Source organism: Lepidochelys kempii, chromosome 2 (genome assembly GCF_965140285.1).
Source record: "Lepidochelys kempii isolate rLepKem1 chromosome 2, rLepKem1.hap1, whole genome shotgun sequence".
NCBI classification, from domain to species: domain Eukaryota; kingdom Metazoa; phylum Chordata; order Testudines; family Cheloniidae; genus Lepidochelys; species Lepidochelys kempii.
In genome coordinates, this window is record NC_136381.1 from 243211964 (window position 1) to 243327615 (window position 115652).

Sequence of the window (115652 nt, forward strand, 5' to 3'; positions counted from 1 at the left end):
CACAGTTACACCCTCCCCAATGCCTGTGTGTTAGGGGAGTTACACCCTCCTCGGCCTGGCTCACAGGGGAGATCACACCCCCGCCAATGCCCATGGAGGCTGTGTGGGCGCCCCGCCCGCACCGCTCAAGTTACCCGTGCCTCTGAGGAGGGGATGGGGTCAGGCCCCAAGCTAGCGGGGTGCGATGCCCAGAGACACCCACCCTCCCCAAACAGAGAGAGGGGAGTCCTGAGAGAACAGACGCCTCCCTCCCGCAACCAATCAGGTGCCTGGCTGGTGGTCCCGTGGCGGCGGTTGGCGCGGCGCCGGCCGTTGACTCTCGTTTGTAACCAATCGGCGCGGGCGGCTCCGGCTGCCTCGGCCTGGGCTCCTCCTCCTGTGACCGCGGGGCCGGGGAGCCGCCGCGGGCGCCATTTCCTCAGCGCCCCCGCGGCGGCGCGGCTGCATCAGTGCTGACGTGGAGGCGACGTGCGGCTCCGCCCGGCCCAATCCCCCCCACCCCCCTGTGACGGGGGCATCACGTACAGGGCGGCGGGTGAGTGCGGGAGGGGGCGGGGACACGTGTGTGTCTGTGTGTGCGCGCAGCCCGACCCCTTGCCGGCCGGGGGTGGGGGGAGAGGCCTGGCGAGGGAGACAAGCTGTGGGGTGCGGAGAGGAGGGAGGCATGAGGGCAGGCCTGGCCGCGAGAGGAGAGGGCGGGAGCGGCCGCCCTGGCTCTGTGTGTGTGTGTGTGTGTGTGAGCGAGATGCGCTGTGTGTGCCCCCCCCCCAGTCCCCGGGGGGCTCCGTCCGGAGGGGTTTGTTTACCCAGCCGCCTGCCCCTCCGTAGAGGGTGCGATTCAGCCGAGCAGCTCGGCTCCCCACCGCCCCATTTCCGGGCCCCCAGGTGCCTTTCTCCGAATCTCTGGGCTTCGCTCCCTCCCCTTTAAACACCCTCTGTCAGCAGGTCAGTTTCACGGCGATAGGGTGCAGGCGCTTCAGTCTGGTGGGGGGAGGTTCATCGTCACATCACCCGGGGAGGCCGGGAATGGGAAAGTGCTGCTCTTACCCCTGAGGATCGGGGGCGCGGAGAGACTGAGGGTGGGTTCCCCAAAGGGATTTAGACACCGCTGAGCATCACAGCACCTAACATTTAGGTACCTAGAAAATTACAGGAACAACAACGCCAGCCCCAAAGCGGAGTCCCGCGCCTGGACTCCCACTAGGATACACGAGGGGAGAGAGGCGCCCTAGGATGCGACCCACAAACGCCAGCCAGCTAGAGCAAGAGCCGCCTAAGCGAGCCCGCCAGAGGGGCATGTGCTAACCCCATCCCTGCTCACCGAGCGAGGCACCTCCTAAGGCCGTATCTAGAAGTCTTACAGGGGCACAGCTGCAGCTCCCCTGGAGTAGCAACAGTAGCGGAGACACTGATTACTGTGACGAAAGAGGTTTTCCCGTCACTGTAGTAAATCCACCCCTTCGAGAGGTGGTAGTTATGTCAATGGAAGAATTTTTCCACTGACCTAGCAGCATGTGCGTTGGGGGAGGGGAGGTGTTAGGTCAACCTACTTATGTCGCACAGCATGAAATTTCTCACAGCCCTAAGCAATGTGTGTAGACCAGGCATAAGTCAGACTCCTCCCTGCAGATCAATCTCTGTTTATCAGCCCATGAAGGGAAACCAACTGTCCGGGCTCACTGCCTAACCTGTTGCTTGAAGAAATAAGTTAGGTGCCTGCTTCACTCCACACAAATGGCCAGAGGAAGTGGTGTCCCCAACCGTATAACTTTCATCCCAGTGTTAAAAAAAAAGGAATACTTGTGGCACCTTAGAGACTAACAAATTTATTTGAGCATAAGATTTCGTGAGCTACAGCTCACTTCATCGATGCATTAACCTCACTTCATCGGATGCATTAATGCATCCGATGAAGTGAGCTGTAGCTCACGAAAGCTTATGCTCAAATAAATTTGTTAGTCTCTAAGGTGCCACAAGTACTCCTTTTTTTTTCTTGCGGATACAGACTAACGCGGCTGCTATTCTGATCCCAATGTTAGAGCACTTGCCTGGGATGTGGGAGATTGAGGTTCAATACCAGCCCTCTCTGCTCAGGAGAGTGTTCTAACCATTGAACTGTGGGAATTTTCTGATGTGGGGCTCCCTTAGTGTCTCCTGTTGAAGATGTTCCCCTATGGATAAATAATGTAAGAGTGATTGGAGCCAGGGGACTGGGCTGAAATCTCCCCCTCTCAGGTGGACGCCCTAATCACGGCATTTCAGTGTCATTCTCTCTTTGGTTTGTTATTGAGAGAGAGAAGAGAGTTATTCCCACGCTGTAGCATGGAGCAATAACAGGGTCCATGCTGATGTAAAGGGTTAGCCTTGGATGCCCTGGCACACGACATGTGTACAACTGGCAGCAGGCCGCCAGTACTTGGTGTGATGTGTGTGGGAGGGAGCACAGTGTTTGTATAGGGCAGTGGTTCTCAACCAGGGGTACAGAGGCCTGGGGGGGGTATACCTAGGTCTTCTGGGGGTACATTAATTCATTTAGATATTTGCCTAGTTTTACAACAGGCTACATAAACACTAATGAAGTGTCAGGGTTCCTTCCCCACTCTGAACTCTAGGGTACAGATGTGGGGACCTGCATGAAAGACCCCCAAAGCTTATTCTTACCAGCTTAGGTTAAAAACTTCCCCAAGGTACAGACTTTGCCTTGTCCTTGAACAGTATGCTGCCACCACCAAGCGTTTTAAACAAAGAGAACAGGGAAAGAGACCACTTGGAGACGTCTTTCCCCAAAATATCTCCTCAAACCCTACACCCCTTTTCCTGCGGGAAGGCTTGATAATAATCCTCACCAATTTGTACAGGTGAACACAGACCCAAAACCTTGGATCTTAAGAACAATGAAAAATCAATCAGGTTCTTAAAAGAAGAATTTTAATTAAAGAAAAGGTAAAAGAATCACCTCTGTAAAATCAGGATGGAAAATACTTTACAGGGTATTCAGATTCAAAACACAGAGGATCCCCCTCTGGGCAAAATCTTAAAGTTACAGAAAACAGGAATAAACCTCCCTCTTAACACAGGGAAAATTCACATAAAACAAAAGATAAACTAATCTGCCTTGTCTAGCTTACCTGTACTGGTTGCAATATTGGAGACTTGGATTAGGATGGGTTGGAGAAGATGGATTTCTGTCTGGCCTTTCTCAGACCCAAGAGAGAACAACCACATAAACAAAGAGCACAAACAAAAGCCTTCCCCTCCCCAAGATTTGAAAGTATCTTTTCCCCTTATTGGTCCTTTGGGTCAGGTGCCAGCCAGGTTAGCTGAGCTTCTTAACCCTTTACAGGTAACAGGATGTTGCCTCTGGCCAGGAGCGATTTTATCGCACTGTATACAGAAAGGTGGTTACCCTTCCCTTTATATTTATGACAGAAAGTCACTACAAACTAAAATTTCATACAATGATTTGTTTATACTGATCTATGTACTGTATACTGAAATGTAAGTACAAAGTATTCCAATTAATTTATTTTATAATTATATGGTAAAATGAGAAAGTAAGCAATTTTCCAGTATTAGTGTGTTATGACACTTTTGTATTTTTGTGTCTGATTTTGTAAGCAAGTAGTTTTTAAGTGAGATGAAACTTGGGGGGACGCAAGACAAATCAGACTCCTGAAAGGGATACAGTAGTCTAGAGGGGTTGTGAACCACTGGTATAGAGGGAGTGAGGGCACACTGCCTGCGGGAGGGGCTCAGCAAGGTCCTCTGTGATTAGGGTAGGAGTAACACTGCATATATGCATCAAGAGGGGATGGGGGGCACAAAGGATGGTATGTGTGGCAGGTTATGGGGGAAGCACTTTGTGGAAGTGGCTAAGGTAAATTGCAGACTCTCAAGCAATATGTGTGTCTGTGTATTACTGGGGATACTCCTGTTTTGTATAATATTCGGGTGAATGGCACTGAGTCACCGTTTTTCTTGGTAGCCTTCCTTGGCAATTCTCTGGGAAGGGATCTGGATGGGCCTGATCCCTTTTAACTAGGTTATAGCCTTGCGGGCAAGGGCAGAGAAGGTCCCTGTGGGATTGATAAGAAACAGGTCTCTTTCCGAAACTTTGAGTCAGTGTCTTGGCTCCAACTCTGCTGTTGTCAAGCTTTTATGCAGGCCTGAGTCCAGTTGTATCTCATGCAGCTGAACAGCTGTTCCAACCAGATCTTCACATTAAACGGTAATCTCATCTACACTGTAACTGTAGATTGAACTCCACTTTGTTCTTTGACACAGCTGTTGCATGTCTAAAAATCACAGCAGGCCTAATATTGAATTTTTCTCACCTGTAGTATTAGGTGAGCAGGTGTGTCCTGAGTGACATGTATCATCTTACCTGCCCTAATACCAGTGACTTCCCCCCCTCCCTGTTTTTGCTAAGATTGTTACAGTCCTCAGAGAAAAGGAATAGAATGGAAAAATGTTGGAATATGGGAGAAGATGAAAAGTGGGGAGTGCTACTAATAATGGAAATTAATCTGAAAACTACTGTCTTGATATGAAATGAATAGAATGATGCTATTAAATAGAGAGAGCTGCAGGTGGTGCTCAGTTTGCATGACAGATACATGTTCCTGAACACTGTTTCTGTCTGGTCCCTGCTTGTTGGCCTGAAGAAAAAATAATGGCCTTGAAATCCATAAAAAAATGGATTCTGAGTTTCCTATCTGCAGCTTTCCCTCAAACACAAGGCCTTGCACTCTATGGATGAAGTTTACAGAGTTGGTAGCCAGAAGAAGAAAACCCTTAAAATGTGTAAAGTTCATCTGACATTTGAAAAATTTGCAAAGGCAGAAAAATGATGCACCCAGTGAGACATCAGTGGAAATGCTGAATCACATAGCTTATCTGCTTTTTATTTAGTAGCAGTTTCTTTACTACTAAGCAACCTTTGTTGAGAATTTATACATTCTGATATTTTATATCATAAAAGTGTACTGGAATAAACTAAATTATTTTACAATGGCTCTGTGTATTTAATTAAGGTATCTGATGCTTCAGGTCATACTGAATTCTGGAGCAGTTTGATTACTGGTTATGCAGCTAAATCTCATCAACAAATATTAAAGATTAATTTTTTGTTATAAGGATTTCAAAATTAAAAACAGCATGCAATTATTTTCCTCAAAAGTATTTTGTTAATCTTTATAGGGCTAAGCTTTTTTTTTTTTTTAATCAGTCTCCCTTCAGTGGGAAAGAAAAAGTTTCAAAATAAAGGTTCGTGTCTCCAAATTTGAGTGGCATCTGCCTATCTTGCGTCCCATGACTGGAGCCCTGCGCAAAAGGTACAAAATTTGTATCTGCATCCAATCCACGATCCACAAATTTGGTCTGTGGATACAAAGTGGATATCTACAGCTTTGCGGGGTTCTAGATATAAAATTTGGATCTACATCTGTCAGGGTTTCCCCTCACACTCTGAACTCTGGGGTACGGATGTGGAGACCCGCATGAAAGACCCCCTAAGATTATATTTTACCATCTTAGGTTAAAACTTCTCTAAGGCACTAATTCCTTAGACTGATATTGCTGCTACCACCAAGTGATTTACACAAAATATTCAGGGAATGGTCACTTGGAATCCCTATCCCCCTAAAATATCTCCACGAGCCCCTTCACCCCCTTTCCTGGGGAGGCTTGAGAATAAACTACCAACCAGTTGTCTTAACAATGTGAGCACAGACCAGACCTTTTGTCTTCAGGACACTGAAATCAATCAGGTTTTTAAAAGAAGAACTTCATTTATAAAGTAAAAAGTAAAAGAATCACACCTGCAAAATCAGGATGCAAGTTAACTTTACAGGGTACTAAAAAGATTTAAAACAGAGGATCCCTCTGGGCTCAACTTCACAGTTACAAAAACAGGAATGAAACTACCCCTGTAGCATAGGAAAATTCACGGGCCAAAACAAAAGATAACACGTTTCCTTGCCCTACTCACAGTTTCTGTGGTTTTAGATGGATTATTCCAGGTATATTTTCAGGAGATATTCTACCTGCTTGGCTTCTCCCTCCATCCAGAGAGGGAACAACAAACAAATCCTCCCCCCCGCCCAGTACAGTTGCCAAGGATACATAAAGGTTGCTACCCTTCCCCCTATATTTATGACAGCATCTATCCACAAACATGATCTGCGGTTATCCGCATCCATAGATGTAGATATCCGTGGATATCTGCAGATTTGCATGGCTCTACACATGATCAGCTTTCCCTTCTAGCAATGCTACTTCTACTTGGCTTTTATCCAGTAATGCTGCTTCTGTGGCTCATAAGGCTGAGGTTTCTGGTGGAATGAATTTTCTGGCTGTGAAGTTTATTTTGGGAGGAAGGGTAGAAGAGGGTTACTTCTGCCTCTCGTTTTTCTCTTTTACATGTCTGACATCTTTATTGACGCTGTTTTCAAGCTATTTCCACATATAAAATCTCTTGTTAGTAACACTCTTAATGTACTGGCATTTTCTCATTAATTGAGCAGTATGTCAACATAGTTCTGATATGAGGCCAGTGCCAAACATCCATCCCACAAGCTGAAATAAACTTCAAAAACACTAGATTAAAGAAACTGATACATAAACGAAACAAATCACAATGCAATATAATTTAATATGTTTTCAAACAGTAAAAGCATTTCCTTAGAGGAGTTCAGATTTCCTGACACTCTGAGAAAGTTAAGTACTGCAAATTTAACAGTAAAGACACAGATAAACACATTTCCAAATGCAGAGTGTACCTGTTACTCAAACTGCAAAATCTCAATACTAGGTACACAATAAACAATGTCACAATAAGTTATTACAGTGTCATTAGTGAGACAGAGAAAATAGGCATATATGTTTCCAGCCCTGTGATTTTTCCTCACCATCTCCAGGCAAAAAAACACATACGTTTGCCTTACATTAAATTACAGAATATATTTTCAACCATAATTCATGGAAGTGCAGTCATGTAACTTGTGTGTGTTAATATAAAAATCCCGCCTAATTAATATCAATGTATTGCCTCGTAACTTTTGAAAGGTAATAAGCAACCCAGATGAAAAATGTAACAATCCTATTAATATTTAATATTGAAAAAATCTCACGATATGTAGCTGATTTGTAATTAAACCATGTTTATATAAAATCAATTTTTGAATTTAGGGTTAAGTCCATATGCAAGGCCTATAAAGTTATAATGGTTTGAAAGATCAGTCTTCCTTAAAAAACAAATAGAAACTGTTTATTGTTCCTGATTTTCCAGGCAACGTGATCTCTGTCATCAGGTACCACTCCCAAAGCTCCCCATTCCCGGCCAATGGGAGCTGTGGGGGGCGGTGGCTGCAGGCGAGGGCAGCGCACAGAGCCCTCTGCTCCCACACTCCCAGGGGCTGCAGGGACGTGGTGCCAGCTGCTTCCTGGACTGATGCAGGGCCCGTGGCGCCCTGGGGGCATCAATCCTGGGGGACAGATACAAAGCCCTGACGGGCTGGATCTGGCCCACGGGCTGTAATTTGCCCACCCCGATGTAGAGCCTTGTTTTAAATTTAGGAGCAGTGGATCTGCCAATACATTTCCTTTGTCATCGGTGGTTTGCTTCTAATCAAAACTCTGCTTACATTATAGGAAGAAAAAGTCTTCCATTTTGGTAGTGTCTGTCCTAAATTAATAACTGTCTGTTTCATGGGCGCTTGATATTGAGAACAGTTTTAATAGTCTTTTGGAAAAACATATCACCTGCCTTGCTATTTTCAGATATGCCAACCAAAATAGGTCCTTTGTCTTGCACTATGTCTTTATATTATGCAGCTGTTATACTGCAACTTTGTTTTTAGTCAGGCCTTTTATACAAGTTTATGTCGAGACTTAAATGGCTATTTACCTTTTTGAAGCTTTGTCTTTTACAGGCCCAAAGTTTCAGGTTTCATTTGACCTTCATACTTGGAGAAGGCAATTTCTGTGCTCAGTTTAACATTTTGTTCAACAAGTGCATGCGTTCACACGCTGTTGACATTTAAATTAATTTCCTCTTGAAAATAATAACAATAATGGCTTGGCCAGAAGTGATGTTTTAGGAGAGCAGTGGTATTAACAAATCTCAGGAATACCAGAAAAAAGACAATATAAACAATTCTAGTGCTATTTAGCTGTGCTGAAGATTAAAAATAGTAAATCATCTGTCTACCTAAAATCCAGAGTATATTCAGCTGTATCTCTGGAGAATACATTTGAATAGATTCCCATGCTTAGGTGTGGCTAAAGTGTATTTTAATTGTGTTCTGCATCTGAGATTTGCGTTCTAATTTCCCATGAGTTTTAACTAAAATCTAGAGCATAATAAAAATATTCTTGTCATATTTTGTAAGGCTGCAGATATCAGAGAGATACTTTTTTAAATTTTTTAGTTGTCTTCACTATTTACAGCAGTACAGTTTAACTGTACATACATCTAATAACAGACACGTGAACTGAAATTAGTTAAGTGTTTAGCTGTCTATACTACATGAAAGACTTGCCCTTAGAAAGATCAGGAAGGATCATGGAGGTGTCAAAAACAAATGGAATAATACAACTTTTCTGTAGGAGGAGCACCTTCAGCAATCCATAAGGGATTAAGTCCCTATCTGGGAAATAAAAGATACTGTCAAGATTACAGAACTAGATAGGCATTTTCCTCAAACACTTTATTGCTTTTGTTTCAATGATACTTAGAGCAACAAGCAATGACATTCAACAGCTAATGGAGACTGTCTTTTCACCAAAGCGAGAAAAGTGCTACATTTCTAACTAATGGATGTATGGGTCCAGACTTAATATAAATCAAGCCCAAAGCAATAAAGTAGTAAAATTGGAAACATGTCACTTTCTACAGCATGATAGATGATCCTTGCCAAGAGAAGCCAATGGAACATTTTCCGTGGGACGGGGGTAAAATTAGTAATTTTGAACTAAACCTTATCTCTGAGCGACAGACAATCTTGGATATGAAATATGAAGGTATGATTTTGGAGCTGCATCGGGTAAAATAATCAGGATCCTACTCTTAATTCCAGAAGAAAGTTTTAGTGACTATGTTGGTAATGCATACTAACTACATTATTGATCCTGGTATTTAAGCTGTTTTGATCTATGGGGACATCCTTTTGGATGTACATATTAAACAACTAGTGTCCTCAAGGCTGAGTCTCGGGCCATAGTGAAATTTCTGGGAGAAAGACTATTTCTTCCCAGATCGTTGCCTATTACTGTACTGGGTATGTGTATAAGAAGTACAGTAATTCAGCAAGATACTCTTCTCACTTACATGTGCTGTAGGAAGAAGTGGCTGGATACAGTAGGAGATCTTCAGAGTAGCCTATGAGTCAATCCAGAATTGCCCCATTTAAAGTTATACACTCTCCTCTGATTAAGTCCTTGGTGCAAACTGAGCACCAGTGCTCTCAACAGCCAAAGATTTTGACTGTACTATTATTTTAGCTTTATTTCCAGGGGAAAGGAATTCACAAGAAGAAACAGGAATGCAGGAGGTACCATCTGGATAAATATTGAATGCTGTATTATTATGGATTGAATTAGAACCGCTGTTGATGTATTAAATAATTTTTCTAACAAACTACACAAAAGATAGACTACTGTAATACATTCCTCATTGTGTATACACTGACACCATTTGGAAACAAGCTCGTTTAAGAGGAACTTTACTTTAACAGTGTATGAATGCTAGCACTCTGTGAGCTGCAGTAGCTTCCTGAGAATTTTCTGATAGAATTCAAGCTGGCAGTTTTAACCATTAAAGCCATAAATAACTCAAGACCTACTTACTAAGAGACTTACTGAAACCTGAGATCAGCACGGGGGCTTGAGATGGAAGGAGGCAGGCATTTTTGTGTATTCGGTCAAGATGGTATTCTTAGAGATACGAAAATTACCTGTAATTCTGCTTCTCTGATGATATCTTTTAACTTGATTCCTTCTCAACCATAGTGGAAGACAAACATTTTGATGACTTATTTTGGACATAAATTATGTGTAGTGTTTAAGGAGCTATTTGTTTCTCACTCCAAGAAATAACATTCCAGAGAGCATTGAGATACTAGGAGTTGCCTTGTGCATTAAAAATATGTATGGGTTCTTCAGGGGCCTCAAACCATTGAAACAGGGAGTTCCTGCTTGTCTCACATGATAGCAGAAGACCCAAGAATAGGAACCCTGTCATATTATATCTTCAGAAAAATTAGAACAACAAATAGGTGATTTTCCTTTCCTTGTCTGGTCTTTTCCTGCATTTCCTATAATATTTGGTATATTTGAACAAGATCTCTCTTTTAATGTCATACTTCTCCTTGAGCCTGCAGTGAAAGCTGTATACTGTTTGTGACATTGGTTTGTTGCTATGGTGATGATTGTGACATCACAACTTCAACATCATAACTTCACTGCAGTGTTCAGTAGGTGAGAAAGTGAGCTGAGGAAAACCAAGCTCTTGTTTTAAACACTCCCACCATCCATTATGAGCAAGTGTGTCAAGAAATATCATGGAAAAACAACTGTAAGGTAATTGTGTTTTTGTGTAGCCGATATATTTGAAAGTTTTCTCCACTAACAGAGTCTTTCGGTTTATGTGTTTCAATTGATGTAATATACCCAAGTGTAGGTTTAAGATTTACAGGATAAAAAATCACAAGAGAGTTGCTGATACTAATTTAAAAATTAAGTGTTAAACATCTGTCATTTGGTTCAAAACAAAATCAATTCAGTGTCGTGAATATGAGATCTTCATGTTTGGAATTACTGTTAGCAAAAGAGACAAAAGTACATAATACAATTATTTTTTGTCTAAAGGAGGATGATATTTCTATTTAGTGGGACAGAACAGTAGGATTTATGTACAATATTTCTGTCAACACTTTTCAGATGTCTCAATATTTTAATAATTTCCTACTCTGGTATATCTCTCCAGTGGCTAATTTATACAAATAGGAATTGAATGAGGTTTTGCTTTCATCACAAAACAAAATAAAACACAATCCAGACATGGTAATCCAGAATAAATATTCACTTGTTAGGTATAATCGTGTGGATCTGATTGTGTCCATTGCAGGATACACAGTATTATGACTATCTAACCTAATTGAATAAAGAAAAGATAAAAATTTCTAACCAATTCTTCCTGGATATCTAATTGTCACTTCCACTTATACTATACTGAATCTATGCACTACTGCTTCTTTTATAGACCTGACTGAATAAATAGTTGCCAGATATTTTTCCCTCAGGGTTCCTCAGCATGGTCCTCTTATTTTTCCCAGTTTCTCTTCTCATCTTCAGTTTCCTCTTGTTTTAATGTTCCTTCCACTCCCCTTCCCCATATGGAAGGGCTGGATAGGTCTCTTCCTGGAATCAGCAGCGCAAGCTAGTATCTGGACATAATGGGTTGCTAGAGAATGAGGCTTTGATTTCCTTACTCAGTGCTGGGAGTATTGCTTACACGCTGCATCTAGTCCTTGCTAGCCAAGAGAGTGAGCTTGATTCCTAATTTACAGGTCATGCATGGCAACACACTGTGATGCTAGGATACTGTTGGGTTGCTCTTTTGTCAGATATTTTAAAGAGCTGAAGTTGGGAGTTGAGGAGAAAAATAATTTAATAGAGTTGAAATAAATATCCCTTCTTCAGGTCTGAATTCATTTCCTTGCACTATATTATTTATTTTTAGACAAATGACCATGGAAATGGTTGAATCGCAACAGGATGGAAGTGCAACAGATTCTGTGGCAGAGAGCGATGCTGTTTGCATACAAAATCAGCCAGGCCAAAGTCAGATTCCCCCCATAGCTCAGGTAATTTGACATACAGGAAGCTAAGAAAAACAAATAAAAATGATCATTTATAATTGTTACTTGCTTTTGGGTGAACATGATACTTTTCTACAGTTCATCATTAAATCCCCCTATCCTGTATCAGTCTTTTGTTCTTGGAGTAGTGATTTCATATTAAAAACAATAAAGATATAGTCCCAAACGATGACTGCTGTGTTATGGACATGGCAGAATAAGGGCCACAGATAGTACAGCACATTATTACAGGTTTCAGAGTAACAGCCGTGTTAGTCTGTATACGCAAAGAGAAAAGGAGTACTTGTGGCACCTTAGAGACTAACCAATTTATTTGAGCGTGAGCTTTCGTGAGCTACAGCTCACTTCATCGGATGCATACTGTGGAAAGTGTAGAAGATCTTTTTATACACACAAAGCATGAAAAAATACCTTCTCCCACCCCACTCTCCTGCTGGTAATAGCTTATCTAAAGTGACCACTCTCCTTACAATGTGTATGATAATCAAGGTGGGCCATTTCCAGCACAAATCCAGGGTTTAACAAGAACGTCTTGGGGGGGGGTAGGAAAAAACAAGGGGAAATAGGTTACTTTGCATAATGACTTAGCCACTCCCAGTCTCTATTCAAGCCTAAGTTAATTGTATCCAATTTGCAAATGAATTCCAATTCAACAGTCTCTCGCTGGAGTCTGGATTGACCAGAGAGATTGAAGTGTTCTCCGACTGGTTTATGAATGTTATAATTCTATCAGAGGCTCGTTCACCTGCACATCCACCAATGTGATATATGCCATCATGTGCCAGCAGTGCCCCTCTGCCGTGTACATTGGTCAAACTGGACAGTCTCTATGTAAAGAATAAATGGACACAAATCAGATGTCAAGAATTATAACATTCATAAACCAGTCGGAGAACACTTCAATCTCTCTGGTCACGTGATTACAGACATGAAAGTTGCGATATTACAACAAAAAAACTTCAAATCCAGACTCCAGCGAGAGACTGTTGAATTGGAATTCATTTGCAAATTGGATACAATTAACTTAGGCTTGAATAGAGACTGGGAGTGGCTAAGTCATTATGCAAGGTAACCTATTTCCCCTTGTTTTTTCCTTCCCCCCTCCCCCCCCCCCGACATTCTTGTTAAACCCTGGATTTGTGCTGGAAATGGCCCACCTTGATTATCATACACATTGTAAGGAGATTGATCACTTTAGATAAGCTATTACCAGCAGGAGAGTGGGGTGGGGGGAGGTATTTTTTCATGCTTTGTGTGTATAAAAAGATCTTCTACACTTTCCACAGTATGCATCCGATGAAGTGAGCTGTAGCTCACGAAAGCTCATGCTCAAATAAATTGGTTAGTCTCTAAGGTGCCACAAGTACTCCTTTTCTTACAGCACATTATTGTAAGTCATTCACAGAAGTAACACTTCAAGAGTTTCTCAGGATAGCACTGTAATGGAAGCCAGTAGACTGTCTTTCCATGTTCTTGGAAGTACTGCTATCCAGTAGTTATCTGATAACGGTGTCCTATTAAGTTGAGGCAGCTACAGGATTAGAGGGAGGAGATGAACCTCATGTATCCTAGAATTTGGAGATGCTTGATTTAGCAATTTACGATAATGGGTGAAGATAATTTTTGTTTTTTTCCCCCCAGTCTTCTTGTTTACTCAAAATGAGTCCAATTCTGCAGGCAAAACATCTTAGAATCATTGCTTATGTTTCTTCCCTATGCACTTGATGGCACTTTCTGGATTTTTTTTTATTTTTTAAAAAACTTTAGATATTCTCTGGAAAAGTATTTAGCTGATTAATAGAATGGAGGTGACAATTTAAAAAATCAAACTTTAGTCTGATATATTAGGTGAGCTCCATAAAAGCTTCAGGTTTTTCTCTATGATCTTCATTTAAAGGAAATTGCTACTAACATTCCAGTATGCTGGTCAGTATTTATATCCTGATCCTTTGGAATACTACAGTACTTCAGTGCCATTCAACTCCTATGGCTTTCCATCACATGTTTATTTTTAATCCAGACAATGCTTCTGAGATGCCTATTTTATCCAAATACAGTTTATTGGCATAACCTCTGTGTGAGCAGGATGCATTCCTGTGTTAGTCTCTGGCTCCCTGTGGACTGTGCCAACTGCTCTGCCGTAGTACCTACTCAAGTGACCTGTCCTTTTTGTGTGCTTATCAGGTTAGTGCTTGTGATATTGTGAAAGGACTCAGATTGGCAGCACCCAGAAGGGTGTTGTATCTGTTTCTCCATAGAAATTGTGTATCAGCTGCAATCCAAACTTCTCCATATTGCCCATGCAGTTTACACACACACCAGACGCACCCATTCATCCCTGTTCTCTTCAATCTTGACTTGGAAAGTCAGGTATAAAGGTTAGAAGGTAGTTCTTTCTGAAAACTCATCCTATTTTTGGCCTTCTCTACTTTAACTAATAAAGGTCCTATTTGTGGTAGTGATTTCTGTGACATGTACACAGTGACAGGGTTGGGCCAGATGACTATAGGAGAGTAATAGAAGGCAGATATATTAGCCCCAGGCTAAGTAGTTCCCTTTTCCCTGAGTAAGGTAACAGGGAAGGTTCCAGAACAATCCGGAACCTTCTGGAGACAATTAAGACAGGCTGATTAGAACACCTGCAGCCAATCAAGAAGCTGCTAGACTCAATTAAGGCAGGCTAATCAGGGCACCTGGGTTTTAAAAAGGAGCTCAGTTCAGTTTGTGGTGTGCGTGTGAGGAGCTGGGAGCAAGAGGCACTAGGAGCTGAGAGTGAGAACGCGGACTGTTGGAGGACTGAGGTGTACAAGCATTATCAGACACCAGGAGGAAGGTCCTATGGTGAGGATAAAGAAGGTGTTGGAAGTAGCCCAGGGAGTTGTAGCTTTCGCACAGCTGTTCCAGGAGGCACTCTAGACAGCTGCATTCCACAGGGCTCTGGGCTGGAACCCGGAGTAGAGGGCAGGCCCAGTTTCCCCGCAAATCCTCCCAACTGCTGGTCAGACACAGGAGGAGTCGATCTGGACTGTGAATTCAGAAAAACGGCCAAGCTGAGGGCTGCCGTGAAGCTCCCAGGCGAACAAATCTGCCAATAAGTGCAAGACCCACCAAGGTAGAGCAGGAACTTTGTCACAACACCTATGAATTAAAAACTGAATTGAGACTACCCACTAAATATAGGGCATTGTTTTGGGGTGGTGGCTGCACCCATATGCCTCCTGCTGGCTGAGCGTGGCACTATAGGTTTTTTCTACCTCAATTTCCCGTAAGAATGCCACACAGACCAAAAGAATGAAAAACAAAGTTCCCCTGTTATGGTTCTACTTTATTAAATCGAAATATATTTGAAATAGAAAGTCTCTCCTATTGAGTTTGGGGTTTACACAGCCCTCCTCTGTGGGGCTTGTGGTTCTCTGGGTCCGGTCCAGTCTCTACCTTAATCTGCTGCAGCACTCACCTGCAGCCACTTTTGTCCAGCCAGCTGCAGCCCCTCAGACTCTTGGCATTATTCCCTTTCCCTTTTCATTGTTATCATCCCTTCTCCTCCTCCTTCTCCTGCTGCTGAGGAGCTATTCTCTCTGAGAACACTCCATCCAGATTCCTTGCTCTGGTGTGCTCTCCTGAGAGCTACTCTTCTCAGGCACTTCCTGTTTTCTAGAGCCCAACTGAGTGCTAGTAACCCTTAATGAGGCACATTAGCTAAACAACTGGCAATAAGTCACTTAAGGATTTAGTTGGATCCCGGTGGGTATAAGTTGGCTCATTTTTTGTTGCAGGAGTTTGTCACAGGTAGGTGGGTCCCTGATTCCCTCTTAAAGGATCAGTCCTGTGACAGGCACCACATAGGCTTCAATTGGTAATTACTTCAATTGGTACATTACCAGCCAGTGAAAGTCACCAGATCCCAAGACATGAATTTGGGTGAAGTCCTGGTTATGGAAACTAGATGGCTAACATAGTCTCTCTCCTACTTCCAGCTCTTTCTGGGTACTAGCTTGTCTGTATTTTCCCTGAGCCTTATTTACATCCAGGGAAGTTATGCCCCATACTTTAAGTGTCCACTGGGTCTTAAGTTATCTATATATCACCAAATCTGTTCACAGTTTCTTTCTTCTTTGGGGGCATATGCATATGAGATCAGGGATCTGTCCATCACAGTTCAGAATTTGACTCCAGTGTGACTGTGTTTCAGAATTGCTGTGACCTGGCAGATGTTCGTCCACCAGGAGATATAATATGCCTTCTGATGGTCTTCATCTTAACATTTTGTAAAGCTGCTACTTGAGGCTCTATGTGGGATTTAAACCGTCTTTTCCCCATTCAAATGAAGCCTGATTTGGGAGAATGAGGTTGCAATCCTGTCATGGGGACTGTCCTCCAGCACACACCCTTGTGGCTCCTCACCTCTCTGCTGGTGTATCTCACTCAGCGCTTCTTGGGTTCTTTCAATCAATTACCCAACTAGATTTGTTCAAAACATGTAGCCCCTTTCTGGGGTCTGCTTTATTGAGTGTTTATTAAGTCTACAGTGTAACTCACTCAGTCATCCCAGTTCACACTCACTTTTGGTCTCTTTAAAAATCCTTGTAATCATTCTTGCTCCTTCTGGGAGCTGGGGTAGTACTCTAAGGGTATGTCTACACTGGCAGAGTTATAGCGCCGGCAGTTACAGCACCGCTCAGAGAGTGCTGACGGGAAACCGCTGTTGTGTGTTCACACTGTCAGGTTCCTGCGCAATAGTGTGTTCACATTTGCGGCACTTGCAGCGGTATTCGGAGTGGTGCACTCTGGGCAGCTATCCCACAGAACACCTCTTCCTCTTCAGCTGCTAATAGTTGTGGGAAGGCGGAGAGGGTCATGGGGCATCCTGAGTCCTGTCCCAGTGCCCCGTGATGCATTGCTTTGCATCCCAGCAATCCCTGTGCTTCTGTCTGCATTTGGCGCCATCTTTCAACAGTTTGTGTACTGCGCTCCCTGCCTTTTCGGGCTGCAGGAATGGATCCCAAACTGTTGACCAGTATGCTGCTCACTCTGACCAACACGTCACGCATGGCAGTGGAGTTATTCCTTAAACTACAAAGGCAAGAGGAGTGTGACATTGATCTCGCCACGCTTCCTAGCTACAACATGAGATTGCTTGTAGCTTTCACAGAGGTGCTGACCACAGTGGAATGCCGCTTTTGGGCTCGGGAAACAAGCACTGAGTGGTGGGATCACATAATGATGCATGTCTGGGATGACGAGCAGTGGCTGCAGAACTTTTGGATGAGGAAAGCCACATTCATGGGACAGTGTGATGAGCTCGCCCCAGCCCTGCAGCGCAAGGATATGAGAATGAGAGCTGCCTTTCCGTTGGAGAAGCGCGTGGCGATTGCACTGTGGAAGCTGGCTACTCCAGACTGCTACCAATCAGTCACTAACCAGTTCAGAGTGGGAAAGTCTACCATTGGACCTGTGCTGACGGAAGTCTGCAGGGCCATTAATTGCATCCTGCTCTGAAAGACCGTGACTCTGGGCAACGCGCTTGACATTGTAGATGGCTTTGCACAAATGGGCTTCCCCAACTGTGTAGGGGCGATAGATGGCACACATATTTCAATTCTGGCACCAGACCACCTATCCACAGAGTTCATTAATTGCAAGGGGTATTTCTCAATGGTTCTCCAGGTGCTTGTGGATCACCATGGGCGTTTCACAGACATTAACGCAGGCTGGTCCAAAAAGATGCATGATGCACGCATCGTTTGGAACACTGGCATGTTCAGGAAGCTGCAAGCAGGGACTTTCTTCCCGGACCAGAAGATCACCGTAGGTGAAGTCAAAATGCCCATTGTGATCCTGAGAGATTCCTTCTAAGCCTTAATGCCGTGGCTTATGAAGCCATACATGGGGCAGCTTGACAGCAGCAAGGAGCAGTCCAACAACAGGCTGAGCAAGTGCAGAATTACTGTTGGGTGTCCTTTTGGCTGTTTAAAGGCCCACTGGCGCTGCCTCTATGGGAAGCTGGACCTGGCCGATGACAATATTCCTATGCTTATAGCCACATGCTGTACGCTCCATAATATTTGTGAAGGGAAGGGTGAAAATTTCACTCAGGGCAGGAGCACAGAGGCTCAGTGCCTGGAGGCTCAGTGCCTGGAGGCTGAGTTTGAGCAGCCAGAGACCACGGCTATTAGAGGGGTGCAGTACGGGGTCATAAGGATCAAGGATGCCTGAAGGCAGCAATTTGACACTGAAAGCCACTAATATTTGTTGCTATGCTTGGGAGTGCAGTGCCTGTAATGCTTGGAGATAATTGGTGCAGACAATGCAATATGTGGGCTTAATATAATTGTATGTTGCTTTGCAGGGCTCTTTTTGCTTTCAATTAATAGAATAATGATTGCTTTCAAACCAACACAATTTTTTATTAAAAAGCAACAACTGGAGGAGAGAGTCAAACAAACAAAAAAGTCAGCAGTGAGAGGGATGCGGGAAGGGAAAGTCCCAGGAGGAGGTGGGGTCCTGGGATGGCTAAAGATTTGTGTATGTCCAGGGATCAGATCCAGCCTTCTCCTTTGGAGTACAGTGCAGCAGGTACAGTACTTCAGCAGGGTCAAACTGAAGAGTTAAGGGTGTTGAGTGCAGTGTGTACTGGGAATCCACAGTTCTGGCCTGTGAGGAGGAAGGAATGGAATGCTGTGGGTAGAGACTGGAGCCAGAACGTTGATAAGAGTGTGTTGGCGGTATCTGGAGGACACATGGGAAAGAGTTTTGCGACAGCAGCTGCAGGGGAGGACGGGCGCGGAGAGCTCTGCTCGGTTTGCAGAGCTAGTATTGCCTGGAGCGTCTGTGCTTGGCACTCCATAACCTTTAAGAGCCGCTCCATGGCTTCATTCTGGCATGCCGCATTCTCCTTTCAGTTCCTCTTCTTGCTGTCCCGCCACTCCTTCAATTCCTGTTTCTCGGCGGCGGAGTGCATCATAACATCATGCAGAAAGTCCTCTTTAGTTCTTCTTGGCCGCTTTCTAATTCTGTGCAGCAGTTCAGTTGCTGATAATAAAGAAGGAGGCTGGGCTCCCAAGGTCATCTCTGTGAAGTTTAAATGCAACATTGTACAGAAACTGTATTGTTTGCAACACGGAGAACACTGAGTCAGTAATTTAAAATACAGCCAGTACTCTCACACCTGTCACTAACTGGCTGACCCTAGGCAAGCACACATGAGCCACAAGACCCCCAAAATGGTAAGTAGCTGCAGGGGCAAGGTAAATCACTCTTCCCAGACCCTGCTGTACACTGGGCACGTGGCTCTTGGGGAGAGCCAGCACTGTAGGTGAGGCCTGATAATCATTCCTGTCCCCACACTTCCCATAGGATGTGATCATTATGGAAGATATCTCGCTGCTGAGGGTGAGCAGGGAATCAAGGGAGAGTATTCTCCAAGACTGTGGCTTCTGCCCTGGCCCCTAAGTGGCTTGCCTGTGTGAAGCAATGGTTCCTCCCCCTCACCACCTATAATGGCACAGTGGTGCGGGAAAGTTACCATTAATGGGGCAAGAAACAAAGCAGCTCTGCCGAGGAACTTGTGGCAGCGGGTTGCTCAGTATCTCCACAAGAGTTTCCTGGAGATCTCTGAGGGAGATTCCTATGAAGTGAGGGAGTCTATCAACAGCGTGTTCCGCTGCTCAAAATAGGGATGCGGGGGGAGACAAGCCTGATTTCTGCAACCCTTCTGCCCCCAACAACTCGCTTCAGCGATTTCCCACATCAAATCCACTTACCAGGGGCCTCCTTTCCTGTTTGCACTTCACCAACATCTGACAGCTGTGACTGGCTGGCCTCCTTCGGGGTAGAAAAGAGCTCCTGGTTGCATCTCTGACCTCCAAGTCATTCTCTGCCTCTGGGTCCCCCTCCCCCTCCACATCTTTGTCCAAGATTTCCTCCTCCTGGCTCGGTCCAATCTCAACTGGCATGCAAGCCACCGAAGTATCTACAGTGGTCTTCGCAGTGGACGTGGGATCGCTGCCGAGTATCGCGTCCAGCTCTTTGTAGAATCGGCAACTCGTGGGCTCACCACCAGAGCGTCAGTTTGCCTCCTGCGCCTTGTGGTAGGTGTTCTGCAGCTCCTTCACTTTGACCCTGCACTGCAGTATGTCCTGGTCAGTGTCCCTTTCTGTCATGCATTGTGAAATCTGTCCGTAGGTATCATAATTCCTATGGCTGGAACACAGCTGGGACTGGACAGCCTCCTCTCCTCTCCAGCAGCTCGGCATTGCTCTAAGCAGGGGATCGCCTAGTGCATGGAGCAGGCATAGCCACCTGGAAAGATGCACTGAGACCACTGCACAGATCACCGAGCAAACAGGAAGGGACTTTCAAAATTCGCAAGGAATTAAAGGGGTGTGGATGGCGGTTGGTCACCTGACTGCAGGGCAGTAGAGTTCAACCCAATGACCAGAGAGGCAAGAACAGGCATTTTGGGACATCTCTCGGAGGCCATTTGCAGCGCTGTAATCGACCAGGGTGTCTACACTGGCACCGCAGCCCTGTACCCCCAGCGCAGAAAGCTGTACGCCTCTCGTCGGGGTTTTTTTTTTTAAAAGCGCTGCTGCTGCGCAGTTTCTACGCACTAAGTGGCTTGGCACTGTGTACACCTTGGGAGTTACAGTGCAGAAAGCTGCTTTACTGTGCAGAAACTTGCCTGTGTAGGCAGGGCCTAAGGTTGGGTCTACAGTACAATCCAGGGGTGTGATTGCCCTGCTTGGGTACGCTCTCACTGAGCTAGTATGAATATCAATAGCAGTGTAGCCAGGGTATCACAGCAGCAGAGTCCTACCCATCAGTTTCAGGTGGGTTTCTGCTCAGCAAGCTTAGCTAAGCCTCTACTACCATGGCTATGCTGCTGTGTATACTCATGCTAGCTTGATGAGAGCTAGCACAAGTAGGTGTACACGAACAGGGGAATCACACCTCTAGCTCATAGTGTAGAGGTAGCCTAAATGGTAACCCTCTTTTAAGACAGAAGTCCCTATATCTCCTCCCCAAAATTGGATTGAAACTTAGGCAGTCTCTCTGTTTCTCCTTAAGGTAGGCGTCTCCAGTTCTCCTCCCTGGAGCTGGGTTGTAATTTAGGCCTTCTATAGAACCTTAGCCAGTTTCTCCTCCAGCTGGCCCCTTTCTCCCAATTAGTCCTCGGACTTGGAGGGCTCAGTAGGCAGCCTTCTACTGCTGGCGTCTACCCTGCTGAGGGGTGGAGGTAGCATATATGCCAGTCTCCTTCTTCCAGCTCATCCCCAGTAGGTTGCCTCACCCACTCTGCAAGTTCACTAGTCCTGGACCCTTAAAGAAACAGTTACTGACTTTCTCCCACATTTTGTTTATTGCCAGGACTTCTTCCTCTCCAGCAATACCTCTTATTTCCTAGATCCTTGCATACCCCCAAACCTCTCAAAACATTAAAGGACCATGCCATATAATTGGGTGGTGGGCTGACCCTTTGGCACCACTGCCCTTAAAGGGCAGACTAACCTGTCACAAGTCCCTTCTAATACTCTCTGGACCTGGTATCCAGAGCTGTTGTTCATTTTAGCAGTTCTGAAGTTCTTGTTCACCTAGAACATCTGTGCCCTTTTTTGGGGTGGTACTGTTACCAAACTTCTACAAATGAAAATATGTGGACTACCTCAACGTGACAGAAGTTATATTTCCACAACTATAATTATTAGGCCAGGTCTACACTATAAACTTACATCAGTATAACTGTGTCTCTCAGGGTTGTGAAAAATCCACACCTCTGAACAATGCAGTTATACTGACCTAAGCCACTATGCAGACAGCGGTATGTCAACAAGAGGGCATCTCCTTTCCATGTAGCTACAACCTCTCGCAGAGGTGGATTAACTACACCGATGGGAGAAGCTGCTGCAGCATTTTAAGTGTAGATGTGCTCTTAGATAGTGTTACCTCTGCATATTCACATTCCTCTCTTGCTTTCTTAACTTCTTTAGATTTTGGGTTAAGAATTCCTGTGTTAGTGAAAAGAACTAAAGGGTGGCTGAGACCATTTCCCCTTTTATACTTTTGAAACCCTGTGTGAAGCAGTGTGAATAGAAAGAGCGAGTATCTCCAGTAAACACTACTTTCTATGTGATCCTGGAATGTGCAGCGTAAACACCTAGATACTACAAGTGTAAATAGCCAGAGGGAGCCAGATTAAAGAACTGCAGCTACTGGTATTTTCTCTTTTTCATTTAATATCCTTCCAGGAATGGAAAAGAGTAACAGAAGATATCAAAAACAGCAGGTTGCATCTCATAGGTTTCCATGAGGCTGAAGCAGCTCTTATGGTCTTTTCTGTACATTTCCACTTCACTATCTAGACACAAGTAAGTTGCCAGTGCAAAGAGGATAGTTACATTTACAGTGATTGAAAAACTATATTCTAGCGAGTATTTCAAGTATGTTTTTCTTTTTTCATTCCCACTTTACCAGTGTACCTTTATCAAAGGGAGATTGATCTTGTTAGTAGGTCAACAGAACGAAAAAGCTATATTGTAAAATAACTGAACTCTTAAGGAAAAAACACTCTTGAAAATATATAATTTTTAAAAAGATCTCACTGGTGCTGGAAAAGATGTAATCTTGCAGGTGTAAATTGACAGCAAGCCATGTTTGAGAAGTGCAACTTTCTCAGGTTACAAGCTGTTGCTCATTTTTTATTAAATCCTTTCTCAGTTCGTGCAAGATCTTAAATTCTTTGTGTCTGAAGATGAGATGATGGCCAAACATGCCCTACGAGTTAGCATACAATGCCCATTCTAATGCAGCTATTACCACTCACTAGTTCTTTTGGCTGAAGAGCACCACATTGCTGTATGAAGCTCATACCACAATAGTTCACTTTCTGTGTGAAAAGATCTGTTAGTGAAGAAAGAGATGATAGCTTAAAAAGGTTGAAGACTTTTGGACAACTTTCCAGACATCTTTAGCTACTTTAAATGCCTTCAGTTAAGAGGGTACTACTCCCTTGGATTCTAGAGGCACAGGTCTTCCTTGACCTCCAACAGATTGGAAGTCTGCCCATAGACACTCCTCTTTCAGGCAGAAGTTCAAACATTTTTGTCAGTGGTCTGCCTTATCTCAGTGGTAAGATGGCCTGTTGCATTGAGCACCAGGCAGACAGTTTGATGTGATAGTCAACAGCTTTAACTATTCAGTTTTAGATTTGTACTCTTTCCTCTTCCTCTCCATTTTCAGAGATCCCTCTCATGAGAAGATATTAAGGGAAGAAGTTACCTTCCTTCTCTAAAAAGAGGGTATGGAGATGGTCTTTTAGTAATAAAAAGGAGAACATGTTTTACTCCTATTATTTCTTGTTATGGAAAGAAAAGAGGTTGTGTTGACAGCATCTCTTATACCTGATAATCCATCCATTTTATGAGAAGTATCTCTGGTTTTGTGTAGGAAAAGGCCACTATCATTATGATATCCTACCCTTTGGTCTTTCTAAATCACTGAATGTTTTCACTGCTGAGTCTTCATTCCTCAGACAACACAAATATCATTGTTTCCCTGTATTTAGACTGTTGACTGATCAGAGTATCATGAGCTCAGGGAGTGTTCTTGTTTCTAGGGAAAACATACAGATAGTTCCAACCCTTGAGGTTTTGCCTAAGTAATGAAGCACCTATTTTTATCTTGGCATAAAAAAGGGGTTATTCCGAGCACTGAGTTTTTCATACCATTTGAGAGATAGTATCCTCTGGGATCCCAGCACCCGAGAAGTGTACTGTTCTTCCTGCAGATGTTAGGCGTAATAGCTTCATGCACCCATGTGACCCCACTGACTAGGGCTATACCTGAGGCCTCTGCAGAAGAACTGGTCCACTGAAGAAGAAATCCTGCAAGGTGATCTTTTTACCACTTAAACTTTCCTAGACAGGATTCCTGCCCAATGAAGACAAGTGGTCTGTACTTTTTGATTTCTCTCATTTTGAGCCCCATATATTCAGACCCCGGCCAGCTAGTCATCACTACAGTTGTCTCTTCGGGGTATGTGTTGCTGCTTCTCCTTTGCTAGACAGCATTTGCTCTGTTTATTAATTCTTCTCTCTTCTGGTACTTTTATATCCCCTGTAGAAAAAGAATCTTCTCAGGAAAGTGCATGTATTTGGTGTAGGGGTGCTCAGACTCCTGTGTTCCTTCAGGCAGTAATTTCAGTCTTTCTAAGATTGAACTGGAAAATAAATAAGCACCACTTACTTGCCCCCCAATTCCTTTTCCTCTCTCAGGTGGCTCAGTTCAAGTTCTAACTAGGAGTAATGGCAAGAAATTAAGAAGTATAAAATCTAGGATGAATATCAGGATAAACTTCGTAGCATTGAGCTCTATTAGCCTGTGGAATAGTATCTCAAGAGAAGTGCTGGAAAGTCTGTCACTTGGGACTTCTGATGGATGAACTAAACAAAGCACTTTCCTTGGTAAAGATTTTTTGTAATTATTTTTGTCACAGTTCAGGGGAACTGCATCTGTATTTCTCCGCCATGGTCCACCAAGGGCATGCACTCTAGGCTCCCGGCTCCTCAGCTGTCACCTCTCTTGGGCAGAGACCCACATTTCTGTCCCTCCTGACCATTGAATTTTGAGGCTGCACAGTTCCCTGCCCACACTGTGATATTTCCAGCATGCCAGACTGCCTATACAGACCAGTGTCTGTGCTTTGCTTTCTCTCTGAAGGCTATGAATAACTAATTGCCAGCAATTACAAGTTACCCCACAGCTCTTAATAAGCAATCACATTTATTCTTAAGTGAAAGCATTACAGAGAAAACATATTAAAAACGACAAAAGTACTTACAAACATGCTAATAAGCTTACCAGAAATCATCCTCCTACTTCTCCAAGGTCTCTGATAGGAGTCTGCCCTTTAAACAAGGTCACAAGTTCATAACAGCTTAGCTTAGAACTAGCACACCCAAGGATAAATTAGTTTTTCCTTTATATAGCTTGGGCCTTTGATGTTGAGACTCCAGGAACAGGTAATCAGCAGATAACAGTCCTCTCCCCAGGGCATATCTTCAAAAGGCTAGGTTTTTTGCATAAACAGAGCTGGGGAATTTTCATTCACCTCCCTGTAGAGGCTCCTCAGGCAAACTTGTTACTGTTTGTCCCAAAAGTCCATTCCTGTCTGGCACGTTATTCAGTGCCTCCTTTGAAATTCATAACTCTTCCCAGGATTCCCCTCACATCTCCGTGCTGGAGACATTACATACAATCTTGGCCCACAATAATACATAACCTTTGCATTTGATACAATGGATTGCAAAGATACTTAAACTTCATTCATTAAGATTTTTGAAGGATGTTGCAGGAAATTGTCAGATTTGTTACAATCAGCACCAGATGATTGAAGTCACACTAGCTATACACCTTAGATGTTTCAATTAAAATGATTACCTGTGAAATAGTGAGAAATTTTGGTATGTAATTTGACATGGAAATTTATTGTTAAAGCAGTTTACATCTTGTTGTTTTCTGCAGACTCAGGAAGAGAGCACAGAATCAGTTCACATTTGGAAAGTTTTCTTTTCAGCAATAAGAGCTAAAACATATGATCTGATCTTCAGAAGTGTTGAGTACTCACAACTCCTGCTGAAGTCAGTGAGAGCTGTAGGTGCTCAGCCCTTCTGAAAAAAATAGGCATTTTACAATTAAAAAAAAGTTTTAAATTCTGCAAAAATTTGTTTGGGCATCAAATAATCAGCAGCAGGAGGAGGGTTACTGAGAGCTGTGAGCAGCCAGAGTGCCGCCCTAGTAACTCTTGCAGATCAACATGCATTTTAGCTGTTTGACCACCAGGGGCACACTGTTGTAGCTGCATACTGTTTTTGCTCAGCCGGACATTTTTTCTTGACTGTGAAGTTGTTCTAGCGTGTTGTTCCTCTGAAGCAAAGCATTATAGTAGACTCTGCTCTTTGTCTCTTGACTGGGCTCTTTTCCACCGCAGCCAGTTAGAACAAGAGTTGGCTGCCATCTTCAGGACCTGGTTTCCCCAACTGCTTCTATCCAGCTTTACATTTTCAGATCAACTTCTCCCAGCTCTTCCTTCTGCAAATCCACAGCCTGGTTCTGTAGCACGGCCTACTTCTGGGAAGGAGTATTAGCATTCCAGTGGTCCCCTTTTTAAATGTCTCCTGACTTAAGATGAGGAGGACTTGGTTAACAAATTTTCCCATCTGGGAGACTTCTATGCGCCAGAGTCTGAAGGTGAGCCACTGTCTTACACTGAAAGTTTAAAGATATTGCTAGTACATTCACTTCCTAGGGAGGTAAGTTCCCTAGGCTGGAGTATCAAATGGATATTTTTGTAGGTATATTGAATGGAAAATGTTGGCACTCTCATTCTATAAGGAATTCATAGACATCATATTTCAGTATGTTAACATACTAATGGATCTGTGGCTCTCACTCAGGTTGCTTCTCTTAAATATTCTGTCTCTGGAGGAATTAAATAAAGAAAAAGCAACTGAATGGAATGTTGCTTTCCCTGACTTCAAAATCATCTCTCTACACCATTCTCTGGCTGCTACCCAAAATTACTGACAAGAAGGATCACTGGAGGGTTTTCACCTTCCTCTGCATCATGGGGCACACGTCACTTGCTGGTTTAAATCAGAGTAAATGGCGGATTCTCTGTAACGTGAAGTCTTTAAATCATGATCTGAGTACTTTAATAATTCAACAAGAGGTTCTGGGTGTATTACAGGAGTGAGTGGGTGAGGTTCTGTGGCTTGTGATGTGCAGAAGGCCAGATTAGGTTCCTTCTGGCCTAAAGTCTATGAGTCTATTATTTTAGCTCTTCTCAAGGCATGAGACATTTCTTGAATGGCATTTAAGATTGCTACTCATCCATTCCTTTTTTTCTGTTCTGTCCAGCCAGATGTTTATTGACCTTGCTTCTGATGAACTAAATCAGGAGCATGAGATTTTTAATGAGTTACGCAATATTAATTACTTTGTAGCTTTCTCTGTGCTCTCTCTTTGGATTGAGTATGCTTAGCAACATGGTCAGATGGTCTGACTACTGTGAGGAGATGCAACATCTGGCATTTGGCTGGAATCCAGACTTTACAGTTAAATGCAGCTTTGCTTTATAAAGGGGGACAAGATGTTAAATAAGGTGGTAAGAGTGTCAGGATGGGTGAGGTAGTGTCTTTTATTGGACCAAATTCTACTGGTGAGAGAGACAAGCTTTCGAGCTTACACAGAGTTCTTCTTCAGGTCATCTTCAAGACCTGAAGAAGAGCTCTGTGTAAACTTGAAAGCTTGTCTCTCACCAGCAGAATTTGGTCCTATAAAAGATACTATCTTACCCAGCTTGTCTCTCTAATATCCTGGGACCAACACAGCTACAGCAACGCTGCTTTCAACAGTGGTAAGAGTGTGACAGATATTGCAATCCCATGCAATATCTTTAAGGACCATATTCTATTAAATTTGTGTATCACTGTGGCTAGGGATTGTATGCCACTCCAGTGGGGAGGGTTCCCACAACTTCTCCAGGAACCAAAAGCAGTGGGAGGTGGTGAAGGCAAATTACTCAGATTGTAACCCCCACACGAGAGTTTCCACCATCTGGGGAGGCTCCCATATACTGGTTTAAACTGGATTGTCCAGAGACCTTAAGACAGTGGTGGGAAACCTGTGGCCCATCAGAGTAATGCGCTGGCAGACCAAGAGACAGTTTGTTTACATTGATTGTCTGCAGGCACGGCTGCCCGCAGCTCCCAGTGGCCGCGGTTCGCCGTTCCTGGCCAAGGGGAGCTGCGGAAAGCAGCAGCCAGAACGTCCCTGTGGAATGCACCACTTCCCACAGCTCCCATTGGCCGGGAATGGCGAACTGCAGCCACCGGGAGCTGCGGGTGTTCGTGCCTGCGGACAGTCAATGTAAACAAACTGTCTTGCAGCCTGCCAGCGGATTACCCTGACCAGCTTCAGGTTGCCCACCGCAGCCATAAGACAAAGAAAGGAGTTTTGGATAAAAGTCTGGGTTAACACTGACACAGGCCTTCTTTCTGATCCAGAAAACAGACAGGGCCTTTTGTCCAAGGGCAACTCCAACCCTTGCATAAGGGTCCGAAAGACTTTGGCCTAGTAGCATGGATGACCCCGGGATGTTTATTGTGTATTTAAATCTGTTTGTTGTTATGTTTTCTCTCTAATGCTTTTACCTTAAGAATAAATATGCTTGCTTAGAAAGAGCTGTGTGGTAACTTGTAACTGCTGACAATACGCTGTTCACAGACCTTGGAGACAAAGCAAAGCACAGATGCTGGCCTTTAGGCAAATTGGCTTGCTGGCCCTGGGGATATCGCAGTGTAAGTCAGGGAGTTGTTCAGCCTTACAACCCCCTGGTCAGAAGGAAGTCGCACAAGGATCCCTGCCCAAAGACAGATGATGGCTGGAGACCTGAGACTTGCCTGGGAACTCTTGGAGTGAACTACGGAGTGGGGAATACAGGTGTAGTTACCCTGAAACTGTGAAAGATAACTACTTATCTTTTCTCCAATCATTGTGTTTCTCAAATGTCTGCCCTGGGAGACTAATGAATCCTGTTGGACTGTAGGAATATAAAGAATAATGGTGATCAGCCACTGGGCCAGTGTATTAAAAGCATACTGGACCATTATACTCTTTTTACTTTGACTATTGAAACATTGCCATTTAGGTATCCCCCTTCCTCTGCATCTTCACAGAGATGACCTGTGACAAATACATCAATAAGAAAGGAGGCTTATGAGCTAGTATTTGGTTTTTTTCCCAGTTGATTGTAACATAGATTTGTTATATATACATCTTATGCCTTTTCTGTGGTGAAAGAAAAAAGTTTTTCTTTTCCTAAACCACAGGATCTACAAAGTCTAGACCAGTAAACAGTAAGCAGCCTGTTGGATCCATCTTAATGCCACTTAGAACCAGAATCAAGCATTTCTGTCTCTTGGAGAGTTTAACTAATTGCTGTTAAAATCAGTTGGATTTCTGCAGTTGCTATGTTTCATACAGCTCTGTTGATGGAACTTCAAGATGTTTGGAATAAACTTTTTCAGCCACCTGTGAAATGGGCCTTCACATGTTATGGCTAGTAACAAGTGGGGAGAGCACAGGCCCATTGTGATGGGTTTGGGCCCTTTGGGGTGTCAGCTTATGTGCTGGGGTTTAACTGAGCCTCCTCTGCTCAATCAGCCTATTCCGCCAGCCTGGGTCCCCTTTTCCTGGCCTTGCTGGGCTAGGCTCACAAGCCTCTTCCAGCCAAGCACATAGGCAGGGCCACACCCAGCTGCACAGAGAGACAGAGATCCACTCTGGAAAGATTCAAAAGCTTTTGGGGCTCTCCCCAACACTCTAGTGCCCACTCCCTTTAAGGGGTACAAACCTAAAGGTTTTCTGACATTCGCCCCCTCTCTCAATGTGGAGGGGGATATGCACAACTTCTTGCCCCCCCAGTTAGAAATTACATAAACTGGGTTATATTATAAACAAGCAATAAGTTTATTAACTACAAAAAGTGATTTTTAAGTGAATATAAGAGATAACAGACAGAACAAAGCAGATTACTGAGCAGATAAACAGAAGTACACATGCTAAGCTCAATACACTTAAGGAACAGGTTGCAAAATGTAATTTCTTACCCTAAGTGTTATTTTAGGCAGGTTGCAAAGTTTCTGTGGTTCAGAGTTCCAGTTATAATTCTTTTCAGTCTGGACTCCCCACTGGTTTCCCTTCAGGTGGCTTTAGCAGACTTTCTTCTTGGGCAGACAGGCCATGAAGAGGAGGAGCCTCGTTTGCTTTCCTCGCCACCATTAAATTGGATTTACATAAGGCAGGAATCCTTTGTTTCCCAAATCTGACCCCCCTCCCTTCCAGTGGAAAGTTACAGGAAGTCCTAGGTAATATTTAGTATCAGGTGACAAGATCACCTGACTATGTAGTATCACAGCATCCATGAGTCAGATGCAGTATGTAATGTCTGCAGGAAGGCCAAGCCTTTTCCCAGTTCATTGTCCTCGGTAATGGGCCATCTGCCCTGTCTGGCTTTTCCATTGTTGTACCTGAAGTATTAGCAGTGGGCGTCACTCAAAGTAACATAGTTGAAATACAGATACATAGATAATATTCCTAACTTCAGATACAGAAATGAAACAGGCATACAAATTGGATAATCACATTCAGTAAATTATTCAGGAAGGACTGGCAGGGCAGAAAAGGTGGGGGAGTTGCACTGTGTAAGAGAGCAGTATGACTGCTCAAGCACCAGTATGAAACTGCAGAAAAACCTGAGAGTCTCTGGATTAAGTTTAGAAGTGTGAGCAACAAGGGTGGTGTCATGGTGGGAGTCTACTATAGACCACCAGACCAGGGGGATGAGGTGGATAAGGCTTTCTTCTGGCAACTAACAGAAGTCACTAGATCGCAGGCCCTGGTTCTCATGGGAGACTTCGATCACCCAGATATCTGCTGGGAGAGTAATAAAGCGGTGTACAGACAATCCAGGAAGTTTTTGAAAGAGTAGGGGACAATTTCCTGGTGCAAGTGCTGGAGGAACCAACTAGGGGCAGAGCTTTTCTGGACCTGCTGCTCACAAACCAGGAAGAATTAGTAGGGGAAGCAAAAGTGGATGGGAATCTGGGAGACAGTGACCCTGAGATGGTCGAGTTCAGGATCCTGACACAAGGAAGAAAGGAGAACAGCAGAATACAGACCCTGGACTTCAGAAAAGCAGACTTTGACTCCCTTAGGAAACTGATGGGCAGGATCCCCTGGGAGAATAACACGAGGGGGAAAGGAGTCCAGGAGAGCTGGCTGTATTTCAAGGAATCCCTGTTGAGGTTACAGGGACAAACCATCCCGATGAGTCGAAAGAATAGTAAATATGGCAGGCGACCAGCTTGGCTTAATGGTGAAATCCTAGCGGATCTTAAACATAAAAAAGAAGCTTACAAGAAGTGGAAGGTTGGACATATGACCAGGGAAGAGTATAAAAATATTGCTCGGGCATGTAGGAATGTTATCAGGAGGGCCAAATCGCACCTGGAGCTGCAGCTAGCCAGAGATGTCAAGAGTAACAAGAAGGGTTTCTTCAGGTATGTTGGCAACAAGAAGAAAGCCAAGGAATGTGTGGGCTCCTTACTGAATGAGGGAGGCAACCTAGTGACAGAGGATGTGGAAAAAGCTAATGTACTCAATGCTTTTTTTGCCTCTGTCTTCACTAACAAGGTCAGCTCCCAGACTGCTGCGCTGGGCATCACAAAATGGGGAAGAGATGGCCAGCCCTCTGTGGAGATAGAGGTGGTTAGGGACTATTTAGAAAAGCTGGACGTGCACAAGTCCATGGGGCCGGACGAGTTGCATCCGAGAGTGCTGAAGGAATTGGCGGCTGTGATTGCAGAGCCACTGGCCATTATCTTTGAAAACTCGTGGCGAACCGGGGAAGTCCCGGATGACTGGAAAAAGGCTAATGCAGTGCCAATCTTTAAAAAAGGGAAGAAGGAAGATCCTGGGAACTACAGGCCAGTCAGCCTCACCTCAGTCCCTGGAAAAATCATGGAGCAGGTCCTCAGAGAATCAATCCTGAAGCACTTGCATGAGAGGAAAGTGATCAGGAACAGCCAGCATGGATTCACTAAGGGAAGGTCATGCCTGACTAATCTAATCGCCTTTTATGATGAGATTACTGGTTCTGTGGATGAAGGGAAAGCAGTGGATGTATTGTTTCTTGACTTTAGCAAAGCTTTTGACACGGTCTCCCATAGTATTCTTGTCAGCAAGTTAAGGAAGTATGGGCTGGATGAAGGCACTATAAGGTGGGTAGAAAGCTGGCTAGATTGTCGGGCTCAACGGGTAGTGATCAATGGCTCCATGTCTAGTTGGCAGCCGGTATCAAGTGGAGTGCCCCAAGGGTCGGTCCTGGGGCCGGTTTTATTCAATATCTTCATAAATGATCTGGAGGATGGTGTGGATTGCACTCTCAGCAAATTTGCGGATGATACTAAACTGGGAGGAGTGGTAGATATGCTGGAGGGTAGGGATAGGATACAGAAGGACTTAGACCAATTGGAAGATTGGGCCAAAAGGAATCTGATGAGGTTCAATAAGGATAAGTGCAGGGTCCTGCACTTAGGACGGAAGAACCCAATGCACAGCTACAGACTAGGGACCGAATGGCTAGGCAGCAGTTCTGCGGAAAAGGACCTAGGGGTGACAGTGGACGAGAAGCTGGATTTGAGTCAGCAGTGTGCCCTTGTTGCCAAGAAGGCCAATGGCATTTTGGGATGTATAAGTAGGGGCATAGCGAGCAGATTGAGGGACGTGATCGTTCCCCTCTATTCGACATTGGTGAGGCCTCATCTGGAGTACTGTGTCCAGTTTTGGGCCCCACACTTCAAGAAGGATGTGGATAAATTGGAGAGAGTCCAGCGAAGGGCAACAAAAATGATTAGGGGACTGGAACACATGAGTTATGAGGAGAGGCTGAGGGAGCTGGGATTGTTTAGCCTGCAGAAGAGAAGAATGAGGGGGGATTTGATAGCTGCTTTCAACTACCTGAAAGGGGGTTCCAAAGAGGATGGCTCTAGACTGTTCTCAATGGTAGCAGATGACAGAACGAGGAGTAATGGTCTCAAGTTGCAGTGGGGGAGGTTTAGATTGGATATTAGGAAAAACTTTTTCACTAAGAGGGTGGTGAAACACTGGAATGCGTTACCTAGGGAGGTGGTAGAATCTCCTTCCTTAGAGGTTTTTAAGGTCAGGCTTGACAAAGCCCTGGCTGGGATGATTTAACTGGGAATTGGTCCTGCTTTGAGCAGGGGGTTGGACTAGATGACCTTCTGGGGTCCCTTCCAACCCTGATACTCTATGATTCTATGATTCTGTTTTAAAGAATCCTTATTGAGGTTGCAGGAACAAACCATTCCGATGTGTAGAAAGAATAGCAAATATGGCAGGTAACCAGCTTGGCTTAACAGTGAAATCCTTGCTGATTTTAAACACAAAAAAGAAGCTTACAAGAAGTGGAAGATTGGACAAATGACCAGGGAGAAGTATAAAAATATTGCTTGGGCATGCAGGAGTGAAATCAGGAAGGCCAAATCACACTTGGAGTTGCAGCTAGGAAGGGATGTTAAGAATAACAAGAAGAGTTTCTTCAGGTATGTTAGCAACAAGAAGAAAGTCAAGGAAAGTGTGGGTCCCTTATTGAATGAGGGAAGCAACCGAGTGACAGAGGATGTGGAAAATCTAATGTACTCAATGCTTTTTTTTGCCTCTATCTTAACTAACAAGGTCAGCTCCCAGACTACTGCACTGGGCAGCACAGCATGGGGAGGAGGTGACCAGCCCTCTGTGGAGAAAGAAGTGGTTTGGGACTATTTAGAAAAGCTGGACAAGCACAAGTCCATGGTGCTGGATGCACTGCATTCAAGGGTGCTAAAGGAGTTGGCGGATGTGATTGTAGAGCCATTGGCCATTATCTTTGAAATAGATATCTCATGGCAATCGGGGGAGGTTCCAGATGACTGGAAAAAGGCTAATGTAGTGCCCATCTTTAAAAAAGGGAAGAAGGAGGATCCTGGGAACTACAGGCCAGTCAGACTCACCTCAGTCCCTGGAAAAATCATGGAGCAGGTCCTCAAGGAATCAAATCTGAAGCACTTAGAGGAGAGGAAAGTGATCAGGAACAGTCAGCATGGATTCACCAAGGGCAAGTCATTCCTGACTAATCTAATTGCCTTCTATGATGAGATAACTGGCTCTGTGGATGAGGGGAAAGTGGTGGACATGTTGTTCCTTGACTTTAGCAAAGCTTTTGATACAGTTTCCCACAGTATTCTTGCCAAGAAGTTAAAGAAGTATGGACTGGATGAATGGACTATATAGTGGATAGAAAGCAGGCTAGATCATCGGGCTCAATGGGCAGTGATCAATGGTTCCATGTCTAGTTGGCAGCTAGTATCAAGCAGAGTGCCCCAAGGGTCGGTCCTGGGGCTGGTTTTGTTCAATATCTTCATTAATGTTCTGGAGGGTGGTGTGGATTGCACCCTCAGCAAGTTTGCAGATGAGGTAGATACGCTGGAGGGTAGGGATAGGATACAGAGCGACCTAGACAAATTAGAAGATTGGGCTAAAAGAAATCTGATGAGGTTCAACAAGAACAAGTGCAGAGTCTTGTACTTAGGATGGAAGAATCCCATGCACTGCTACAGACTAGGGACTGAGTGGCTAGGCAGCAGTTCTGCAGAAAAGGATCTAGGGGTTACAGTGGACGAGTGGATATGAGTCAACAGTGTGCCCTTGTTGCCAAGAAGGCTAACGGCATTTTGGGCTGCATAGGTAGGAGCATTGCTCCCAGACTGAGGGACGAGATTATTCCCCTCTATTAGGCATTGGTGAGGCCTCATCTGGAGTACTGTGTCCAGTTTTGGGCCCCGCTCTACAAGAAGGATGTGGAAAAATTGGAAAGAGTCCAGTGGAGGGCAACAAAAATTATTAGGGGACTGGAACACATGACTTATGAGGAGCAGCTGAGGGAACTGGGATTGTTTAGTCTGCGGAAGAGAAGAATGAGGTGGGATTTGATAGCTGATTTCAACTACCTGTAAAGGGATTCCAAAGAGGATGGATCTAAACTGTTCTCAGTGGTAACAGATGACAGAACAAGGAGTAATGGTCTCAAGTTGCAGTGGGGGAGGCTTAGGTTGGATATTAGGAAAAACTTTTTCACTAGGAGGATGGTGAAGCACTGGAATGGGTTAGCTAAGGAGGTGGTAGAATCTCCTTCCTTAGTGTTTTTTAAGGCCTGGCTTGACAAAGCCCTGGCTGGGATGATTTAGTTGGGGATTGGTCCTGCTTTGAGCAGGGGGTTGGACTAGATGACCTCTTGAGTTCTCTTCCAACCCTGATATTCTATGATTCTATGATAACCTTTCCAGTGATACCGTACAACACCCATCTTACATAAAGTACATCTCAGTTATGTCGTATTCATATTATAAGCATATTTTCATAAAGAATATGGAGTGAAACATCACACCCATTATTAATCAGAATTGATTATGTCGTCTTTTGTGAAAGAAAGCTGGCTGGTGACCTACAGCAGGTAGTGGTTAGGCTCTTACGCAAGAAACCATCTGTTTGACAGGAACAATCTTTCCACTTTAAAGATACCTTAATTGACACCTATGTTCTTTTAGGTTCCTGGATTTCTCTGGCTTTAGACCTGGGGAAAAAATTGAAAGAACACGTTTTGCTTTGTTTGGTCATCTTCTGGCAGTGATCAGAGGTCATAGTACATACAATTTTATTAAATTGTATAAGTTTTGATAAGGCTATCCTGAGTTACTGTTAACTTGTCTGTAGGAGCTGATAGAGGTGAATGGGATTGTTTTACAGAGGATCTGTTTACTCATATAGGGAAGACTCAGAGTATTGTGATGGGCAATTGCATGTCCTCTCCTAGTGAAGGTCCCACAGCATTCCATCCTGTCACCCTCATGTATGTAAGGCTGTTGAAGAAAGGCCTTTTGAACTGCAGTATTATCATTAAGTTGATGAAAATGAACTCTGTGTTTCCACATCAAACCTGGAATATTCAGTTTTTCTACTCTGTCAAGGTTCCTCCCCCACTCTGAACTCTAGAGTACAGATGTGGGGACCTGCATGGAAAAACCTCCTAAGCTTATCTTTACCAGCTTAGGTCAAAACTTCTCCAAGGTACAAAATATTCCACCCGTTGTCCTTGGACTGGCCGCTACCACCACCAAACTAATACTGGTTACTGGGGAAGAGCTGTTTGGACGCGTCCTTCCCCCCAAAATACTTCCCAAAACCTTGCACCCCACTTCCTGGACAAGGTTTGGTAAAAAGCCTCACCAATTTGCCTAGGTGACTACAGACCCAGACCCTTGGATCTTAAGAACAATGAACAATCCTCCCAACACTTGCACCCCCCATTTCCTGGGGAATGTTGGATAAAAAGCCTCACCAATTTGCATAGGTGACCACAGACCCAAACCCTTGGATCTGAGAACAATGAAAAAGCATTCAGTTTTCTTACAAGAAGACTTTTAATAAAAATAGAAGTAAATAGAAATAAAGAAATCCCCCCTGTAAAATCAGGATGGTAGATATCTTACAGGGTAATTAGATTCAAAAACATAGAGAACCCCTCTAGGCAAAACCTTAAGTTACAAAAAAGATACACAGACAGAAATAGTTATTCTATTCAGCACAATTCTTTTCTCAGCCATTTAAAGAAATCATAATCTAACACATACCTAGCTAGATTACTTACTAAAAGTTCTAAGACTCCATTCCTGGTCTATCCCCGGTAAAGACCAGCATATAGACAGACACACAGACCCTTTGTTTCTCTCCCTCCTCCCAGCTTTTGAAAGTATCTTGTCTCCTCATTGGTCATTTTGGTCAGGTGCCAGCGAGGTCACCTTTAGCTTCTTAACCCTTTACAGGTGAGAGGAGCTTTCCCCTGGCCAGAAGGGATTTCAAAGGGGTTTACCCTTCCCTTTATATTTATGACATACTCTCTCAGTGCTTGGTTTAAATTCAATAACGAAAAAATGAAGCTGGTGTTGCTAGGTAGAGGAAAATACATTTGAAAAGAAAGGGAACTGTACCTACTCCCTTGATTGAAAAGGTACTTTCACAATTTTTCTCAGTTGTTTGTGATCTTGGGATTTCATTAAATTGATCATTTGTTTCTTGAGTCCAGACTAGACCAACTTGTTCCTTCCGATGCAGATCTCAACACAGTTATCTGTTCTTTTGTCACTATATTGGTATATAGTCTTAAGACTGACTTTGAAGAATATAGATAACATTCAGCTAGCCAGCATGCAGGTTAATTGAGGCAAGTCAGTCAGCATTCAGCCTGATTGGGGCAAGTCATCATGAGCAGTGGTTCAGAATTCTTTCTGGAGTGCAGTTCAAGCAAGGGATACCATTATAAAGCCATGAGTGGCTTGGGAGCTGACTGTTTTAGAGAGAACCTCTTCGCCCTTGCACTGTTGCAGAAATTGTGTCTTATCAAAATACCTTTGCTTTCTGTCTCGTGGTTTAATTCCTGGGTATGGGCACAGAGCAGTTTTGGTGGAATGCCCTTTGTTCTTGATTTCTCTCCAGTAGTTAGAGCCCCTTTTTTGGTGGGGGGGGAGGTATGATTTATTTTTAATTGGTTGGAGGGCGGATACTATGTAAGATATATTTTAAAAATTTGGGCCTGTACCCAGGATATTTATCTCATGAAGGGTGGAACTTGTTGAGGTAGGAATGGGTTTGATTTACGCCAGTTGTTGACAGTTGGTTGTTTTAATTTTTGTATTAGATTTCCAGATACCAGTTGGTGGGGTACAATATAAAAAAGAAAACAATCATAAAAATCTTCTCTCTGCTGAAGGCCCAAGTCCTTTCAACACCTAAAGTTTTTGAGTCATAGGTGAGGGATTTAGGAGAGCATTTCTGTGCCTTTTTAAAAAATCCTTGTTCAGGAGGAGTTCCATCTTTCATAATCAGTACAGAACTGGGAAGCAGGAGACCTTCAAAACTCCTTTTCCCCATAGCAGTGCCACTACCCTTGGGAAGTATTCCTTTTGAATGGATGCAGGTTCAAGCATCAGAATAGAGATTGTTTGTAGTCCTTCCTACACCTTCTCCTCTCTTTCATGTTGATCCAGAAGTCGGACACAATCTGGCTCTAAATATACAGAAAATGAGTGTCTGTGTAGCGCTGAGTGACCTTGATGCCTGTTGACAGTCATTGGCATTTGAGAGAGCTGAGCACCTCAGTGCTGACTAATCTAATCGCCTTTTATGATGAGATTACTGGTTCTGTGGATGAAGGGAAAGCAGTGGATGTATTGTTTCTTGACTTTAGCAAAGCTTTTGACACAGTCTCCCACAGTATTCTTGTCAGCAAGTTAAGGAAGTATGGGCTGGATGAATGCACTATAAGGTGGGTAGAAAGCTGGCTAGATTGTCGGGCTCAATGGGTAGTGATCAATGGCTCCATGTCTAGTTGGCAGCCGGTATCAAGTGGAGTGCCCCAAGGGTCGGTCCTGGGGCCGGTTTTGTTCAATATCTTCATAAATGATCTGGAGGATGGTGTGGATTGCACTCTCAGCAAATTTGCCGATGATACTAAACTGGGAGGAGTGGTAGATACGCTGGAGGGGAGGGATAGGATACAGAAGGACCTAGACAGATTGGAGGATTGGGCCAAAAGAAATCTGATGAGGTTCAGTAAGGATAAGTGCAGGGTCCTGCACTTAGGACGGAAGAACCCAATGCACAGCTACAGACTAGGGACCGAGTGGCTAGGCAGCAGTTCTGCGGAAAAGGACCTAGGGGTGACAGTGGACGAGAAGCTGGATATGAGTCAGCAGTGTGCCCTTGTTGCCAAGAAGGCCAATGGCATTTTGGGATGTATAAGTAGGGGCATAGCGAGCAGATCGAGGGACGTGATCGTTCCCCTCTATTCGACATTGGTGAGGCCTCATCTGGAGTACTGTGTCCAGTTTTGGGCCCCACACTACAAGAAGGATGTGGATAAATTGGAGAGAGTCCAGCGAAGGGCAACAAAAATGATTAGGGGACTGGAACACATGAGTTATGAGGAGAGGCTGAGGGAGCTGGGATTGTTTAGCCTGCAGAAGAGAAGAATGAGGGGGGATTTGATAGCTGCTTTCAACTACCTGAAAGGGGGTTCCAAAGAGGATGGCTCTAGACTGTTCTCAATGGTAGCAGATGACAGAACGAGGAGTAATGGTCTCAAGTTGCAGTGGGGGAGGTTTAGATTGGATATTAGGAAAAACTTTTTCACTAAGAGGGTGGTGAAACACTGGAATGCGTTACCTAGGGAGGTGGTAGAATCTCCTTCCTTAGAGGTTTTTAAGGTCAGGCTTGACAAAGCCCTGGCTGGGATGATTTAACTGGGAATTGGTCCTGCTTCGAGCAGGGGGTTGGACTAGATGACCTTCTGGGGTCCCTTCCAACCCTGATATTCTATGATTCTATGATTCATGATATTACATGATGCAACATTTCCTTTCCTCTGCTTGCCTGGGACAGTGTGAAATGCATTGTAAGATTGCACTATTCAGTGTTTTTAAAACTGTGTTTTTCAGGTTGCTGAATTGCCACTGCTGATCATCAGCCTTCAGTAATCGGCAGTCTAGGCAAGCCTTGAAATTCAGATGTCGTAGGCAGCATTGCTCATCATTGACGTAAGGATTGCATGGCTTGCCAAGACTACTTCCATCAGTATCAGTACACAAGTAACCTAATAAACAAGTCAAAATGTTCTAGTATTTTAGTTAATGCAGAAGGCTGCAATTTTGGAACACAGTCAACAATTTAGAATGAAAGAAAATAAATCCAGTGTTACTTGTACAGGATTATTTATACTTTGTTTTTAAAAGATACACAGTATCAGAATGGAAACATGATTGTTAATCTCAAAGTTACAGAAACAAAACTCAATTAAAAATCACAGAAGTAAATCTGATGTGTTGAAATCACTTTTTGTTAAGGTTCTGCAAATCTTAAAAGAAAAAGTCACTCAAATGTAATAATTTTCATGTAATACTAGTTTGATGTGTGGATTATGTTCTTTCTATTTATGTAGTTCTTTCTGTAAATAAGAACAGATTACTTTTAGTTTGATCCAGTTTTAAATGTGCTTGTTTTCACCCGGAACATAATCTCATATATGAACTCATTAGAGCAAAATCATTTTTCCCTGTGAAATTTTAAATAAGCTTTACTCTGGTAGAGTTTTGGATAAATTTTCTTGTGTGGTTATAATCTGGCATAAAATGGACTCTTAACTACTTGTAATTGCTATTATATATAATTAGCCTTTAAGTTTACAAGGAAAGCCTGCTCTAGAAGCTTTTATAGTTCAATATTCTAGTTAAGGTGCAGCCTTATAGGAGAGCAGGCAATTCAACCAAATTTTAAATCAAACCGTTATAAGAAAAACTGACTTCCAGAAATGTTGAATTTTGATTTAAATTTTTGTGCTTATTTATTAGGAAAGTATTAGAATATGTATTAAGTGTTACATGGCCAGGTAAAGATTTAGGGCTGTCCAGAGTGTATTTAACCTAAGAAACACCAGTAATTTGCACAAATAGACATTATGTCTATGTTAGGACAAGTGGCTTATGTAAAACTTGGGCCTAAGTTAGAAGGCTACTTTTTGTGGCAGTGCAGTGCAATCCCAATTTTGACAACTCTAGTTAACTTGAAGTAACTGGTTAAATAATATATGTAGCCGAAAGTTGCGTTGACTGAAGCTCCACTCATGAGGCTTTCTTAAATTCCAAAGGGATCTTACAGAAATTCCTCTGTCTCTCCATTCCTGGAGAATTTAGTTCAGTAAAATTTAAGAGATCCACAGGACAGGAACTTCATTTAATGCATCTCTAGGGAACATAACTTACACCTTGGTTATCCAGGTATTTCAGTTAATCAGAGCTGGGTTACTCCTGATTATTCAAGCCCCTGTTGTTATGAAAATTCCATGCATCCTACTAATGTACTGGAAACAGGATGTAATAACTATCAGTTGTGTGATAGAATTTGTTCATATCAGTTATAGTATTGTTTTGTATTACTGGTGTCTGTGCTCTAGCTAAAAATTGAAAGGTTTGTTGTGATTATGTTTGCCTGGCTCTTTTTAGAATCATAGAAACATAGAATTGGAGGGAACCTTGAGAAGTCATCGAGTTCAGACTTCTGCACTGTTGTAGAACCAAGTAAACCTAAGACCATCCCTAAAAGGCGTTTGTCCAACCTGTTTTTACAACCCTCCAATGATTCCACAACATCCATTGGAAGCCAATTCCAGAGCTTAATTTCCCTTATAGTTAGAAAGATTTTCCTAATATCTAACCTAAAATCTCCCTTGCTGCAGATTAAGCCAATGGCTTTTTGTCCAATCTTCAGTGGACATGGAGAACAGTTGATCCAGTCCTCTTTATAACAGCCCTTAATATATTTGAAGACTATTATCAGGTCCCCCAGGTCATCTTTTCTGAAAACTATACATGGCTAGTGTTTTAACCTTTCCTTATACCCCAGGTTTTCTAAATCTTTTGTCATTTTTGTTACTCTCCTCTCGACTTTCTCCAGTTTGTTCACATTTTTCCTAACCTGTGGCACCCAGAATTGGACATAGCACTTTAGCTGAGGCCTCACCAGTGCCTTGTAGAGTGAGACAGTTACCTCCCGTGTCTTACATATGACACTCCTGTTAATATACCCCAGAATGATATTAGTCTTTTTTGCCGGTGCATCATATTTTGATTTATATTCAATCTGTTATCCACTAGAACCCCCAGATCGTTTTCAGCAGCACTACCACCTAACCAGTATTCCCTATTTTGTAGTTGTGCATTTGATTTTTCCTTCCTAAGTGAAGTACTTTTCACTTGTCCTTATTGAATTTCATCTTGTTGAATTCAGATCAGTTCTCCAATTTGTCACGGTCATTTTGAATTCTAATCCTGTCCTCCAAAGTGCTTGCAATCCTTCCCAGCTTGATGTCATTTTCAAATATTATAAGCATACTTTCCACTCCATTTTCAAAGACATTAAATGACAATACTGAATAGTACTGGACCCAGGACTGACCACTGTGGGATCCCACTAGATACGCTTTCCCAGTTTAACAGCAAAGCATTGATAAGCACTCTTTGCGTATGCTCTTTCAACCAGATGTGCACCCACCTTTTAGTAATTTAATCTAGACCCCATTTCCCTAGTTCGCTTATGAGAATGTGACATGGGACTATGTCAAAAGCCTTCATAAAATGAAGACATATATCTACTGTTTTTCCCCTATGCACTAGGCACTGACACTATCAAAGAATTAAATTAAGTTGGTTTGGTATGATTTGTCCTTGACAAATCCATGCTGGCTATTCCTTATGACCCTATTATCTTACAGGTGCTTACAAATTTATTGTTTAATAATTCTGTAGTATGTATTGACAATTTAGAATACTTTGAAAATATTTAGAATCAACCCTTGTTCGTTCCTTGTAATGGCTCTTGTGTGACGCCAATTACATGGAGTTAAAATCTGGATCATATTCTGAGTTCATATTAGAATCATAGACTTTAAGGTCAGAAGGGACCATTATGATCGTCTAGTCTGACCGGCTGCACAACACAGGCCACAGAATCTCACCCACCCACTCCTGTAACAAACCTCTAACCTATGTTTGAGCTATTGAAGTCCTCAAATCATGGTTTAAAGACTTTGAGGTGCAGAGAATCCTCCAGCAAGTGACCCGTGCCCCACGCTGCAGAGGAAGGGGAAAAATCCCCAGGGCCTCTGCCAATCTGCCATGGAGGAAAATTCCTTCCCAACCCTAAATATGGCGATCAGCTAAACCCTGAGCATGTGGGCAAGACTCACCAGCCAGAGACCCAGGAAAGAATTCTCTGAAGTAACTCAGATCCCACCCCATCTGACATCCCATCATAGGCCATTGGGCATATCTACCGCTAATAGTCAAAGATCAATTAATTGCCAAAATTAGGCTATCCCATCATATCTTCTACAAATCCTATGAATTTGTCTTTGTTCTTTTCTTCTATATCACCTTTTCTTCTTGTGTCCAGGATTAGGGATGATTTGCCAGAGACAGATTCAGATCCATTACAGTAATCTTTAAAATCTTCCTTTTGCTTCATGACTGTTTTCAGTCTTGTTTACCTCTCCATAGGACAATATTTCCATCATTTCAACATCTCTGGCAGCTGGATGGCTGTAGGCATTTCTAAGTGTTCTTTTAATCTAGAATGGCGTATGCTCTAAATTTAGAGGTATCATAATTCAACAAGATGTCTCACAAAATTTGGTTTTAGAGACCCAGAAAAGAGAAAATTGTGCTGTCAATTATTTAAGGTTTACTGGAGCCTTTTAAAGGGGTTATGACTACCTTTTGGCAAACAAACTGATACAATTTAACATGTTCCACCATAGGGATTAGAATATTCTTCTCCCAACCAATACCTGGATCTCTGATAGGCTTTACTACTGCACCAGAGATTAAAGGAGGAAGATTTTGTTGTAGAATACTGTAAGAAAAAGAGGCCAGCATGATTGCTAATCTGGGTAAGAAACCATATTCCTCCACCATGTCAGCCTTGAGGATTGAAAATCATCAGTTGTGGTGTATTGTTGTTTATATTGCAGTAGTGTTGAGAGGCACTTGCCCCATTGTGCTAGGTGTTTTATGAACATAATACAGATACAGTCCTTGCTTTGAAGAGTTTACAATCCAAGTATCGCTTTAGTGATACAACTGTTTTATTATGGGAAAAAATTGTCCTCTACATTAGAACATCTTCCTGAAGAATACAAGTAGAAAGCCAAAGATTGGATAAAAGGGGACCAAAGGATTTCATACCACTGATTGAGAGTATCCTATCATGATTGGATTTGTTCACCCCATACTGATACTTCTAGCTGAGAGCTCTGTGATTCTGTCCTATAGTACAAGCCATGGGTAGAAGATTTAGTCTTTGAAAGCTTGGAGATCTTTAATAAAAAACAGACGGGTCCTTGAAAAATTGACTAAAGGTCAAAATTTTAAAAAGTGACAAGTGGTTTTTTTGGTCACCAATTTGAGACAGCTTAAAGGTATGTAATTAGCACAAATAGTAATAATTTTGTCCTAGTAATAAGTAGTATAGTGTGTATTTTTTTTCTTGCAGTTTGGCTCAAAATTTTATCATTTAACTTATCTGTGTTATTGCTTTTTGCAGTATTAAATTGAAATCCACAATGCACTTTGTTTAAACATGATTATCATAATTTTTGCAGGTTTCTGTAGCTGGATCAAGTGCTGGAAGAGGATCTCCAGCTGTAACTCTAGTACAGTTGCCTTCTGGTCAAACTGTACACGTCCAGGGAGTGATTCAAGCCACACAGCCATCAGTGATTCAGTCAACACCAATGCAGGCTGTTCAGGTTAGCTGTCCTTTATATTTTTTGCTGTAGATATTGATTATTTTAAGCTTGTGGTTTCTCCTCCTCCCCCACCCCCGTTTTGAAACCTCCACCTTGGATTTTCAACTTTCCATCTTCTTTCTCACCAGTGGATAGAAAACCCACTTCTACCATGATGCCCAGGGGTAATGGCCAACTGACAATAGCTAGGCAGGTGGTGTGTAGAGATTCATTTATATTTCTTGTTTATCTTTTAAAGAAATGATGCCTTGGAACCCTCAATTTGTGCAATAGCAAACTTGTATAATCACATGGTCCTATTTTAATGACTTTTCCACTTTGTTTCCTCATTGGTTGTTCTGCTCCTCCTTGTCTCAAATGGGATTATTAACTTTTCAGTGCGTAGATTATCTCTTCAATGTATTAGTAGAAAGTCTAGAATAATGGGGCCCCATTGAGAGTATCTGGGAGCAATACAAATAAAAGTATTATAAATACAGCTTCTCTTCTTATTGTTTATAATTAGCAGCATCCATTATTGCATCTGGGTTTGCTTTACATGATATACTGGTCGATAAAAAATTAAAAATGGCTACAAAACAAGTAGCATATATTTGGCAAACCTTCACAAGCCTGATCTTGTTTAAGTTAGAGGACGGGGACCAGTGTACTAAGCACCAGGAGTTTTCAGAGCTTCTCATAAGTGAAAAGACTGAATAAAAATATCTTACAACTACTACTGAAGTGGTTTAGGAGTATTTGCTGTGAGTGGCAATACCTTGCCTAATCCTCAGGGCCGGCTCTAGGCTTTTTGCTGCCCCAAGGGGAATGCCGCCAAAGCAAAAAAAAAAAAAAAGGGGGCGGGGGCAGGGGGGCGGAATGCCACGCTTGAAAAGTGCCGCCCCAAGCATGTGCTTGGTTTGCTGGTGCCTAGAGCCGGCCCTGCTAATCCTGTCCTCAGCTCACTCAAATTTTACTCTTGACAGTGAAAAGTGTTCCTTCCAAAGAGAGGTGGTCTCTTAGACAACTGGAATCTAACCACTCTTATCAAGGACTTGAGAGACCTCAAATTTCACCCAGAAATTATTTGGCAACACATAGAGCACAAGAGCAATATGTTCTCACTGGACTGCTTGAAAGGCAGGCAGCCACATGCTGCATTCGCTGAAGCTTCTGAGTAGCTTTCAAGTTTAGCCCCAGTTAGATAACAAAGAGACGTATAAACATGGTGAGGATGTGTCTGTGAGGGAGGAGTACATTCTCTTAACCAGTGGAAAGTGAAATACTGAACTTCTCGCCCTGCTGCTATCTGGGACATGTATGTAGTATGGAGCCTGGCAAGAACCCAAGATAGTGGACTACAGGAGTAGGAGGCCCAAGCTTTGGGCTGGACCACACTTTGGCAGCCGCACCAGTGTTTGAGTTTCAAAAGAAAATACTGCTTTCAAAAGTAATGTACAGCAGACTCAGCTCTACCAATAAAACAAACAAATATCTGAGAGCCCTTCTCACTTGCTATAATCACCATTTTTCAACTCAGTTTAGTTTGGAACAAACATAAAAAAATAAAATATTTGCCCCATGGCTTGAAGTCACCCAGCAAGAGAAGCATTTCCCCTGGGTTTCTCACCAACCATCTCTTTTATTAGGGGAATAGGAACCAACTGCTCTCCCGTAACGGATATTGGGCCAATTACAGCTGCTCTGTCTTCTTCCACAATCAGGGTGGAAGGAAGGAAGCACTTGTGCCCAGTTAACCCTGGCTGGTTGCTTCCTTTTTTCCTTACCTTTGCGGGGAGGGATAGCTCAGTGATTTGAGCATTGGCCTGCTAACCTCAGGGTTGTGAGTTCAATCTCTGAGGGGGCCATTTAGGGATCTGGGGGGAAAAATTAGGGATTGGTCCTGCTTTGATTGGGGGTTTGGACTAGAAGACCTCCTGAGGTCCTTTCCAACCCTGATATTCTATGATTCTATGAATATGGTTATTAAAGGGAGAGAGGGTGTTTCTGTCCTGACGGGGTTCTAAAGGGCCAGTATACCCCATAACATGAGCAGTTATAGATTTAATCAGATCCTTAAAGTATTCTCCCCATCCAATCAGCAGCACCTCCTTATTCAGCTGGCTTTCACCCAGGACCCTACTGGACACTGGGACACTGAGGAAATGGTATAATCTGTGTTTCACTAAAAGAAGCTTAATGTCATCTGCATATTGATGATATGGTGCCTGTACCTGCACACAGTCTCCTGCCCCCTTCTGCCCCGTGGCTTCACAAGAGGTTGAACAAGAAGGGTGACAAAGACTGAGTATTTTGGGGTACCGCAGCCTTTTGAGTGAAAAAGCTGTTGCCCAAAATTAGGGATCTTAACTGCTCTGCATTGTGGCGAATGTTTTGCATTTCAGCTCACTCTTTGAAGTTCGTTTCTGTTTTCCACCCAGTCCGCTCTGCATTTTGCCAGGTGTCTACAACAGATTCATAGGAGGGAGGAAGAAAGAGGGACTGAAGGGTCTTTACCCACCCTGCCCTTAAACTTTAACTTGGCCTTGTAGTTAAACACCAATCTAGAGCTGTGAGCTGGAGTAGAGCTGGGAAGGAATGGAGATGGTGAAAGCCTGTAGAACCAGCAGCTCTGGCTGCTCTCTAATGAAGTCTTTTTTTCTTCTGGTAATCCCTCACGAAACAGCAAGTGTTAAGTATTTTTATCATATCATTAAAAAAAATCCATAGCTACAGAACTCATTACAGCAACCAAATTGTATAGCCCTTTCATTGGTATAACCCCCAATTATATGTACAGATAGCCAAGAAATTACATGTATTGATTTTGGCCACTTTCTCCACATTTTGAAGATGTATGCTACATACTTGAGGCTAGGTCTCCTAGTGCAGGGGTTCTCAACCTTTTTCTTTCTGAGTTGTCCCGCCTCTCCTCTCCCTCCCTCCCCCTCATGCACACACACATGATATAAAAACTCCACGGCCCACCTGTGCCACAACAACTGATTTTCTGCATATAAAATCCTGGGCTGACACTAGGGGATAGCAAGTGGGGCAATTGCCTGGGGCCCCATGCCACAGAGGCCCCCACAAAGCTAAGTTGCTCAGGCTTCGGCTTCAGCCCTGGGTGGGCAGGGCTCAAGGACCCAGGCTTCAGACCCATGTGGTGTAGCTGCAGTTTTCTGCCATGAGCCTCAGTGAGTCGAACTCTGGCCCTGCTTGGCAGACCACCTGAAACCTGCTTGCGGCCCCCCAGGGGAGCCCCGGACCTCTGGTTGAGAACCACTGTCCTAATGTATCTCAGCAGTGCACATCAGAGAAGGGTCCTCAAGGAGACCACTCTGCCTGACATTATTGCTGGATAGCATCATGTTCCTGTCTTGCCCCTTGGACCGCTGACATGCCTCCAACCTGCCTTGGAGTGACCCTGTGCCTAGGCTAAGGGAATCCTTAAGGCAACTTTTTTAAGTCCCCTTTGCCAATCTTCGTGATTTCTGTGAGAGAAATGAGCAGAACCTCCACAAATTGATTCTGCTCATCCGAGCTGGGTTTTGCAGTCTAGTTTAAAATTAGGTTTGTGCACAGTTGCAGAAGTACCTCTCATTATGTTTTTGAATTATGTGGATGCTTCATTTTACTGTGTATGTCGCACACTATCCTAGCAAGCGCCATACTGTTTTGAGCAAAATGGTTTTGAGCAGAAATGGAATTGCAGTTAAATCAGTAAAGGAAAAGAGACGTTAGGTTTCTTTTGTTTACAGTAACCTATAGGTCTTTGAAGTCATGGTCTCTGACTGTTTATACTTTTGGGATGAGGTGTCCTAATGCCACAAGTTTTCAGAATCTTCCAGGAAGTCATGCCCTTTCGGATCCACTCAAGTTCTGCTTTGTGCCACAAGCATTTAGGGCCCTAGGTTATGTGAGACAGGTACAGCAATAGTCTGAGTTCTATCTTTTCTGATGTTAGCTCCAGGTGTAGGAACCTTTACTGTGTCCAAGTCTGACTCTGTTAGACTTCTAGCTCACTTTTGTTGAATTAAGTTAATAGTTAGACTATCTAAATTACCTAATCTACAAAAAATGTAGTTTTTGCTTTTCTCTATGTGAATATGCTATTTTCCATTTAACTAATGTAACTGCACAGTTCCACTTTTGCGCATATCCTACACAACTGTGGACTGAGCAGTTAAATGAATCATGTAAATAGTGTTTTGCCTTACTCAGTTAATCGCAGTTTCAGTTTTGCACAAAATAATATCTGCTGGTATAGACTGTGGTTTAGCTGTGCAGTTTTTTGTATTTAAAATCTCCCAACCTGAAATTAATATGTAAAAAATGGTGCTAATGCAACTCTAAGAAAATGTGAAAATGTCAACTCACAAAAGTCAAGAAAGTTCTAAAGTTAAAGTTTGCACACTAATACTAACCTAGCCCCTGTGCACATGTGGTATGTAGTATTTTAGATGATCATTTATGTTTTTAAACGTATTCCTTAATTTCTGGATGGTAACTTAATTTCTGTGGCTGTGGTGAGGTTATCACAGCAACTTTAACTTTTGCATGTCATGTATATTGTGCATTAGCATTGAAGTTAAAGTTAAAGTTATGTTCGTATGACATTTTGCATTTAGTATTTAGTTTGACTTTGGTATTAAGTTGAAATTGATTAATGCTATAATTGCAATTTAAGAAATGGTTATGTTTTACTAGCTGATGGCACTCTACATTTTTGAATGGATGTGATTAACAACATGGATGTATGCATTCACCTCTGACGTTTTTTTGGCTAAAATTAGAAATATAGAATTTGGATTACCTTTATTTCTCCAAACTGGAGATCACCGCACAGAAAAAAATTAATGTATGTTTCAAATTGGTGTCCGGTTGGTGATCTATGATGGAAATGTCAGAATTCAAATTTGGGCATAGTCCTATAGTTTATAATGAATGAGCGTACCAAATTTCAAGGTTCCACCACACTGAACATGGAAATTATTTACATGTAGGGCTCCATGTCTGTCATGGAGGTCGCAGAAGTCACAGATTCCGTGATTTTCCCTGATCTCCACAACTTCTGCAGGGGCCTGTGTGGCTGACCCCAAGGCTGCCCAAGCTGCTGGCCCCTGGGACAGCCACACCAGCCACTGCTCTAGCGGCCCCTGGCAGTGGTCGCTAGCCGGCCGGCTTGAGCAATCCCTGCTCTGATAGACCTGGGCAGAGTAAGGCTATGTCTACACGAAAAGCTAGCAGTGTGATTCCTCTGCTTGTGTACACGCTCTTGCGTTAGCTCTTGCCAAGCTAGCGCAAGTATAAATGGCAGTGAGGCTGTGGTAGCACGTGTGGTAGCAACGGAGGCACAGCCCAGATGTGCCAAATATGTATCCACAGCTAAGCTGTGCTTCCATTCCCCCTACCTGTGTTAATGTGGCTATGCTGTTGTTTATGCTCGTACTTGCTCGATCAGAACTAATGCAAGTATGTGTGCATGAGCAGGGAATCACAGCCTAGCTCATAGTGTATATGTAGCCTATAAGTCATTCACCCTTGTGATGGGTTGCCCCCACCCCCGGGATGCCATCTGATACACTGGGGTGCCACTGAGCCTGCCTGTTCCACCACCCTGGACTCCCTTACACTGTCCTGCTGAACCAGGCCCTCAAGCCTCTCCAGCACACACATAGGTAGGGACACACCCAGCTGCAGAAAGACACAGACACTGAAATCAGCACTGCATGGGAAGGCTTCAGCTAAGGAATTGCCCAGCACTCAAGTGCACACCTCCTCTGGAGTGTAAATCCAAAATGTTATTGTCTTGCACTGCACTGAGAATTGTGCAGCGTAAGCTCATAAAATTCACTCCCTCCCTCCCTCAATGTGGAGGAAGATATGCACAGTTTTTTGCACCCCAGTTATGAATTCCACAAACTGGTTTTAGAGAAAACAAAACAAGGTTATTAACTACAGAAGATAGAGCTCAGTGCTTCTCCCTATCTCTGTCTTTGTTTCTTAGATGTTTCCAGCAGTCTTCCTGGGCAGGGATTCAGTGAAGAACAACCACTCATTATGTCACTTCCCTGACTTACATAGGTCAGGACTTCCCTGACTTACATATGCCGGGAATCCTTTGTTTTCCAGTGTGGTTCCTCCCCCTCTCCCTGCCATGGAAAAATACTGGTATTCTATCATGGAGTCCAGTACCAGGTGACATGATCACATGGCCCCGCAGTGTCAAAGTAGCCATGAGTCAAAGGTCTTGTTTGTAGCATCCCAGGAATGTGGGAGATTAGCATCTTCAAAGACCTTTTGTTCTCCCTAATGGTTCATTGCCTGGTCCCCAGCTAACCAGCCACACTGATTGCATTTTGTCTGGTGGGCATTCCCCAGGTGCAAACACTTTTGTAGTACAGATGTATAGTCAATATTCCTAACTTTAGATACAAAAATGATACATGCATACAAATATGATAATCCTATTCAGTAAATCATAATCTTTCCAATGATAGCTCACAAGACCCATCTTGCATAAAATATGTCTTAGATATGCTATAATCATATTATAACAATAATTCTATGAAGAATATGTGGTGTAGTGTCACAACCCTGTTACCAGCATCTGTATTGTATAAGATGATGAATTTCAGAAATTTTGGAATTATAGGTAACATCAGTTGCAAATGCAGAGGACTCTGCAGACTCGGAGGGTGTAACTGATTCTCAAAAACGTAGAGAGATTCTTTCAAGAAGGCCTTCATACCGGTAAGTTTATGCTTTTTTAAAATGAGCTTAACTGCCACATACTACTCGTATTACTACTGTTATGACCTGAAGAAGAGCTCTGTGTGTGCTCGAAAGCTTGTCTCTATCACCATTCAGAAGTTGGTCCAATAAAGATATTACCTCACCCACCTTGTCTCGCAAATATCCTGGGACCAACACGGCTACAACATTCCATACATGCTACTCATAGTATAAATATCAGTAAAAGACAGTCCTCAAAATGTTTCTCATACGGGCATTGATTTTAAATCTGTAGTTTAAATTAAATTGTTTAAATTATGTTTTAGAAAAATTCTGAATGAACTATCTTCTGATCCTACTGGTGTCCCTAAGATTGAAGAGGAAAAGTCAGAGGAAGAAGGAACACCTTCTGGCATCCCTGCAATGGCAGTACCAACCAGCCTATATCAGACTAGCACAGGGCAATACAGTATGTATGCTAAGATACAGTATAGCATTTTAATTTAAAAAAATCTGATACTATCTTTTGCTGAATTTAAAAATAGCAGAGTGAAAAATAGAGAGAACTATTTGGACCAGGAAAAAGTGAATGAGATTTATCTTCATATTTGTCCAAGAGGATTGCAGATTGCATCTTCTGCCACATCATATTAGCAAAAATAAAACTTTTTCTTGTCTGTTTCCCCCCAACCTCAAAGCCTCTGTTAATTTCCCAAACTTGGGGTCATTTTGAAATTGTACTGTGCTTTAAAGAATGGAAGAACCAGGTATTGGCTGAACGAGCAAAATGTAGGTGTCTCTCTTGTCTTTTCCATAGACAGGTATTTGTATTTGTATATTATTAGAATTTTTTATAACTGTATTGTTTTAAAGTTGTATTAAATGCGCATGTTGATTGGAAAATGTTGATTAAAACATCAATACAGTGCAATACAAAGTTGTATGTGACTATGGCTCACTTTTTGTCTTAAAAATGTAATACCATTTTGCTAATCTAATGCAAAATATCAATACTATCAAATTATGTGGTGTGAAATAGAGTATTCATTGTATTTTAATTTCTACTTGTGTCAGTAATCAAGTCATCTGAAGAATGTGTGTACTGTATGGTAACTTATTGCATGTCACATTGTACAAATTATAGTTTTCATCCTATTTATGGTTAAGGCTAAGATTTTGTCATGGTTATTTTTAATAAAAGTCATGGACACATCATCGGCAATAAACAAAAATGCACAGAAGCTGTGACCTGTCTGTGACTTTTGCTGCTGTGTCTCCGATGAGACACAGCATCCGATGAAGTGAGCTGTAGCTCACGAAAGCTTATGCTCAAAGAAATTGGTTAGTCTCTAAGGTGCCACAAGTACTCCTTTTCTTTTTGTGAATACAGACTAACACAGCTGCTACTCTGAAATGTGTCTCTATGGTTTCCCCCGCCTCCATGGTGGCTGGGAGCTCTGGGGTTCCCCCTCTGCCAGTGGTAGCTGGGAGCTGCAGAGTGACCGTATTTCCCAAAGAGAAAATGGCACACCCCAGCCACTTGCCGAGGCGTCCTCCGCCCCTGCACGAGGCTGTTGCCCCGTTGACGGAACCCTGAGGAGGGCCCCCTCAGGAGTCTGTCACCTGTTGCTGGAACCTTGCAGGGGGCCCCCTGTCGCTGCTGTCGCCTGTCACTGGAACCCTGCCAGGGCCCCGCTGGCTGCCAACTCGAGTCCCACAGCCCCTGGGGCTGAAGCAGAGAATGACCATGACCTCCATGATATAAACATAACATTGTTTATGGTATGAATTGACATATAATTTGTAATGAGATAGAGACCATAATTTAGGGATAAGCACAGGAGGGAAAGGTACAATGGAACTTTCTCGCTTATCTCTCAGTTTTCTGACTTTTGATTGATTGATCTTCCAATCTTCCTGTCGCATTAATAATAATTTTTCTGTATGGAATTAACCATAAGCTACAATTTCGAACTGCTCATCCTTTTTCTCTAAACAGTGGTAGAAAAAATAGCTTCATAGCAGTATTCCTCAAAGATTTTTTTTGCTTTATTTACGTGTCAAACATTTCACACCTCACTATGAATGTTAGATTTTGCAGTCATTTCTCTTCTGTAGGTTGAATTTCCTTTAATCTTTTTCCTTTTTATATAAAGTTTTTTATAGCATTAAAAACAAAGAATTTACTGTTACAGTGAGTCATTTATGTCTCAGGTCTTCTCGTGTCAAAATAATGAAGATTTTTATTAAAAACAGCAGTGTATTTTCTCCTACACAATGGCAGGAAAATGGCAAGGAGGTCTGCTTCTTCTGAAGCATGTAAATGAGAACAGAGGACTCCTATTAAAATGTTAACAATGGAACTTAGAAAAGGATAGATGGCTCTTTCTAAATAAATTAATTCTTTAAATGTTCTTAGAATTCCTCTAGCTATTCTTTATCATTTGTAAAAGTAAAATGATTTTATCAACACTGAGAAGGTCAGGCTTGACAAAGCCATCGCTGGGATGATTTAGTTGGGTGTTGGTCCTGCTTTGAGCAGTGGGTTGGACTAGATGACCTGCTGAGGTCCCTTCCAACCCTGATATTCTATGATTCTATGAAAACAAAATTTACGTTTAACACTGAACTACTAATTACTATTCTAAATATTCATTATTACTCTGGTTGTAGAGATGTTAATGGTGATGACCAAATTAAGGTTCTGTAGAACAGTGTTTCAAAACCAGGGGTCCGGGGCCTCGTGGGGGGCTGCAAGCAGGTTTCAGGTGGTCCGCCTAGCAGAGCCAGTGTTAGACTTGCTGGGGCTCAGGGCAGAAAGCTGAAGCCACACCGCATGGGACTGAAGCCCAGGTCCCTGAGCCCTGCCACCCGGGACTGCGGCTGAAGCCTGAGCAACTTAGCTTTGTGGGGGCCTCTGTGGCATGGGGCCCCAGGCAATTGCCCCTCTTGCTATCCCCTAATGCCGACCAGGCTTTTATATGCAGAAAACCAGTTGTTGTGGCACAGGTGGGCAGTCGAGTTTTTCTAGCATGGGCGGGGAGAGGGGGGAGGGCTCAGAAAGAAAAACGTTGAGAACCCTGCTGTAGAATATAAAAGTCCTTAAATTTGTTGGGTCTGAAAAGTAAGGGCATTGATAGTCACTCCTGCTAGATGCTGATTCCTAAATTCCCAGTGACTGCAATAGGAGTGCTCAGGACCTCTTGGGAGCTGCTCACAACTTGTACCACTATTTATTAGTTGTGTTCAGCTTTTCATTTTGGGTCGTCCTGACCAAACTACAGTTTTGTCAAGAGTCTCAGCATTGAAGTTATATTAAAAAATGTGAAGAATTCATTCCAAAACGTAGCCTTTTCAGGAAAACCTGGATAGGCTTGAAGGAATGGAAGTAGCAAAACACAAAGTAATAGAGTTGTTGAATGTATCCAAAACTGAAAAGAAAATAAGTGCCAGAAGAAACTATCTGCATTTGGAAATGAAACACAAATTCAATGATTACTTATGCTACGCAGCAACTTTCAGTACATATAAAAGAAGCTCTATATGAATTATAGTTAAATTTTGCTTTGTTGTAGTCAGTATGAATTTGGATGCTGATCTGAATGGAAACAGAATTGGGCCTTATGTGTAAAGGGTTAAACATTTCCATTAGTATCAAATACTATTACTGAGTGCTACAAAGAATAAATCTTCTTTCTGTGTAAAAATTCCTTTGGTCATGTTTTCAAACTTTTACTTTTCTTAACTATGTTCCCCATGTCTGAAATCATGTAGCCACCATTAATGGCAAAATTATTTTTTCTTCTTAAATATCACCGGTCTGTTAGTTTTGGGTTGGGTTGGTTCTAGTTGCAATGAGACATTTATCATCTTTGTCGTACAAGGGGAACTCCGTAGGGTCTGTGGAGGTGTATTGTAACAGACATACAATGAATCTTCAGTCCTACAGGTTTGCGATGAACTGGGAGTTAAAACATCTTAACTCAACAGCCAGGCAATCTGGGGACCTGTGTTTTCACTAGTCACATCATTGTCTTCCTCCTGGTGGCTAAGATCTGAGGTGTTGTTCAGTAAAGCCTGAAGAACTCCCATAATTGCATTAATCAGGACCACCACCTCCTGGGCTTCAGGATGTCAGCAGCAATCCTGGGCATTCTTGCATGAGTCTACTCCATGCTTTTCCACTTTCATTTTGGGATTCTTTGGAGAAAATACTCTCCACATGGCCATCTTCCCTCTTTTGGCTCAGGGATCGCTCTTGTCTAATCTGAAAGAACTCTTTAAAACTTTATTCTGATTATTTTTGCGACTGTTTAGTGAGTTTCTTTAAGAAATTTAACGTTTTAATATGAAATTAAGTGCAAATTTTAGTAACAAGAATTTTTAAAATTGTAATTGCATATCACTTTCCTTTGTTATAATTCACCAAAACTGTACTGACTAGTAGTGCAGGCGTTTTTCTCTATTTTAATTGGAATATTTGTTCAGTAAGACATCTACTTTGCAATAAGCAAAAGAAATTTATCACCAATGTCTGCTTGAATTAGCAGAGTCCATAAGAAATTTAATGAAATTTTATTTAATCTAATTTTTAAAAGGCTTTGGCTTGAGCCTGATCTAGAAGTGTCCTGCTGCATGCTTTTCTTCCCTCAAATAAGAAGTCATGCTGATAGCTTAGAACAACATGTTCTGCATTTTTAGACTGATTTCATGTACAGTATTTGTTAAATACATTTGCAGCAGTATGCTTCAATATTAGGCACTGTTCAAGAATGCAGATATCAACCTTCATATGTGACGATGAGCCTGGTTTGGGATCTCTGTTTTTAAATCTGTATCTTTTTGCAAGCAGTTTTCTTACTCCATAATTTAATAGTTCATTAACTAGATCTGAAAAAGTTCTTCATTGTATGTGAAAAGGACAAAAACCTTAAAACAAAATCCCGTCCACCTTTTATTGCAGTGAACTCAGTATATTGGATCTACCTTTGTTTAAGGGAATTACAGCAAAATGTTTCTTGAGATGCTTTTCGTTGTTGTCAGAATTGTCATGTGAAAGAAAAGTTAGAGTTGAGAGTCAATCCAAGTTGTAGTATTGATGGTCAGTTCCTGCTAAATAGTGGCAGTTGAAATTTAGGTTTGACCATTTGGAATTTACTATTGTTTTATAAAAATATACCATTTTGCCTAACTACTTCCTTTCGGTCTTGAGCTTCTAAGCACAGATCCTCAGCCACAGCAAGTTTGTCACTTCATTCCAGCCACTTACAATCCTAAGGAGCTGTTATGTCAGCCAAGAATCAACACAGTGTAAGGATGCCCTGGTCACTTCTCCTTTGTCAATTTCAGGGTGTGTAGGATGGAGGAAGGGATGAAGGTCCCTAGCAAACTGGAGGTTAAAAAAAAAAGTCATTTTTGGCAACTAATGCTACCCAGCATAGCGAAGAGTTAAAACAGGACACTGAGAGCCTGTATGCCTTCGCAGCCCTTTGATGAATGAGGACTATATGTCTTAGATGGAAGGTGGAGACAACATCTTGATTAGCTCTTGGAAATATTTCACCTTTCTGTCCAGCATCACATCAGTCTTGCCTGGGCTCAGTTCAGTCCAGCTTCTCTTCATCCAAAAACTAATTTCCTGTATACATTCTGACATGTTAGTAGAGGCAGTGGTTACATCAGCTGAGAATGAGAGAGAGAGAGTTGAATGGCATCGGCATAATGTTGGCAGCTAAGCCTTTGATGTCTCATTAACTCTCCCAGTGATCTTATGTATTGAAGAGAAGTGGGGATAGTATGGATCCCTGTGGGACGTCACAGGTGAGGGCCTTTGGAGAGGAGGAGCAGTTGTTTATCTCCATTCTCTGAGTTCTGTTGGAGAGGAACAATAGGAGTCTATACTGGCGGCCATTTACTCCTGCTATGTCATGTAGATGTGTTCGTAATACTTGGTGGTCCATTGTATCAAAGTGTGCGGAGAGGTCCACAGTATAAGCATGTTGATTTTACTTGTGTCCATGGCCATGAAGAGATAATCTTTTAGTGCCACTGGAGCCCTCACTGTGGTGAGTCCTGATTGTGAGGTATCCAGGAGATTGGCTGCTGTCACATGTTGCCTGAGCTTAGTGGTTACTATTTTCTAAATTATTTTGCCCAGAAACAGGAGATTGGAGATGGGACAGTAGTTGGAAAGATTTTCAGGGTTGAGTGTTGGCTTCTTGAGAGTTGGGCAAACTATTGTATTTTTCTAGGAGTTTGGTAGATGTGCTTCTCTGAAAGAGGCATTGACTGTTTCCATTAGAACTTTGCTTAATAGTTCTTCACTGGCTTTTACTGGTCGGGAGGGAAATAGATCTGTTTCACTGATTGTGATTCTAATATTTTTTCAGGGTTTCTTGAGTTTTGGCATGTGTGATGGGACCAAACTCGGTCATGGGGAGGGTAATGCAATCTAGTTAGGGGTAGAATTTTCTTTCTCAGTTAGCTGTATGTATGTATTTAGTTAATCTTATAATTAAAGATTGTTGACAGTTCTTCAAAGCTTTATTATTTGGATGTTCAGCCTATGCAGTCTGGGTTGATTAGGCAATTCACTATGCAAGATATCTCTGTAGGCCTTGATTCTGCCATATTGATTCTGAAGGAGTAGAAGGCTCATTTTGCCATCTTTACTGCAGTGGCATAGTCTTGTAAGTGTTATTTTGTGCTATGGTAGAGGGATTTAAAATGTTTTTTGAATCGCTGGAATTCTACCTTTCTAGATGTGCACTTCATCTGCCATAGCTCATCTGAGACTCATAGTGATCATTGTTGTCTGTGTGAATGGATGGCTTGGGCCAAGCTGTTGATAGTAGTGGACAACACGGTACTGTACTGTTGTACAAACTCATTTGCACCTTGGCCTTGTATTTGGGTGGCTTGTTCTCCTGGGATGAATGGAAAATGTAGGGTGTTCAGGAATCTTCAGGGGAGGACCAGCTTTGGTTGGTCACTACCTGATGGGAAGGAGAGAAGGGTCTGATCTCTGCCTGGATGAGGTGATGATTGGATCAGGAGATTGGTATGCTGGTGAAGTTTCCAGTTGCCAGTCCAGGACTGAAGATAGGATCCAACTTATCTCTGGCTGCATGCATAGGTCCAGAGATTGCCTGGGAGAATCCAATGGTTTCCATGTAAGCCATTAGAACATATGCTGCTGTAGAATTGACATTGTCTGTGAATGTTGAAGTTGTGAAGGACAAGAAATCTGGGGTATTCCAATACCATGCTGGGCAGCATCTCTATATGATCCTGCAGGAAGTTGACAGGGTTTCCATTGGAGGGATTGTACAACACCAGGAGTCCTAGGTACCTCTGGTCCTTCATCTCACTGGCCATATGGATGCGCTCAAATGTGTTGTTTCTGGGATGGAACATCTTGTGCATCCCAGGCTTGTGGGGAGCAGAAATACCAAACCCATGAAAAAAATGCAGAATTTGGGCTTGTTTTTGGCTTAATTGGCTTGTGAGTTGTTTGTTGGCTAGTTTTTGTCTTGTAGCTTGTTGGGCTTGTAGCTTGTTGATTCTGTTTTTGATCAGCTCCTGGCAAGCAGGGGCAAAGGGGGGAGAGAATCAGAGGTGCACAGCGAGCCTACCACAGTCCCAAACTGCACAACAGGGGGATCTAGTCACACAGAGTGTTGGGGTTCTTAGGGATTGGCTTGATTTTTGGCTTATTGTGAAAGTCGGGGTACGTATTTACAGTGTGAAAGTTGGCAACAGTGGCGGGAGCAGGACTGCTACTCCACCTCCTTTCTTTTTTCTGGTGCCTTCTGGAGTCTGTCTTGACTTGTGACATATAGAATATCCTGTGTGGACTTGCTGTGCTAGAGTCAGGTTGGATGTGGGATTGAACCATGCCTCAGTGATTCATGCAAGGTCAGCTGGTTCACTCAACGTTCTATACAGGGGGAATTTTCCAATACTCTACAAGCTAGCTGGAGGGCACCTGCACCATCTTATCTGGCCCTTTGTGCAAAGAAACTGGAACACGAACACCCCTACCTTTCAAAAGTTTTAACCACTTGAAGTACCAGTATGTGTATCTTGTGTCTAGATCAACTGTCAGTAATTGAAGGCCCTCTGATATGGGCTAAGCTTAATGCACTGTGTTGCATTTTAAAGAAAAACATCCTGTATTGCTGACCTCAGGTATTCAAAAATCGGAAGTCAAGACCCCCCGAAATCATCTAATATGTTTAAAAATCATAAGATTAAAAAATAATAAATATATTTTTATTTATCTTATACTTTAGGTTTCACATTTTACAGCCTTTTTCCACAACCATGAGGGGCAAAAACTTACTTTTTAAAAATAATGAAAGCTGAGATTCTCCTGAACTCTTATGACTCCAGAAGCTGAGACTTTAAGAAACACACCAAGTAACATGAGCCTCACAGTAAAATCATGAGTTGGCAACACTGCTATGCTTATAATAGATTTTTATGTACTATCACACAGCAACATTTAAATACTTTGGTGATGTGTGCAGTTTAAATACCTGCATAGAAAGAGCATTTACTTCTTCCCGGGGAATGGGTACTCCTTAAATGATGTTTCTAAGTGGGTATTATAGAAGTTAGTGAATATGTTCCTGTTTTTAAATGAGTATTTGTGAACTTCTGCTGAAATTAGCATTTACCCCTTTAATGAATTTGATTTTTACAAAACACTTACTATGCTGAGTATTCTGTGAGTCACATGGAAGAGTTTAATCAAGCTGATATGGGCAAAATGTACACATAGATTTTCTTTTGTATTTTTGACTGGATGATAATAGATTCGGATTTTCACATTTTTGGTATCTCAAAACAAAATTTCCCAGTCTTTTCTCAAATAGATAACCTTAAAGTGCAATGTGCCTAAACCTAGATATCCTAACTTGAGAAAAGGAGGACTTGAGAATTTTGAGTTCCTGGGAAGGGTACCCATTTCCCTTCTTCCTGATCCCCCAGTATTTTGCATCTTATGGAAGGGTCAGGATAAATTTGAATGTCTCTTTATTTTTCCCGTTGCATCTGTTATAATTACCCTCAACTTCTTACTCCATTTCCCCAATGGCTTGATGATTTGTCTTTATCAGTCTTATATGGAAATTATTATGGAAGCATTAGAATTGCTGGGATTATAAACTGAAAAAAAATGGGTGAAGTAGTGCATTCTCCGTGTGATTGACCCAAAAGTTGAATAATATAAAACAGGAGTATGACACGTAAGAGACTGGTACAGTTTTTTAAAAATATATTCATTCAGCATGCCACGCCATAGTATTAGTTCTGCAAATTTCTTTAAGCACAGAGATGATTGGAAGTCCCTCTCTGATGGAAAAAAACCTTTCTTCCAAAAGTGATATAGTATAATATTTTGTATATATATGTTTCTATTGCCTAATCTGTTTTTTTCTTTTTCTATTTAGTTGCCATAGCTCAAGGTGGAGCAATCCAGATTTCTAATCCAGCGTCTGATGGCGTCCAGGGATTGCAGACGTTAACGATGACAAATTCAGGAGCTTCTCAGCCAGGTGCTACCATTGTGCAATATGCAGCACAAACACCTGATGGCACACAGCAGTTTTTTGTACCTGGAAGCCAAGTTGTTGTCCAAGGTATATTTTGTGATCTACTAAATTTTAGATTTATACAAATGATTTTTTCACAAAGTGATTTTTGTTGGTGCGCACTGTGACTTGGACTATGGGTTCCACCAGAGGGGAAGGTCTCTGAGCTGTTCACTGGCCCATATGGTGGATCAGCAGAGACTGTGGGGATTGTTCTCCTTCCTTTTTCTCATGCTGGCCAGAGATGAGGTTAGCTGAGTGAACGGCAGGTTTGAGCCACTAGCAAAAGTGGCCAAACTGAGGGCTGCCGTGAATCTCTGAGGCAAGCAAATCCGCTAATATGTGCAGGATCCACCAAGGCAGAGGAGGAACTTTGTCACAACTGGTGTTAGCGGTGGGATTTGGTGTTCACAGCGCAGCGGAAGAAGGAGGGTGTTATTAAAAAAAAGGGGGGGGGCGGGGAGAAGGTTTATTTTTTTTCTCACCACAATGGAGGACGTAGTGCGGGCACTGATACAAGCCACGGCTGCCCAGCAGGAGACTACCCATGTCCAGGCAGCCACCCAATAGGAGGCAGTGTGGCCGCAGAAAATGACGCGGGAGGATGATGTAGAGGCGTACCTCCTGGCCTTTGAGGGGACAGCCCTGCGGGAGGCTTGGCCCCAAGAACAGTGGCATCCTCGCTCCATTCCTGTGTGGGGAGGCCCAGAAGGCCTACTATGATTTGCCTGAAGAGGCTGCGGCAGACTACCCCCAGCTGAAAGCAGAGATCCTGCCCAGATCTGGGGTAACGACTGCAGTGCGGGCCCAGTGATATCGTGAGTGGAGGTACCAGGAAAACAAAACCCCACGGTCCCAATTATATGACCTCATCCATCTTGCACAAAAGTGGTTACAAACTGAGTCCCAGGGTCCGGAGGAGATACTAGAGGTTCTGGTCATCGACTGGTACGTGAAAGGACTACCGCCAGACCTTCGCGCCTGGGTAAGCCAGAACGAGCCCTCCACCTACGACGAGGTTGTCGCACTGGTAGAGAGGCAAAGGACGGCGAAGGAGCTGACCTGACCAGTTAAGGAAGAGGCACCCCGGGTTAAACTAGCAGCACCAAGCCCCAGAGCTCGAGTGACTGGGCTGCCAGGAGGGCCCAGGTGGAAAAAGAGAGGGGCTGAAGGCCCACCAGAGGTCACAAAGAGTCAAAGCACTGAGGGGGAAGAGGATCGTGATGTTAAACTGCCCAAACCAAGAGACCAGGGAACGCCTAGGGCTCCATACAGATGTTACGCCTGCGGGTAGTGGGGACACATAGCTGCACAGTGTCCCAATGCCGAGGAGCGTATGCAGTGTAACATGGGGAACGAGGCAGACCCATGCTCCCTAATCCACCTTGTGGGGGTTTCACTAACCCCACATATGTACACCAGACCAGTGAAACTAAATGGGGTAGAGACTACAGCACTGGTTGATTCGGGGAGTGCTATCACACTTATCTCCGGGAAGCTCATAAAGCGTAGTCAGCTGCTGCAGGCTAAACATATGGGGATAACATGTGTCCATGGGACAGTCAGTTACTACCCCACCATCCCAGTAAAAATCGAGATCTAAGGGAACACTACTGAGGTAGCAGCAGGTGTAGTACCTAAACTCCCATACCTGGTGCTCATAGGGAGGGACTTCCCAGGATTTGGAGACTTACTCCCGGTAGGGGGATTAGAGAAAGAGGGGAACCCTGAAATTAGTGAGGCATCTACAGTAGACTGTCAAGCCCCAGTTTTCTCTGAAATATCCCCAGATTTGTTCTGCACTCCCAGACAGGGTAGAAAGACGAAAAGGGAAAGAAGGGCAGCTAAGGTCTTGGGAACCGAATACTGACCCAAAGCCAGAGGGTCGCTCTCGTAGGTAGACAGACCCAAGCATCTGAACAGAGAGGCGCCCAGGAGGGAGAAGCACTCGAGTCTGATCCCCACCCTAATGCCTCTGAAACAGTAGAGGCAACAGAGACTGGCCCCCTAGATCTCAGGCAGATTAGCGCCAGGAGAAGAAATTTTGGACAGGACCAAGCTATCATCCGCAGACTGATGGGCTGGTAGAAAGGTTTAACCGAGCCCTCAAGGCTATGATAAGGAAGCTGGTAAGTCGGGATGGGAAGGATTAGGACACCTTACTACCTTACATTGTGTTCGCCATCTGGAAGCTACCTCAGGTCTCAATTGGGTTTTTCCCCTTTGAGTTGTTATATGGGCACCACCCCCGTGGTATACTAGATATCACCAAAGAGATCTGGGACGAGGAACCCAATGAGGGGAGAAATATAATAGAACATTTATTGCAGATGCGAGACCGGATAGCCCGGGTCACCCCTATTTTACGGTAACATTTGGAAAAGGCACAGGAGGCCCAGTGAACCTATTACAATCGCCAGGCAAAAGTCCAACAGTTCCAACCAGGGGATTGGGTGTTGGTGTTGGTACCTACAGCAGAAAGCAAGCTTTTGACCCAATGGAAGGGGCCCTGTGAGGTGGTTGAACCCGTGGGGGAAGTAACCTACAAGGTGTGGCAACCAGGACGCCGGAAACAAGAACAGATTTATCACATTAACCTCTTAAAGCCTTGGCACCAGCGAGAGGCATATATAATGGCTCAAGAGACCCCAATCCAGGGAAATAACCTGCAGGAGCAGCTCAGGATATCCACTGATCTGACACCAAACCAGAAGAAGGAGGTAACTGAGATAATCAACCAATACCAGGACGTGTTTTCAACCAAACCAGGCGGGACCACCGAAGCATATCACCACATTATCACAGACCTTGGGGGCAAAGGTAACTTTAAGGCCCTACCGGGTCCCAACCGCAAAAAGGAAGGAGATCAAGACAGAGGTAAAAAGGATGTTGGAGCTGGGAGTCATTGAAGAATCCCACAGTCAATGGTTGAGACTGATTGTGTTGGTTCCCAAACCCGATGGCACCACTAGGTTTTGTAATGACTTTCGCCAGCTGAACGAGCTATCAAAATTTGATGCATACCCCATACCCCATATCGATGAGTTAGTTGACCACCTGGGCAATGCCTGATTTTTGACCACCCTTGATTTAACAAAGGGATACTGGCAGATTCCCCTTGTCAAAGAGGCAAAAGAAAAGACAGCATTCTGTGTAGCAGAGGGTCTGTTTCAATATACTGTTCTTCCTTTTCGACTGCATGGGGCACCTGCCACCTTCCAGCATCTTGTGGACAAGTTTCTGCAGCCCCATACCAGTTTTGCAGCTGCGTACCTGGATGACGTAATTATCTATACCCCTGAGTGGGAGACCCACTTGGAAAAGGTGGAAGCGGTTCTGGACACACTAAGATGGGCTGGCCTCACAGCCAACCCAGCCAAGTGTGCTATAGGGCTAGCTGAGGCTAAATACCTTGGCTACATTGTGGGACGGGGCATATTCAAGCCCCAACTAAACAAACTAGAGGCTATCCAAAATTGGCCCCGGCAGAATTGGAAAAAGCAAGTCCGGGCATTCCTGGGTGTGGTGGGGTACTACCGGCAATTTATTCCCCATTTCGCTACCAGAGCGAGTCCCCTGACAGACCTGATTAAAGCCTGGGGTCCGGACATAGTGAAGTGGACTGATGCTGCGGAGAACACATTCACGGATCTACGGACAGCCCTCTGCAGTAACCCCATGCTTATAGCCCTGCACTTCAACAAAGAATTCATTTTACAAACAGATGCATTTGAAGTAGGATTGGGAGCTGTCCTATCGCAGAAATAGCTCAGTTGGGAGAGTGTTAGACTGAAGATCTAAAGGTCCCTGGCTCAATCCCGGGTTTCAGCAGACGATTTTTCCAGAGGGAGGGATAGCTCAGTGGTTTGAGCATTGGCCTGCTAAACTGAGGGTGGTGAGTTCAATCCTTGAGGGGGCCATTTGGGGATCTTGGGCAAAAAAAATTGGGGATTGGTCCTGCTTTGAGCCAGGGGTTGGACTAGATGATCTCCTGAGGTCCAACCCTGATATTCTATGATTCTATAAGATGGTCGGAGACGAAAAACACCCAATTCTCTCCCTCAGCAGGACACTCCTCCTAAGAGAGCAGAAGTATGCCGTGGTTGAGAGTGCTTAGCTTGTGAAATGGGCGATGGAAACACTATGTTATTACCTTCTGGGACGACAGTTTACCCTTGTGACCGACCATGCAACCCTCCAGTGGATGCAGCGAAATAAGAGAAGAGAGCAAGAGTGACCAGATGGTTCCTGTCCCTACAACCTTTTCAATTCACCATACAACACCAGGCTGGAAGCCACCATGGCAATGCAAATGGCTTGTCACACGTACACTGCCTGATGTCCTAAGTTGCCCAACCCTGTGGTGTTGAGCAGAGCGGGGGGATATGTGACAGGGTCAGACCAGATGGCTACAGAAGAGTGTTAGAAGGAAGATATATTAGTCCCAGATTACGCAGGTCCATTTTCCCTGGGTAAGGTAACAAGGGCAGTTCCAGAACAAGAAGGAACTTGCTGGAACAAATTCAGGCAGGCAAGCTAATTAGGACACCTGGAGCGAATTAAGGAGCTGCTAGAATCAATTAGGGCAGGCTGGCTAATCAGGGCACCTGAGTTTAAAAAGGGACCTCACTTCAGTTTGTGGCGTGCATGCAAGGAGCTGGGAGCAAGAGGCACGAGGAGCTGAGAGTGAGAAGTGTACTGCTGGAGGACTGAGGAGTACAAGCATTATCAGACACCAGGAGGAAGATTCTGTGGTGGGGATAAAGAAGGTGTTGGGAAGAGGCCATGGGGAAGTAGCCTCGGGAGTTGTAGCTGTCGCGCAGCTGTTCCAGGAGGCACTCTAGACAGCTGCAGTCCATAGGGCTCTGGGCTGGAACCTGGAGTAGAGGGCGGGCCCGGGTCCCCCCAAACCTCCCAACTCCTGATCAGACACAGGAGGAGTTGACATGGACTGTGGGTTCCACCAGAGGGGAAGGTCTCTGGGCTGTTCCCCGACCCACATGGTGGATCAGCAGAGACTGCGGGGATTGTTCTCCTTCCTTTTTCCCATGCTGGCCAGTGATGAGGTTAGCTGAGTGAACAGCAGGTTTGAGCCACTAGCAAAAGTGGCCAAACTGAGGGCTGCCATGAATCTCTGAGGCAAGCAAATCCACCAAAAGCACAGGACTCACCAAGGCAGAGGAGGAACTGTCACAGCACATTATGGTGAAGTTAAATCAGTGGGAGAATTACTAATAAAAGGAACTGAGAAAGTTAGTGTTAGGAGAAGAATGGATTGGTTTGCTCACTAAAGGCAGCTACTCTCATTTGAAAATAAATGTTTATGTACTTTAGAGGCAATATAGTAATGAGGGAAGAGTATGATGACATTGCTGGCTCATATGTACACTTTTGTCCAGGCCTTGTGAGAGAGTGCTTCATAGTAGCACAACAAGAGTGAAGCTGCTGCAGTGTGAGTTTGATTGGAAGTTTCTGGGTAATTGGAGTAAATACAATGAAATTAAGAAATCTACTTTGAGTGCTTGCTCATGTTGATTCCATTCTAGGTGTGTGCGCGCCCACATGCGCAGTCGTCAGAGAATTTTGCCTTCGCAGTATCCATAGGGCTGGCTGTGGCACCCCCTGGAGTGCCGCACTCATGCGTCGGTATGTTAGGCGCCACTGGTCCTGCGCCCTCTCAGTTCCTTCTTTCCAAAGTTCTTTGTCTTGCCTCGCAAGAGTGTTAGCATTTTTTCTAACAGCCCATTGACTGTCTTCTTTGTATATAGTTAGTTAATTAGCTATTAAATGTTAAGTGTTAGGTGTTAGTTTAGTAGTTAGAGTCCTGGCAGGGACTTCACCCCAGAGTGGGGCATGCTCCATTCCCTGGGCTTTAAACTGTGTTCATCATGCAACAGGCCTATGCCTGTTAGTGACCCCCACAGCAGCTGTTTGAAGTGCTTGGGAGAGTCCCATATAAAGGAGAAGTGCAGGATTTGTAAGAACTTTTGTCACAGAATCCAGAAAGAGTGGGTCATCTGCCTGAAAGCCTTCCTCATGGAGGCTGCACTTTGCCTGGTGTTGGAGCCTTCCCAATCAGACTCTGTGCCCAGCACCTCAGCATTGGTGCGGAGCACTCCGTCAGCACCAGGTTCCTTCTGGCACCATTCCCCCTCGCCAGTGTCCAAAAAGCAGCAAAAGAAAAGAAGCTCCCCAGCGCCATACAAGGAAGGGAAGGGGTCTCTGGGCATAGGTCCCAGTTCAGGCCATGCGCCCTTCATGGAGCTGCAACCGGGTGCCGCTGTGGTCAGACCACCTAGCCCAACTAGGGATCTGCCTCCGACTCCTGGGAGCGGTAGGGGACCCCGGCTCCTTCTGGGGCCTGCAACACCCGAGGCTGCCCAGGTGGCTAAAGACCTGATGGTCCTACTGGTACCGAATACACTGCACCTGGTGCTGGATGTGGCTAAGACCCTGCAACTCATCAAGGGTTGATCTCGGGGTCAGGTGCAGAGGAACCTCAGTCTGGTACGTTCCATGTGTCGCGATCTGGGTCTGTTGATAAACAAAGAAAAATCAACTCTGATACCAGTGCAACGGAGAAAGTTCATTGGGGCAGTCCTCGACTTCACTTGGGCCAGAGCCTTCCTCCGCAAGAGGAGCCATGATAGACCTGATCTCGTACTTGCGGGCTCACCCTCTCACCACCGCTCATATGTACCTGAGGTTGTTGGGCCACATGGCATCCTGTACTTATATGGACTGGCACACGTGGCTCCAGCTCAGGCCCCTAAAGATGTGGTTGGTGTCAGTCTACATCCCCAACAGACACAACATAGATTGAGCAGTCAGGGTACTGGACCACATACTTTCATCACTCACATGGTGGTTAAATCCCATATCGGTGCTGGAGGGAGTCCTCTTTGTGGCCCCATCCCTGTCAGTAACCCTGATCTCCGATTCCTCGGATCTGGGATGGGGAGCCCACCTGGATGATCTCAGCACACAAGGGTGTTGGTCGAGTCACAATTGCCACTTCCACATTAATATCAGAGAGCTCAGAACGGTTCACTTGCTCTGCCAAGCTTTCCTTTCGCATCTGAGGGGTAGGGTGGTTTAGATCCTGACAGACAACACCGCTGAAATGTTCTATATTAACAAACAAGACAGAGCCCACTTGTCAGCCCTTTGCCAGGAAGGTCTTCAGCTGTGGAACTTTTGTTTTCATCATGCCATTCATCTCGTAGCCATGCATCTCCCTGGGGCCAGGACACATTGCCAGTTCACCTCAGTAGGATCTTCTCGTCTCGCCAAGAATGGTCACTCCACCCGGAGGTGGTCAGTGTCATCTCCCAAATGTGGGGGACTCCCCGGATAGACTTGTTTGCATCCATGCAGAAGAAGAAGTGCCACGTTTTCTGCTTGATTTGGGGGATCGACAGAGTCTCTCTGTCAGACGCCTTTCTGCTACCGTGGTCGTGGGCACTCATGTATGCCTTCCCTCCAGTGCCATTAATCCACAGAGTCCTCATGAAAATCAAACAGGACAGGGCAAAAGTGATCCTCATAGTGCTGGCTTGGCCGCACCAGCACTAGTTCAGCCCGCTGCTGGACCTCTTGATGGATGCCCTGCTACAGTTGTTGCTTCAGCCGGACCTGATGTCACAGAGCCATGGCAGTCTTCTGCTCCCCAACCTGGCAACGCTGCACCCGATAGGTTGGCTGCTGCATATGGAGGAGCAGGAATGATCGGCCCATGTCCAACAAGTCCTGTTGGGCAGCAGAAAACTCTCCACCAGGGTGACCTACCTGGCCAAACGGAAGCAGTTCACGTGCTGGGCATTGGACCAAGGTATTCAGCCTGAACAAACCTCACTGCAGTTAATCCTGGACTACTTCCTGCATCTCAAGCTCCAAAGTCTGTCTCTTTCATCTACTAAGGTCCAGTTGGCCGTTATTTCCCCCCTTCCATCCCCCGTTCCAGGGTAGGTCGGTCTTAGCTCATGACTTGACAGTCCAATTTCTAAAAGTTCTGAAGCAACTCTACCCCTCACATCTGGGACCCAGTCCCTCCATGGGACTTAAATCTCATGCTGTCTAGGCTCATTGGCTCCCTCTTCAAACCTTTGGCATCCTGTTCCCTCTTTCTCCTCTCATGGAAGGTCTTAGCAATAACATCTGCCTTCAGGGTCTCTGAGATTAGGGCACTTACCTCAGAGCCGCCCTACACTATGTTCTACAAGTACAAGGCCCAGAAAGCAGCCTCATTCTCAAAAGTATAACATTTGTACTCATGGAGTATTGGAGGCTCAGGGCATTGCTAGTCCTTCCTCATTCAGCAAGGATTGTTCCCATCTAATGGATGTTTGGTAGTCCCATATGATAAGAGATTAGTGAGTCCCAGTTTGAGTTCCCATGTCACAAACTCATCACTATGTTTTGCACTACATTGTAAGCTCTTTTCGGCAGAGACTGTGTCTTACCATGTTTTTGTACAGTACCTAGCACAATGGGGCCCTGGTCTCAACTGGATCTTCTAGGAAAATCTCCAGCCAGGGGAACAAATACTCACAATAAATTTGTAGAAGTTGGCAGTTCTATAATTGTCACACACGTTGGGGGTGAGCAGAAAGAGTTGAAAAATTAGAAGGCAGTCCAAAATATATGATTTACACTTCTTTTAAAAATCTCTTGATTTTTGGTCTAATTTCACTATTTTTAGGGATTCTGGCTCATGATTTTTGGAACTGGCAATACTAAGATTATGAAATAATTTCCATCAGACTTTGCTGTCAGTGTCTTTGAGACTGATTTGCAAGTAAATCTGTGATGAGTGTGGTTTGTTAATTAGGAAAATATGTAAATTGGAATAAACCAAAGCTAGGCTACAGAAATATGAAAGGATGCTTTATCATCAAAAAGAGGTTTTTTTGGGTTGCAGTTTTAGTGAGCTGTTCCAGGACAAAGCATGTTAATGACAGAGGTAGGCCAGTGAGGTCATTGTGATGTCAGTGTTCCTTCTTGTAATCCTGCACATGCTTGCTAGTTTGAAACATTTCATGCTGGGCTGTGATAGAGCAACAAGAGAATCTCATATGCAAAAGCTGATCATGGCCGTAACAGGAGATGAAACAGGTAGGAGGAATCTCTTGTCAGGGTCTTTGAAATAGCAGGTTCTATACTTTATTTGGAAATCCAGAAAAGATTTCATAGTTAGCAGTATGTGGAACTTGTTTTTAGAACTTGTTGAATTAGCTCTTTAATTTTACAGTGTAAAGTTGCACAAATTGGTGCCAATTATTTTTATTCCCCATTAGCTAATGCAGCATTTTAGTGTAAATTAACCATTTTTAACAGTACTCTTTAGTGTATCTTTGTTGTTGCATTGCAGCAGTCTCTTTTCTTTATAAATGATAGGTGCAGCTGGTCTGTTGCTTTTTGGTTGGGCAATAAATAAACTATCGCGTCAGATTATTTTAGCCTGTCAAAACTAAAGTGCAGCTGTAAGTGAAAGATGTGCACTGTTCCAGTTATATAAATAAGCCTTTACTATTCATTACTAAAGAAAATAGGGAGCACAAATGCATCTGAAAGAGCTGTAGTGTTGAGTGTTGTAATGCCTACTTGTTTTTTTCCTCCTCTGTTTAAAATGGTCTGTTCCTCAGCTAATTGAGTTCAAAGAGCTGACGTCATTAGATTTCCTGGAATCGTGTTGCAGTAGGGAACTGGAAAAGTTAAACTTCAAACAAGATACACATTGACGTCAGCTCCGAGTCATGCTGTGATTTAGTCAGTTCCTTTCTGCTTCATCAACCGCTGCGGAGTTGTAATGTTATCTAGTTTGCAGCCTGTATCTACGTTCTGCACTTAGCTGAGTAAAGTTATTTCATATACTTTGTTTTATTACTCCAAAAGTGTAAGTATCTTCTCTAGGTCCACACTTTAGGTTCCTGTGCTCACACAGACAACTATTCAGGAGCTAACTAGAAAGCTTATGGGGGAAAAGTTAAAAACGCTTCTAATAAGGTAGTTACTGCTATGCCTCACAAGGGGGGAGGGATATATAGCCTGTCATTCTTTTTCCTGGATAGTTCTTTATAAGAACTTGACTCTGCCTCCTCTCTAGTGCTCAGCAAGAGAATATTTTTTCAACAGCCTGTTTTTAAAGGGATTTTTATTAGTATGTTGGTCTTATTAAATTGTCCAGTTAAGGTTGATTTACAAGGTAAGATAAAATAGTAATTTTTTAGTAATTCAGTCATTTTATAAATTATGTGCCTGAACTCAGATACAGCCCAATGCTTTCAATGACTGCTTTTTACCCAGTTTGCTTAACTAATTTTGCTTAATCTTAAGGAGAAAGTGACTTGCCTGGGGAAATGCAGTAATAGCATGGATCAGCCATTAGGACTATCCTGGTTCCCAATCTTTGGCTGTTATCAATACGTACCAGAGACCTTAGTGTTTGATTTGAGTTTGGTCTGTCTTGTGAAAAGAATTTACAATAACAGTCTACATTACGTTTCTTTATAAAGTCATAATGAATATTACTGTATTTCCTTAAGATAAGTGAATTGAGCACATACTTTTATTGTGAATCACATTTTTCTGGGATTTTGTTCAGGAAGAAACAGAACACTGTGGCTGTAATTCTTCCCTCTCTAATAAAATCCTGCAGTCTGATTTGTACGGTAGACAAAACTCTTACACTTGCATAGAGTACCATTAAAGACAACGGGATTTCACATGTTTGCAGGGGTCCATCTGCATTGATCAGATTATATTATTTCTTTTGTCCTTTAGGTTGTTGAAATAGTCTCACTGACTCATATTCAATATGATGCTTTGACTTTCTCGGTGATCATACCTGCCATGGAAGTCACCAATAGAATACATGGTGGAGTATCATATAGAGCAGGAGCTGGTGAATCTCTACCACAGGGGGACCAGAAAGACGAAAACAGATTAGTTTAAAGTAAATAATAAACTGAATGACCTTCTTTATTTTGAGGCTTTCCACTTCCACTCTTCCAGTGTTTAATGGATCATCATTATTATTTTATTAGTTATTGCAGGTATCTGTAACACATCCATCACTATGGAATCTGAGCACATTTCACATAGGTTTGAATGGTACCAAACATCAGCATTTCTAAAACATCTCAGTCTTCCTATTAAAGCTTTTCATAATCCATCCCTACCTAAATTTTAAACCTTGCCTTGTGTCCCCTCTTAACCATTTCACTCTGACAGTGAGTCCAGTCTCAATACACAATTTCATTTCTCCCTTCGTGGCTCTGTGCATTTTTCTATATCATCTCAGGAGTAGTAGGTAATGCTGCTCATACCAGCTTTCCAAGTATAATCCTGTCTTTGCTCAAGTTCCTCTTAAAAACCCATTTTTTTGTGAGTCTCACAAGAAGCATGTTTTTTATTTATAATTAAAACACAACCACCACCCCACTCCAAACCAAATAAAGCCATCCCATCCTCTGAATTTCCCAGTGTGTCCCATCCCTTGGGTCTCCCTTTTAGATTATGATATCTTTGGGGACAGGAACTATATTTATTATTGTGCAGTGTATAGCACCAAAGGCTCTTGATGTGAAACAAATAATAATAAAGAATAGAAAAACAGGTGGATATACTTTACATGTACATCTCTTTATGTCACTTTTTGCAGCTTGTCTTTAAGGAAAATGGCAATTTCCTTTCTGGTCAATTCTAATTTTTTGAGACATTATATAAAATGGTTTGCAGATAGAAATAATCACAGCTCAAATGTAATTTCACTCAGTAAAGTACTTTGAAGACATTTACTCTCCTGCACATCACATTATTCTGTTATAGAGTGATGTGAACTAAAAAATGTTGAGGCTTTGTCTGAGTTTTGGTGTAATGATCCGATTGCTAGCTTTGCTGGATCAAAAGAGTTGTTTTCCTCTAACATCATGCTTTTAGAACTCACTGGCATCTATTTGTTAGGTAGGGAAAGACATTATGCTGACCTGGTCAAGGCATTATTATCATTATTTATTTGAATTACACTAGCATCCTCTAGAGGCCCCAACTGAGATAAGGGCTCAATTGTGCTAGAGCCTTGTGTATATATACATAGGGGCAGTGTGTTCGCTGGAGGAGAAAAGGGTGTTTTTGTCTTGCGTTAGCTGATATGAGTTAAAATCCTGGTGAAATAAAAGGCAGTTTATAGTTTACAGGCATTAACAGGTGATCTTAAAGACTATGGGGAAGCCTAGGATTATCTGCAAATTCAAGTAAAAATTACAAACATTCTTGTCTTCACTAGGATTTTGACGCATGCTAGTTAACTAAGATGACACCTTTTTCCTAATGAAGATGCATCCAGTGAAAGTCAATCCCTGCCCTAAAGAGTTACAATCTAAATAAACATGACAAATATAGTGTAGGACCACAGAAGTATTACTCCATTTTAGAAATGGTGAACTGAAACAAAATCCATGTGCTTAAGTATCTCGCCAAATCAGGAGCTAAGTGACTTGTCATTGGTCACACAGGGAGACCAATACTGAGCCTAGATCTCTTGAATGCCAATCTGTCCAGTGCCTTACATACAAGGCCATCCTCTCTTGCTTGAATGTGACCTATGTCCAGTGAATTTTGGTGTGGTCTTCCTAGGAGTCTATTATTTTAAATCTATTTTTCTCCCATTTCACAATTTCTGAGTACTGCTTTAGAAGATCCACTGGTGTGAAAAGATGTGGAAGAAGCCTGTAAGAAGGGTAATTATTTATTCATTTAGTTTTTTCTATATTTTCCTCCATATAACTGACTTCTCTATCTTCCCAACCTGTCTCTCTCTCTCTCTCTCTCCCAAAAGAGTGGAGTGTTGGGAGGGAGTTTTACCTTTTGTTTTGTGTTTAACCCATTTCTGAATTTCACTGACTGTTCCATTATTTGGGTACTGGAATTACTTTTTTTAAGGAAACGCAGTACAAAATTTAATGAGATGTAATAACACCTGAAATTTGATCTTCTGTATTCATCTGCTGTGATGAGGGAAAGTTATGCTCTTTGGTCTGCAATGATATGGAAAACATATCAAAATTAATAGGCAAGAACTTGCTCTTATTTTTAAGTGTGAGACACTCAACATTTAAATGTATATTAATTTTAAATGTTAGACATGCCACATACATTAAGACTTACCCAGCTTTAATGACATTTTAAAGGTTGCCTCTGTCATGAAAGTAGCAAAAGAACATCTTAGAAATGAATGAAAAATTAGAGAAACTAAGAAAACAAAGAGAGAGCTCAGAAAGGGACTGGTTCCAAGTTAAAAACATAAAACTACTTTTAAAATGTGTTGTGTAACTAATGTGTTACAAAGTAGATAGAAGAATGTCTTAGTTGTATTTGTTAGCTTTTGTGTCACCACATCACAAGCCTATGAAATGTTTGATATAATAGAGATCCTGATTAACGTGTCAGACATTTGTTATTTCAGTTAGATTTTGACAGCTTAAGTTTATATAAAGTAAAAAACGTTCTTCTTTAATACAGCTGCCACTGGAGATATGCCATCTTACCAGATACGAACTCCCACCACAGCTTTGCCTCAGGGAGTGGTAATGGCAGCTTCACCAGGAACTTTGCATAGCCCTCAGCAGCTAGCAGAAGAGGCAACACGCAAAAGGGAACTGAGACTTATGAAAAATAGGTAAGAGTGTGTAACTGTAATATAATTATTAGTTACGGCGGCAAAGTGCAAATGTCAGCTACGATTAATCTTCTCCAAAGGAAAGTATTATAATAAATTCTTATTCTTAAGGTATTGTGGCCCATGATTTGATGGAGGGAGAGCAGAACATTCTTAGCTGTTAAACCACCAAGTGTGTACCTACATAGAACTGATGTATAATGGCCAGTAATTACCTAAACCATAAGTTGCTTTTCTTCCACTGAGTCATGAGGAACACCCTTTCCTGCAAAACTGTGTTACTAAATCTAAGCTTTCATTGAAAAATATATTTCTAGCCTTCATGACTGTGAAAATCAGTTTCAATCTTAACTGATCAGAAAGCAATGCAGTGTTGTCTTCCCGAGTCTACAGAGAGCCTGAAACAATAATTCTCAAATCAAAGGCATGAGCTGTCCGACTCATCCCCATGGACTTTTAACACTGAAATATAATTATGACAATTTAAATATTAGTGTTAACTTTTTCATTGCCAGTCATATTTTGTAGAGGTATCCAGCTAGTGTACTTATCACATAGTTATGTTACCTACACTTCTTCAGGAGCCAAAAAGCCCCAGCAATCGTCCACCCCTTTGTTGCTGTTAAATATATCTAAATATAAGATTTCAACATTACATTTACAGTTCTATTCTTTAGTATACATGTATAAACACATTTCCCTCTGATCTTCTCTCAGAGATGATTTCCTAGCTTTTTCTTTGAGTGCTTGTCCATTCCAACCAGGTGTGCATGCGCCACATGCACAGTTGCCGGAAATTTTTCCCCGTCGGGTCGGCTGTGGAGCCCTCTGGAGTGGCGCCTTCATGGCACTCAATATATGAACCTGCCAACCCAGCCCCTCCTCAGTTCCTTCTTACCACCTGTGATGGTTGTCGGAACTGCAAGTGGCTTGCTTACAAGTTCTCCTTGCTTCCCCTAGCTTTATAGTGTAGTTTACCTTAGTAGTTGTTCTAGTTTTATTAGTTGCTAGTAGTTCTGTTAGGAATGGGGAGTTTCCCCTCCATCCCAACCTTTCCCCTTGGGGACCTCGGGGCATGCCTTGATCCCTGGGGTTCAAGCCATGCAAGTCCTGCAATAATCCCATGCCAACAGGCGACCCCCATGATGCTTCTTTAAAGTGTCTGGGGGAGGCTCACCAAGCCGATAGGTGCAGGATTTGCAAGGGTTTTCAACCCAGGACCAAAAAAGAGTGGGATTTCAGGTTGAAACACTCCTCATGGAGGCGGCTCTTAAATTGCAGCCCGCCTTGGCACGGCAGGAGCCAACACCGAGCTCCTCAGTGCAGAGCACACCAGCATCGGCGACAGAATTGGCACTGCAGAAGATCTCCGAGCAAACAGAGACTTGTGGCACCAAGCTGATCCCCCGTGCCTAAGACTGTGGGAACTGCCCAGCACCGGTCCCACTCTCCAGCACTGCAGAAGAAGCACGCCAAGCAGGGTAGAGGCGGATCTCCTGTGAGACCCTCCCCTGTGGTCTTTGCCAATGGGACGTGTCCCAGAGAGGAACACCCGGCCCTGAGACCCTTGGAGTCAGCTTTGGGAACTTCAGACACGCAAGGAGTACTGTTGAGCCCGGGACCGTTGGACTCCCCAATCCACATGGTGGAGGAGGTGGGGCTGCCGTCCACTCAGGACACCTTCAAGGCTGCGCAGTTTCCGACTCTCTGTAACAAGCCCCCGGCACCACCGATGGTGCTACCCTCCTGTGGCAAACCAACAATGATGTGTTTGGCCGCATCACCAGGTCAGCAATCCCTAGCACTGGAAGCGGGTGCCGCTCGGAGTCCCGGTGCTGGTCCCTGGATCGTCAGAGTCCCACTCCCAGCACCAGTCATCATTGCATCACCGATCTGCGCGATACAGATCGAGGTCTCAGCACAGCTCCCCTTCCACATGGCACCACTCACCTGGCCAGCTCCGAATGGCACTGCCATGGCCCTCTAGATACCGGTCCCCATCCTCAGTATCAGACATGGGGTCTGGCTACTCACACCGGAGCCAGCACCGCTCAACATATCGACGGCCTGATGTGGGTACAATACCATGGCCGCCCCAATTGCAAGGACCGGCACAGTGGCCTTTTTGGACCCCCTGGGCATATCACCAGTCCCCAGGGTACCTTGTCCAAGGGCTCCCAGTCGGTGGCATCTGAGCCCAGGCTCCCGTGCCCAGAGGTGCTGAAGGGATTCCGGTTACAACATCTTCACCAACACAGACCCCTGCCCCTACGGTGAAACAGGGGATTATTGACCCAGAACAGCAGGTCAATCAGCAGGTCCCCATGGACCAGCAGGCCCTAGATGACCTGGTTCCCCCACCTGCATCCCCCTCTTCCCCAGATGAGGCGGTAGTGGGAACTTTTGTCTCAGGACCACCACCCATAGATAATCGCGCCCACCAGGATCTACTCCACAGGGTGGCGCTCAACATGGGCTTGCAAGCCAAGGAGGTGGTGGAACAGGAGGACCCAATGGTGGGCATTTTGGCCCCAGAAGGTCCATCCCGAGTAGCACTGCCACTCATTAGGACCATTCAAAACAACATCAGAACTGTGTGGCAGATCACAGCCTCCATCCCTCCAGGGGCCAAGGGAGTAGAATGCAAGTACTTTGTTCCCTCCCAGGATTACGAGTATCTATACTTCCACCCACAGCCCTGCTACTTGGTGATGTCTGCGGTCAATGAACGTGAAAGGCAGGGGCAGCAGGGACCCATGCCTAAGTCCAAGGACTCTAAAAAAAACTAGACTTTTTTGGTAGAAAGGTCTACACCACGGGGGGCCTACAGCTCAGGATCACTAATCAGCTGGCAGTCCTGAGCAGATATAATTTTAACTCATGGAACTCCATGCTCAAATTTAAGGAGCTAATACCATTGGAGTCCAGAGACGAGTTTGGGGCCATTGTGGAGGAGGGCAAGACAATGGCACAGACCTCTTTACAGGCCTGACTGGACGCTGCTGACTCAGCAGCGCGTACCTTGTCCTCTGGCATAGCCATGAGGAGGACCTCATGGCTTCAAGTTTCAGGCCTACACCTCGAGGTCCAACAGACTCTGCAAGACCTGCCCTTTAATGGGACAAGATTATTCACGGAGCAAACAGACTCCAGGCTACACAACCTAGAGGATTCGAGGGCAATGATGAAGTCGCTGGGGATGCATACCCCAGCTACTCAGCGAAAACACTTTTAAACCTCAGCCCCTTCAACGTCCTTACCAACCTTGCCCTAGGCAAGACTTTTCTATAAGGCGAGGTAGGAACAGCAGGCATAAGCCACCCCAGCCCTCATCTCCAAGCAGGCCTTTTGAAGGTGCACCCGGGGACGACGTGCCAGACTGTATATCGGATCCTCAACTCTGCTTTCGGAATCATCTATCCCACTTCTACTGTGCATGATCCCAAATAACATTGGACCACTGGGTTGTCCACATGGTAGAAGTGGGATATTCTCTCCAATTGTGCTCCTCCCCTCCCTTCCACCCCCCTTCCCCTTCAGGGACCCTTCTCACGAGCAGCTTCTTGTCCAGGAGGTGCAATCACTCCTCGCCATAGAAGCAGTGGAAGAGGTTCCTCAGGAGCTAAGGGGCAAGGGGTTCTACTCCCGCTATTTCCTAATCCCCAAGGCAAAGGGGGGTGTCAGACCCATTCTAGACCTGTGTGGCCTCAACAGGTTCATGGTGAAGTGGAAGTTATGCATGGTCTTCCTGAGCACTATTATTCCTTCCCTGGATCCGGGAGACTTGTATGTTGCCCTAGACATGAAAGATGCATACTTTCACATAGCTGTTCGGCCGGCGTACAGACAATTTCTGTGGTTTGTAGCCAGACACAAACACTATCAGTTCATGGTCTTCCCCTTCGGTCTGTCGACAGCATCTCAAGTGTTCAGCAAGTGTCTGTTGGTTGTAGCAGCCTTTCTCCGCATGAGGCAGGTGCAGGTATCTCCCTACCTTGACGACTGGCTAATCAGGGAGCACACCAGCCAGCAGGTGGAGTCTCAAGTCCGACTAGTCAGAGCAATTTTCAAGAGGCTGGGTCTCCTGCTCAACATGAACAAGTCAACCTTGTCACCAACTCAAAGAATAGAATTAATCGGTGCAGTGTTGGACTTGGTGCAGGCAAGGGCGCTCCTGCCAGAGACCCCATTTCAGACCATGACAGATATTATCCAAAGCCTCAGATGGTACCCAACCACTATCGCAAGTGGATGCCTGAGTCTCCTCAGCCACATAGCAGCCTGCACTTATGTGGTTTGGCATGCCAGACTGAGGCTCAGACCACTTCAAGCATGGCTCACATCTGTATACTGCCTGGGGCACAATAGCCTGGAATCTGTGGTCACGGTGCCAGACCAAGTACTCGAGTCCTTCCAGTGGTGGCTCAACCCTTGCACAGTCTGCAAGGGAGTCCCCTTCAACAGCCCCCAGCCCTCCTTGTCCCTAGTAAGGGACGCATCAGCTCTGGGTTGCAGGGGTGCATCTGGGAGAGCTCCAGACACAAGAATTATGGTTGCAGGATGAGCTCTCCCTGCATATCAATATCAGAGAGCTCAGAGCAGTATGGCTAGCATGCCAAACCTTTCTATTCTAGCTCCAAAGCCACTGTGTGTTGTTAATGACGGACAACACCACGGCCATGTTTTACATCAACAAGCAAGGTGGAGCCCACTCTTCCCCCCTATGTCAGGAGGCCCTTCAGCTATGGGAGTTCTGTATAGCCCACTCCATTCACCTGAAGGAGTTCTGTCTCCCAGGTGTGCAGAATGAACTAGCAGACCACCTCAGAGGATCCTTTCACAATCATGAGTGGGCCATCGATCCCGATGACATATATTCCATCTTCCAAAAGTGGGGTTTTCCCCAGATCTATCTGTTTGCCATCCGGAGCAACAGGTGGTGCCCCATGTTCTTCTCCTTTCAGAAACACAGCCCAGGTTCGATCTTGGATGTGTTCCTGCTCCCCTGGGGAGACCGTCTCAATATGCTTTCCACCATTCCCACTCGTGCACAGAGTACTGCTGAAAATCCGCAGAGACAGAGCTGTAGTAATTCTGCTGGCCCCAGCATGGCCCTGCCAGCATTGGTATACGATGCTTCTGGAGCTGTCAGTGGACACTCCCATCATGTTACCACTCTTCCCCGATCTGATCACGCAGGACCCCGGTCACTTTCATGACCCGGACCTCCAGTTCCTCCATCTCACAGCTTGGAAGCTTCATGGCTAAACCCAATGGAGCTCCTGTGTTCGGAACCAGTAAGAAAGGTCCTGCTCGGCAGCAGAAAACCATCCACCAGGGCCACTTATCTGGCCAAGTGGAAAAGGTTCACTTGCTGGTGAGCCGAACATCACATTCCCGCACTCCAGCTGTCTATTCCACTCATCCTGGAGTAGCATCTGCACCTCAACCAACAAGGCCTGGCAGCATCATCCATCAAGGTACACCTTGTTGCTATCTCGGCCTTCCATCCGGGCACGTCTGGACGCTCCATATTCACTAACCCTATGGTAGGATGTTTCCTTAAGGGCCTGGATTGGCTATATCCTTGGGTTAGACAGCCTATTCCAGTTTGGGACCTTAACCTGGTCCTCTCCAGATTAATGGGACCCCCATTCAAACCACTGGCAACTTTCTCCCTTCTCTACCTGTCATGGAAGGTAGCTTTCCTGGTCGCCATCATGTCAGCCAGGAGGGTGTCAGAGTTCAAGGCCCTTGCCTCTGACCCACCCTACACGGTCTTCCACAAGGACAAGGTACAACTCAGACCTCACTGGCCTTTCTCCCTAAAGTAGTGTCACAATTCTGTACTAGCCAAGACATTTTTCTACCTGTCTTCTATTCCAAGCCACACAACAGTACCCAAGAGCAAAGGCTCCACTCATTGGATGTTTGGCAGGCATTAGCATTCTACATTGAATACACAAAGCTGTTCAGGAGGTTGAACCAACTGTTTGTGGCAGTGGCGGACTGCATCAAGGGACTCTTGATCTCATCTCAAAGATTATCTTCCTGGATCAAGGCCTGTATCCACACATGTTATGAGCTGGCCAAGGTCCCAGACCTGCTTCTTAAGGCTCATTCCACAAGGGCACAGGCCTCATCAGCTGCATTTCTGGCTCAGGTCCTGATACAGGAAATCTGCAGGGCAGCTACTTGGTCCTCGGTGCATACGTTGACCTCTTACTATGCCATCACACAGCACGCCAGAGATGATGCAGCTTTCGGCAGAGCGGTGCTCCAATCAGCGATTCCTTGACTCCGACCCCACCTCCAGGGTAGAGCTTGGGAGTCACCTGATTGGAATAGATATGAACAAGCGCTTGAAGAGGAAAAACAGTTACTCACCTTCTTGTAACTGTTGTTCTTCAAAATGTGGTGTTCATGTCCATTCCTATACCCACCCTCCTATCCCTCTGTTGGAGTAGCCAGCAAGAAGGAACTGAGGAGGGGCCGGATTGGTAGGGTCATATATTGAGTGCCATGAAGGTGCCACTCCAGGGGGCTCCACAACCGACCCAACGGGAGCTGCTGGGAGAAAAAATTCCGGCAACTGTGCATGCAGTGCGCGCACACCTGATTGGAATGGATGTGAACAACACATCTCGAAGAACAGTTACAAGAAGGTGAGTAACTGTTTGTTTGTTTTTATAGTGTAGTCATAATACGTAATATGTGTCACCTGGACTCTTCAGAGCCGGGGAAGAATAGGTGCATCTCAGTCCTTTCAAATACTTCAGAACCCTGTCAGCAGACAGGCAGTCTGGAAATCTCCATGGCTAGAAGCATTCAGCCCTTGGAATAGGTCTCCTAAATTGCTAGTGAAAAAGAAATCTGTAGCCTGTGGATCCAGAGTGGTACAGGTATTGGGACCCAGCCCTTTAGGAGATACATCTCTCAGTTCTGTTCCTCCCCAGTATGCTTTCATTGGTTCAGCTCTCAGAGAGTGGTGACCTGTCAGGCCAGGCAGATTGCCCACAATGAAAACTTCCTATACAACTTCAGAAAAAGCTAGTGAGTATGTCTAAGTAACTGCCACACCCTATTTCTGAATGTTTCTGGGTCCTTTTAACTAAGTTTCCCCGCATATGCAGAGACACAGTATGCTAATTAAAATCCATGTCTCCCCTTCACTGCTTCTCTCTCCTTCTTGGGACCAACAAGGTCAGATGATGCAGTATAAATAGGGTTGCTAGTTTAGGCTGGATGTATTCCTGAAGGTTTCGTCACAAGACATAGTCTTTAGTTAAAGATTAATGTGAATTCCTAGAGTCTCCAGGACAATCTTGGAGGGTTGGCAAACATAAGTATAAAGCATGTGGGTTACAGTTGCTGTCTGCTTGCTTCTTTTGGAAGGAAGCATAAAATTATTGCTGTCTGAAACTCGAATATCTGCATTATTTTCAAAACCTCTACCCAAATGTACATCAAAAATATAAATCCTGCAGGATGAAAAATATTTCTGTGATTAAAATCAGTTATTTTCTCTGTAACACAAATTACATTATCTCCTTTGTATTTTTTTAAATATAAACTACATTTAAATTTGGTGGGTGTGTAATGAAATATCTATCCAGTGTGTACTGTAAAAGAAACTTTTATTGTACTCTGAAATTATTGTTGCAGACTGTTACATGGCATGCTGTGAGGAAGATGTTTTTCAAAATAAATAAAACTGCCATAGGATAACTTCAGTTTTGGTTGCTTTAGGTGTGACAGTTGGTGCACTGGGTCACTTTGGATATGTTTTTTAATTTTTTGGGATGTACTTTGGTGTGCAGAATAAGCTAAACTATCTTGCTTTCTTCATTCATTACTCTGACTTCTATAATGGTGTTGTTTTCTCATCTATGGATGTGCATACCTGCTGCTAACCTCAGTGGAATTTAGGTGCATGCACTTAGCAGGAAGAAATAGACCCCTATGTAAATCTCTACATTACTGAATTGCTGCATCCTTTCTTATTGCATTCATGATATTGTGTTGCTCTCTTGCCTATCTTTGTTTTAAATCACTCTGACGATTGTCGTGTTTTCGTACTGCTTCCTTTTCTTTTTAATTCTTTTCTCTTCAGTTTCTGAACTAGTTTCACACCCTCTTCTTCAGAGAATGCAGGAAAGCATTTTTCTTAATATATGATGACAATTTATAACATCATCCCTGTAAATATTAAGGGGTGGGATTCTCAGATGTGCTTAAATATCCAACGAAGTTGGGTGGTAACTCACTCAAGTGCTTTTGAAAATCCTTCCCAAACTGCTTAACTTTTATGTAACAGAATTTTGAACAGATTTATGAAAAGGGTGGTTGTCTTTGCATAAAAAGAAGAATCAGAACTCTATGAGTACAAATGAATGTTTTTAAAGAAAACAATTATGCCCATGTTGAATTATAACTAACCCTAACCCATAGTTTTGCAAAAGTAAGGTCAAGGTTACATTAAATTGAAACTTGGCATGTAATCTGGTGCTTCTACATTAAGTGTTTTGAAAGGTAATTCTGTAACATTTTTGGAGTTAAACTTTTTGATTGCAGAATATGATGCCCCGAATACCTGCATAAGCACATCAAAATGGGATGTAATGGGAACAAAAAAATGCTGTTTTCAGAAATGAAGGCAGTAATTAAATCATAATAGTGCAGTTGAAGGAGGTTCATTAATATCTGATTATTGTCCCCACTGTGTGTGTCTGGGTTCATGTGAGTAAAAGTTCATTCATTGTACTGTAAAAGCTGAGCAAACTATATTAATTAACAAGCTGTTCCTGTTGTCTTAAGTTGCTGTTTAATCGTGCAATTGTCTACAGTTATTGCTTAGCTTTCTTTGTGTCTGACGTATGATTGATTTATTGTGGAATTGTAGGGATTTCAGGTAATTTCACTTATCCAGTCTTTGCCGTGTTGTGGCTGTTCCTGTAGTTATTTGCCTTGTGTTGGTTCTAGGGAAGCTGCTCGAGAATGTCGCAGAAAGAAGAAGGAGTATGTCAAATGTCTTGAAAATCGTGTGGCTGTGCTTGAAAACCAAAACAAGACACTGATTGAGGAACTCAAGGCCCTCAAAGATCTTTATTGCCATAAAGCAGAATAACTGTCTTTGACTTGGACCTTGTTTACTATGAACTTTAATCAAGTCATGAGATGAAGCAATTCTACAGATTGCCATGTGAATTTGAGGAAGGGACACTTGTGACCCTTGTGAACCCAGTTTTGCTTAGTGTTTTCAGACTGATTTGGGAAATTGTTCCAAAATTTGGAATGCTGTCATGGTCTCCATACTATACTGAGCTTTTTTCAATCTGCATTTTCTAATAGCTGCAAATGGCGTTTTTGTTTGCACTCTTTACTTCTGCTTTTTGCAGGGAAGCTGCTAAAGAATGTCGACGTCGGAAGAAAGAATATATAAAATGTCTGGAGAGTCGTGTTGCAGTGCTAGAAGTTCAGAACAAGAAACTTATAGAGGAGCTTGAAACCCTTAAAGACATTTGTTCTTCCAAAACAGATTAGTAGAAATATTTATTATGCTGTGAACTGATTACAACATGTCCAGTTGCTTTTGAAGACAACACCTAGCCAATAAGAATTACGACTTTTTCTTTGTGTCATTTATCTTATTCTCCAACCCCTAACATTCCTGAAATACTTTTTTGCATTTTGTAGATTCTTAGATGTAACTTCATTTTTTTTTTCAAAGGAGACAAATGTTCAAGTGTGTGTAAGATGGTTAAAAGTGCAACATTTATAAGAGCTGTTCCATTGCCCTATATTTGCATTTACTACTTTTTATGTGTTATTGATAGTGTCCTACACACAAAAATATTGTACAGGTGTTTTAAAGTGAATCATCAAAGATAATGCATCCAGTAATACAACAAAATTAAACTACCCAAAGTATCTCAGGAAAGAGTTTATATAAAGTATGTTATGATAACACAAATGTATTAGAATACTAGACTATAAATTAATTTATGGCCTATTTTTCTTAGATGCTTTGCCAAGAAAATATTGTATTGCTGTCACTGAGTGCCATGGTTGAAGACAGTTTTTAATAGAACCATGTTGTTTACCCTTTGTAGCATTGGTTGTTCATTTAAACATGTGGCACGTTTAAACTGTTTTTAATCTGATGGTGAGATCTGAAAAATACCTTGGAGAAGGTTTTAGTATAAACTTTATATAACTTGAGCAAGCTCTTCAATATTATAATACAAATATTTTAAACACCTGGATGAAGTTCCAAATATCTGTTAGATGGCTCCTTGTTACTTATACTTCAAGCATTATACAAAATATCTGATGTATTAGTGGATTATGTATCAGAATTGACTTTGCATCCTGAATGCTAACAGATCAGTGTTCTGAACTGGACCAAGCTGTTCATTATAATGGGGGCTGAGATGTGGAATCCTTTTTGGTTTTTCTATGAGATGGTAAAAGGGACTGAAGATTCTTTTTTTTTTTTTCTTGGTCAGGGAGGCTCTCAAACCAACACTAGCTCTCTGCTGGCTTATGGTGTTCCACAATGGCCTTTAAGTGAGAGCTGAATGTTTTTTAAAATAAATCCACTCCAAATTGGTTGAGATTTCTGGTAAACTCAACTTTCCATTGTGCCTTGGTGGAAAATAATGCTTAAATTATTACATGTTTACATGACTATTTTATAAAATGGAGACTGTTGTGGGAGTGATCTAATTGTTCAGTGTCAGATCCAAGTTGTGAGTAAAACTGCCCCACCCCCCCATTCAAGTAAATGACAAAACTCCCATTGACTTCAGGGGGCTCAGGATTTCATGCAAGGACTGAAAGTAGGGAGAACATAAGAATGGCCATACTGGGTCAGACCAAAGGTCCATCTAGCCCAGTGTCCTGTCTTCTGACAGTAGCCAATGCAGGTGTTCAAGAGGGAATGAACAGAATAGGTAATCATCAAGTGATCCATCCCCTGTTGCCCATTCCCAGCTTCTGGCAAACAGAGGTAGGGACACCATCCCTGCCCATCCTGGCTAATAGCCATTGATGGACCTATCCTCCATGAATGTATCTAGTTCTTTTTTGAACCCTGTTATAGTCTTGGCCTTCACAACATCCTCTGGCAAAGAGTTCCTATCCTTCCCTATGTCATTGATACCTATTTGTACCACAACCACCGATTCCTCCCAAGCACTACATATAAGTCTATCTAGATGTCTCAAGAGATCCGCAACCTTTGCACCAGACAGGCAAGTCACCATGCAGGTCTCCTGGTCATCACAAACCCAGCTATCTATGTTTCTAATGATTGAATCCCCCATAACTATTATCTGTCTCTTCCTAATAACTGGAGTTTCCTCCCCGGAGAGATATCCTCAGTGCGAGAGGATACCACAACACCCTCTGGAAGGAGGGTCCCAACTATGGGTTTGTTTCCCTCTGCTCCAAAACTTTGGATTAAGTATTTATGCAACCTGATCAGCTAGACTTCAGAGAATGGGATATCCCAGGCAGATACATCAGAGGCCTTAATTCTCAGGGCCCTGATTTCTTTGGGTTTAGAAGCCAGTGTTGAGTAACTACAAGGTTGTGTTTTTGGGAGAAGAAATTTCCATTCCACTGTATCTTCCCAGTGTACACTACTATAATGGAAAACATAAATCATGAATGGGATCAGCAAAACTGATACTTCAAAGTCCCTGAAATGCAAATACCTAGTTTCTTCTCAGTAGAAGGACTGAAATTTTTATATTCCTAAATTCCATCCCCCCATCTTAAACAAATTCTGTGTTCTAGTGTAGTCATGAGCTACTGGTCAATTAGCTCTTGATTCCATGTCCTTTCCAGTGGACCTTGTTCTCAGAAGAGCCATACTCAGCAACATGCTTCAGTCTTAATGTGTACAGTCCTCCCTGCTGACCTGGGGCAAGCCTTTGAGCTCATAACAGACTATGTAGGCAATGACTAAAGTAGTAGGATTCCTGAAGAATAACTTTAAGTTCACTTTCTTTTTCTATGACAATATATTTTATTGTGCTTTCATAACATCTGCAATTAAGATGGTTGGCATAAAATTATAAAGGTTGTGCACAAAGCTTAAACTGATCACCTGCTGGGTCTGGAAGAGCTCCCTCCCTTCACTGTATAGTATTGCAAAATTAATTGCATTGTGTGGTTATGCCAGTCTTTGAACCATCTGATGTTGGCTACTGTTGGAAACTGGAACAAATGGATTCCATGTCTGTTCCAAGTCGGTACAGCTTGTACTATGGGTCCTCCTTTGTTCGAGGTTCTAGAAGACGCATTTATTATATGTTCTGTAATTAAAAATTCATTCTTCCACAGGGAAAATTTTTCGGTAAACAATGGAAGCTAAACCTAAAGGATTTTCTGATAGGTAGTTATCCTTCTGAAAAACTCTCGTTTAGAGATTATTTATTTACTTATCTGCAGCAATGAAAGGTATCATATTTTTATACCTTCAGGAAAAATCCACTTGGCAAAAAGACTGGTTCTTCTAACTGAAAGAGATTAGAAAAATGGAGAAACGTCCTGTAATTTGGATTGGTATAACACAGAATTAATGTTAATTGAGAATTACAAAAATATTAGCCCTGTATTTTTAAAGACAGAATGAGCCAGTTTCAGATTAACACCTCTGACTAGGACAATTCACATGCAAATATATGGTTGCTAAGAGAGAACAAAGATCCTATGACTGTTGGAGAAGGGAAATGCTTATTTGGAAATAAGATGCAAGGATGGGACTGGATAGAACTATATGTATATGCTCCCACAGAAGGAATCTGGGTTGTCGAGGTGATAAAGAAAAAACAGGAACCACAAACTGACTATTCAAAACAGCAAATCGAATCCTGAATGGATTCAGGACACATATAATGAACATTTCATAAGAGACTGTCATATACTTCTCCATGATTACATTTATGTAAATATATTTGTGGAGGAGGTTACAGGGGGACTGATCAAGGTACAACTGAGGACAAAGCAAAAAGGAAGGAATGATATGAGACACCTAAGATAAAAGGCAGATTCTCTAACATGCTCCCTGGCCAAAGAGTAGAGTGAATAGAATAGAAAGAGAGTCAAGGGACAAGATGGACATTCCTGAGGAAAGGAAAAGATTTGTTATTCTCTGTAATGACATGGAATGGACCTATTTGAAATAGTTTTTGAAGAGGGTAAGACTATTAATTTATGTTATGAATGCCATTTTGTTTTAATCTGACTCTCTCTTTCTATTCTTAATACATTTTATATTACTGCAGCCCATGTAGCTTTAGATTACTGTCTGGGAGTTTCATGCAGCCTGTTTTGGTGACATGAAAAAAAAAAGTCTTCAAATAGGTGTCAGTTGTAGGTATGCATGTGTCTGGAAATTTTTGAGTAGGCCATGCATGTGCACTGTGCTCCTGTGTGAATGCATAAAGGGCAAGAACAACTATGACCCTCCCTCAGTTCCCTCTTCCCCCCTACACCCCCCAGCAGTGAGACAGAACCTGGACAATTTCAGACCTGCTAGTTCTTATCTTTGACTAAATCTTATGCAAACCTTCTGAAGTTCTTGAAGACATCTTTGATTACCTTCATCTTTGATGCCTGTGATCATATTGACCCATCTTGAGTCTGAGTACCAACAGCTAGACCTCCCTATACAGACTCTCCTGTATTTACACACTCCCTATATTGATCCTTGCCCTGCACAGGTCTCCTTAATATGGCAGACTTGAAATCTACAGGCTTCAAGCCTTGTCCATTTTTGCAGTCATTCTAGTAATTCCTTGAGCAGATTGCCAAAACTCTGGAGATAGAGATGGCAGATATCAGAAAAATCCCATAAGCTATTCAACATCCTGTCAGCTTTTGGTCCAGCCAGGATCACTCTCCTTATAAGGGGATTACTGGACCCAGCCAAGGATCTGTGGCTGACATCTCCCATGGAAACACCTACTGTGAAATGGGTTGAGAACAGATACCAATTACCTCCATTGGGTTTTGAGAACTTCTGTTCCCACCGCACTCCAGGCTCCTTAGCCACATTGGTGGTACAGGAAATCAAATTTGAGCAAACGTATCCCAAAAGACAAAGACCTAAAAGTACTTGATGTGTCTGGGAGAAAGTCATACTCCTGTGCCTCCCAGCAGCTGCATGTGGCCAACTGACAGGCCTTATTATCCAAGGGTGAAACCCCTCCTTGCAAAGCTCCTGCAAGATAGCAGAAAGGAGCTAAGAGACACAATAAAGGAAGGTCAACTAGTAGCCAAGATGGCACTGCAAGCTGTAATGGATACCTCTGACATAGTGGTGAGGTCTGTGGTCACCACAGTGATGATGTGCAAAGCACCGTGTCTCCAAGCATCAGGTATCCCAAAGGAGGTGTGACAGGTTCCCCCCCAGGGTCACACCTGGAACTGGGGTACCACTGAGCCTCCTGACCCACCAGTCTGGTCTCCCTTTATACAGTACTGCTGTGACAAGCTGCCCAGCCCACACCAGGCTCCAGCCTGCACTTTCACCGGCACACATACAACTAGGGACACACCCAGCTGCAGTTACATGCAAACACTATGACCAGCCCCTGCCTAGGAAGGCTCCAGCTAGGGAACTTCACAGCTACTCAGGCATACACCTTCTCTGGAGTGTAAACCCAAATTATACCAGCTTTTCCTGCATAGGGAACTGTACAGTGTAAGATCATGAAATTCACCTCCTTCCTCAATGTGGAGAGGAATATGTGACAACTTTCCAACCTGAGTTCTGATTCCCACACACTGGTTTTAGACAAAGTAAATATAAATGTACTAACTATAAAAGATAAATTTTAAGTGATTATAAGGGATAGCAAACAGATCAAAGCAGATTACGTAGCAAATAAAAAAATTGCAAACTGAGCTTAATATACTATATAGTTTGGAAATGAATAGCAAAGTCTCACCCTAAGTGATGATACAAGCAGGCTGCAGATTCTTAAGGAGCAAGCTGCATTTGCTTACAGCTTGGAATGCCCAGGTGTTTCATTCACAAGCTAAAAATCCCTTTAGTCTCAGTCCAGCACTTCCCCCAGTTCACTCTGTGTTCCTCAGGTGTTTCCAGGAGCCTTCTTGGGTGGGGAGTCAGTGAAGAACCCAGATGATGTCACTCACCTGTCTTATATAGCTTTTGCATGTGGTGAGAACTCTTTGGGTATGTCTACAGTATGAAATTATTTTGAAATTATTCAGATTTTCAGAAGCTATTTTATACATTCAGTCTCTGTGTCCCCCCTAAAGCACGTGAATTTGGCAGAGTGCGTCCACAGTACCAAGGCTATCATCGAATGTCGGAGTGGTGCACTGTGGGTAGCTATCCCACAGTTCCTGCAGCTGCCCATTGGACTTCTGGGTTAAGCTCCCAGTGCATGATGGGGCAAAAACATTCTCGCAGGTGTTTCTGGGTGTGTGTCATGAGTCGCTCCTCCCTTCGCGAAAGCTATGGCAGACAATCGTTTCGTGCCTTTTTGGTGTGCAGACGCCATACTGCTTTCAGCAGACGGTGCACCGCTGCTCTCCTGCTACTATGAATCCACCTCTCATTTCCTCTCATCTTCCCATGTAATCTCTACTATCTACTCTTCCTCATCGAACGCTTCCACTGCCAACTCTGCTCGGCCATCGTGAACCAAGCAGCACAGCTTCCACCGCCAACTCTGCTCTCCCGCTATTGCAGCGCTTCCGAGCTTCTCCATGTTGTCTGTCCTGGGCTCCCACCTCCATGAAAGCTACAGAAAACAACCATTTACCGCCTTTTTTCAGCTACCGTGAACCGAACAGCACCTCTTCTGCTGCCACTCTGCTCTCCTATGTTTCATGCCCTTTTTCCAGGATTACCCATCCAGGCACCATAGCCATGGAGCCCGCTCAGATCTCCACTGCAGTTTTGACCATTGTAAATACCTCGCGCATTATCAGCAGTATGTGCAGTACCTGCAAAACCAGGCAAGGAAGTGACGACAGCGAGATGATGACAGTGATGAGGACGTGGACACAGACATTCCAAGAAGCACGGCACGTGGCGATTGGGAGAGCATGGTGGTGTGGGCCAGGTTCATGCCATGGAACGCCGATTCTGGGCCCAGCAAACAAGCACAGACTGGTGGGACTGCATAGTGTTGCGGGTATGGGATGATTTCCAGTGGCTGCAAAAGTTTTGTATGCGTACAGCCACTTTCATGGAACTTTGTGACTTGCTGTCCCCTGCCATGAAGCACAAAGACACCAAAATGAGAGCAGCCCTCACAGTTGAGAAGCGAGCGGCCATAGCCCTGTGGAAGCTTGCAACGCCCGACAGCTACCAGTCAGTCAGGAATCAGTTTGGAGTTGGCAAATCTACTGCGGGGGCTGCTGTGCTGCAAGTAGCCAACGCAATCATTGACCAGCTGCTATCAAGGGTAGTGACTTTGAGAAATGTCACTGGGGTGACCTCCGTTGCTGCCACGTCCCTCCCCCTCTTAGATTCTGGGGCAGCCCCCCCAGCTGGCGGGAAGGGCCAGGGTAGGAAGAAGGGGAAGGGCCCTGCCAAAAAGTCCAGGCCCTCCATGGCAGAGACTGCCCTCACTGCTGTGGCCCCGCCACCGGCCGCGGCCTCCCACCCCGCTGCTCCTTTCACCAGCTCTGCGGGTGTCCCTCCCCCGGCCCCCAGGGCGTACGCCCAGGTGGCGGCAGCCCCGCCGCCTACCGTTACGTCATCTCTCCCGCCCGCCGCCTCCGCTACCAGCTATAGCGGCCGGGGCCACTTTCCCACCATGACCAGGAAGCACGGCGTCCGTTGCCTCCTGGTGCCCACCTCGCCCCACGTGGAGACGTATGTGCGGGTGTTGGCGAGGGCGGTGGGGCCCACAGCCATTGTGGCGGCCTCCAAAAATGTACAGGAAGGTGGTCTTCTTCCTGGTATCGGAGGCCGCCGCCCAGGAGGCGGTGGAGAAGGGCCTGGCGGTGGGGGTGTGTTCGTCCCCCTTGAGCCGCTGGACAACCTGGGTGTCCGCCTGGTCATGACTTCCGTCCCTCCCTTCCTTCCTAATGCCGCCCTGTTACCTGCCCTCTCTACCCTGGGGAAGCCCATCTCTGTTTTGAGCCCTCTCTCCTTGGGCTGCAAGGACCCCGCCCTCCGTCACGTCCTCTCGTTCCGCCAGCAAGTGCAGCTGCAACTGCCGCCGGCAGCACGTGACAGAGAGGCGCTTGAGGGGTCCTTTTTGATCCCCTACCAGGGGGCCCACTACCGGGTGCATTATTCCACGGGGGAGGCCCGGTGCTACCTCTGCCGGGCAATGGGGCACGTCCAGAAGGACTGCCCCTTGGCCAGGCAAGGAGAGGCATCCGGAACCCCTGAGCCCCGGCAGGGCGCTGACCCCGTCATCGCCGGCGCCCCTGGCTGCCCGGCGCCGAAGCCGCCCCTCCTCTCACTCAGTGCATCATTGCTCCTGCTCGGGCCCAAGGGGCGCTCTCCCCAGCATACCCAGACGAGTGGGAGAGCCCCGCCTCTGCTGCCTACAATTCGGCGGGGCCCCTAGAGGAGGCTGCGGCAGGGATACCGCCAAGCATGGGAAAGGGCCCGCCCCAAGGGGAATCTTCCCTCCCTTATTCCGCCCCACCGCTGCCTCCTACGGTCCCTGAGCCATCGTCCTTGCCCCCTGACCCGACCCCTGTTAGCCGGCCCCCCGATGATGCCATGGAAGGCTGGGCCCTAGTCCAGGGGAAGCGGGGCAAGCGGAAGGCTCGAGCTCCACTTCTTTCCACTGATGCGGAAGCCCCCCGGAAGACCAGAAGGGGGACGCCGATGCCGAGCCCTCTGCTTTGCCCGCGGACGCATACCATCCCCTGGTGCCGGCTGGGGAAAATGTGGCAGCACGGGAGGGCAGTACCGTCCCTCCCTTAGAGTCCCTTCCCTCCAAGGACCCCGATGGAGCCCCATCTGCCCCATTACCATCCGCAACCCCTGTGAGCCTCGGGGCGAGTGTCACTCTGGGCACTAGCGGGGAGACCTACGGGGTGGTGGAAGGAGAGCTCCCCTCCTTATACGAGGAGATCAAGGCCCTGGGTCTGACCCCAGTCACCCAGGGGGAGGACGACCCTCTGCTAGCGGGCCTTGATCTGAGCGACCTCACCCCGTCCCCGCCTTCCCCAGGTCCCCTTCCCCTAACGGCTGTTTCTGCTCCCGCCTCCGAGGGTTCCCCGGGCCCCTCCATCTACCCGGCCGTGGGTGGCACCCTGCTGTTGGCTGCTGAGCTCACCGAGGCGACTGCTGGTGTGCTGCGACTGGGACCCGAGCCCCACGGGTTGTCACTTGAGGGCATGGGGCAACTGACCTCCTTCCCAGGCGGGGACCCCACCGACGGTGCTGTGACTACTATGCCAGCCATGGTGCCAGAGCCCAGCATCATGGAGGACCCCCTGCCCCACCCCCACCTCCCAGAGCTTGATCGAGAGGGGCCATTTTCCAACGGCTTGGCTCCTGGGGCCCAGGACCCTACCTTTGCCCCTCTCCCTGGCTCTGCACCAACCCCTGCCTTGCCCTTACTCTGGATCCCTGCCCTGCCCCTGATGTCAACCCCGCTCCTGTCCCCCCCACCTCCCGTGCTATCATTGCCGCCCCTGGGGCCGTCATCTCCTCGCTCCTAGAGGATAGGCCCTAGGGAGCGGCTCCTGTATTCCCCAGTCCCAACTCACTAGGGGCTCCTACCTTCCGTCCGTCGCCCCCAATCGAGCCAGGGTTTGAGGGGGGCTGAGTGGCGCCAGCCCATCGGGTGCCACGTCGGGGGTCTGCCCCTTGCCTGCCCGTTTCGGTGGGCCACGGGGCTGTGTCAGTAGTCCCTCCGGAGGACAGCTGGGGGCTAGTGGTCCTGGACCCCCATACGCTGCGGGAGGAGCTGTGGGAGTTCCTTGAGGACGTCCGGGGCTCCCGTAATAAGGTGCAGATCGCCCTGCAGTGATGGGGGGATTTCCATCTCATCCTCCGGGCCGCGAGGGCCCTTATGGGGGAGGGTAAAAGGACCGGGAAGCAGGCTGCCACAGCCTACCAGCGGGTCCACGGCTTCCATGACTTGTTACTCACCTAAGGGGTAGGTCACGGATTGTTGCGTGGCCCGTTGGGAACCGCGAACATCCCTGCCGGCGAGGATCCCCCCCAGCCCTCCTCATGGCACCTCTTACCATCATCACGTTAAACACCCGGGGCTGGAGGATGGGTCTCCGCAGGTGCCAGGTGCTCTCCTTCCTTCGGGAGGGGGGGTACTCTGTGATTTTCCTGCAGGAGACCCATACGGATCCGGCCGCCGAAGCTAGTTGGCGGCTGGAATGGGGGGACAGGGTCTACTTTAGCCATCTCACAGTTCGTACGGCTGGAGTGGCGACCCTGTTCTCCCCCAACCTACGGCCCGAGGTGCTGGGGGTCGCCGAGGCTGTGCCGGGCCACGTGCTGCACCTCCGGGTCCGTTTGGAGGGGCTCGTGGTCAATCTTGTCAACATCTATGCCCCGACATTGGGCCTGGAGCGGCTACGTTTCTTTCAGCAGGCGTCCGCCTTCCTCGGCACTTTGGATCCTCACGAGTGCCTGGTCCTGGGCGGGGACTTTAATACGACCCTCGAGGAGTGGGACCGCTCGGGGACCGGGCAGTGTCCGGCCGCCGCGGACGTCCTCCGGGAGATAGTCGACCATCACTCCCTGGTGGATGTCTGGCGCGACCACCACCCGGACGACGTCTCGACGTTCACCTTTGTCCGGGTGGAGGCCCGTCGGTCGCGCTACTCCCGGTTGGACCGCATCTATTTATCACGTTTACATCTTTCACAGGCCCACTCCTCCAGCATCCGGCCAGCCCCATTCTCCGATCATCACCTGGCCACCATGACGGTATCTCTCTGTGCAGAGAGGCCGGGGCCGGCCTCCTGGCATTTTAATAACAGCTTATTGGAGGACGTGGGCTTCATGGCATCCTTCTGGGAGTTCTGGTTGGCCTGGCGAGGGCAGCGGCGTGCCTTTCCCTCAGCGCGGCGGTGGTGGGACCTAGGGAAGGTGCGCACCCGGCTCTTCTGCCGTGACTACACCCGGGGTGCCAGCCGACGGAGGGATGCGGCGATAGGGCAGTTGGAACGGGAGGTCTTAGAGCTGGAGAGGCATCTGGCCGCCAGCCCCGAGGATCCATCCCTCTGCGGGGCGTGCCGGGAGAAGGGGGAGGAGCTCCGGGCCCTCGAGGACCATCGGGCCTGGGGTGCTTTTGTTTGATCCCGCATCCGCCTCCTTCAGGAGATGGATCACGGCTCCCGCTTCTTCTACGCCCTGAAGAAAAAGAGGGGGGCCAAGAAGCACGTCACCTACCTCCTCGCAGAGGACGGCACCCCCCTCACAGATCAGGCGGAGATGTGCAGGAGGCCCAGGGCCTTCTATGCCGGCCTTTTCTCCCCGGATCCAACCGATCCTAATGCTTGCAGAGTACTCTGGGACGAACTCGCGACGGTCAGCGCAGGCGACCGAGACCGGCTAGAGCTGCCTCTCACTTTGGCCAAGTTCTCGGAAGCCCTCCACCGCATGCCCACCAATAAATCTCCGGGCATGGACAGGCTGACCGTGGAGTTCTACCGCGCGTTCTGGGACGTCCTCGGCCCAGACTTAGTTACTGTCTGGGACGAGTCTTTGCAGAGCGGGGTCCTCCCTCTTTCGTGCAGGCGAGCCGTGCTCACCTTATTGCCAAAGAAGGGGGACCTCCGTGATTTACGAAATTGGCGTCCCGTCTCGCTCCTCAGCATGGACTACAAGGTCTAGCGAAAGCCATCTCGCTGCGGCTAGGGTCCGTGCTGGCGGACGTGATCCACCCAGACCAGACCTACACTGTCCCGGGCTGCACCATCTTTGACAACCTATATCTGGTCCGGGACCATTTGGAAATCGGGTTTAGGGACGGTCTGTCGTTCGCCCTCCTGTCCCTGGATCAGGAGAAGGCGTTCGACAGGGTGGATCACGGGTATCTCCTGGGCACTCTGTGAGCGTTTGGCTTGGGACCCCAGTTTGTGGGTTTTCTCCAGGTGCTGTACCCCTCCGCAGAGTGTCTGCTCAGGCTCAACTGGACCCTGACCGAACCCTTCAGCTTCGGGCGAGGAGTACGGCAGGGCCAGCTGTACGCTCTAGCGATCGAGCTCTTCCTCTGTCTCCTCCGCAGGAGGTTGACAGGGTTGGCGCTACGGGAGCCGGAGCTGCAGCTGATCCTGTCGGCATACGCCGACAATGTACTCCTCATGGTCCAGGACCCGGGCGACTTGGCGCGGGTGCAGGCTTGCCAGGCTGTGTACTCGGCAGCCTCTTCTGCCCGGGTCAACTGGGTCAAGAGCTCTGGCTTGGTGGTAGGGGACTGGCGGCAGGTGAGCTCCCTCCCACCCGTGCTTCAAGCCATCCGGTGGAGCGCGGGTCTGCTGCTCTATCTCGCGTTTACCTTTCTGCCACACATCCGTCTCCACTGGAGAACTGGCACGGTTTAGACGGCTGGGTGGTAGAGCGGCTCCGGAGATGGACAGGACTACTCCAGTGTCTGTGCTCAATCAACTAGTCCTGTCCATGCTCTGGTACTGGCTCAACACCCTGGTTCCAGCCTTGGATTTCCTGGCCAACCTCCAGAAGTCGATTCTGGAGTTCTTCTGGTCACGACTGCACTGGGTCTCCGCAGGGGTTCTCCATCTACCCCTGGAGGAGGGAGGGCGGGGCCTGAAGTGTCTCTGCACTCAGGTCCATGTCTTCCGCCTCCAGGCCCTGCAGAGGCTCCTTTATGGTGCAGGTAGTCCGGCAGGAGCATATTGGCGCACGCCTTCCTGCGCCGCCTCCGAGGGCTCCGATATGACCGGCAGCTCCTTTATCTCCATCCGAGGGGTCTTCCGCGAGACCTCTCCGGGCTGCCGGTCTTCTACCAGGACCTCCTCTGGACCTGGAAACTGTTCACAGCAACCAGGTCCATGGCGGCCTCCGTGGGGGAAGATCTCCTCACAGAGCCCCTGCTACACAACCCCCAGCTCCGTGTGCAGGTGGCGGAGTCCCCCTCGGTGCACCAGAGGTTGGTCCTGGCAGAAGTCACCAGAGTCGGAGATCTCCTGGACTATGACCGGGGAGACTGGCTGGATCCCCTGACGCTCACTGAGCGCATGGGGCTCTCCAGACCTCACACTCCCCTGCGTGTACTTCAGGAGGTGAGGGCCGCTTTGCCGCCCGCTGCTCGGGTTTACCTCAACCGGGTCCTGTGAGAGGGCGGGTCCCGCCCACCCTCCACCCCAGGCCCTCCGGACCTTTTTATCAGGCCCCTGCCCCGTGGACCCGACCGAGCCCCCCGCCCCTTCACCGTGAGCCGGCTACGCGAGCTGCAGCCAGTCCGGTTCCAGACCACACCAAAACAACATCTCTACACGCTCGTGCTCCACACCCTTCATGTCCTCATCCTCGCGTCCCGCCCTGACACAAAGTGGCGGGACCTCCTGCCACCTCTAGAGGGTGAGGAGCCCCGGTGGGCCAGCCTCTATTCCATCTTAGTTCCGAGGCCCGCTAGGGATATCAGTTGGCGGCTCCTTCACAGGGCCATGAGCAGGGGCGTGTACTTGGCGTGGTTCACCCCAATCCCGAACACCTGCCCCTTTTGCAGTGTGAGGGAAACCCTGGCGTACGTCTACCTGGAGTGCGCCAGGTTGCAGCCCCTATTCCGGCTCCTCACGAATATTTTGTTAAGGTTTTGGTTGCACTTTTCTCCTCACCTCCTTATCTACGCACTCCCTGTCCATGGCCCCACTAGGTCGCGGGACCTCCTGGTCAACCTCCTCCTGGCCCTGGCTAAAGTGGCCATCTATAAAACCAGGGTGAGGAGGTTGGCCGATGGCGTCTCCTGCGACTGCGGGGCCTATTTCTGATCCTCTGTCCGTTCACGCCTCCGGGCAGAGTACCTCTGGGTGGCGTCCACTGACTCCCTTGACGCCTTTGAGGAGCAGTGGGCGCTGTCCGGGGTTCTCTGCTCGGTGTTCCCGTCTGGTTCCCTTCGTTTGACCCTTTGACCGCACTCCAGTCCCTGTTGTTCATTAGTTGCTCCCCGTAAGTATTCGGTTTCCCAGGTCCTGTGGATCCCCCCCTTAGGCTGGGGGGAATCCTTTAGCAGTGGGCGGGCTTCGCCCACCCACTTCCTGGATCCCAATAGGGCTACTTTGCTGTAAGTGAGGAGATTGGCCGATGGAGTCTCCTGTGACTCTGGGGCCTATTTCCGATCCTCTGTCCGTTCATGCCTCCGGGCAGAGTTCCTCTGGGTGGCGTCCACTGACTCCCTTGACACCTTTGTGGAGCAGTGGGCGCTGTCCGGGGTTCTCTGCTCGGTGTCCCCGTCCGGTTCCCTTTGCTTGACCCTTTGACCACACTCCTGTCCCTGTTATTTCATTAGTTGTCCCCCGTAATCATTTGGTGTCCAGGTCCTGTGGATCCCCCTCTTAGGCTGGGGGGGAATCCTTTAGGAGTGGGTGGGCTTGCCCGCTCACTTCCCAGATCCCAATAGGGCTACTCTGCTGTACCCAACTGGCTTGGGTCTATCACACCGCCTTCTAATCTGGACCAGCCTCTGGGACGGAGTAGATAGGGGCCGCTTTGAAACATTTGCACCTGCTGCGGGAGGAGAAAAAGGGAGGGTAGTATTTTAAAAGATACATTTTAGAGAATAGAGGGGACACTCTTTCTCAGTGAAACAGGCAATTCATAGTACACAGCACATGTTCTTTCTGTACAAGATCTCATTTTGCCTCTTATACTGAAGTGCCTGCTACTTTGGTGTGAGTAAGCCACGACATGCAGCCGGGCAACAGAATACAGCTTAAAGGCAGCCATGGTAAGCCCTAGGGGCATGCGGGGTTCTGCTTCTTCCGCATTCTTTTCAATGCTTTCAAACAGCCGGGCCCCCTTTCCCATAGCAAGCAATGCCTGGTGGGTTTTCCATATAAAAGGAGGGCCTGTGGGCTCTCTGGGATGATCGCTTCACACAACACCCTCCCCCCTGCCACACCCACCACGTGACTCTGATGAGGCTCTGAGCAGGGATGAGCCGTTTAAACTAAACATGAACAGCCCAGCATGGCTCTCATGAGGCCCTGAGCAGGGATGAGCCCTTTAAACTAAACGCGAACAGCCCAGCGTGGCTGGGTTTCCCCCCACCGCATGGCTCCAATCAAGCTCTCACTCACCAGAAGTGACTTCTCCAGAGTCATGGTCTGGGAGCCTGCATTGGGAGTGGGGGGAGGCTATTGGCTCTAGCGTTAAGAATAGTTTCTGGCTAGGGGGGGAACAGATTCCCCACTTGCCGCCTGTGCACTCTCCTCATCCTCCTCTTTGTCCTCCAAAAACTCATCCTCCTCGCTCCATGCTACGGTCCTCGGACAATGATGGGGTAGTGTTGACGTCACCCCCTATAATTGCATGCAGCTCACGGTAGAAGCAGCATGTATGGGGCTGTGGCTTTTTGGTATGCTTGAGCTCCTTGATTTTTGTACACGCTGCTCTGTGTCCCTGGAATAGCCTCTTTCCGTCATGGCCCTGGAGACTTTAGTGTACGTATTTACGTTTCTTTTTTTGGAACATAGTTCTGCCATAAAAGATGCATCTCCCCAACATGGAATGAGACCCAGTACCTCCCATTCAGACCATGCTGGAGCTTGTCTGTGAATCCAGGACTGCGTGGATCTCTTGTGATGGTGGACTGTGCTGATGGTCACCTGTGCTGATGATGACCAAACAGGAAATTCAAAAGTTCCTGGGGCTTTTACTGCCTACCTGGCTAGTGCATCGGAGTTCAGAGTGTTGATCCCTTGTGACCGCTCTGGACATTCTGGGATAGCTCCCAGAGGTCAATATTGTCGAATTCCGTCCACAGTACCTGTAACCCGGAACTGCGATCTCAATTTTAGCGCTACTCCACAGTGGAGTACAGAAATTGGATTAAAGAGCCCTTTAAATCGAAAAAACTGGTTTGGTTGTGTGGACGGAATCAGTTTTATTTCGAAGTAACTCGGCTAATTCCGAAATAACCGTGTACTATAGACCAGGCCTCAGTTTCAAAGTTTGGTTCCCATGCCAATCAGTGGAAAAATACTGACATCCCAAGATGGAGTCCAGCACCATGTGACCTGGTCAAATGTCCTTGTAGTGTCACAGCAGCCTTGGAGGCTGTGTGTAGCGTTCTCAGGAAAACTTCCCAGGTGAGAGATAAGCTTCTTCTAAGATCTATTGTTTTCTCTAATGGTCCTTAACTTGAATGGGCCCTTCCCAGCCAGCCATCTAGGCTGAGAGCCTTTTGCGTAGTGGGTTCCCCAGGTGTAAACACATTGGAATACAAATCAATATTCATAACTTCAGATACAAAAAAGATACATGCATACAAATAGGATAATAATATTCAGTAAATCATAATCTTTCCAATGACATCTCACATGCCTTATCTTGCACAAAATATATCATAAGTATGTCATAATCATAATATCTCTATGAAGAGAATGGGGCACAGTGTCACAGGAGGTACAGAACACAACTGAGGAACTGCCCTTTTTGAGGGCATGGAGCTCTTTAGAGAGCAAGCAGATAGTGCTCTGCACTCATTAGAAGACTCAAAGGTCACTTTACGACCCCCAGGGATTTGCATCCCAACACTGGACCACAAGCTGTAGCACCCGTAGGCCCAGTCGAGGCCACAGACACCAGCCGACCAGCACAAGTATCCTGAATATCAGGCCAAGAAGAAACTAAAGTACATTAGGGGACACTGACCTTCCTCCTTGGCAACACACCTACCCCTGGCACACAACAGCAAATTTGACAGCGCAGTTGGGAGCCACATCAGATCCAATCAAATGAGCTTTACCTTTGGAATCTGCCTCACCCAATTTTTCTGGGCATGATCTGCCCTTACATCAAACAGATGGGTGTTAGGGATCATCACCTATGGCTAACCCATCCATTTTCACTCTTTACTCTCCACTTATCCCCTCTGCCCGTCCTCCTTCAGGGACTCTTTTCATGAGAGCCTACTGTAATCAGAAGTGGCCTCCTTGCTTCATCTGGGAGCTGTAGAGGAGGTAACAGAAAAGTTCAGGAGGAGAGGCTTCTCGTCCCAATCTAGTACCCTGATTTTGAAGAAAGGGTGTCTTTGTCCTATTCTAGACCTGAGAAGATTCAACAAATACTCTGTCTCATGTTCAGGATGGTAAATCTTGCCTCTATCGTCCTCTCTCTCCAAGTTAAAGATTGGTTGATGGCTCTCAACTTGCAGGAGATGTATTTCCATATCCAAATCCACCTGGCCCACAGGAAGTACCTAAGATTGACAGTGGGGCCAAACCATTACCAATACAGAGTTCTGCCTTTTGGATTCTCCAGTGCACCAAGAGTATTCACAGAATGCTTGGCACTAATTGCAGTGTACTTAAGGAGACAGAGCATCTGTATCTGCTTGTACCTGAATGATTGGCTGATCAGAGACAGGTCCCAGCAGGCGAGTGAGATCCTCGGATTACATATGTTAAGGTTCCTTCCCCACTCTGAACTTTATGATACAGATGTGGGGACCTGCATGAAAAACCCCCGAAGCTTTTATTTACCAGCTTAGGTTAAAACTTCCCCAAGGTGCAAACTATTTTACCTTTTGTCCCTGGACCTTTTTGCTGCCACCACCAAGCTTCTAACAAAAATAACAGGGAAAGAGCCCACTTGGAAACGTCTTTCCCCCCAAAATCTCCCCAAGCCCTACACCCCCTTTCTTGGGGAAGGCTTGCTAAAAATCCTCACCAATTTGCATAGGTGAACACAGACCCAAACCCTTGGATCTTAAGAACAATGAAAAAGCAAGCAGGTTCTTAAAAGAAGAATTTTAATTAAAGAAAAAGAATCACCTCTGTAAAATCAGGATGGTAAATACCTTACAGGGTAATCAGATTCAAAACAGAGAGAATTCCTCTAGACAAAACCTTAAGTTACAAAAAGATACAAAAACAGGAATATACATTCCATTCAGCACAACTTATTTTATTAGCCATTTAAACAAAACAGAATTTAACGCATATGTAAATAGATTGCTTATTAACTCTTTACAGGAGTTCTGACCTGCATGCCTGCTCTGGTCCCAGCAAAAGCAACCCACAGACAGAGAGAACCCTTTGTTTCTCCCCCTCTCCAGCTTTGAAAGTATCTTGTCTCCTCATTGGTCATTTTGGTCAGGTGCCAGTGAGGTTATCTTATCTTCTTAACCCTTTACAGGTGAAAGGGTTTTTCCTCTGGCCAGGAGAGATTTAAACGTGTTTACCCTTCCCTTTATATTTATGACACGCCCCCCAAATCACAGATAGGGTGAAATGCTGGCTGTGATTTCTTCCTGGAGCTTTAGGAGAAAACATAGTTAATAAGACACATGCACCTTTAAATATACTACCAAGTATATAAAGACTAACAATATTTTTTACATTTCAAGGACAATTTTAACCAGTTGATTTTGGGAAACTTTCATGGGAGAGTGCATCAGCCACTTTGTTAGAAGCTCCTGAGATGTGTTGGATGTCAAAATCAAAATCTTGGGGAGCTAAACTCCACCGAATAAGTTTTTTGTTATTTTCCATGGCGGTATGAAGCCACTGTAGCGCAGGATGGTCGGTTTGCAGGTGGAAACGCTGTCCCCAAACGTATGGGCGTAGCTTTTCCAGAGTGTAGACAATGGCGTAACATTCTTTTTTACTGACTGACCATCAAGAATTCAGTCCTTCCTGCATTAAAACTGCTCCCACACCACGCTCGGACACATCTGTGGTTACTAGGAACGGTTTGTTAAAGTCTGGGGCCCTAAGCACAGGGTCAGACATGAGTGTCACTTTAAGCTGGTTAAAGGCCTTCTGACACTCTTCGGTCCACTGAACATCATTTGGCTGTTTCTTTTTGGTTAGGTCTGTCAGTGGGGCAGCGATTTGGCTGTATTGCAGTACAAATCACCTGTAACATCCAGTCTAGCCTAAGAAGGATTGGACCTGTTTCTTTGACTTTGGGACAGGCCACTTTTGGATAGCATCCACTTTGGCCTGTAGGGGGTTGATAGTTCCTTGAACCACCTGATGTCCAAGGTAAATAACTCTGTTGAGGCCTATTTGACACTTTTTAGCCTTAACAGTTAGTCCTGCCTCCCTTATGCGCTCGAAGACTTTTTGTAAATGTTCCAGGTGTTCTGCCCAGGAATCCGAAAATATGGCCACATCATCAAGGTAGGCGACTGCATATTCTCCTAATCCTGCTAGGAGACCATCGACAAGTTTTTGGAAGGTGGCGGGTGCATTCCGCAGCCCGAAAGGGAGTACATTAAATTCATACAGCCTGACATGTGGTGAAGGCTGACCTTTCCTTGGCAGATTCATTTAGCGGTACCTGCCAGTACCCCTTGGTTAAGTCCAAGGTAGAGATGAACTGGGCCCGTCCCAGTTTCTTTAATAGTTCATCTGTGCGTGGCATTGGATAGTTGTCTGGGCAAGTTACAGCATTTAGCTTACGGTAGTCCACGCAGAAACATATCTCCCCATCTGGTTTGGGAACTAGAACCACTGGAGATGCCCATGCACTGCCAGAGGGGCGGATTACACCCATCTGTAGCATATCCTGGATTTTCCATTTTATAGCAGTTTTCACTTGAGGAGACACCCGGTAAGGTAGGACTTTAATTGGGTGAGCATTACCTGTGTCAATGGAGTGGTATGCCCGTTCAGTCAGTCCTGGGTTGGCTGAGAACGTCTGTGCGTAGCTAGTGCACAGCTCCTTGATCTGCTGTCGCTGCATATGCCCAAGGGTCATGGAGAGGTTCACCTCTTCCACGCCACCAGCACTTTTCCCTTCGTAGTAGACACCTTCAGGCCACTCAGAGTTATCTCCTCCCTGGGTTGTAAACTGACAAACCTTTAATTCTCTGGAATAAAGGGCTTTAGAGAATTAATATGATACACCTTAGGCTTTCAGTTGGAGGTGGGGAATGCTATGAGACAACTAACAGCTCCCAGGTGCTCCTGGACCGTGAATGGCTCTTCCCACGACGCTTCCATTTTATGGGCCTGGAGCACCTTTAAGACTATGACCTGGTCCCCTACTTCGAAGGAATGCTCTCTGGCATGTTTATCATACCAGGCTTTTGGCTCTTTTTGAGCATCCTTTAGGTTTTCTTTAGCAAGGGCTAAAGAGGTTCGGAGGGTGTTTTGTAGTTTGGTTACAAAGTCGAGAATGTTAATTCCTGGAGAAGGTGTAAACCCCTTCCATTGCTGCTTCACCAACTGTAATGGCCCTGTGACTGGTTTCAATCAGTCCACCGAGCCTCTAGGCGGCCATGGAGAGCTACTGTCCCATTGGCAGGCCTTAGTCACACCTTTCGGTCACTGGGGAATTAGCAGAGAAGGTGTGCTGGCCAGAGCCTGTGGCACGCCCCTCAAGCAGGGGAGCGCCGGCCCGAGTCTGCAGCGTTCAGGAATCTGCTACCCAAGGCAGGTTGGCTGGGGTAGGGGAACGCAGGCCCACCCAACTCCACTGCATTCCAGCCCAGGGCCCTGACAGTGGCGGGAGGAGAGGGTCCCACTGCTGGGTCAGTGGGGAATCGTCTGCACCCCGCTGACCAAATACACCAACCACACTGTGCAGTTCTGTCCCTGGGCTACTTTCTACCTGGTCTCTCAAGCAGGCCTCTCTGGTCCCTCCAGCTGGTCCGGGTATTCAGCTGCTGGCAGCTCCAGCTCCCCCTCTGTGTCAGGCTCACACTGGCCCAGGTTACAGCCTGGCCCTCCAGGTCCTCTGGGTACTCGGCAGCTGGCAGTCCTGGTCGCCTCAGTCCTTCCTCCAGGTCAGGTTTCTGCTGGCCCAGGGCCTCCCCTGGGTCAGCAGCAGGGTCTGGAGGGAACAGCCAGCCACCTGTGTCTGTCTCCCTCCCTGGTGCTGCTCTCACTGGGCAAAGGGCCCCGCCCTTTGTACTTCCTGTTCCACCTCTCCCCTTCTGCGTATTGGAGTAAGCTTAGTCTGGCCCCGCCCACTCAGGCTGAGAGGGTGGCTCTTTACCCTCTGGTTCGGAGGGAAGCCACCCTGCCTCCCTACAGGCCCCTTAACCTTGCTGCCATATACAAGTTCAAATGGTGAAAACCCTAAACTGGGATGTGGTACAGCTCTGTAGGCAAACAGCAAGTGCTGCAACACAGGGTCCCAATCATTGGAGTGCTCATTTACGAATTTACGTATCGTGGTCCCCAAAGTCCCATTAAATTTTTTCACCAGGCCATTTGTTTGATGATGGTAAGGGGTGGCAACCAAGTGATTCACCCCATGAGCTTCCCAAAAGCTTTCCATAGTTCCTTCCAGGAAATTAGTTTCTGCATTGGTGAGGATGTTGGAGGGCCAACCTACCCTGGCAAAAATGTCTGCTAGTGCCTGGCACACACTTTTAGCCCTGGTGTTGCTTAGAGCTACTGCTTCCAGCCATCAGGTGGCAAAATCCATGAAAGTCAGTATGTACTGCTTTCCTCTGGGTGTCTTTTTCGGAAAAGGACCCAGAATATTCACAGCTATTCACTGAAATGGAATCTTAATGATGAAGAGTGGCTGGAGAGGGGCTTTGACCTGGTCTTGGGGTTTTCCCACTCTTTGGCATACCTCACAAGACGGGACATAGGTAGAAACATCCTTGCCCATTTCCTCCCATTGGAATGACCTCCCCAAAGGGTCTTTGGTTCTGTTAACCCCAGCATGGCCACTAGGATGATCGTGGGCTAAGCTCAAGAGCTTGACCCAGTACTTAGTTTGAACTACCAACTGTCTCTGAGGATGCCAGTCTTCCTGGTGTCCGCCAGTCTTCCTGGTGTCCACCAGAAAGAGTTTCCTCGTATAAAAGTCCTCTTTCTACAACAAACCTGGATCGATTAGAAGAGCTGAGAGGCAGCGGGTTGCTCCGTGCTGCCGTCCAAGTTCTCTGGAGGCTTTCATCTGCTTCCTGTTTGGTCTGGAACTGTTCCCTTGATGCTGCAGACATCAGTTCCTCATTGGATTGTGGGCCTAGGCTTAGTCCCTCTGGAAGCGATGTAGGGGATGGGGCTGTTTCTGTTGACTGTGAACCGCTCTCCGCTGGTGCACTATGTTGGGTTTCAGGCTCTGGCTAAGCCTCTTGTGTAGAGTTATCGGCTGCTGCCTGTTCCGGTTCTGGGACTGGCTCTGTCTAGGTCTCTGGGACTGGATCCACTACTGCTGTTGCAGACGTTGGCATGGGGTCCAGGTCCATCGCCTTTGACCAGGTCCTGGTAGAAGTTTCCGGAACAGAGCTAGGTGTGATGGCTTGCTTAGCCTGGCTGCGGGTGACCATTCCCACCCTCTTGGCTAGCTTCACATGATTGGCCAAGTCTTCCCCCAACAGCATGGGGATGGGATAATCATCTTATACTGCGAAAGTTCACGTTCCTGACCAGCCCTTTTACTGGACAGGCAACTTGGCTGTAGTCAAATTGAAAGAGTTGGACTTGAAGGGTTGAATTGTGACTTGGATCTCTGGGTCGATTAAATTTGGGTCCACCAAGGAAGCATGGATAGCTGACACTTGTGCTCTGGTGTCACTCCACGCGGTGACCTTCTTCCCGTCCACACTTACAGTTTCCCTCCGCTCTGAGGGTATCTGGGAGGTATCTGGGCCTGAGGACCTTTTGGTGTGATTCTGATGTAATCTGTTGGGGTTCTTGGGGCAGTTGGCCTTCACATGCCCCGGCTCGTTACATTTAAAACATCTTCCAGCTGACGGGTCACTGGGGCAAGGTGGGTTGCTGGAGAACAGTGTGGCAGGACGATAAGGTGTCTGGAATATTCTTTGGTGTGTAGTTGGGGCCTTGGACTGCCCCCGGTAGTAGGGTGTGGTCTGAGGGTGTCCCTTCTGGTATCCACTCCAACTGCGACCAGGGTCGTTCCTCTATCCTCCCTCCACCCATTTTGTTCCGGCTTGCCCCGCCTCTCTGGTGGTCTGGGACTGCTCGTATCGATCAGCATAAGAAGCAAGACTTTCTGTTGAATCCATTTCCTTATCCCATAAACACTGTTTTATTTCTTCTGTGGACATATTCAGGAATTGCTCCTGAGCTATCAAATCACACATTCTGTCAAAGCTAGTGACACCCCTTCCTTGGACCCATTTATCTAACAGATCCTTCATCTGGTTTAGATAAGCCACATTACTTAGTCCAGGCCCTCTTTTAAGGGTTCAAAATTTTACTCTGTACATTTCAGATGTAATTTGAAATTGCTTTAAAACCAAATCCTTGAACTTATTATAGTCAGAAGCCTCATCAATAGGCATCTTATTGAATATGTCTAGTGGTTTTCCAGTTAATTTTGCAACCAATGTGATCATCTTGTGAGCTTCAGGAATTTTATGGAGAGTGCACAGTCTCTCAAAGGTGAGAAAATATTCAGCAATATCACTGGATTCATCATACTGTGGACATAGTCACTCCCATTTGTGGATTGTTGGGGAAGGACGGGTAGGGTTATTCAGTAGATTCCGCTCACTCCTTACCTTCTCCAACTCCAGTTCATGCTTCCTCTCTTTTTCCTTCTCCTCCATTTCTTTTTCCCTTGCCTCCATAGCTCTCCTGTGGGCAGCCTCTTGTTTTTTTTCTGTCTCGCTCACTGCCTCCAGTTCTCTCCTGTGGGCGGCCTCTTTGGCTGTTTCTGCCTTGGGCTCTGTCATGTTTGCCTCTCTGTTTTTAACTAACTTTACACCCGAGAGTTAGAAATAAAACAAACAAACCAAAAAAAAAAAACAGTTTGTGCTGTAACCGGATACCTATGTTCTCTGATAGTGAATGTCAGCCTACTGAAAAATCATTTAAAAAAAAAACCTATCACCTTTGTTTCCAGACAAATAGACAGAAAAACCCTCTAGTTGCTCTTAGGTAAAGAAAACACAACCCACCTCTTCACATCTGTGAGGACTTGTGAATTTCCCTGCAGGAGGTTAACTACCCTGTCTTTAGGTAGAGAAAACTCCAGCTCACAAAAGACAATTCCCTTTGTCTCTGCTCTGGCCCCCAGGCAGAGACAAAAAAAAGTCTAACTGCTTTCAGCTTAAAACCTGCTTTCCAACAGCCCAAAGGAAAAAAAAGTCCTTTTTTAAAATCTGTGCTTCTCATTCAAAAAATCTCAAATTGATCTTAAAAATTATTTCAAGTTAATCCCACCGTTCTGCCACCATGTCAAGGTTCCTTCCCCACTCTGAACTCTAGGGTACATGAAAAACCCCCCAGCATGAAAAACCCCCTAAGCTTTTTTTTACCAGCTTAGGTTAAAACTTCCCCAAGGTACAAACTATTTTACCTTTTGTCCCTGAACCTTATTGCTGCCATCACCAAGCGTCTAACAAAAATAACAGGGAAAGAGCCCACTTGGAAACGTCTTTCCCCCCAAAATCCCCCCAAGCCCTGCACCCCCCTTCTTGGGGAAGGCTTGCTAAAAATCCTCACCAATTTGCATAGGTGAACACAAACCCAAACCCTTAGATCTTAAGAACAATGAAAAAGTAATCAGGTTCTTAAAAGAAGAATTTTAATTAAAGAAAAAGTAAAAGAATCACCTCTGTTAAATCAGGATGGTAAATACCTTACAGGGTAATCAGATTCAAAACATAGAGAATCCCTCTCAGCAAAACCTTAAGTTACAAAAAGACACAAAAACAGGAATATACATTCCATTCAGCACAACTTATTTTATCAGCCATTTAAACAAAACAGAATCTAACACATATCTAACTAGATTGCTTACTGACTTTTTACAGTTCTGACATGCATTCCTGCTGTGGTCCCGGCAAAAGCAACCCACAGACAGAGAGAACCCTTTGTTTCCCCCCCGCTCCAGCTTTGAAAGTATCTTGTCTCCTCATTGGTCATTTTGGTCAGGTGCCCTCGCACAGGAGTATGAGGAGGCAAAGAGCACGTGCACTGCTCCAATGGACACCACTATGCAAAAATGTCCAGTCTCACACTGATGAGGCTCATGTGCACAACATCTCCAAGAACCACAGTTGCTGTAAGGTAAGTAACATCCTTTCAACCTCTAAGAAAAAGGATGGAATGAGGTATGTCTGAAGAATTCCTTGCTGGGGATTCTCAGGCAAAAGGGCATGGATGAAAGGGTCCTTTCCCATGAGGAGTGTTGCAGTCTAGCAGCCTCCAGAGACATGGGAAATGCACGGTGCCCACACATATAGATAAGAAGTAAATATAAAGGTGTAAGAGGACACTTTTAACTTAAGTCTCCAAAGTGAGACATTGAACTTGGTTTTTTGCTTGGGGCTATGCAGTAGCCTGAAAAGAATTCTCACTGTCTGTGAGACATACTGTTGAGCTGTCTGTGAGACAAACTTTTTTTTTATTCCAATCTTGATCTTGCACAGGACAAATCCTTTCAACCTCTAAGAAAAAGGATGGAATGAGGTATGTCTGAAGAATTCCTTGCTGGGGATTCTCAGGCAAAAGGGCATGGATGAAAGGGTCCTTTCCCATGAGGAGTGTTGCAGTCTAGCAGCCTCCAGAGGCATGGGAAATGCACGGTGCCCACACATATAGATAAGAAGTAAATATAAAGGTGTAAGAGGACACTTTTAACTTAAGTCTCCAAAGTGAGACATTGAACTTGGTTTTTTGCTTGGGGCTATGCAGTAGCCTGAAAAGAATTCTCACTGTCTGTGAGACATACTGTTGAGCTGTCTGTGAGACAAACTTTTTTTTTATTCCAATCTTGATCTTGCACAGGACAAATCCTTTCAACCTCTAAGAAAAAGGATGGAATGAGGTATGTCTGAAGAATTCCTTGCTGGGGATTCTCAGGCAAAAGGGCATGGATGAAAGGGTCCTTTCCCATGAGGAGTGTTGCAGTCTAGCAGCCTCCAGAGGCATGGGAAATGCACGGTGCCCACACATATAGATAAGAAGTAAATATAAAGGTGTAAGAGGACACTTTTAACTTAAGTCTCCAAAGTGAGACATTGAACTTGGTTTTTTGCTTGGGGCTATGCAGTAGCCTGAAAAGAATTCTCACTGTCTGTGAGACATACTGTTGAGCTGTCTGTGAGACAAACTTTTTTTTTATTCCAATCTTGATCTTGCACAGGACAAATATTGAGTGTAGCACAATGTATAAAATGATGATGAGGACAAGGAATAGAGGGGATTGCAAGAATACACTTAAGAGCATTATTGTGCAGCTACAAAGTTATTCCTCTCTTGTCACCGGAATACAGCCAAAGAGGATTCAGTTAAGACCATTCTTCACCTACCTCTGTTTCATTTTTTTACTCTGCCTTTGTGAGTGTAATGGAGAGAGCATACAAGGGGCTTGAAGTTTGCTTCTGGTCATTGCACAAGCTTAATGCTTAACCTCATTTCCACTGATGAATAGCTTCTGCTCACTCTTGCTGTGGGAATGCAGCAGCATTGCACTTCCTGATGTGCACAGTGCAGAGATCTGCGGAATGAAGGTCTGCTTCTTGGGCTATACAAGCATCTTCTATAATAAGTAAGGCTTGGATTTTCAGAAGTCCATTAGGGAGTTATGAGTGCACGATCCATTGACTTGAAAAAACCCACCTTAGTTTTTCTTCTGCTCTGAAAATTTAAGTATCAAATGCCTTTAGAGTTGGGCTCACTGATGATGATGTGTTGTGAGATCTGATCAAACTGTCTGTTCGTATCCTCTCAATGAAAGGACTGTTGTCAAGGTTCCTCCCCCACTCTGAACTCTAGGGTACAGATGTGGGGACCTGCATGAAAACCCTCCTAAGCTTATCTTTACCAGCTTAGGTCAAAACTTCCCCAAGGTACAAAATATTACCCCCGTTATCCTTGGACTGGCCGCTACCACCACCAAACTAATACTGGTTACTGGGGAAGAGCTGTTTGGACGCGTCCTTCCCCCCAAAATACTTCCCAAAACCTTGCACCCCACTTCCTGGACAAGGTTTGGTAAAAAGCCTCACCAATTTGCCTAGGTGACTACAGACCCAGACCCTTGGATCTTAAGAACAATGAACAATCCTCCCAACACTTGCACCCCCCCTTTCCTGGGAAATGTTGGATAAAAAGCCTCACCAATTTGCATAGGTGACCACAGACCCAAACCCTTGGATCTGAGAACAATGAAAAAGCATTCAGTGTTTTACAAGAAGACTTTTAATAAAAAATAGAAGTAAATAGAAATAAAGAAATCCCCCCTGTAAAATCAGGATGGTAGATACCTTACAGGGTAATTAGATTCAAAAACATAGAGAACCCCTCTAGGCAAAACCTTAAGTTACAAAAACGATACACAGACAGAAATAGTTATTCTATTCAGCACAATTCTTTTCTCAGCCATTTAAAGAAATCATAATCTAACACATACCTAGCTAGATTACTTACTAAAAGTTCTAAGACTCCATTCCTGTTCTGTCCCTGGCCAAGACGACTACAGACAGACACAGACCCTTTGTTTCTCTCCCTCCTCCCAGCTTTTGAAAGTATCTTGTCTCCTCCTTGGTCATTTTGGTCAGGTGCCAGCGAGGTTACCTTTAGCTTCTTAACCCTTTACAGGTGAGAGGAGCTTTCCCCTGGCCAGGAGGGATTTCAAAGGGGTTTACCCTTCCCTTTATATTTATGACAACTGTAAATACCATTTCCCTTTCCCAGTTTCCCAAAGTGGCCTCTTTTCTGCATATTGCCCTACAAATTACAAGCATAGTTCCCAACTTTCATGGGGTAAATAAGCACCCCCGACTTTCACAGTAAGCCAAAAATCAAGCTAATCCCATTTTAAAACAAAGCCAAAATAAGTCAATCTCTAAGAACCCCAACACACTATGTGACTAGTGTGTGTGCAGACTGGGACTGTGGTGGGCCCACTATGCACCCGTGACAGCCCCTGCTTGCCTCCCCTTGCACCTGCCTGCCAGGAGCCGATCCAAAAAAAAAAAAGAAGAAGAAGCTATCAGGCAATTAAGCAAGAAGCCAAAAAGTAGCCAATAAGCAATTCACAAGCCAATTAAGCCAAAAACAAGCCCAATTTCTGCATTTTTTTCATGGGTTTGGCATATCTGATTACAAGGATTTGCCCTGTGCTCATCAGAGAAGAGGAACATTCATCCCACTCTGAGCACCTTGAAAGAGAGAAATCAAGTCTTCTGTTTGCCATCTCTTGGTTGAATTAATCCATTCCTTTCTCAAGATAGCTCAATCAGCAATCCAGTTCCCTAGGGCTCATTCAGAATGCAGCAAAGGGAAAGCAGATCATGTTGAGAGCATTGATGACTTGAAGTGACCCAACTCTGACAAAAAGAGAGTGATCAGTGAAGTCTCTGCTACCAAATCCAGTGGAATAAAGCCACCAAGTTCTCTCCTGTCCCAAAGATTGACTTGGCCTTCCTTCATCTTAGGGTCAGGTTCACACAGAAAAGGTTTTGATCATAGTCAATGAGGTGGACTTTCACCAAAGGACTTCTTGACCAAAAGATTAAACCCCTTAAAACCAACCTCCATTGTTTTGCCACCACTTCCTCTTCTACTCTCAGAAAAAGAGATCTCTGGGGACCTAAAGAGGGGACTAGAAAGAAACTAGATTCAACCTGACATGAGTTCTTCTATGTGATACCGTCTGTTACCTCACCAGATCGCTTCCTTGAAACATCAAAGAAAATTGTGGCTCCAGGCTCTAGATACAGACCCCACTTTGAGAGCAATGTAGTTCAGTTGCCATTTGATGGTATGGAGCTCTTTGGTAAGCCTTGGGAAAAAGGCCTTTTGGACTCATCAAATCATCCATTATTAAGAGATGCTCAAGGAAGCTTTGTGTCAGTTGCAACTGCAACTTTAGTCCTACCCAGACTGCCAATCCTGTTACCCTTTGTGATTCACAAAAGCCAGGAAATTCTTCCGCAACACCAGCCATAGAGGCTGCAACAAAGGGGGATTCTCTACAAGAAAGTGAAGCTCTACTGGCTCAAGCTTGCCTTCCCCTGTGGGGTGCAGTGATCACCTCAACATATATCTCCAAGACAAACTGTTGGCAGATCCTCCAGCAACCCATATTGAGGGCTTAGGCCAGTCTGGTGGGAAGAGCTCCTCAGATAGGATTTCATATATTTCAGGGGAAGTGGTGTCCCCACGAATGCCAGGTCAGCATCAGCCTCCTAGAGTTGAGGGCAAAAGAGAATGCAATAGTCAGCCTCCTCCCAAGGGTGTTGCTGGGAATTGTAGCCATTTATATGAAGAGTGACAATAGAATCACGGTGATGTGTCTCACCATACTAGGCTGAACAAAATTTAAAAGTCTAAACCAGGGATCGGCAACCTTTGGTATGCAGCCCGTCAGCGAAATCTGCTGGCGGGCCGGGACAGTTTGTTTACCTGCAGCATCCGCAGGTTTGGCCAATCGCAGCTCCCACTGGCTGTGGTTCACCGTTCCAGGCCAATGGGGGCTGCGAGAAGTGGCGCGGACCGAGGGATGTGCTGGCCACCACTTCCCACAGCTCCCATTGGCCTGGAACGGTGAATCGTGGCCAGTGGGAGCTGTGATCGGCCGAACCTGTGGAAGCTGCAGGTAAACAAACCATCCCGGCCCGCCAGCAGATTTCCCTGATGGGCCGCGTGCCAAAGGTTGCCGATCCCTGGTCTAAACAGAGAGGTCAGACAAGTTCTTCTGTACTTGGAACACTTGGGTCTGTCCCTTAGTGTCACATAAATCCTTGGCCCACTGTCTCAGCTGTCCTGAGCTGGATTAAGTAGAATGAGGGCTAGTCCAGAAAGTTTTGATCATATTGCGTCAAGGTGGTTCTTTTTACAAACAGACCTGTTTGCAAACCAGTGCAACCCAGTCCCAAAAAGATAAATTCTGTCCCCAGCATTTGCACTCACAGGCCTGGAAACCAGATGCTCTCATCAGTCCCCTGGTTGGATTTCCAAGGTTACTTTTTTCTACCTTTTCCCATCATATGTTGGGCAGCCAGAAAGATCAACCAAGTTCAAGTTTAATTAATCCTGATCATCCCTTACTAGTTTATTCTGTTCTATATAGGTTCTTATCAGGGCCGGCTCCAGGCACCAGCTTTCCAAGCAGGTGCTTGGGGTGGCATTCAGAATGGGGCAACCGTCCGTGTCCCGTGGTGGCAAGTCGGTGGCAGCTCTGCTGCTCTTCCGGGCATGGTAGCAATTCGGCTGCAGCACTGCTGCAACACGGTGCCGGCTGCTTGGGGCGGCAAAATTTGTAGAGCCGCCCCTGGTTCTTATAATGTGCTCAGCACCTGTCGTAACTTAATGAAGATACTCTTGGTTTTTAAATTGCTGTATGTGTTTGTCTGCCACAAATAATGCCAGTCTCTTGGGACTTCCTTCACTTGGCCTCCTAGACCTACCCGTCTGAGGCTCACACGATAAAACCTTAGTAGCCGTAGCTCCTAGATCATAGTTACTCTCAAAAGCTGGATGATTTCCTCATGAAATTCATTAAAGATTTCACTAACTGATCTTACTAAGGTGTGTAGAGGACTTGGTATTCTTGGTGCAAGAAGGACAAAGTCCCCTGCAATTATCCACACAAGATAATCTGGGTTTCCTATAGATGTTTTTTATAAGGATCTGAACCCAAACTTTAGGAAAATACATGTTGCAGCCCTGGATCCATATCCCAGGGCATTCATCCTGCCCCTCTCAGTTCCTCTCTCAAGCTATATTGATGAAGGACAGTCCAGTGGTTAGGGCACTAGCCTAGGGACTGGATTCAACCGGAGAACTGGCAGGGTTTAGAGGGCAGGGTGGTAGAGCGGCTCCGGAGATGGGCAGGACTACTCCGGTGCCTCACCCTTCGAGGGAGGGCATTGGTGTTCAATCAGCTAGTCCTGTCCATGCTCTGGTACCAGCTCAACACCCTGGTCCCAGCCCCGCATTTCCTGGCCAACCTCCGGAAGTCGGTTCTGGAGTTCTTCTGGCCAGGACAGCACTGGGTCTCTGCAGGGGTCTTCCACCTGTCCCTGGAGGAGGGAGGACAGAGCCTGAAGTGCCTGAGCACTCAGGTCCACGTCTTCTGCCTCCAGGCCCTGCAGAGGCTCCTTTATGGTGCACGTAGTCCGGCGTGGAGCTTACTGGTGCACGCCTTTCTGCACTGCCTCCAAGGGCTCCGATACAACCAGCAGCTCCTTTATCTCCATCTGAGGGTTCTTCTGCGAGATCTCTCCAGGCTGCCGGTCTTCCACTAGGACCTCCTCCGGACCTGGCAACTGGTTTCGGCCACCAGGTCCGTGGCAGCTGCCGAGGGGGTGGACCTCCTCACGGAGCCTCTGCTACACAACCCCCAGCTCCATCTGCAGGTGGCAGAGTCCCCCTCAGTGCGCCAGAGGTTGGTCCTGGAAGAAGTTACCAGAGTCGGAGACCTCCTGGACTACGGCCGGGGAGACTGGCTGGATCGCCTGAGACTCGCTCGGTGCATGGGGCTTTCCAGGCCTCACACTTCCCGGCGCGTACTTCAAGAGGTGAGGGCCACTTTACCACCCACTGCTTGGGTCTTCCTCGACTGGGTCCTACGAGAGGGCATGCCCCACCTACCCTCCACCCCAGCCCCTCTGGAACTTTTCATCGGGCCCCTGCCCTGTGGACCTGCCAGGCCATCCCACCCCTGTACCGCAAGCTGGCTGCACAACTTCAGTTCCAGACCGTGCCAAGAAAACACCTGTACATGCTCATGCTCCACACTCTTCACATCCTCACCCTCGCGTCCCACCCTGACATGAAGTGGCCTGGGACCTCTTGCCACCTCTGGAGAGTGAGAAGCCCCGGTGGGCCAGCCTATATTCCACCCTGGTCCCAAGGCCCACCAGGGATGTCAGCTGGTGGATCCTTCATGGAGCTGTGAGCACGGGTGTGAACTTGGCACGGTTCTCTCCCCTCTCAGGCACCTGCCCCTTTTGCAGCGTGAGGGAGACCGTGGTGGATGTGTACCTGGAGTGCACAGGTTGCAGCCCCTATTCTGGCTCCTCTTGAATATCCTATTACGTTTTTGGTTGCACTTTTCCCCTTACCTGTTTATCTACGCACTCCCCATCCGTGCCCCACAAAGTTGCGGGACCTCCTTGTCAACCTCCTCCTTGCCCTGGCCAAAATGTCCATCTACAAAACCAGGGAGAGGAGGTGGCCGATGGGGTTTCCTGTGACTGTGGGGCCTATTTCCGCTCCTCAGTCCATTCACGCATCCGGGCAGAGTTCCTCTGGGCAGTGTCCGCTGGTGGCCACTCTCCTGTTCCACCCGCCCACTTCCTGGATCCTAGCAGGACTGGAGTAAAATCACTGCTCTGCCACCGACTTCCTGTGTGACCTTGGGCAAGTTCCTTTTCCTGTCTGTGCCTCAGTTCTCCATATGTAAAACTGGGATAATAGCACCTCCCTAATTCACAGGATGTTGGGAGGATAAATACATTAAAGATTGTGATGAAATCAGATACTATGGTGTTGGGAGCCATATAAGATAGAGCGCTCCTGTTTTATTGAAAGCAGAAGCATTTCAGAGGATCCCACTCTCATTCTACCTGGGAGTAGCCTCATTCTGATTACTTAAAACTTTCCCTTGTGCTTTGTCCAATTATGGAATTACGGTAATGGTACCACAGTCAAATCAGTGTGAAGGATTTTTTTTCCTTAAAGCAGTC

The 115652-nt window shown here is 45.3% G+C and overlaps 1 protein-coding gene and 1 non-coding gene across 12 annotated transcripts; both read left to right on the forward strand.

The window, feature by feature from the left end:
• The first annotated feature begins 354 nt into the window (after positions 1–354).
• CREM (cAMP responsive element modulator) lies at positions 355–84009 on the forward strand. 11 transcript variants are annotated; one of them, XM_073334455.2, is made up of 9 exons: positions 11426–11864; positions 28237–28241; positions 28356–28379; positions 43794–43911; positions 50549–50646; positions 50955–51097; positions 60084–60272; positions 73746–73902; positions 83301–84009. In XM_073334455.2, exons 1-9 carry the CDS (start codon positions 11745–11747, stop codon positions 83443–83445), a joined length of 999 nt encoding a protein of 332 aa, XP_073190556.1. In that variant the 5' UTR covers positions 11426–11744; the 3' UTR covers positions 83446–84009. The 11 variants fall into 11 exon arrangements, with proteins under 11 accessions (XP_073190547.1, XP_073190556.1, XP_073190555.1 ...); XM_073334446.2 differs by lacking the exons at positions 11426–11864; positions 28237–28241; positions 28356–28379 and adding exons at positions 355–535; positions 39050–39148 and having other exon boundaries at positions 43765–43911; XM_073334454.2 differs by lacking the exons at positions 28237–28241; positions 28356–28379 and having other exon boundaries at positions 11430–11864; positions 43765–43911; positions 82885–83385.
• TRNAF-GAA (transfer RNA phenylalanine (anticodon GAA)) lies at positions 63983–64055 on the forward strand. Its single transcript has one exon. It is a non-coding gene; the product is annotated as a tRNA-Phe (tRNA).
• Positions 84010–115652: the final 31643 nt, after the last annotated feature.

What these genes read in the sequence shown, in the direction of transcription:
- CREM (XM_073334455.2), top strand. Translation starts at nt 11,745, where the DNA reads ATGACCATGGAAATGGTTGAATCGCAACAGGATGGAAGTGCAACAGAT. An exon ending in AAGCCAAGTTGTTGTCCAAG is followed by an intron (nt 60,273 to 73,745) that starts GTATATTTTGTG and finishes TCTTTAATACAG; the next exon opens with CTGCCACTGGAGATATGCCA. An exon ending in CTGAGACTTATGAAAAATAG is followed by an intron (nt 73,903 to 83,300) that starts GTAAGAGTGTGT and finishes TGCTTTTTGCAG; the next exon opens with GGAAGCTGCTAAAGAATGTC.